The sequence below is a fragment of the Chiloscyllium plagiosum genome, unplaced genomic scaffold, assembly GCF_037043375.1.
Source record: "Chiloscyllium plagiosum isolate Xiang-an unplaced genomic scaffold, Cpla_swu_hap1 HiC_scaffold_46, whole genome shotgun sequence".
In the NCBI taxonomy this organism is placed as follows: domain Eukaryota; kingdom Metazoa; phylum Chordata; class Chondrichthyes; order Orectolobiformes; family Hemiscylliidae; genus Chiloscyllium; species Chiloscyllium plagiosum.
In genome coordinates this window covers 51,560,545-51,704,723 of record NW_028270184.1, presented here as the reverse complement: position 1 = coordinate 51,704,723, position 144,179 = coordinate 51,560,545, and the positions used below count along the sequence as shown (strand labels likewise).

Here is a 144,179-nt window from a genome sequence, read left to right as displayed (position 1 = left end):
TGAGAGAGCGAGAGAGGGGGAGAGCGGTAATGAGGGCTAGAGAGGGAGAGAAGGCGAGAAACGGAGAATGGGCGAGAGAGGGCAGGAGGGTGAGAGAGGGTGAGGGAGGGAGAGAGGGAGAGAGGGGGAGACAGGAAGACAGGGCGAGAGATAGGGGTCGGGGGAGACAGGGAGAGAGTGAGAGCGAGTGAGTGGGTGTAGGCCAGAGAGGGAGAGAGAGGGAGAGAGGTCGAGACGGAGAGAGAGGGTGAGAGAGGGAGAGAGGGGGAGACAGGGAGAGAGGGCGAGAGAGGGAGAGAGGGGGAGAGCGGAAAAGAGGGCGAATGAGGGAGAGAGGATGAGAGACGGAGAATGTGTGAGAGAGGGAGTGAGGGCAAGAGAGAGCGAGAGAGGGAGAGAGAGGGAGAGAGGGCGAAAGTGGGAGAGAGGGTGAAAGAGGCAGAGAGTGTGAGAGAGGGCGAGAGGGTGAATGAGGGAGAGAGGGAGAGTGGGCGAGAGAGAGTGAGAGAGGGAGAGAGGGAGAGAGAGCGAGGGAAGGAGAGAGTACGAAAGAGAGAGTGAGGGCGAGAGAGGGAGAGAGGGCAAAAGAGGGAGAGTGGGCGAGAGAGGGCGAGAGATGGAGAGGGGGTGAGAGAGGGAGAGAGAGGGAGAGATGGCGAAAGTGGGAGAGAGAGGGTGAAAGAGGTAGAGAGTGTGAGAGAGGGCGAAAGAGGCATAGAGTGTAAGAGAGGGTGAGAGAGCAAGAGAGGGAGAGAGTGGGAGAGAGGGTGAGAGAGGGAGAAAGGGCGAGAGAGGGAGAGAGGGCGAAGGAGGGAGAGAGAGAGTGGGCGAGAGAGAGTGAGAGAGGGAGAGAGAGCGAGGGAAGGAGAGAGTACGAAAGAGAGAGTGAGGGCGAGAGAGGGAGAGAGAGGGCAAAAGAGGGAGAGAGGGCGAGAGAGTGCGAGAGATGGAGAGAGGGTGAGAGAGGGAGAGGGAGGGAGAGAGGGCAAAAGTGGGAGAGAGGGTGAAAGAGGTAGAGAGTGTGAGAGAGGGCGAGAGGGCGAAAGAGGCATAGGGTGTGAGAGAGGGTTAGGGGGCAAGAGAGGGAGAGAGGGACAGAGAGGGAGAGAGGGCGGGAGAGGGAGAGAGTGCGAGAGGACGAGAGAGAGTGAGTGAGTGTGAGAGGGGGAGAGTGAGTACGATTGGATGAGAGAGGAATAGAGGGCGAGAGAAGGGGCGTGGGGGAGACAGGGAGAGAATTCAAGAGGTCAAGAGAGGGTGAGAGAGGTAGAGGGGGAGAGAGGGCGAGAAGGTGAGAGAGGGAGAGAGGGCGAGAGAAAGGGGTTGGGAGAGAGAGTGAGAGGGAGTGAGTGGGCGTCGGCCAGAGAGGGTGATAGAGGGAGAGAGGGCAAAAGAGAGAGAGAGTGAGAGAGAGAGAGAGAGAGGCTGAGAGGGTGAGAGAGGGAGAGAGGGGGAGAGCGGAAAAGAGGGTGAGAGAGGGAGAGAGGGAGAGAGGGCGAGCGACGGAGAATGGGCAAACGAGGGAGAGAGGGCAGGAGGGTGAGAGAGGGAGAGAGGGGGAGACAGGAAGACAGGGCGAGAGATAGGGGTCGGTCGAGACAGGGAGAGAGTGACAGCGAGTGAGTGGGTGTAGGCCAGAGAGGGAGAGAGGGTGATAGAGGGAGAGAGAGGGCGAGAGAGGGAGATAGGGGAGAGCGGAAAAGAGGGCGAGAGAGGGAGAGAGGGTGAGAGACGGGCGAGAGAGGGAGAGAGGGCAAGAGAGAGCGAGAGAGGGAGAGCGTACGTGAGAGGGAGAGAGTACGAAAGAGGGAGAGAGGGCGAGAGAGTGAGAGAGGGTGAGAGGGGGAGAGAAGGCAAAAGAGGGAGTGAGGGTGAGTGGGGGGAGTGGGCGAGAGAGGGAGAGAGGGCAAGTGAGGGAGAGAGGGCGAGAGAGGGAGATTGGGCAAGAGAGGGAGAGAGGGCAAGAGAGAGCGAGAGAGGGAAAGAGAGGGAGAGAGGGCGAAAGTGTGAGAGAGGGTGAAAGAGGCAGAGAGTGTGAGAGAGGGCGAGAGGGAGAGTGGGCGGGAGAGAGTGAGAGAGGGAGAGAGGGAGAGAGAGCGAGGGAAGGAGAGAGTATGAAAGAGAGAGTGAGGGCGAGAGAGAGAGAGAGGGAAAAAGAGGGAGAGAGGGCGAGAGATGGATAGACGGTGAGAGAGAGAGAGGGTGAAAGTGGGAGAGAGGGTGGAAGAGGTAGAGAGTGTGAGAGAGGGCGAGAGGGCGAAAGAGGCATAGAGTGTGAGAGGGGTTAGAGGGCAAGAGAGGGAGAGAGTGCGAGAGAGGGAGAGAGGGTGAGAGAGGAAGAAAGGGCGAGTGAGGGCGAGAGATGATGCGAGGGAGAGAGGGCGGGAGAGGAAGAGAGTGTGAGAGGATGAGAGAGAGAGGGAGTGAGTGTGAGAGAGGGAGAGTGAGTGCGATTGGATGAGAGAGGAATAGAGGGCGAGAGAAAGGGCATGGGCGAGACAGGGAGAGAATTCAAGAGGTCGAGAGAGGGTGAGAGAGGGAGAGGGGGAGAGAGGGAGAGAAGGTGAGAGAGGGAGAGAGGGCGAGAGAAAGGGGTTGGGAGAGAGAGAGAGTGAGAGGGAGTGAGTGGGGGTAGGCCAGAGAGGGAGAGAGGGTGATAGAGGGAGAGAGGGCAAAAGAGGGAGAGAGGGAGAGAGAGGCTGAGAGGGGGAGAGAGGGTGAGAGAGGTAGAGGGGGGAGAGCGGAAAAGAGGGCGAGAGAGGGAGAGAGGGCAAGAGGGAGAGAGGGGGAGACAGGAAGACAGGGCGAGAGATAGGTGTCGGGTAAGACAGGGAGAGAGTGAGAGCGAGTGAGTCGGGGTAGGCCAGAGAGGGAGAGAGGGTGATAGAGGGAGAGAGGGCAAAAGAGGGAGAGAGGGAGAGAGAGGGCGAGAGGGAGACAGAGAGTGAGAGAGGGAGAGAGGGGGAGAGAGGGAGAGAGGGGGAGAGAAGGAGAGAGGGGGAGAGCGGAAAAGAGGGCGAGAGAGGGTGAGAGGGCGAGAGACAGAGAATGGGCGTGAGATGAAGAGAGGGCAAGAGAGAGCGAGAGAGGGAGAGCGTGCCTGAGAGGGAGAGAGTACGAAAGAGGAAGAGAGGGCGAGAGGGGGAGAGAGGGCAAAAGAGGGAGTGAGGGCGAGTGAGGGAGTGAGGGCGAAGGAGGGAGAGAGGGCGAGTGGGTGGAGTGGGCGAGAGAAGGAGAGAGGGCGAGAGAGCGAGAGAGGGCGAGAGAGGAAGATTGGGCGAGAAAGGGAGAGAGGGCAAGAGAGAGGGAAAGAGTTGGAGAGAGGGCGAAAGTGGGAGAGAGGGTGAAGGAGGCAGAGAGTGTAAGAGAGGGCGAATGAGGGAGAGAGGGAGAGTGGGCGAGAGTGAGTGAGAGAGGGAGAGAGAGCGAGGGAAGGAGAGAATACGAAAGAGAGAGTCAGGGCGAGAAAGGGAGAGAGTACAAAAGAGGGAGAGAGGGCGAAAGATGGAGAGAAGACAAAAGAGGCAGAGAGTGTGAGAGAGGGCGATTTTGCGAGAGAGGGATAGAGGGCGAGAGAGGGAGGGTGGGTGAGAGAGGGAGAGAGAGAGGGCAAAATTGGGAGCGAGGGTGAAAGAGGAAGAGAGTGTGAGAGAGGGCGAGAGGACAAGACGTTGAAAGAGGTATAGAGTGTGAGAGAGGGTTAGAGGGCAAGAGAGGGGGAGAGTGCGAGAGAGGGTGAGAGAGGGAAAGAGTGCGAGAGAGGATGAGAGGGAGAGAGAGGGAGAGAGGGCGGGAGAGGGAGAGAGTGCGAGAGGACGAGAGAGAGAGGGAGAGAGGCTGAGAGGGGAGAGAGGGTGAGAGAGCGAGAGAGGGGAGAGCGGAAATGGGGGCGAGAGAGGGAGAGAAGGCGAGAGACTGAGAATGGGCGAGTGAGGGAGAGAGGGCAAGAGGGTGAGAGGGTGAGAGAGAGAGAGAGGGAGAGAGCGGGAGACAGGAAGAGAGGGCGAGAGATAGGGGTCGGGGGAGACAGGGAGAGAGTGAGAGCGAGTGAGTGGGGGTAGGCCAGAGAGGGAGAGAGGGTGATAGAGGGAGAGAGGGAGAGAGAGGGTGAGAGAGGGAGAGAGAGGGTGAGAGAGGGAGAGAGGGCGAGAGAGGGAGAGTGGGGGAGAGCGGAAAAGAGGGCGAGAGAGGGAGAGAGGGCGAGAGATGGAGAATGGGCGAGAGAGGGAGAGAGGGCAAGAGAGAGCGAGAGAGGGAGAGAGGGAGAGCGTGCCTGAGAGGGAGAGAGTACGAAAGAGGAAGAGAGGGCGAGCGAGTGAGAGAGGGTGAGAGGGGGGAGTGGGCGAGAGAAAGAGAGAGGGAGAGAGGGAGATTTGGCGAAAGAGGGAGAGAGGGCAAGAGAGAGCGAGAGAGGGAAAGAGTTGGAGAGAGAGCGAAAGTGGGAGAGAGGGTGAAAGAGGCAGAGAGTGTGAGAGAGGGCGAGAGGGCGAATGAGGGAGAGAGGGCGAGAGAGGGAGAGTGGGCGAGAGTGAGTGAGAGAGGGAGAGAGAGCGAGGGAAGGAGAGAGTACGAAAGAGAGAGTCAGGGCGAGAGAGGGAGAGAGTGCAAAAGAGGGAGAGAGGGCGAAAGATGGAGAGAAGACAAAAGAGGCAGAGAGTGTGAGAGAGGGAGATTTTGCGAGAGAGGGATAGAGGGCGAGAGAGAGAGAGGGCAAAAGTGGGAGAGAGGGTGAAAGAGGTAGAGAGTGTGAGAGAGGGCGAGAGGTTGAAAGAGGTATAGAGTGTGAGAGCGGAAAAGAGGGCGAGAGAGGGAGAGAGGGCGAGAGATGGAGAATGGGCGAGAGAGGGAGAGAGGGCAAGAGAGAGCGAGAGAGGGAGAGAGGGAGAGCGTGCCTGAGAGGGAGAGAGTACGAAAGAGGAAGAGAGGGCGAGCGAGTGAGAGAGGGTGAGAGGGGGGAGTGGGCGAGAGAAAGAGAGAGGGCGAGAGAGGGAGAGAGGGAGATTGGGCGAAAGATGAAAGAGGGCAAGAGAGTTGGAGAGAGGGCGAAAGTGGGAGAGAGGGTGAAAGAGGCAGAGAGTGTGAGAGAGGGCGAGAGGGCGAATGAGGGAGAGAGGGCGAGAGAGGGAGAGTGGGCGAGAGTGAGTGAGAGAGGGAGAGAGAGCGAGGGAAGGAGAGAGTACGAAAGAGAGAGTCAGGGCGAGAGAGGGAGAGAGTGCAAAAGAGGGAGAGAGGGCGAAAGATGGAGAGAAGACAAAAGAGGCAGAGAGTGTGAGAGAGGGAGATTTTGCGAGAGAGGGATAGAGGGCGAGAGAGAGAGAGGGCAAAAGTGGGAGAGAGGGTGAAAGAGGTAGAGAGTGTGAGAGAGGGCGAGAGGTTGAAAGAGGTATAGAGTGTGAGAGCGGAAAAGAGGGCGAGAGAGGGAGAGAGGGCGAGAGATGGAGAATGGGCGAGAGAGGGAGAGAGGGCAAGAGAGAGCGAGAGAGGGAGAGAGGGAGAGCGTGCCTGAGAGGGAGAGAGTACGAAAGAGGAAGAGAGGGCGAGCGAGTGAGAGAGGGTGAGAGGGGGGAGTAGGCGAGAGAAAGAGAGAGGGCGAGAGAGGGAGAGAGGGAGATTGGGCGAAAGAGGGAGAGAGGGCAAGAGAGTTGGAGAGAGGGCGAAAGTGGGAGAGAGGGTGAAAGAGGCAGAGAGTGTGAGAGAGGGCGAGAGGGCGAATGAGGGAGAGAGGGCGAGAGAGGGAGAGTGGGCGAGAGTGAGTGAGAGAGGGAGAGAGAGCGAGGGAAGGAGAGAGTACGAAAGAGAGAGTCAGGGCGAGAGAGGGAGAGAGTGCAAAAGAGGGAGAGAGGGCGAAAGATGGAGAGAAGACAAAAGAGGCAGAGAGTGTGAGAGAGGGCGATTTTGCGAGAGAGGGATAGAGGGCGAGAGAGAGAGAGAGGGCAAAAGTGGGAGAGAGGGTGAAAGAGGTAGAGAGTGTGAGAGAGGGCGAGAGGTTGAAAGAGGTATAGAGTGTGAGAGAGGGTTAGAGGGCAAGAGAGGGAGAGAGTGCGAGAGAGGGAGAGAGGGTGAGAGAGGGAAAGAGTGCGAGAGAGGATGAGAGGGAGAGAGAGGGCGGGAGAGGGAGAGAGTGTGAGAGGACGAGAGAGAGAGGAAGAGAGGCTGAGAGGGGAGAGAGGGTGAGAGAGCGAGAGAGGGGGAGAGCGGAAATGGGGGCGAGAGAGGGAGAGAAGGCGAGAGACTGAGAATGGGCGAGTGAGGGAGAGAGGGCAAGAGAGTGAGAGAGGGTGAGAGAGAGAGAGAGGGAGAGAGCGGGAGACAGGAAGAGAGGGCGAGAGATAGGGGTTGGGCGAGACAGGGAGAGAGTGAGAGCGAGTGAGTGGGGGTAGGCCAGAGAGGGAGAGAGGGTGATAGAGGGAGAGAGGGAGAGAGAGGGAGAGTGGGGGAGAGCGGAAAAGAGGGCGAGAGAGGGAGAGAGGTCGAGAGACGGAGAATGGGCGAGAGAGGGAGAGAGGGCAAGAGAGAGCGAGTGAGGGAGAGCGTGCCTGAGAGGGAGAGAGTACGAAAGAGGAAGAGAGGGCGAGAGAGTGAGAGAGGGTGAGAGGGGGGACTGGATGAGAGGAAGAGAGAGAGGGAGAGAGGGCGAGAGAGGGAGATTGGGCGAAAGAGGGAGAGAGGGCAAGAGAGAGCGAGAGAGAGAAAGAGTTGGAGAGAGGGCGAAAGTGGGAGAGAGGGTGAAAGAGGCAGAGAGTGTGAGAGAGGGCGAATGAGGGCGAGAGGGCGAGAGAGGGAGTGTGGGCGAGAGAGAGTGAGAGAGGGAGAGAGGGAGAGAGGGAGAGAGAGCGAGGGAAGGAAAGAGTACGAAAGAGAGAGTGAGAGGGAGAGAGGGCAAAAGAGGGAGAGAGGGCGAGAGATGGAGAGAAGACAAAAGAGGCAGAGAGTGTGAGTTTGCGAGCGAGGGAGAGTGGGCGAGAGAGGGAGAGAGGGTGAGAGAGGGAGAGAGAGGGAGAGAGGGCAAAAGTGGGAGAGAGGGTGAAAGAGGTAGAGAGTGTGAGAGAGGGTGAGTTTGCGATCGACGGAGAGAGGGCGAGAGAGGGTGAGAGAGGGAGAGAGAGGGAGAGAGGGCAAAAGTGGGAGAGAGGGTGAAAGAGGTGGAGAGTGTGAGAGAGGGCGAGATGGTGAAAGAGGTATAGAGTGTGAGAGAGGGTTAGAGGGCAAGAGAGGGAGAGAGTGCGAGAGAGGGAGAGAGGGAGAGAGGGCGAGAGAGGATGAGAGGGAGAGAGAGTTAGAGAGGGCGGGAGAGGGAGAGAATGCGAGAGGACGAGAGAGAGAGGGAGAGAGGCTGAGAGGGGGAGAGAGGGTGAGAGAGCAAGAGAGGGGGAGAGCGGAAATGAGGGCGAGAGAGGGAGAGAGGGCGAGAGACTGAGAATGGGCGAGAGAGGGAGAGAGGGCAAGAGGGTTAGAGAGGGTGAGAGAGGGAGAAAGGGAGAGAGCGGGAGACAGGAAGAGAGGGCGAGAGATAGGGGTCGGGCGAGAGATGGAGAGTGTGAGAGCGAGTGAGTGGGGGTAGGCCAGAGAGGGAGAGAGGGTGATAGAGGGAGAGAGGGCAAAAGAGGGAGAGAGAGAGAGAGAGGGAGAAAGGGCGAGAGGGAGAGAGAGGGAGAGAGGGAGAGAAGGCAAGAGGGTGAGAGAGGGTGAGAGAGGGAGAGAGGGGGAGACAGGAAGAGAGGGCGAGAGATAGGGATCGGGCGAGAGATGGAGAGAGTGAGACTGAGAGAGTGGAGGTAGGCCAAAGAGGGAATGAGGGTGATTGAGGGAGTGAGGGCAAAAGAGGGAGAGAGGACGAGAGAGGCTGAGAGGGGGAGAGAGGGTGAGAGAGGGAGAGAGGGGGAGCGCGGAAAAGAGGGCGAGAGAGAGAGAGGGCGAGAGACGGAGAATGGGTGAGAGAGGGAGAGAGGGCAAGAGAAAGCGAGAGAGCGAGAGAGGGAGAGCATGCGTGAGAGGGAGAGAGTACGAAAGAGGGAGAGAGGGCGAGAGAGTGATAGAGGGCGAGAGAGGGAGACAGAGGGAAAAAGAGGGAGTGAGGGCAATTGAGGGAGAGAAGGCGAAGGAGGGAGAGAGGGCGAGTGGGGGGAGAGGGTGATAGAAGGAGAGAGGGCGAAAGAGGGAGATTGGGCGAAAGTGGGAGAGAGGGTGAAAGAGGCAGAGAGTGTGAGAGAGCGCGAGAGGGTGAAAGAGGTATAGAGTGTGAGAGAGGGTTAGAGGGCAAGAGAGGGAGAGAGTGCGAGAGAGGGAGAGAGGGAGAGAGGGCGAGAGAGGATGAGAGGGAGAGAGAGTTAGAGAGGGCGGGAGAGGGAGAGAGTGCGAGAGGACGAGAGAGAGAGGGAGAGAGGCTGAGAGGGGGAGAGAGGGTGAGAGAGCAAGAGAGGGGGAGAGCGGAAATGAGGGCGAGAGAGGGAGAGAGGGCGAGAGACTGAGAATGGGCGAGAGAGGGAGAGAGGGCAAGAGGGTTAGAGAGGGTGAGAGAGGGAGAGAGGGAGAGAGCGGGAGACAGGAAGAGAGGGCGAGAGATAGGGGTCGGGCGAGAGATGGAGAGTGTGAGAGCGAGTGAGTGGGGGTAGGCCAGAGAGGGAGAGAGGGTGATAGAGGGAGAGAGGGCAAAAGAGGGAGAGAGAGAGAGAGAGGGAGAAAGGGCGAGAGGGAGAGAGAGGGAGAGAGGGAGAGAAGGCAAGAGGGTGAGAGAGGGTGAGAGAGGGAGAGAGGGGGAGACAGGAACAGAGGGCGAGAGATATGAATCGGGCGAGAGATGGAGAGAGTGAGACTGAGATAGTGGAGGTAGGCCAAAGAGGGAATGAGGGTGATAGAGGGAGTGAGGGCAAAAGAGGGAGAGCGGACGAGAGAGGCTGAGAGGGGGAGAGAGGGTGAGAGAGGGAGAGAGGGGGAGCGCGGAAAAGAGGGCGAGAGAGAGAGAGGGCGAGAGACGGAGAATGGGTGAGAGAGGGAGAGAGGGCAAGAGAAAGCGAGAGAGCGAGAGAGGGAGAGCATGCGTGAGAGGGAGAGAGTACGAAAGAGGGAGAGAGGGCGAGAGAGTGATAGAGGGCGAGAGAGGGAGACAGAGGGAAAAAGAGGGAGTGAGGGCAAGTGAGGAAGAGAAGGCGAAGGAGGGAGAGAGGGCGAGTGGGGGGAGTGGGCGATAGAAGGAGAGAGGGCGAAAGAGGGAGATTGGGCGAAAGTGGGAGAGAGGGTGAAAGAGGCAGAGAGTGTGAGAGAGCGCGAGAGGGCGAATGAGGGAGAGAGGGCGAGAGAGGGAGAATGGGCGAGAGAGAGTGAGAGAGGGAGAGATCGAGGGAAGGAGAGTACGAAAGAGAGAGTAAGGGCGAGAGAGGGAGAGAGGGCAAAAGAGGGAGAGAAGGCGAGAGAGGGCGAGATGGAGAGAAGACAAAAGAGGCAGAGAGTGTGGGAGAGGGCGAGTTTGCGAGAGAGGGAGAGAGGGCGAGAGAGGGTGAGAGAGGGAGAGAGAGGGAGAAAGGGCGAAAGTGGGAGAGAGGGTGAAAGAGGTAGAGCGTGTGAGAGAGGGCGAGAGGGCGAGAGGGAGAAAGAGGCATAGAGTGTGAGAGAGGGTTAGAGGGCAAGAGAGGGCGAGAGTGCGAGAGAGGGAGAGAGGGTGAGAGAGGGAGAGAGGGAGAGCGAGGGAGAGAGGGCGAAAGTGGGAGAGAGGGTGAAAGAGGTAGAGAGTGTGAGAGAGGGCGAGGGGGCGAAAGAGGCATAGAGTGTGAGAGAGGGTTAGAAGGCAAGAGAGGGAGAGAGAGCGAGAGAGGGAGAGAGGGTGAGAGAGGGTGCGAGAGGGCGAGAGGGCGAAAGAGGCATAGAATGTGAGAGAGGGTTAGAGGGCAAGAGAGGGAGAGAGTGCGAGAGAGGGAGAGAGAGAAAGAGTGGAAGAGAGGGCAAGAGAGAGGGAGAGAGGGTGAAAGGGAGAGAGAGGGAGAGAGGGAGAGAGGGAGAGAGGGAGAGAAGGCAAGAGGGTGAGAGAGGGTGAGGGAGGGAGAGAAGGAGAGAGGGGGAGACAGGAAGAGACGGCGAGAGATAGGGGTCGGGCGAGAGAGGGAGAGAGTGAGACCGAGAGAGTGGAGGTGTGCCAGAGAGGGAATGAGGGTGATAGAGGAAGTGAGGGCAAAAGAGGGAGAGAGGACGAGAGTGGGAGAGAGGCTGAGAGGGGGAGAGAGGGAGAGAGGGCGAGAGAGGGAGAGAGGGCGAAATTGGGCGAGAAGGCGAAAGAGGGAGAGATGACGAGAGTGGGAGAGAGGGAGAAAGGGCGAAAGAGGGAGAGAGGATGAGAGAGGACGAGAGCGGGAGAGAGGGAGAGAGAGGGCGAGAGATGGCGAGAGAGGATGAGAAGGCGAGAGAGGGAGAGAGGGCAAGAGAGGGAGAGAGGGCGAGTTGGAGAGATGGCGGGATAGGGAGAGAGTGTGAGAGTGCGAGAGAGAGAGGGAGTGAGCATGAGAGAGGGAGAGTGCGTGCGATAGGGTGAGAGAGGGCAATAGAGCGAAAGAGGGAGTGAGGGTGAGAGAGGGCGAAAGAGAGGGAGAGAGGGCGAGAGAAGGAGAGAGGGCAAGAGGACGAGAGAGGGAGAGAGGGCGATAGGATGAGAGAGGGCGAAAGAGGGAAAGAGGGCGAAAGAGAGGGAGAGAGGGCGAGAGAAGGAGAGAGGGCAAGAGGACGAGAGAGGGAGAGAGGGCGAAAGAGGGAGAGTGGGTGAGAGAGAGAGTTAGAAAGGGTGAGAGAGGGAGTGAGGGTGAGAGAGAGAGAGAAGGCGACAGAGTGCGTGAGGGCAAGAGAGAGTGAGAGGGTGAGGTTGGATGAGACGGTGAGAGAGGCAGAGAGAGGGCGAGAGGGAGAGAGAGGACGAGAGAAGGAGAGAGGGCAAAAGGGTGAGACAGGGTGAGGGAGAGAGAGAGAAAGTGGGGGGTAGAGAGAGAGAGGGTAAGAGAGGGATAGGGGGAGAGAGAGGGCGAGAGAGAGAGAGGGAGAGCAGGCGAGAGGGTGAGGAGGAAGAGAGGGTGAGAGAGGGGGTGTGCGCGACAGAGGGAAAGAAGGCAAGAGGGCGAGAGAGGGAGAGAGGGGGAGAGTGGGAGAGAGAGCGAGAGAAAGGGGTAGGGCGAGAGAGGGAGAGAGTGAGACCGAGAGAGTGGAGGTGGGCCAGAGAGGGAGTGAGGGTGATAGAGGGAGTGAGGGCAAAAGAGGGAGAGAGGGCAAGGGGGGAGCGAGGGGGAGAGAGGGAGAGGGGGAGAGTGGGTGAGAGAGGGAGAAAGGGCGATAGAAGAGAGGGAGAGAGAGGGAGAGTGTGGGTGAGAGAGGGTGAGAGAGACGGAGAGGGCGAGAGAGCGAAAGATAGAGAGAGGGTGAGAGAGAGCGCGAGAGAGGGAGTGAGGGAGAGAGGCCGAAAGAGAGGGAGAGGGGGCGAGAGAAGGCGAGAGAGGGAGAGAGGCTGAGAGAGGGCGAAAGAGTGAGAGAGGGCGACAGAACGAGAGAGGGCGAGAGTGTGAGAGAGGGCCAAAGAGGGAGAGAGAGGGCGAGAGTGGGAGAGAGGGCCAGAGAGGCTGAGAGGGCAAGAGGACAAGATAGGGAGAGAGGAAAAGAGAGGGAGAAAGGAAGAGAGAGGGAGAGTGGGAGAGAGAGGGTGAGAGGGGGAGAGAGAGAGAGGGCGATAGAAGAGAGGGAGAGAGAGGGAGAGAGTGGGCGAGAGACGGTGAGAGAGGGCGAGAGAGGTGGAGAGGGTGAGAGGGCGAAAGAGAGAGAGAGAGTACGAAAGAGGGAGCGAGGGAGAGAGGTTGAGAGAGGACGAGAAAGGGAGAGAGGGCGAGAGAGGGAGAGAGGTCGAGAGAAGTAGAGAGGGCAAAAGAAGGAGAGGTGGCAAGAGAGAGGGAGAGAGGGTGAGAGAGGGCGAGAGAGAATAAAGGGCGAGAAAGACAGAGAGGGTGAGAGAGGGAGAGAGGGTGAGAGAGAGAGAAGGCGACAGAGTGCGTGAGGGCAAGAGAGAGCGAGAGGGCGAGGGAGGATGAGACAGTGAGAGAGGAAGAGAGAGGGCAAGAGGGAGAGAGGGCGAGAGAGCGAGAGAGAGCTAGTGTGCGAGAGAGGGCGAGAGAAGGAGGGCGAAAGGGCGAGTCAAGGTGAGAGAGAGAGAGAGAGACAGTGGGGGAGAGAGAGGGAGTGAGAGAGGAATAGGGGGTGAGAGAGGGAGAGAGGGCAAGATGGAGAGAGACGGAGAGAGGGAGAGCAGGCGAGTGGGCGAGAGAGAGAGTGAGAGGAAGAGAGGGTGAGAGAGGGGGCGTGGGTGAGACAGGGAGAGAAGGCAAGAGGGCGAGAGAGGGTGAGAGAGGAAGAGAGGAAAGAGGGGAGAGAGGGAAAGAGAAAGGTGTTGGGCGAGAGAGGGAGAGAGTGAAACCGAGAGAGTGGAGGTGGGCCAGAGAGGGAGAGAGGGCAAAATAGGGAGAGAGAGCGAGAGAGGGAGAGAGGCCGAGAGAGGGAGAGAGAGAGAGAGACCGAGAGGGGGAGAGAGTGGATGAGAAAGGGCAATAGAGGGAGACAGGGATAGAGGGCGAGAGGAGAAGAGAGTGCGAGAGCGGGAGAGAGAGTGCGAGAGAGGGAGAGAGGGCGAAGGAGGGAGTGAGGGGGAGAGAGGGCAAAAGAGGGAGAGAGGGCGAGAGATGGAGAGAAGGCGAAGGAGGGAGAGAGGGCGAGTGGGGGGAGTGGGCGAGAGAGGGAGAGCGGGCGTGAGAGGGAGAGAGTACGAAAGAGGGAGTGAGGACGAGAGAGTGAGAGAGGGTGAGAGGGGGAGAGAGGGCAAAAGAGGGAGTGAGGGCGAGTGAGGTTGAGAGGGCGAAGGAGGGTGAGAGGGCGAGTGGTCGGAGTGGGCGAGAGAGGGAGAGAGGGCAAGAGAAGGAGAGAGGGCGAGAGAGAGAGAGAGGGTGAGAGAGGGAGATTGGGCGAGAGAGGTAGAGAGGGCAAGAGAGAGCGAGAGAGGGAAAGAGAGGGAGAGAGGGCGAAAGTGGGAGAGAGGGTGAAAGAGACAGAGAGTGTGAGAGAGGGCGAGAGGGCGAATGAGGGAGAGAGAGAGAGAGAGAGTGGGCGAGAGAGAGCGAGAGAGGGAGAGAGGGAGAGAGAGCGAGGGAAGGAGAGAGCACGAAAGAGAGAGTGAGGGCGAGAGAGGGAGAGAGGGCAAAAGAGGGAGAGAGGGCGAAAGTGGGAGAGAGAGGGTGAAAGAGGTAGAGAGTGTGAAAGAGGCCGAGAGGACGAGAGGGCGAAAGAGCATAGAGTGTGAGAGAGGGTTAGAGGGCAAGAGAGGGAGAGAGGGCAAAAGAGGGAGAGAGTGAGAGAGAGGGAGAGAGGGCGGGAGAGGGAGAGAGTGCGAGAGGACGAGAGAGAGAGAGAGGGAGTGAGTGTGAGAGAGGGAGAGTGAGTGCGATTGGATGAGAGAGGAATAGAGGGCGAGAGAAGGGGCGTGGGCGAGACAGGGAGAGAATTCAAGAGGTCGAGAGAGGGTGAGAGAGGTAGAGGGGGAGAGAGGGAGAGAAGGTGAGAGAGGGAGAGAGGGCGAGAGAAAGGGGTTGGGAGAGAGAGAGAGAGAGTGAGAGGGAGTGAGTGGGGGTAGGCCAGAGAGGGAGAGAGGGTGATAGAGGGAGAGAGGCAAAAGAGGGAGAGAGAGAGAGGGAGAGAGGCTGAGAGGGGAAGAGAGGGTGAGGGAGGGAGAGAAGGGGAGAGCGGAAAAGGGGGTGAGAGAGGGAGAGAGACGGAGAATGGGCGAGAGAGCGAGAGAGGGCAGGAGGGTGAGAGAGGGTGAGAGAGGGAGAGAGGGAGAGAGGGGAGACAGGAAGACAGGGCGAGAGATAGGGGTCGGGCGAGACAGGGATAGAGTGAGAGCGAGTGAGTGGGGGTAGGCCAGAGAGGGAGAGAGGGCGAGAGGGAGAGAGAGGGTGAGAGAGGGAGAGAGGGGGAGAGAGGGAGAGAGGGCGAGAGAGGGAGAGAGGGGGAGAGAGGGAGAGAGGGCGAGAGAGGGAGAGAGGGCGAGAGACGGAGAATGGGCGAGAGAGGGAGTGATGGCAAGAGAGAGCGAGAGAGGGAGAGAGAGGGAGAGAGGGCGAAAGTGGGAGAGAGAGGGTGAAAGAGGTAGTGAGTGTGAGAGAGGGCGAGAGGACGAAAGGGCGAAAGAGGCATAGAGTGTGAGAGAGGGTTAGAGGGAAAGAGAGGGAGAGAGTGCGAGAGAGGGAGAGAGGGTGAGAGAGGGAGAAAGGGCGAGAGAGTGCGAGAGAGGGAGAGAGGGTGAAGGAGGGTGAGAGGGGGAGTGGGGGAGACAGGGAAAGAGGGCAAGAGAGGGAGAGAGGGCGAGAGAGGGAGATTGGGCGAGAGAGGGAGAGAGAGCAAGAGAGAGCGAGAGAGGGAGAGAGAGCGAAAGTGGGAGAGAGGGAGTGAGAAAGGGAGAGAGTGTGAGAGAGGGCGAGAGGACGAATGAGGGAGAGAGAGAGTGGGCGAGAGAGAGTGAGAGAGTGAGAGAGGGAGAGAGAGCAAGGGAAGGAGAGAGTACGAAAGAGAGAGTGAGGGCGAGAGAGGGAGAGAGAGGGCAAAAGAGGGAGAGAGGGCGAGAGAAGGCGAGAGATGGAGAGAGGGAGAGAGAGGGAGAGAGGGCGAAAGTGGGAGAGAGGGTGAATGAGGTAGAGAGTGTGAGAGAGGGCGAGAGGGCGAAAAAGGCACAGGGTGTGAGAGAGGGTTAGAGGGCAAGAGAGGGAGAGAGAGAGAGGGAGTGAGGGCAGGAGAGGGAGAGAGTGCGAGAGGACGAGAGAGAGAGGGAGTGAGTGTGAAAGAGGGAGAGTAAGTGCGATTGGATGAGAGAGGAATAGAGAGCGAGAGAAGGGGCGTGGGTGAGACAGGGAGAGAATTCAAGAGGTCGAGAGAGGGTGAGAGAGGTAGAGGGGGAGAGAGGGAGAGAAGGTGAGAGATAGAGGGAGGGTGAGAGAAAGGGGTTGGGAGAGAGAGAGAGTGAGAGCGAGTGAATGGGGGTAGGCCAGAGAGGGAGAGAGGGTGATAGAGGGAGAGGGGGCAAAAGAGGGAGAGAGGGAGAGAGAGGGAGAGAGGGAGAGAGGCTGAGAGGGGGAGAGAGGGAGAGAGGGGGAGAGCGGAAAAGAGGGTGAGAGAGGGCGAGAGACGGAGAATGGGCGAGAGAGGGAGAGAGGGCAGGAGGGTGAGAGAGGGTGACAGAGGGAGAGAGGGAGAGAGGGCAAAAGTGGGAGAGAGGGTGAAAGAGGTAGAGAGTGTGAGAGAGGGCGAGAGGGTGAAAGAGGTATAGAGTGTGAGAGAGGGTTAGAGGGCAAGAGAGGGAGAGAATGCGAGAGAGGGAGAGAGGGTGAGAGAGGGAGAGAGGGCGAGAGAGGGCGAGAGAGGATGAGACGGAGAGAGAGGGAGAGAGGGCGGGAGAGGGAGAGAGTGCGAGAGGACGAGAGAGAGAGGGAGAGAGGCTGAGAGGGGGAGAGAGGGTGAGAGAGGGAGAGAGGAGGAGAGCGGTAATGTGGGCGAGAGAGGGAGAGAGGGCGAGAGACGGAGAATGGGCGAGAGAGGGAGAGAGGGCAAGAGAGAGCGACAGAGAGGGAGAGATGGCGAAAGTGGGAGAGAGGGTGAAAGAGGTAGAGAGTGTGAGAGAGGGCGAGAGAGGGAGTGAGTGCGAGTGGGGGAGAGAGGGCGAAGGAGGGAGAGAGGGCAAGAGAGAGCGACAGAGAGGGAGAGATGGCCAAAGTGGGAGAGAGGGTGTAAGAGGCATAAGTGTGAGAGAGGGTGAGAGGGCAAGAGAGGGAGAGAGTGCGAGAGAGAGGGGGAGACAGGAAGAGTGGGTGAGTGATAGGGGTAGGGCGAGAGAGGGAGAGAGTGAGACCGAGAGAAATGGGCCAGAGAGGGAATGAGGGTGATAGAGGGAGTGAGGGCAAAAGAGGGGGAGAAGACGAGAGAGGGAGAGAGGCCGAGAGGGGGAGAGAGGGTGAGAGAGGGAGAGAGTGGGAGAGAGGGCGAGAGAGGGAGAGAGGGCGAAAGTGGGCGAGAGGGCGAAAGAGGGAGAGATGGCGAGAGTGGGAGAGAGGGCTAAAGAGGGAGAGAGGGTGAGAGAGGACGAGAGATGGAAATAAGACAAAAGAGGCAGAGAGGGCGAGAGAGGGCGCGAGAGGGAGAGAGGGTGAGAGAGAGGGAGAGAGGGCGAAAGTGGGAGAGAGGGTGAAAGAGGTAGAGAGAGGGAGAGAGGGCGAGAGAGGGAGAGAGGGTGAGAGAGAGGGAGAGAGGGCGAAAGTGGGAGAGAGGGTGAAAGAGGTAGAGAGTGTGAGAGAGGGCGAGAGAGGGAGTGAGTGCGAGTGAGGGGGAGAGGGCGAAGGAGGGAGAGAGGGCGAAAGAGGCATAGAGTGTGAGAGAGGGTTAGAGGGCAAGAGAGAGAGAGTGCGAGAGAGGGAAAGAGAGTGCGAGAGGGTGAGAGGGAGGGAGAGGAGGCATGAGGGTGAGAGAGGGACAGAGGGAGAGAGGGCGAGAAATAGGGGTAGAGGGAGAGAGTGAGACCGAGAGAGGTGGGCCAGAGAGGGAATGAAGGTGATAGAGGGATTGAGGGCAAAAGAGGAAGAGAGGACGAGAGAGGGAGAGAGGCCGAGAGAGGGAGAGAGGGTGAGAAAGGGAGAGAGGGGGAGAAAGGGTGAGAAAGGGATAGAGGGAGAGAGAGGGTGATAGAGGGAGAGAGGGCAAAAGTGGGCGAGAGGGCGAAAGAGGGAGAGATGGCAAGAGTGGGAGAGAGGGAGAGAGGGCGAAAGTGGGAGAGAGGGCGGGAGAGAGTGACAGAGGGCAAGAGAGGGAGAGAGGGTGAGAGAGGGCAGAGGGCGAGAGAGAGAGAGCGAGAGAGGGAGAGAGGGCGAGAGAGGGAGAGATGGCGAGCAAGTGTGAGAGAGGGTGAAAGAGGCAGAGAGTGTGAGAGAGGGCGAGAATGTGAGAGAGGGAGAGAGGGCGAGAGAGGGAGAGTGGGCGAGAGAGAGAGGGAGAGAGGGAGAGAGAGCGAAGGAAGGAGAGAGTACGAAAGTGAGAGGAGGGCGAGAAAGGGAGAGAGGGCAATAGGGAGAGAGAGGTCGAATGAGGGAGAGAGTGCGAAAGAGGGCGAGAGATGGAGAGAAGGCGAAAGAGGCAGAGAGTGTGAGAGAGGGCGAGTTTGCGAGAGAGGGCGAGAGAGGGAGAGAGGGAGAGAGGGCAAGAGAGAGTGACAGAGAGGGAGAGAGGGCGAAAGTGGGAGAGAGGGTGAAAGAGGTCGAGAGTGTGAGAGAGGGCGAGAGGGCCAGAGAAGGAGTGAGTGTGAGTGAGGGAGAGAGGGCGAAGGAGGGAGAGTGCGTGAAAGAGGCAGAGTGTGAGAGAAGGTGAGAGGGCAAGAGATGGAGAGAGAGGGAGAGAGGGAGAGAAGGCAAGAGGGCGAGAGAGGGTGAGAGAGGGAGAGAGGGGAAGATAGGATGAGAGGGCGAGAGATAGGTGTAGGGCGAGAGAGGGAGAGAGTGAGACCGAAAGAGTGGAGGTGGGCCTGAGAGGGAATGAGGGTGATAGAGGGAGTGAGGGCAAAAGAGGGAGAGAGGATGAGAGAGGGAGAGAGGCCGAGAGGGAGAGAGAGCATGAGAGAGGGAGAGCGGGCGAGAGAGGGAGAGAGAGCGAAAGTGGGTGAGAGGGCGAAAGAGGGAGAGATGGCGAGAGTGGGAGAGAGGGCGAAAGTGGGAGAGAGGGCGGGAGAGAGTGATAGAGCGCAAGAGAGGGAGAGAGGGTAAGAGAGGGCAGAGGGTGAGCGATAGAGGGCGAGAGAGGGAGAGAGGGCGAGAGAGGGAGAGAGGGCGAAAGAGAGGGAGAGATGGCGTGAGAAGGAGAGAGAGCGAGAGAAGGCGAGAGAGGGAGAGAGGCTGAGTGAGGACGAGAGAGGGAGAGAGGGAGAGGGCGAGAGATGGCGAGAGAGAATCAGAAGGCGAGAGAGGGAGAGAGGGCGAGATGGAGAGAGGGCGGGATGGGAGAGAGTGCAAGAGTGTGAGAGAGAGAGGGAGTGAGCGTGAGAGAGGCAGAGTGAGTGCAATAGGGTGAGAGAGGGCAAGAGGGCGAAAGAGGGGGAGAGAGGGCGAGAGAAGGAGAGAGGGCAGGAGGACGAGAGAGGGAGAGAGGGCGGAAGAGGGAGAGTGGGTGAGAGTGAGAGTTAGAGAGAGTGAGAGCGGGAGAGAGGGTGAGAGAGGGAGTGAGGGCGAGAGAGAGAGAGAAGGCGAGAGAGAGAAGGCGAGAGAGTGCATGAGGACGAGAGAGAGTGAGAGGGTGAGGTTGGATGAGACGGTACGAGAGGTAGAGAGAGGGCGAGAGGAAGAGAGGGCGAGAGAGCGCGAGAGAGCTAGTGTGCGAGAGAGAACGAGAGAAGGAGAGAGGCGAATGGGTGAGACAGGGTGAGAGAGAGAGAGAGAGAAAGTGGGGGGTAGAGAGAGAGGGTAAGAGAGGGAGAGGGGGCGAGAGAGGAAGAGAGGGCGAGAGAGTGGGTGTGGGCGACAGAGGGAAAGTAGGCAAGAGGGCGAGAGAGGGAGAGAGTGAGACCGAGAGAGTGGAGGTGGGCCAGAGAGGGAGTGAGGGTGATAGAGGGAGTGAGGGCAAAAGAGGGAGAGATGGCTAGAGAGGGAGAGAGAGAGAGAGGCCGAGAGGGGGAAAGAAGGTGAGAGAGGGAGAGAGAGGGAGAGTGGGAGAGAGAGGGTGAGAGGGCGATAGAAGAGAGGGAGAGAGAGGGAGAGTGTGGGTGAGAGAGGGTGAGAGAGGCGGAGAGGGCGAGAGAGCGAAAGAGAGAGAGAGGGTGAGAGAGAGCGTGAGAGAGGGAGTGAGGGAGAGAGGGCAAGAGAGGGAGAGAGGGCGAAAGAGAGGGAGAGGGGGCAAGAGAAGGAAAGAGAGGGCGAGAGAAGGTGAGAGAGGGAGAGAGGCAGAGAGAGGCCGAGAGGGCGAAGGAGTGAGAGCGGGCGACAGAAAGAGAGAGGGCGAAAGAGTGAGAGAGGGCCAAAGAGGGAGAGAGAGGGCGAGAGTGGGAGAGAGGGCCAGAGAGCGCGAGAGGGCAAGACAGGGAGAGCGGGAGAGAGAGGGAGAGTGGGAGAGAGAGGGCGAGAGACGGTGAGAGAGGGCGAGAGAGGTGGAGAGGGCGAGAGGGCAAAAGAGGGAGAGAGTATGAAAGAGGGAGAGAGGGCGAGAGAGAGAGAGAGGGCGAGAGAGGGAGAGAGGGCGAGAGAGGGAGAGATGACGAGAGAGGAAGAGAGGTCGAGAGGGCAAAAGAGGGAGAGAGGGCGAGAGAGAGCGAGAGGGCAAAAGGAGAGGTGGCAAGAGAGAGGGAGAGAGGGCGAGAGAGGGAGAGGGTAAGAGAGAGCAAGAGGGCGAGAGAGACAGAGAGGGCGAGAGTGGGAGAGAGGGCAGAGAGGGAGAGGGGGCGAGCAAGTGCGAAAGAGAGGGAGAGGGAGAGAGGGCGAGAGTGGGAGAGAGGGCAGAGAGGGAGAGGGGGCGAGCAAGTGCGAAAGAAAGGGAGAGGGAGAGAGGCCGAGAGGGGGAGAGAGGGTGAGAGAGGGAGAGAGGGCGATAGAAGAGAGGGAGAGAGAGGGAGAGTGTGGGTGAGAGAGGGTGAGAGAGGGTGAGAGAGGCGGAGAGGGCGAGAGAGCGAAAGAGAGAGAGTGGGTGAGAAAGAGCGCGAGAGAGGGAGTGAGGGAGAGAGGGCGAGAGAGGGAGAGAGTGCGAAAGAGAGGGAGAGGGGGCGAGAGACGGAAAGAGGGCGAGAGAAGGTGAGAGAGGGAGAGAGGCTGAGAGAGGGCGAGAGGCCGAGAGGGCGAAGGAGTGAGAGTGGGCGACAGAAAAAGAGAGGGCGAGAAAGTGAGGGAGGGCCAAAGAGGGAGCGAGAGGGCGAGAGTGGGAGAGAGGGCCAGAGAGGGTGAGAGAAAGAGAGAGGGAGAGTGGGAGAGAGAGGGCGAGAGGGAGAGAGAGAGAGAGGACGATAGAAGAAAGGGAGAGAGTAGGCGAGAGACGGTGAGAGAGTACGAAAGAGGGAGAGAGGGCGAGAGAGGGAGAGAGGTTGAGAGAGGGAGAGAGGTCGAGAGAGGTTGAGAGGGCAAAAGAGGGAGAGAGGGCGAGAGAGGGCTAGAGGGCAAAAGATGGAGGTGGCAGGAAAGAGGGCGAGAGAGGGAGAGAAGGCAAGAGAGAGCAAGAGGGCGAGAGAGACAGAGAGGCCGAGAGTGGGAGAGAGGGCAGAGAGGGAGAGGGGGCGAGCAAGTGCGAGAGAGAGGGAGAGGGAGAGAGGGCGAGAGAGGGAGAGAGGGCGAAAGAAAGGGAGAGAGGGTGTGAGAGAGTGAGGGCGAGCGAAGGCGAGAGAGGGTGAGAGAGAGAGAAGGCGAGAGAGTGCGTGAGGGCGAGAGAGAGTGAGAGGGCGAGGGAGGGTGAGACGGTGAGAGAGGCAGAGAGAGGGCGAGAGAGGGAGAGCGGGCGAGAGAGCGCGAGAGAGCTAGTGTGCGAGAGAGGACGAGAGAAGGCGAGAGGGCGAAAGGGCGAGAGAGGGGGAGAGAGAGAAAGTGGGGGAGAGAGAGAGAGTGAGAGAGGGAGAGGGGGTGAGAGAGGGAGAGAGGGCAAGATAGAGAGAGGGAGAGAGGGAGAGCAGGCGAGAGGACGAAAGTGGGTGAGAGAGGAAGAGAGGGCGAGAGAGGGAGCGTGGGTCAGAGAGGGAGAGAAGGCAAGAGGGTGAGAGAGGGTGAGAGTGGAAGAGAGGGAAAGAGGGGGAGAGAGGGAGAGAGGGCGAGAGAAAGGTGTTGGGCGAGAGAGGGAGAGAGTGAGACCGAGAGAGTGGAAGTGGGCCAGAGAGGGAGTGAGGGTGATAGAGGGAATGAGGGCAAAAGAGGGAGAGAGGGCGCGAGAGGGAGAGAGGCCGAGAGAGGGAGAGAGTGTGAGAGAGGGAGAGAGGGGGAGAAAGGGTGAGAGGTCGAGCAAGTGTGCGAGAGGGAAAGAGGGAGAGAGGGCAAGAGAGGGAGAGAGGGCGAAAGAGAGGGAGAGAGTGCAAGAGAATGAGAGAGGGCGAGAGAAGGCGAGAGAGGGAAAGAGGCTGAGAGAGGCCGAGAGGGCGAAGGAGTGAAAGAGGGCGACAGAAAAGGAGACGGGGAGAGAGTGAGAGAGGGCGAAAGAGGGAGAGAGTGTGAGAGAGTGGGAGAGAGGGCCCGAGAGGGCGAGAGGGCAAGACAGGGAGAGAGGGAGAGAGAGGGAGAGAGGAAGAGAGAGGGAGTGAGGTAGAGAGAGGGCGAGAGGGAGAGAGAGAGAGGGCGATAGAAGAGAGGGAGAGAAAGGGAAAGAGTGGGTGAGAGAGGGTGAGAGAGGATGAGAGAGGCAGAGAGGGTGAAAGGGCGAAAGAGGGAGTGAGGGCGAGAGAGAGAGAGGTCGAGAGAGAGAGAGTGGGCGAGAGAGGGAGAGAGGGTGAGAGAGGGAGTGAGGGAGAGAGGGCAAGAAACCGCGAGAGAGGGCGAGTGAGTGCGATAGGGCGAGAGAGGGCGAGAGGGGAAGAGGACGAGAGAGGGAGAGAGGGCGAGAGAGGGCGGAGGGTGAGAGAGGGAGAGAGGGCGAAAGAGAGGGAGAGAGGGCGAGAGAGGGAGTGAGGGTGAGAGAGGGCGAGAGAGATAGAGAGAAGGTGAGAGAGGGCGTGAGGGTGAGAGATAGTGAGAGGGCGAAGGTGGTTTAGACAGCGAGAGAGTCAGTGAGAGGGAGAGAGGGCGAGAGAGCGAGAGTGGGCGAGAGTGTGAGAGAGGGCGAGAGAGGGAGAGAGGGCGAGGCAGGGCGAGAGAGGGAGAGAGGGCGAAAGGGCAAGACAGGGTGAGAGAGAGAAAGAGAGAAAGTGGGGGAGAGAGAGAGGGCAAGAGTGGCAGAGGGGGACGAGAGAGCGAGAGAGGGAGAGAGGGCGAGAGAGGGAGAGAGGGCGAAAGTGGGCGAGAGGGCGAAAGAGGGAGAAATGGCAGGAGCGGGAGAGCGGTAGAGAGGGAGAGAGAACGAAAGTGGGAGAGAGGGCGAGAGAGAGTGACAGAGGGCAAGAGAGGGTGAGAGAGGGCGGAGGGCGAGAGAGAGAGAGGGCGAAAGAGAGGGAGAGAGGGCGAGAGAGGGAGTGAGGGTGAGAGAGGGCGAGAGAGGCAGAGAGGGCGAGAGAGGATGAGAGGGCGAGAGAGGGCGAGAGAGTGAGTGCGATAGGGCGAGAGAGTGAGTGCGATAGGGCGAGAGAGGGCAAGAGGGCGAGAAGGAGAGAGGAAGAGAGAGATAGTTAATGAGGGTGAGAGAGAGAGAGAAAAAAGGCGAGAGAGGGAGACAATGTAAGAGATAGCAAGATGGCGAGGGTGGTTGAGACGGCGAGAGAGGCAGTGAGAGGGCGAGAGGGAGAGAGGGCGAGAGAGCGCGGGTTGGCGAGCGTATGAGAGAGTGCGAGAGAGGGAGAGAGGGCGAAAAGGCGAGACAGGGCAAGAGAGAGAGAGAGAGAAAGTGGGGGAAAGAGAGAGGGCAAGAGAAGCAGAGGGGGTGAGAGAGGGCAAGAGGGCGAGAGAGGTAGAGAGTGCGAGTGAGGAAGAGAGGGCAAGAAGGAGAGAGGACGAGAGAGAGTTAAAGAGGGCGAGAGAGATAGAGAGAAGATGAGAGAGGGCGTGAGGGTGAGAGATAGCGAGAGGGCGAGGGTGGTTGAGACGGCGAGAGAGTCAGTGAGAGGGAGAGAGGGCGAGCGAGCGAGAATGGGCGAGAGTGCGAGAGACGACGAGAGAGGGAGAGAGGGCGAGACAGAGCGAGAGAGGGAGAGAGGGCGAAAGTGGGTGAGAGGGCGAAAGAGAGAGAGAGTGTGAGAGTGGACGAGAGAGGTAGAGAGGGCGAGAGAGGAGAGAGGGCGAGAGAGGAAGAGAGGGTGAGAGAGGGCGGAGGGTGAGAGAGGGAGAAAGGGCGAAAGAGAGGGAGAGAGGGCGAGAGAGGGAGTGAGGGTGAGAGATGCAGAGAGGGCGAGAGAGATAGAGAGACGGTGAGAGAGGGCGTGAGGGTGAGAGTAGCGAGAGGGCGAAGGTGGTTTAGACGGCGAGAGAGTCAGTGAAGGGCGAGAGGGTGAGAGAGCGAGAGAGGGCGAGAGAGGGAGAGAGGGCGAAAGGGCGAGACAGGGCGAGAGAGAGAAAGAGAGATTCGTACCAGTCGCCCAAGGGAGCGGACCAAACCAGGGCACGAGACCGCTCCTCAATGGGGAACGGGATGCGTCTTCCCAGTGTCCAAGGCCAGCCACTCCCACCGGCAATGGAAGAAAATCCTGGACTGCCCCCAATTGTGAGAAACAAAGCTCACTCACTTCAATAGTTTCAGTCCGAGACAAAATCTGAATCAGTAGTGTCATTTATTTCACACGTGCAAGTGGGTGTGATGTCCAGGGCCTATAAGGCAGAGGACATACACAACCCAAATTCAATTCATACAAAATAATATATAATTTGGTTTCTTTTGTTTTACATTGCTCCTCCCCTGTTTACATCCTCCACTTCCCTAAGACTGGCCCCATTACTCCTGTTTATCTCTTGCCTTATCCGGCCTTGTCTGTGACAAAATGCTTTCTTCTGGCCTCACAAGGCCGTTTGACCCCATCCCGCTCTAGGTCATTGTTAGGCATATTCTTTCTTCATCATTATCTACTCCCTCCATTTGTACCTTCCCTGATCCTTATGACCCTTTTAATTGGGGTTTGTTCCTGTGTCTCTGTAAAAGTGGGAAACATATGTTTATACCTACGGTTTGTACAGGCGTATCTAGCTTAACTTCATCCCCTTACAACATCTTATCTATTTGCCAATAATATCTACCATTGTTTTGCTGTCACGTTTCATTCTGGCATACACTTTTAGCAAATACAAAAACAATTATATATTTCCTCCACATCGTTTCCTTTCTTGTTGACTCAGCTCTTAGCTAAAACAATTACACATTGGTATGAGTTCATTTACCTTGTATCAGAAATTATAATTGCAGAATTGTAGAAGTAACATTAATTTACCTATATCCCACAGACACTCAGTAGCAGCAGTGTGCACCATAGACAAGATGCACTGGAGAAATTCCCCAAGGAAAAGAGTTATATGGATGTTTGTAGTACTTCGGAACTCTGACTGTTTTCAGGCTGAAGTTTATCCTTGTATAGATTTGACACATTAATCCTCCCTCCCCACCACGAACAGCCTGATTTCAGTGCTGTAAAAACTCTACAGTAACATGGCTCCCTGAGTGCACAAACAACCCCTCTCCATCCATTTCATTCACAATAAGGTCAATAACAGGACGGATTCAAACAAAATACAAACTGTGATGAATGCTGCATGTAGGGAGGCATGTTACTGTAGAGTTTTTACAGCACTGAGATCAGGCTGTTCGGCTCATCATTCACACACCAGTCTAACCGTCTGGACTCCCTCTCTAAACCTCTCCAATTACCCAGATCCCTGTCTGATTGAAAGTTCTCTGTGTGGAGTTTGCACATTCTCCCCGGGTCTGTGTGGGTTTCCTCCGGGTGCTCCGGTTTCCTCCCACAGTCCTGAGATGTGCAGGTTTGGGTGGGTTGGCCATGCTAAATTATCCATAGTGTCCAGGGATGTGTAGGTGAGGTGGATTAGCCATGGGTTATAGCGATAGGGTAGCTGGGGTGAGTCTTGGTGGAATGCATGATGGGCCGAATGGTCAGTTTCCACACTGTAGGGAGTCTATGATTCCATGCTCCTTCCCATCTGTCTCTATGGATGAGGGAGACTATCACCTGACCCAATATCCCCTTCGGTGGCTCAACGTTTGCTTTGTTTCCAACAAAGAGCTGCAGATGCTACAGATCTGAGAGACAGCACAGAAATTGCTGGGGAAACGCAGCAGGTCTGGCAGCATCTGTGGGGAGGGAACCTTTCGGATCCAGGGATTGTTCTTCAGAACTGAAGGCTTCTGATTCTGGTGCTGTCAGACCTGCTGAGCTTCCCCAGCAATTTCCTGTTTGGATATCAGCCCCAATCCAGTTGGTGATGATCACGGCCTTGTTAAGTGTGTTTGGGAATGGGGAGGGAGTTGCTAGCAGGGTGATGGTGGGATAGTGGGGAGCATAGCTGCCTTCCCAGCAGTTAACCCAGGTTCGATTCCCGGCCAACGCAGTGTTGTGGGTTCGTTTTGTGGTAAACCGGATCTGTCAGATTGCTCCTTGCTTTTCCTAGCGATGGTTTCTGTGAATTGCAGTGTGGAACCGGGCAGCATTGCTCGACATCTCGGAAGCTTTCCCCTCTGCTGCTTCCCATTTCTTATTGAAATATTGGTTGCAGCACAAGGATGGGTTTAGTTTGTTTGAAAAGTGAGAGACTGCTCCCGTCAGGAACCTGAAATAATTACAGAAGCCGCTGGAAACACTGAACAGTTCCAACAGCTTCTGTAGTGGTGGGGAGGGAGGGTTAATGTGTCAAATCTATACAAGGATAAAATAAACTCCAGCTTCAAAACAGTCAGAGTTCCTAAGTTTTACAAACATCCGTATAACATTTTTCTGAGCCATCAATTCCCCTTAAACCCTTCCAATGTGGAATAGCATCTTTGTGACTCTCACTTTGAGAGATGTCCCTCAGTGAGCTCCTCCACCATTCTTTCCATTTCACTTGGGACCCACTATCCGCAGCCTCCAATCAAATGACCTGAACTCAGACACACAGAGATCTTAAAGAGTGACACAATGCAGATAGGAAGTTGATTTCGTTTCTATTTCTGAGTCCAATCTTCACTCAGTGAGACAGAGTCAGGTATTCAAGGCTCCAACAAGAGCTGGATTCTGCTTCTGGTGATTGTCTTCATTCAGTGAGAAGGAGGGCCGTGGGTCGGAAGGAGTTCATCATTGTGCTTCGGGTTGGCTGCTCAGTCTGCAGCATTGCAGGCCGTGGGAGCAGGGCAGTGGGAAAGGTACCTCCTGTAGACTGCAATAGGACTTTCCACACATTGTTCCAGGGCAGTTACAGAGCTCCAGGAATTCTGAATGAGGGTTTGAAAAATGCATTGATTGAAGGAGGAGGATCAGGAAAACAGGATAAAGCTGATGAGATCAGCAGGATTTCTCGGTCTAACTCTGTACCAGACATTATGATCTGCTTCAAAAATATACAATCTGGAACTCAACCCACTCAGAGCAATATAAGCTCAGAAACAAATCATTCCGTCCAACACATCCATGCCAAACTGATTTTTTTTATTTCAAAAATATACTTTATTCATAAATATTTTGATCTATACAACTGGATATGTCATACATATGTACACATTCCATTTATTTGTGTATCGAAACAGAGTAATCATTCGTATTCACAGGTTGGTGCGATTACATTGAGCTGAGGCGCCAGCGGAGCCCAGATGACTGCGTGGGCCCCCTGTTCTACTTAGGCAGGCAGATGTTACACGGTGGTCTTTCCCCACCGCGCATTGGCAGCAGCTGCCCCAAGCTTCAGCGCATCCCTCAACACGTTGTCCTGGACCTTGGAATGTGCCAGTCTGCAACACTCAGTCGGGGTCAACTCCTTCAGCTGGAAGATCAGCAGGTTTCGGACCACCCAGAGAGCGTCCTTCACGGAGTTGATGATCCTCCAGGCACAGTTGATGTTCGTCTCGGTGTGCGTCCCGGGGAACAGACCGTAGAGCACGGAGTCCCGCGTCACGGCACTGCTCGGGACGAACCTCGACAAACACCACTGCATTCCTCTCCAGACTTCCTCTGCATAGGCACATTCCAGAAGGAGGTGTGTGACAGTCTCGTCCCCCCCGCAGCCGCTTCGAGGGCAGCGTGCCGTGCGGCTGAGAGTCCGGACGTGCATAAAGGATCTCACAGGGAGAGCCCTTCTCACCACCAGCCAAGCCATGTCTTGGTGCTTGTTGGAAAGTTATGGCGATGAGGCATTCTGCCAAATGACTTTGACAGTCTGCTCAGGGAACCGCTCGACAGGATCCGCCCTCTCCTTTTCCCGAAGGGTCTCAAGGACACTACGTGCTGACCACTTCCTGATGGACTTGTGGTCAAAGGTGTTTTCCTTCATAAACTTCTCCAGGAAGGACAGGTGATACGGAGCGGTCCAACTACTCGGAGCGTTCCGCGGCAGCGAGGCCAGGCCCATCCTTCGCAACACCGGGGACAGGTATACCTCAGTACGTAGTGACACTTGGTGTTTGCGTACCGGGGATCCACGCACAGCTTGATGCAGCCACACACAAAGGTGGCCATCAGGGTGAGAGTGGCATTGGGTGTATTTTTTTCCCCCGTTGCCCAGATCTTTGTACAGCGAGTCCCTTTGGACCCGGTCCATCTTTGACCTCCAACTGGAAGATGGCCCGGGTGACTGCAGCAGCACAGGTTCTGGGAATAGGCCAGACCTGTGCCACGTATAACAGCAATGACAGTGCCTGACACCTGATGACCAGGTTTTTACCCGCGATGGAGAGCGACCGTAGCTTCCATCTGCCCAGTTTCTGCCTCACTTTGCTGATACACTCCTCCCATGACTTGGCGCATGCCCCAGCCCCCCCGAACCAAATACCCAGCACCTTCAGGTGGTCGGTCCTGACGGTGAAGGGGATCGAGGATTGGTCGGCCCAGTTCCCGAAGAGCATGGCCTCGCTCTTGCCTCGGTTTACCTTGGCCCCCGAGGCCCGTTCGAACTGATCACAAATGCACATGAGTCTGTGCACGGACAGCGGATCCGAGCAGAAAACGGCGACGTCATCCATGTACAGGGAGGCCTTAACCTGCAGGCCCCCGCTGCCAGGAATAATCACCCCTCTCAGGCTCGCATCCTTCCTGATGGACTCGGCAAATGGCTCTATGCAGCACACAAACAAGGCAGGAGAGAGAGGGCAGCCCTACTGACTCCAGAACTGACTGGGAAGCTATCTGATTCCCACCCATTGATTGAGACTGCACTGACAATGTTGGTGTAGAGCAGTCTGATCCAATTGCAGATTCCCTCCCCAAAGCCCATTTTGGAGAGAACATCTCTCATATACCTGTGTGATATCCTGTCAAAGGCTTTCTCCTGGTCCAGGCTGATCAGGCAGGTGTCCAACCCTCTGTCCTGCACATAGGCGATCGTATCCCTGAGGAGTGCGAGACTCTCAGCGATCTTCCTGCTCGGCACAGCACAGGTTTGGTCAGGGTGAATCACTGACCGCAGAGCAGACCTGTCCCGGTTGGCGATTACCTTTGACAGAATTTTGTAATCCGCATTCAACAGTGAGATTGGTCTCCAATTTTTGAGTTCCTCCGTCTCCCCCTTCCGCTTGTCGCCGAGGGTGATGATGCCTTTCCTCATGGATTCACTCATGGTACTTGCCCGAAGCATACTGACATACACCTCCAGCAGGTCCTGGCCAATCAAGTCCCACAGAGCGGAATAGACCTCGACCGGTAAGCCGTCGCTTCCGGGAGTTTTATTCTTTTCGAAGGACTCGAGGGCCTTGGTCAGCTCGTCCAGAGATAGCGGCTGGTCCAGCCTCTCCCGTGTTCTGTCGTCTAAGACCTCCGTGATAGAGGACAGGAACGACTGGGAGGCCGTGCTGTCGGTCGGCTTCGCGCCATACAGACTGGCGTAGGAGGATTTACTGATCCTCATGATGTCAGCCTGAGATGACGTTATCGAGCCATCTTCTTCCTTCAGGCTGCTGAGCACGGAGCTCTCTTTGTGCTCCTTCTGGAAGAAGAAACGTGAGCACGTCTCGACCTTCTCCACCGAGCGGACCCTGGACTGGAAGATTATCTTGGAGGCCTCCGAAGCAAAGAGCGAGGCTTGCTGGGCCTTCACCTCCTTGAGGTCCTCCGTGACATCCACCCCCATCGTCTGCAGCAGGAGCAGGTTCTGCATACTTTCCTGGAGCTGGGACAGTTTTCCCCACCTCTCTCTCGCATCCTGAACACCTTTGAGGATGAAGAACCTCTTGATGTTCCCTTTTACTGTTTCCCACCAGTCCGCTGGGGACTCAAAGAGGGGCTTCACGGTTCTCCAACCTGCGTAGTCGCTCTTGAGCTCCTCAATGTTTCCCGGGGTCAACAGCTTTGTGTTCAGCTTCCACGTCCTGTAGGTGACAGTCGGCCAGCAGGAGGCAGTGATCAGAGAAGAACACCGGCTTGACGTCGGTGGATCTGACCGAGAGCGTTCGGGACACAAACAGGTAATCTATCCTTGAGCGGATAGACCCGTCTGCCCGTGACCAGGTGTATCTACGCTGCGCTCCGTCTGCAGGGGTGCTGAAGACGTCGTGCAGCTTGGCATCTTTTACCGTGTCCATCAGGGCTCTGGAGGTTGTGTCCAGTTTACTGTCCCCCCCGCCAGATCGTCCATCTGCATCAATGATACAGTTGAAGTCTCCGGCCAGAATGACCGGCCTGGACGTAGCCAGCAACAGTGGAAGCTGCTGCAGGACGGCCAACCGTTCACTCTTACCCACTGGGACGTACACATTAATCAGTCTCAGGGGAGCATTCCTGTACATGACGTCGGCGACGAGGAGGCGCCCACCCACCACCTCCTGAACCTCGGAGATGGTGAAGTTGCCTCCTCGCAACAGGATACCCAGGCCGAAGGCGCGGCTATCGTTGCCCCCCGACCAAACTGACAGCCCATGGGCCCACAAGCTCGACCATCTCCTGAGCTGCTGAGGTGTGGTATCCCACACTCCTGTGGGAACAGGACGTCAGCTTTAACGTTGGCCAGGAATGCCATCGTAGAAACACATCACGTAGCCGATTTGATGCTACGCACATTGATGCTGGCAACTCTTATCCCCATTTTAACAGTTTACAAGGTTGACAGTGTCCATTTGCTGCTGGTCTTGCCCCTCTGGGGTAGCTGTGTGCATCCCCATGGTGACGGCAAACTGCTGGACCATCCCAGGGCTGAGGTAGCTGTCCGGCTCCACGCTGGAGCCGTGGGTACCTCTTGGTTCTCACTGGGTGGGGGGAGGGCATTACCCGTCCCCTCAGAGGGATTGTCTTTTCCTGCTTGGGCGGTGATGCCCTCTTTTTTCCCCATGGCGCTCTGTCTCTTCCTCTGGTGACGACCCTCCTTGCGCCCGTCCTCACCGTCGGAAGAGCTGCCTGTATTCTCGCCGTGTAGGTGTCGCTTCCCCCCCTCGCTGGGTGGCTTTGGGAGGTTTCCTCTTCCTGCTTTTCATGGTAATCCAATCCTCTGCCTCCTTTGATCCCTTCCCTTCCATTTCCTCCGTCTGTCCTGAAGGAGCTTGGATCGGCTGCTGCACCTCCCCGTTGTCTGCCGTCTGCTCCGCTACAGCCTGCCCTTCCTTCTGGGTGCCCCCAGACACCGTTCCCGTGCTGTTTTGTGGTACCTTGCTGATCTTAGGCGGTCCAAGGCTCGTGTTGCCACCTCCGGCCATCTGTTCGTAGGTCACAGCCCCTCGTCTTGGGCAGGCCTTGTCCATGTGGCCCGCCTCTCCGCACAGATTACAGTTCTTGGCCTCCTTACATTCCTTGGTCGGGTGGCCTTCCTGCTTGCAGTTTCGGCAGACAGTCACCTTACAATCCGCCGCCATGTGGCCTGATCTCCCGAAGGTTCGGCACACTTTTGGCTGCCCTGCGTATGTCAGGTAACCTCTGCTTCCTCCGATGGCAATGCTGGAGGGTGGGTGAAGGATGTTCCCACTGGCATCCACCCTCAGGGTTACCCTGACCTGTCGTTTGCTGGTCCAGATCCCAAAAGGATCGACCACATCGGTACTCTCTCCCTTGACCTGGACGTATCTTCTCAAGAAGGTCAGGACATCTGCTGCTGGGACGTGAGGGTTGTATATCTGGATTGTTACAACCCGACTCCTCTGCGCAGGAAGCACACACAACGGGACCGCCAACAAGATGGAGAACAGAGGCTCCCCTTCCTTCTCCTTGAAGACCTTCAGGAGCTGCTCACAATTCTTCACACTCCTGGAGGTCACATTGAAATCCTGCAGGCAGTACACGTCCGCTGCTTCGAACCCGCAGCACTCCAGCAAAATCTTCTTCACAAACACCGTCCGATCGACCGGTGTGTGCTCCTCCACCTTCTTCACAGTCACCCTGACTGTGTTGCGAATGCCCTGGCCAGGGCTGCGAGTGGCTGCTGAGGCCATAGCTCTGAGGTTGGCTCGTACTTGAATTGGCGTTAGGCCGAAGCCAGCATAAAGATCCACCAAGAGCAGGTCAGCACAACCAAATGATCCTCCAACGTCCAATCACGATCCAGCGATGGTCTCCAGCAGCTCCGACGACTCGCAGCACGATTCCCGTGGTTTCTCCCCCGCCAGCACACGTCCGCTGCGTCGAACCGACAGCACTCGAGCAGAATCTCTTCCTCCGGTCCTCAGGAACTATCCATATTCCGAGCCAAAAGGCCGAGAAGCGCACGTCCACTGCTTCAAACCCACAGCACTCCAGCAAAATCAGTCGCTGGTAGATAGGACAGTGAAGAAGGCATTTGGTATGCTTCCCTTTATTGTTCAGAGCATTGGGTAAAGGAGCTGGACAGGACATTGGTTAGGTCACTTTTGGAATATTGTGTGCAGTTCTGGTCTCCCTCCTATCAGAGGGAGGCACAGAAACTTGAAAGGTTTGAGAATTGATTTTCAAGGGGTTGCAGGACTTGAGTTGCAGGGAGAGGCATAATAGGCTGAGGTCATTTTCCCTGGAGTGTCATAGGCTAAGGTGTGATGTTATAGAGGTTTATAAAATCGTGAGGGACATGGATAGCGTAAATAGACAAGGGTTGGTGGAGCCCAGAACGAGAGGATATAGGTTTAGGGTCAGGGGGCGGGGGGCGGGTGGGAAATTCAAAAGGAGCCTAAAGGGCAACTAAAATTGTAACATTTAAAAGCATTTGAATCGGAAGGGTTCAGAGGGATGTTGGCCATGTGCTGGCAAATGGGAATAGATTAGGTTAGAATAGATGGGTTGAACCGAAGATCTGTTTCTGTGCTAGACATCTCTGACTGTGGGATCATAAAAGTGAACACTGCTCTGATTCATCTCTGGGCTCCTTGATGTCCACTTGTTTGTTATCCAGCTTCCTCAGGCTCTCGTGTGTATTTTTGTTCTGTATATTATTTTACTATTATTTTCACAGATCTTTTTGTAAATGAAGTCTTCACTGCTGCCCAGGTCCTGACCATATGCTCCATTATCAAGTTATTTTTTCCACAATATCTTTGACAGCCAAGAGTTCTTTTTTCCAGTAATTGAGTGGATTTTCCTTCCATTTCTGACAGTCAGATTCTGCACCATTTTCATTCCCTATAATTCATACTGCACTCTCTGAAACATGTGTATTTCTCCTTCCGCAGATACCAGTGATCAAGGCCAAATCTCTGTTACCTGTTGTGAAGGTGATGTTTGACTTCCTTGTACTGCTGCAGTTTGTATGGTGAAGGTGGTCCCACAACGTGGTTGGGTAAGAGACATTACAGATTATTCACTCAGAGATAGTGAAGAGTAGAAGATATCTGTACAAATCAACACGTTTTAATTTCACAAATATATTGAGAACTTTTGACATAAGGCCACAAATGGAGAATATTGTGTCCGGTGACCAAACCTTTGTGAAATAAGCAATTTTTCAGGAATGACTTAAAGGAAGAAAGCAGATCTTAGAGGGTGGGAATTCCAGACCGTGTTGCCTTGGAATCTATAAAAACAGTCACACAGCTGAACACAAAAATAAACATATCATTGGGAGTCTAAACTAAAATGAGTTATTGAGATGTGAAAGGGTGTCTTGTGCATGGAGATAGGAATGATTACAGCCAGGAATTAAGTCAAGGGTGTGAAAGTAAATTGCTGTTGCTGATAAATGGGAGTCTTTTGATGGATCAGCAAGTTTTGGTACAAGTGAGCACTTGGGCGGTAGAGTTTTCAATATTCTGGAGATTATAGGGAGGGTGATTGTGGGATGCTGGCCAGGAGTGGGTTTAGATAATGAAATCTAGAGTTAACAAAATGAATGAATGAGAGTTTCAGTAAATGAGCTGAGACTGTGGTGAGATCAGGTGATATCACTGAAGTCGAAGTAGTGGTCTTGGAGGGGGTCTGGGCTATCACCCTCACCTCACCTCTGGAATTCAGCTGTTTGTCAGTTTGTGAATTAAGTCTGTAACAAGATCAGGAACTGAGTGGCCCTGGCAGACCCCAAACTGGGTGTCACAGAAGGTTATTGCTGAGCAGCTGTGTGACAGCATTGTTGATGACACCTTCCATCACTTCACTGCTGAGCGAGTGTCGACTGATGGAGGGATATTGGCTGAGTTGGATCTGCTCTGTGTTTTTGTGTTGAACATCCCTGGGAAATGTTCCACAATGTCAGTAGGTGCCAGTGCTGGAGCAGTACTTGTCTGGTGGGCAGCAGGTTCTGGAGCACAGCCATCAGTATTATTGCCACAATGTTGGTAGGGCTGACAGCCTTGACACTACTTCTCCATTTCTTTATCTGATTTGAAATAAGTTTTCAACCAATTCGATTCACATCTGTGACGTGAGGGACCAATGGAGAAGGCTCATCCACTTGGCACTGCTGGCTGAAGATTGCTGCAAATGCTATTGTCTTGTTTGTTGCATGAATGTGTGAGGCCCCTCCATCAGTAAGGGTGGGGATATCTGTGATGCTTCCTGCAGTGAGTTGTTTAATTGCCCATCACCATTCCTGACTAGATGTGGCAGAACTGCAGAGCTCAGATCTGATCCATTGGTTGTTGGATCACCTAGTTCTATTTGGTGTTGCTTGCACTGTAGCTTCACCAGGTTGGCACCACATTTTTAGGTATGCCTGGTATTGCTCCTGGCATGCGCTGTGGAACTCTCCATTGAACTAGGGTTGATCCCCTGGCTTGATGTTAATGGTTGGATGGGGGATATACCAAGCCATGAGATTTCAGATTGGGCTGGAGTACAGTTAGAACATAGAACATAGAACAGTACAGCACAGAACAGGCCATTCAGCCCACGATGTTATGCTGACCATTGATCCTCATGTATGCACACTTAAATTTCTGTGACCATATGCATGTCCAGGAGTCTCTTAAATGTCCCCAATGACCCTGCCTCCACAACTGCTGCTGGCAATGCATTCCATGCTCTCACAACTCTCTGTGTAAAGAAGCCGCCTCTGACATCCCCTCTATACTTTCCTCCAACCAGCTTAAACTATGACCCCTCGTGTTAGCCATTTCTGCCCTGGGATATAGGCTCTGGCTGTCGACTCTCTCTCTGCCTCTCATTATCTTGTATACCTCAATTAGGTCCCCTCTTCTCCTCCTTTTCTCCAATGAAAAAAGTCCAAGCTCAGTCAACCTCTCCTCATAAGATACGCCGTCCAGTCCAGGCAGCATCCTGGTAAACCTCTTCTGAACCCTCTCCAAAGCATCCACATCTTTCTTATAATAGGGCGACCAGAACTGGACGCAGTATTCCAAGTGCGGTCTAACCAAAGTTTTATAGAGCTGCAACAAGGTCTCACGACTCTTAAACTCAATACCCCTGTTAATGAAAGCCAAAACACCATATGCTTTCTTAACAACCCTGTCCACCTGGGTGGCCATTTTAAGGGATCTATGTACCTGCACACCAAGATCCCTTTGTTCCTCCACACTGCCAAGAATCCTATCCTTAATCCTGTACTCAGCTTTGAAATTCAAACTTCCAAAATGCATCACCTCGCATTTATCCAGGTTGAACTCCATAAACAGCAGTTCTGCTGCTGTTGTTGGCCCACTGTGAGGCAGAAGTTGCAGGGTCAAGAGGGCTGATTGTGTTGTTGTATTTTCTGGTGCATTGGTAGATGTAATGTGGTTCATCCAGTTTCATTCCTTTGTTGAGACTGTGCAGTGATTAATACAATGAGTGATTGGGTGTGCCACTGTCAGGAATGCAACTTTTTAAAAAAGGATTTTGTGATTTACACATGAAAGAAGTGAAACTATCATGGTATTCGAACATGAAAGGTGAAAGACTCAACAGACAATCAATGGATATTTAAATGGATAATTTCAGTTACATCACACTGTAAATTTTTGCTATAAATTCTGTGCCTTAGAATTGTGCCCTCCACAATCACCTGATGAAGGAACGGCGCTCCGAAAGCTAGTGTGCTTCCAATTAAACCTGTTGGACTATAACCTGGTGTTGTGTGATTCTTAACTTAGAATATTACAGCACTAATAACAGGGCTGCATGTAAACAGGCTCAGTGCAGTTAATCAATACATTCGAAAGGATTTCCTCCAAGTTTGATGATTTAATATTAGTCAAAACCGTCACCTTCAACCTGCAATGTTGTTATTAACAAAAACTTCAGGCTGACACAAAGCTCCCCACCCAACTGCAATGTGGTAACTGGGCCCGGCCCAGGAATTGGAACTGGGACATTTGTGGACTGTGATCTCAAAGGAAGGGAGCAAACACAATTCTGACAGATTCGTCCTCAAAGGTGAGTAGCAAGTTTGAGACAAGGCAGGTGGTATGCCTTCTTGCACTTAGCTTAATTGCATTTCTTATTTACAGTAGTGTTTTGCAAAGTATAAAGAACCGGTTTGTTTTCCGTGGTTGGGGAGTTTTATCCTCGTTGATCACAGTTGCTGCCTCTCGCTCCCCAAATCAAATCATAGGATCTATAACAAAACAATAAACTGTAGGTGCTGGAGATCTGAAACCCAGAAACAAAGTGCTGGAGATTCTCAGCAGTTCTGAGGGCATCGGTGAAGAGAAAAACATGTTACATTTCAAGTTTACTGACTTTTCGTCTGAACGGACAAAAGGTCATGAGACTTTTAACTTACAATGTTTTATTCCCCTCAGAGATGCTGCTGGACCTGCGGTTCCCCAGCACTGTGCTTTCTATATTGAGCTTTATTTACAAAACACATCGGAAAAATACTGATCTCCAAAAGTGAAAGGTTTAATGCAAACATGAGCATAGTTTCCACACTTGAGTTACACAAGCACGCCTCAGTTTAAAAACAAGATTTAACTCAAAGTGACATTCCATCTCAAAGTTAGCCAAGTTACACCAGTAATACAGCTCTTCCACCCAATGAGGCACTTCAGCACAACATCCTGCAGTGTTGCACACAGCCACCTTTACCAAAGAATGATCACATGTCACAAAATTGAAGGCCAAGAGCATGTCTCTTTAAAGGAGCTGAAATCAAACTCTCAATTTTTGGAAGGATTTTTATTAAACCTGATTGAACATTTAAACCTCAGAGCATAATCTTTGCTTTTTTAAACAACGTGTGTGGGAAACATCCCACATCTTGCTAAAGGTTCAGTTCGGCCTGATACATAGAGCCAAAGGTCAAGCAAATATCACACTTTCCATTCACTTCTACAAATTGTTTGTAAAATCATTTCACGTTAAAGAACGGGATAATAAATGTCATTGTATGCAATAAGAGTGAAGCCTGTGACAGCAGATTTAGCTTTGGAGGGCAGTGTGTGTGCTTTCGAAATTCTGGGAGCACTTTGGGAGACTGCTCCCAGATAGTGATAGTGAGCATATCTGGAATGCACTGTTCAGATTTGGGAATCCTTGGGAGACAATCTGTGGTTTCACTAATACTTGGCTTGCGTTGTTGGTGTACAGTAAGAAATTCATAAAGTTACTTATGTATTGTTGTTGACTACCTGAATGGTATTCAAATCTGCCAGGTTGCCTTCAATAGTGTGAATGCATCTATTGTAAATATTTGGAATATTCCAGAACTGCCCAGTGCTTGGCAAATTCAGGGGGGACAAAAAAATCACATTGAGTAATTTGAAATTAAGAATCCAAGAGGACTTAACCACTGAAGTATTCAATTCAAATAGTTAAATGGAGTGCTCACATTTAAAATACCTCTTATCCATAGGAATGGATGGACTGACAGAATTGGGAACAAATTCCTGGCTGGGGCATGTGAAATGTGCTTTGATAAAGTCACCTGCATTTACCAACAATAATTTGGAAAGCTCGGAAATTTAAAAAAAACAATACGAGCTTCATTGCTGCTCCAGTCGGGTCCCAAGCTCTATGAAAAAAATAACAATGTTCAGGTTTATTGCATACACTCTGAAACACGTGTTTCTTCAATAGATCTTGCAAGTTTCCCCAATGAGCACAGTCCATCCAAATGATGTTGCTAACTTTGGCCAACACATTTCTTTCCGAGCCTGTATAGCCTGAAGAGTGACCAGAAGCAATTAGTCCACATATGTGGGAACATTACCGACGAGGATGTTTTCCTTCAGAATTGACTTCCATGTATTCAGTGCCCAGAAAAGATAAAAAGCTTGTTACCTTTTATACAGCAATGATTCAGTGGGAGTAAAACGCCAACATTTTCTTGCTTAACAATCAAGCTGCCTAAATTTTAAACATGAACACTTCTTAATAGTTCACTAGAACCTAACGAAATATTTTATGCGAAACAAATCACATGATACATAGTTATTCAGATAATAAAACAAGTTTGGTCATTGAAGAACCCAGAGGAAAAAAGTCATGAAACAATGTGAGTTTGATATACCTCAATCATCATTTCAAGTGCATTCTCTGCATAAATCCTCCTTTTCCTCCTCGAAGTATTCAACTTCTTGAATAATTGAGAGAATGAAATCAAAGATGTACAACACAAAATCAGATCTTTCAGTCCATGCTGACCAGATATCCAAAATCAATCTAGTCCCATTTGCCAGCATTTATTCCATATCCATCTTAAACCCTTTCTACTGATTATCAGTTTATTTTACTTTATCAGCACTTCAAATACTGACATTTGTTTTCTCCCAACATTGGTTAAAGAAATCATAAGTTCATTCATCTAAGTTAATTTTCTAATCTTTCACAAAGAAACAAGTGAGAACAACATATAGCTGAGTGCCAAACAAAATACTACAGCTGCGCGATATCTGGGAACACTCTAAAGCTGAGGCACTGATACTGCACAAGTTTGTCAGCACGGTTTCAATTACTGACAATAATTTAGTAATGTCTTAGCCTTCACATAGTTAAGGTAAATGTGAGATACCTGAATTTCTTGAATTGGTTCCTATTGCACTTTCATCAACAAAAATTATTCTTGGTTTAATCTACACAAAGGAGAAAGTGACGACCAAAGAAGCTGGACATCAGAGTCGAAAAGCACTGTGCTGGAAAAGCACAGAAAGTCAGGCAGCATCCGAGAAGCAGGAGAGTTGATGGTTCGGGCATAAGCCCTTCATCAAGAATCACAGGCTTCAGAAAAATAACTGGCATAGACTTATGCCAATACATACGTAGAAGGGTCAAAGCACGTTACTATCAGATTAGAGACTAATTTCAGATTTGGTACCATTCAGTGCAACATTTCAGTATGATATTTACATATGTACCTAAAAGAGAAGTTGTTTATAATTACAAGCTCTAGAATGATTATAGAATTAAACCTGGAAATAAAGCTGGTGAACAAGAATGGCAAAGTGAAGTCCCATCGGTATCGCCTTGGGCAGTATCAAGTAAGAATTTGAGAGCAGAGTTGCCACTTTGGTGTAACCTGCAGTCTGGCCAAATTGCAGCAAACATCTGTTCAATTTTATCTGCAAACTATTGAATGCAAAATCCTCCTTGCACAATAATGAGGCAGCATTTTGGGATGTCATTTTTAAAATATATTATTTTCAAAGTTACTCACAATTAAGAGTGATCACTTGGTGCTGTCTGCATAACACAGTACAACAAGGATTTAACAGAAAAAAACATTATAACCCAAATTCAGAGTCACTAATTTATTGATATTGCATGGGTCCAGCATTGATAAGTAATCGATTTTTAAAAATAAATGCAGATACATTTACTAACTACATTGGAGTACAGTCAGGTTTCTTACTGAACAGTGACAGGATTGGACAGAGTCCGCATGGATTTAAGAGACGGGAATCATACTTAGCAAATCTACTGAAAGAATCTACAGAGTCGAATATTAAAGTAAGAAATTGCAGGACATTTAGAAAAGCTGATCATTAAACATGGTAGACTAGGTTTTGTGAAAGAGAAACTATATTTGACAAATTTGCGACAGTTCATTGAGGAGATAACAAGCAGGGCTGATAAAGGGCAATCCAACGATGTTCTGTGTTTGGATTTTAAAAATCCAAATGATAAGGTGCGACATAAAAGTTAATTGCACAATATAGGAGCTCATGGTATCGGGGTAATGTATTAGCATGGATTGAGGATTGGTTAACCACACTGGCTGTTGCTGAGTCCTCACTTGCAGTGCTGTATACAATGTTAGCTCCCATATTTAATAAAGGATAAACCAACATCGGAGGCCATTCAAAAAAAAATCACTTAGCTGCTTCAAGGACGAAAGGGTTGACCTATCAAGAATAGATAAGCAGGGGTGAGCTTATGGAAACAAGATTCTGAGGAGCTTGACAGAGGAGATGTTGACTAGATCTTCTAGCACCAGTGAAGTCTCAAACCAGGGACATTACATAAGGGAGCATTCATTTTAGAAAAAGTAAAGAATTTTTTCTCTCAGTGAATGGCTAGAATTTTCTCACCCAAACAATTGGGAAAGTTAAATGTGGGAGGGGAACAGTTGGGTTACTCTTCGGAGGGTTGTTCTGGCTTGTTGGGCTGAAAGGCCTGTTTCTACACAGTAGGGAATCTATGATTCTATCTCAAATTATTTTAAAAGAGGGCAGATGGATTTTTGAAATATTGAGCAGTTGAGGGCTATGCGGATCAAGCATAAAAGAGATGTTGAGGTCTGGGTTGGCCCAGCCATGATCTGATAGAATGGGGGAACAAGCTGAAGGGAATGAATGCCCTACTCCTGCTCCGATTCCTTGAGGCTCTATTTCATGTTTTTTTTGTTTCCAAAGAAGAATGTGATACAATGTCCTAAAGATCTCAGATGTTGTGTAAAGAAAGGAAAATGGGGTGTTTATGTACTGATTCAGATGGCATTGATTCATCAATCACAGCTATACAGTCATGAGTAGGAAGGCAATTCCCTCCATGAATAAAGGAAATCTACTGCAGAGCTCACACAAAGGGAATTCTTGTCCTCAGTAAACTCTCCCATCACATTCCCCAACATATCAGCTAAAGCAGGACACACTGCGCATGCTCTCGTCAACAAGGCGACCCCGGGTGATTGATGTCAGCACCGGACCAATGAAAGGACGGCGGGCGGAGCTGGATGACCGAGCGGGAGGTTGGTCGTCCAACCAATCAACGTGAATGAAGGGCGGAGCTAAACTAAACCATGTGATCGCCCTCGCGCGTGGCGCGCGGCGCGCGGCGCGCAGTCACTGTAATGAATGTTCGGAAAGTTATGGAGAGAAAGGATACGGTAAGGAAAGAAATAAACAGGGAAACCGGAGAAAAACTGTGTTGCTATGAGCGGAGAGGTTTTACAAACAAATTGTGCACGTCGGAAAACACAAATTTGAACGTCCCAGCCCCGTGTTTGCAATAAATGAGGAATTGCCTCAGCGCGGCTGCAGGCCTGAGTGAGCGCCGCCATCTTAATTCGGGACAACGACTCACTGGACACGTGCAGCGCCGCCATCTTTGTAGGGGGCAACGTGCAGCCAGGCGCATGTGCAGACTTTCTCGAGTATAGCGTCCTTGGGATTATAGCAGCCAATACTGCTCTGATTCACCTCTGGGCTCCCTCATGGCCACTTTGTCAATATCTAGCTTCCTCAGTCTCGAACCATGAGTGTATTTTTGGTCTGTTTACTACTGTATTATTACTTTTATAGACCCTTTGTAAATGAGTTTTTCACTGCGGCCCAGCCCCTGACCATGTGCTGCTCTATTATCAGATTACTTTTTTCTTGAATATTTTTGACAGTCAAGAATTCTTTTTTCCAATAAGCAAGTGTATTTTCCTTCCATTTCTGACTATCAAATTCTGCACCATTTTCATTCCCTGTAATCCATTTTGCACTCCATGAAACATCAACTGTGTTTCTCCTTCCACAGATACCAGTGATTAATGCCAAAGCCTTGTTGCTTGTGGAGAGGGTGATGTATGACTTTCTTATACAGCTGCAGTTTGTGTGGTGAAGGTGCTCCTACAGTGTGGTTGGGTAACAGACATTACAGAGTATTCATTACAGCAACAATGATGATTTGAAAATAATGTCAAATCAACAACAGTTTGTATTTTTATTATCATGCTTATAATTTCACAAAAATACTATTGCGAACTTTAGACATAAGGCCAGAGATGGAGATATTAGGTCAGGTGACCAAAAGCAGGTATTGAGGGATGCCTTAAAGGTGGAATGCAGACCTGTGAGATTTTGGCTGTGAATTTCAGACCATGCTGCTTCAGCAACTGTAGAAACAGCCACACAGATGAAGTAATGAATTAACAAATGGTTGGGAATCTGAAAGAAAATGGGTTGTCGAGGTCTCAAAGTGTGTATGGTGCAGGGAGCTAGGGATTATCACAGCCAGGAATTAAATCAAGTGTGGGAAATTTAAATTGAGGGATATTGGCCACATGCTGGCAGGTGAGACTAGATTGGGTTGGGATTTCTGGTTGGCATGGACGGGTTGGACCGAAGGGTCTGTTTCCATGCTGTACATCTCTATGACTCTATGTTGTTGCTTATGAATAGGAGACTTTTGATGAATCAACAAGCAGATATTTAGATGTTCTTGAGATTACAGGGAGGTTGAATGTGGGAAGCTGGCCAGGGAGTGAGTTTGGATAATGAAGTCTAGAGATAACACAATGTGGATGAAAGTATATGAGCTGAGACAAGGGTGAAATCAGCTAGAAATAGTGGTGTTGGAGTGGGACTGAGCTATCACCCTCACCTCACCACTGGGATTCAGCTGGTTGTGAATCAGGGCGGTAACATAATCGGGATCTGAGTGGCCCTGGTGGTGCCTAAAATGAGTGTCACTCAGCTGGCTGTTGCTGAGCAGCTGCTGCTTGTTTTCCCGTTAATGACATTTTCCATCACTTTACTGCTGATCGAGTGTAGACGGTTGGAGGGAAATTGCCTGGGTTGGATTGCCCTGTGTTTTTGTGTTGAACATCCCTGGGCAATGTTTCGCATTTTTGGTAGATGCCAGTGCTGGAGCGGTATGTGGCTCGGTGGGTGGCAAGTTCTGGAGTTGAAACTTTATTGCTGGAACAGCACAGCAGGTCAGGCAGCATCCAGGGAACAGGAGATTCGACGTTTCGGGCACAGGCCCTTCTTCAGGAATGAGCAGAGAGTGTTCAGCAGGAGAAGATAAAAGGTAGGGAGGAGGGACTTGGAGGAGGGGCGTTGGAAATGTGATAGGTGGAAAGAGGTCAAGGTGAGGGTGATAGGTCGGAGTAGGATGGAGGCGGAGAGGTCAAGAAGAAGACTGCAGGTCAGGAAGGCGGTGCCGGGCTGGAGGGATTCGGCTGAGACAAGGTGGGGGGAGGGGGGATGAAGAAACTGGTGAAGTCCAAGTTCATCCCCTGTGGTTGGAGGGTTCCCAGTCGGAAGATAAGACGCTCCTCCTCCGACCGTCGCGTTGTTGTGGTTTGGCGGTGGATGAGTCCAATGACCTGCATATCCTCGGTGGAGTGGGAGGGGGAGTTGAAATGCTGTGCTACAGGGTGGTTGGGTTGGTTCGTCCGGGTGGCCCAGAGGTGCTCTCTGAATCGCTCCGCAAGTAGGCGGCCTGTCTCCACAATATAGAGGAGGCCACACCGGCTGCAGCGGATGCAGTAGATGATGTGGGTGGAGGTGCAGGTGAATCTGTGGCGGATATGGAAGTTTCCTTTGGGGCCTTGGAGAGAAGTGAGGGGGGAGGTGTGGGCGCAAGTGTTGCACCTCCTGCGGTTGCAAGGGAAGGTGCCGGGAGTGGAGGTTGGGTCGGTGGGAGGTGTGGATCTGACAAGGGAGTCGCAGAGGGAGTGGTCTCTATGGAAAGCTGATAGGGGAGGGGAGGGAAATATATCCTTGGTGCTGGGGTCTGTTTGGAGGTGGCGGAAGTGACGGCGGATGATGCGCTGTACATGGAGATTGGTGGGGTGGTAGGTGAGGACCAGTGGGGTTCTGTCCTGGTGGCGGTTGGAGGGGCGGGGCTCAAGGGCGGAGGAGCGGGAAGTGGAGGAGATGCGGTGGAGGGCACCGTCGACCACGTCGGGGGGGAAATTGCGGTCCTTGAAGAAGGAGGCCATCTGTGTTGTACGTATTTTGAACTGGTCCTCCTGGGAACAGATGCGGCGGAGACGAAGGAATTGGGAGAATGGGATGGCGTTTTTACAGGGGGCAGGATGGGAGGAGGTGTAGTCCAGGTAGCTGTGGGAGTCGGTTGGTTTGTAGTAGAAAGTTCTGGAGTGCAAGCTATCGGTATTATTGCCAGAATGTTGGCAGAATCATAGCCTTTGCACTACTTAACCATTTCTTGATGTTATTCAAACTCAGTCGAACTGTGTTAAAACTCACATCTGTGATGTTAGAAACCAGTGGAGAAGGCTGAGATAGATCATCCCACTTTGCACTTCTGGCTGAAGATTGCTGCAAATGCTGTCATCTTATCTGGTGCATGGATGTGTGAGCCCCCTCCATCAGTAAGGGTGGGGATTTCTGTGATTCTTCCTCCAGTGAGTTGTTTAATTGTTCATCACCATTCACAACTGGGTGTGGCAGAACTGCAGAGCACCGATCTGTTCCATTGGATGCTGGATCACTTAGCTCTGTTGCTTGCTGCTGATGCTGTTTGATATGCAGGTAATTCTGTTTGATAGCTTCACCAGATTAGCACTTCATTTTTAGGTCTGCCTCGTGCTGCCCTCCCTTTACTGTCCATTGTGATGGGTGAGAGCAGGATTTACAACCCCATGAGATTACAGATTGTGCTGGAGTACAGTTCTGCTGCTGTTGATGTCCCACAGTACCTCATAGATACCCTGTTTGAGATCCTACATCTCTTTGAAGTCTGTCCCATTTAGAACGGTGATAGTGCCACTCAACACAGTGGAGGTTTTCTCAACTGTTTTAAGGCAAGGCATTGTCTCCAAAAGGAATGTGTGATGGTCGTTCTTACCGATACTGTCATGGCCAGATGTATCTGCAGCTGGTCAATTCATAACAATGAGATCAAGTATGTGTTTTTCCCTCTTGGTTCCCTCACCACCCGCTGCAGACTCAGTTGAGCAGCTATGTCCTTTAGGACCTGGCCAGCTCAGTCAGTAATTCTGTTGCAGAGCTAGTCTCGATTGTGGACATTGAAATCCTGTACCCAGAGTACGTTTGACACCATTTTGTTGCCTCAGTGCTTCCTCCAAATGTTGTTCAACACGAAGGAGAACTGATTCATCAGCCAAGGGAGGACGGTACATGGTAATCAGCAGGAGCCATGAGACTCCCAGGGCAAATCCTCCCTGTCTGTACACCACTGTGCCACCACCTCTGTCTGGTCTGTGCTGCCGGTGGGACAGGACATATCCAGAGATTTTAGGAGAAATTGAAGACTGCAGATGCTGGAGATCAGAGTCGAGAGTGTGGTGCTGGAAAAGCACACCAGATCAGACTGATGAAGGGCTGAGGCTCAAGACGTCGATTCTCCTCCTCTGATGCTGCCTGACTGTTGTGCTTTTCCAGCACCACACTCTCGATATCTAGGATGGTGATGGTGGTGTCTGGTCATTGTCTGTAAGGGATGATTCTGTGAATATGACTATGTCAGGCTGCTTCTTGACTAGTCTGAGGTACAGCTCTCCACATTTTGGCACCAAAAACTAGATGTTAGTGAGGAGGACGTTGCACCATTGAGAGGGATGATTCTGTGGTTGTAATTTCTGGTGCCTTGTTGGATGCCACATGGTCCATCCAGTTTCATTCCTGTGTTGAGACTTTGCAGTGATTAGTACAGTGAGTAGCTGGCTGGCTGCTGTCAGGTTGGCAGGAAATTTTTTACCATTGACAATGGTTTCATGGAAATCAGGAGATTCCTAATTCCAGTTATTTTTTCATGAATTCAGATTCTACCATCTGCCAAGATGGGATTCGAACCAGGACTTCAGTCATTTGTTTTAATATTCTGGATAAAAGCTGAATACATCAGGGTTGTTCACTCATTTTAAATATCACTAACCCTGGATTTGTTTCTTGTAATACACTGTCCATCATCCTGTCGTCTCTATCCTCCCCTCCAATAACATGAGTGAGGAGCACATGGAGTTTCTCTGTCACCATGACTGAGATAATCCGATCTGCTGCTTCCCTCCCTCCCACTACCCTACTGAGCCAAATTGCCTCACGTGATGTTCCTGGTTTTTGTCCTAAACCTACATCTTTCTCCAGTCTCTTGTTAAGCCTTATGAGAGCTCATCTTTACAATTTACCCAAAGCTCGCGAAACCACAGATTTTCCAACACTCTGTCTCCTCCTCCTCCTCACCGATTCACAGATATAGTTCCTTGTTCTGTCTGTCTGTCTTTTCTGGTTATGCCCTTCTCTCCCCTTCTTTGAAAAACTTCCTTTTGACCTCACGGTTTTTGGAAAATCCTGCTCCATTTCCACTGTCTCTTTCCTTTCTGAATTCCTTGCATTTGGTGTCCCTCCAGTATCTATCCTTGCTCTCTCCTGTATCTCACCTACATACTGCCAGGAGTTGACATTGTGAAAAAGCACCATGTTAGGTTTCACATGTACACTGACACTGCCCAGCTCTCCCTCCCCACCATCCCTCTTCATTGTTCCACTGTTACTCAGTTACCAAACTGCTTATCACATTCCCACTACTCGATTAGCTGCAGTTTCCTCCAATGAAACATTGTAACGGTTAAACCCATTGCCTTCAGTTGTTATTCCAAATTCCTTTCTCTTACTGCTGAGCCTCTCCCTCTCCCTGGTAACTGTCTGAGGCAGAAATACGTTCTTCACAATATTGCTGTTATATCTGACCCCAAGGTGACCTTCTGATCAGACATCTGCATAATCCCAAACACCAGGGAATTCCAATCTCTTAAACATTGTTTGTCTCTTCCTCACCCCAGCTCCATTGCTACTGAAACCCCTTACCCGCCTCTGTGTCGCCTTAAACTTGACGAATCTGAAGCAGAGCCCTTGATTCCGCGACTGACCCGGAATCTGGTTCCAGACTCCCTTTTCAGTATTTACATTCAGAAACATCCACTCACTATTTATCCTGTCAAACCCCTTAAGAATCCTATATATCTCAACGAGATCACCTCTCTTTCTCCAAAATCCATGGAGTAGGGTCACAACCTGTTCAGCCTTTATTTAAAAGATAATCCCTCCAAACCAAGGATCATCCCAGTGCATCTTCCCTGCTGAAAAATCTGTTGCTAGAAAAGCGCAGCAGGTCAGGCAGCATCCAAGGAGCAGGAGAATCAATGTTTCGGGCATAAGCGCTTCTTCAGCTTATGCCCATCCTTCTGCTTGGATGCTGCCTGACCTGCTGCGCTTTTCCAGCAACACATTTTTCAGCTCTGATCTCCAGCATCTGCAGTCCGCACTTTCTCCTCGTGAATCTTCCCTGAAATGCCTCCAATAAAGTGACACATTTCCTTATCTAAAGGGACCAAAACTGCTCACTTTACTCCAGATATGGTGGTCTCACCACCACTTCCTCACGTTACTCTCAGGTATATACTCCAAACTCTCATACTGAAAACCCCCTAAACAAAACATTCCATTCCCCTTCCTGATGACCTCTTGTAACTATGTACAGTAATTCTGCGCCAGGAGGAGGGGATGTTGTGGGTTTCTAACTTGAACTGAGAGTGACAGATTTTATAAACTTGTATTACAAGATATTACAGGTGGACATTCAGATGGTAGTCTCAGTTAATGCTCTGCCAAACTCTGAATTACTCAGTACATCAGGACCTGGATATTCGCATTGTGAGTATTGCGTTCCAGATCAATCCCATTTGCTGCTTAAAAATTCTCCTTTGAATCATCATATTCTCTCAAAAGGTCTCCCCAAACCATCATGTGTTATGTAATCCTTTTATAATGATGTGATGAGTGTAAGGTTTATTATTCAAATGTGTAATTTTTGTCTAAGGATGCTTTCCGTGTTTCCTGAACAATTACCCCTGGTCCCTTTGTCGTGCAGCTTTCTACCATTTAAATAGTACTCTGTTCTTTTATTATCTCCTCCAAAATGACCAACTTCACAATTTCCCAAGTTGCACCCCATCTGGCAACTTGCTGCCCACTTCTCCCTCTGTGCATCTCTTTATAATCCTCTTAGACCTTTACAGTTATGCCTTTTGTAGGAGATTTCCCCCCTTCCCATATTTCCAAACATTTACCGGGAGCACTGGGCAGTGGGAAGCATGCAGACTTGCTGTCATTTTAGGGATATTCTTTGGAGTGATTGAGAGGAGCTTGCTACCCATTGGTTAGAGTGGAGACAACTTGCCCATCATGAGGCATTAGCCTTTCACATTCATGTCTTATTGATGAGGTATAGCGGCAGCACCGAATGAAAGAAAAGAAAGTAATTCCTATTTCCCATGTCTCACTGACGCTTGGATCATTTTCTCCAATATGCCAAAGAACTGCTGTGTTCAGTCACATGGGATCCCAAGGTGGAATCTCCGAGAAAAACTGATTTCCCCCTGAGTTGATTGCTGATGTCCTCAAGGGTAATATGTACAGTAATCCTGGGCTCCGAGGAGGGGATGGTGTGAGTTTCTCACTTGAACTGAGAGTGACAGATTTTATAAACTTTTATTACAGGATATTACAGGGGGACATTCAGATGGTAATCTCAGCAAATGTTCTGCCAAACTCTGAATTACTCAGTACATCAGGACCTGGATATTCGCATTGTGAGTATTGCGTTCTAGATCAATCCCATTTGCTGCTTAAAAATTCTCCTTTGAATCATCATATTCTCTCGAAAGGTCTCCCCAAACCGTCATGTGTCATGTAATCCTTTTATAATGATGTGATGAGTGTAAGGTTTATTATTTGAATGTGTAATTTTTGTATAAGGATGCCTCAGAGAGGGAGCAGAATATTCTTAAAGGGGAGAATAACCATTTTGAGGGGAGGCTGTTGTTTATTGGTATCAATGACATAGGAATAGAAGAGTTCACATTGTTGGATCATTCGAATCTCTTGTGGGGTAGAATTGACCTCCATCAGAAGGATGGATTGTACCTGCACTGAAAGGGAAGAGTTGCTAGTGCTATTCAGGAGGCATTAAACCAGTGAAGGAATGGAGGTAAACTCAAAGAGAGAGTGAGGAAAGAGCCAAGTCTGAGGCAGGTACAGTACACACGTCAAACAGTCAAGGCAGGCAAGGGCAAGGCACAGAATGAGGTAGGACTGAGCAGTTACACTGCATTTATTTCAATGCAGGAGGCCCGATAGGTCGGGCAGAGGAGCTCAGGGTATGGTTTTGAACATGGCACTGGGATATTAAAGCAATTACAGAGGTATGACTTAGGAATGGTTAGGACCAGCAGCTTAATGTTCCAAGGTATAGATGCTATAGCAAGGATAGAAAGGGGGCAACAGAGCAGGGGGGTGAGGTGGTTTTGATGAGGGATAACATTATGGCTGGGCTTCAGGAGGATATTCCTGGAAGTACATCCAGGCAAGTTGTACAGGTGGAACTGAGAAATAAATAGTCAGCCGGTAATTGAGAAGCAAATTTACTAACAGATCACTTATCTGTAAGAATAGTATGATTGTATACAAGACTTGACCTTTTTTAATTCATTCACAGGATGAGGGTGTCACTGGCTGGGCCTCAAGGGCAGTTAAGATTCAACCACGTTGCTGTGGGTCTGGAGTCACATGTAGGTCAGACCAGGTAAGGATGGCAGATTCCTTCCCTGAAGGATATTAGTGAATCTCATGGTTTTTTTTTGCAACAATCAACAATGTTTTCATGGGGTTTATCGATTCTTACTTCCAAATTTTTATTGAATTCACATTCCACTGTCTGCTGTGACGGGATCCAAACTCTAGGCCCCAGAACGTTATCTGGGTGTCTGGATTATCCATCTAGCGATAGTATCACTAGACCATTGGGCAGGGTGAGTGACTGAGGTATCAGTGGGGCAGCACATCAGCACCAAATATCCCATGGTCTCTGTGGAACATAGAAAGAGCTGGGGAGGGAAATATATCCCTGATGGTGGGGTCTGACTGTAGTAGCGGAAATTGCAGAGGTTAATGCGCTGTATCTGGAGATTCGTGGGGTGGCAGGTGAGGACCGGTGGATTATATTCTTATTGTGGTTGCAGGGGTGGGGGGAAGGTGGAGGTACGGGAAGTGGAGGATATGCATTGGAGGGCATTGTTGATCACGTGGGAGGGAAATGCAGTCCTTGTAATAGGAATCCTTTCTGGGATGTCCTGGAGTGGAATTGCTTCTCCTGGGAGCAGATATGGCAGAGGCGGAGGAATTGGGAGTACAGGATCACGTTTTACAGGAATATACTCAAGGAAAATCAGATGAGCAAAAAGGGAACATGAAATATCTCTAGGAAATGGTTTAAGTAGAATCCAAAACGATTCTACAAATATATCAAGGATAAAAGAAAAAACAGACAAAGAATACAACTTCTTAATGATCAAGAAGGCCATCTATGGAACAACAGGAGGTGGGAGAGATACTATGCTACTCTTTTCTGGAGAGTTTGGAGAACTTGATAGTTAACAACAGTGATAACTTGAAAAGTGTCCATGTTACAGAGGAGGTGGTACTGGATGTCTTAAATGGCATCAAGGTGGATAAATCCCTGGGTCCTGATCAGGTGTATCCCAGAAATTTGTGGAAAGCTAGGAAAGCAGTGCCCCTCCCTATATCATCGTTTGTGACAGGTGAGGTGCTGAAAGACAGGTGTTGTTATTTTAAAAAGGTGGTAAGGAAAGGCCAGGGAACAAGAGAACAGGCAGCCTGAAGTCAGTGGCAGGCAAGTTGTTGGAAGGGATTCTGAGGGATAGGATTTACATGTATTTGGAAAGACCAGGAAAGATTAAGGATAGTCAACATGACTTTGTGTGAGTAATTCTCTCTTTCTAACTTGATTGAGTTTTTTTGAAGATGTGACAAAGATGATTGATGAAGGCAGACTTTGGACGTTGTCGAGATGGACACTGAACGATGTTCCACAAAGCAGACTGGTTAGCAAGGTTAGATAACATGGAATGTTGGGAGAACTAGCCATTTGGATACAAAACTGGCTTGAAGGTAGGAGGCAGAGGGTGGTGATGGAGGGTTGCTTTGCGGACTGGAGGCGTGTGAGCAGCAGTGTGCTGCAGGAATGGATATTCGGTCCTCAAATAAATGACTTGGATGTGAATATATGACATATAGTCAGTGGGTTTACAGAAGACACCAAAATTGGAGGTGTAGTGGACAGCGAAGAAGGTTAGTTCAAAATACAACAGGATCTTGATCAGATGGGCCATTGGAGCAAAGAATGGCAGACGGAGTTCAATTTCGACAAATGCGAGGTGCTGCATTTTGGAAAGGCAAATCAGGGCAGGACTTATACACTTAATGGTAAAGTCCTTCGGAGTGTTGCTGAACAAAGAGACCATGGAGTTCAGATTCATTGTTAGATGGAAGTAGAATCGCAGATCGGCAGACTAGTGAAGGTGGTGTTTGGTATGCTTATATTTATTGGTCGATGCATTGAATACAGAAGCTGGGACATCATATTGTGGCTGGACAGGACATTGATTAAGCCATTTCAGGAATTCTGTTTTAAGTTCAAAATCCCCTGTCCTGGGAAGGATGTTCTGAATCTTGAAAGAGTTCAGACAAGATTGACAAAGACTTTGCCAGGGTTGGAGGATTTGGGCTACAGGGAGAGGCTGGGGGTAATTTCCCTGGAGAGTCAAAGACTGAGAGGTGACTTCATGTAGATTTGTAAAATCATGAGGGGCATGGATAAGGTGAACAGCCAGGGTCTTCCTCCCTAGGTTAGGTGGTTCCAAAACAAGATCACATGGGCTTAAGTCAAGAGAGCAAAGATTTAAAAGGGATCTGAGGAGCAAAGTTTTCAAGCTGTGTGTGGTGTGTGTATTGGATGAGCTGCCAGATGAAGTAGTGGAGGCTGATACAATTACAACATTTGAAAGGTATCTGATTGGGTACATGAATAGGAAGGGTTTCGAGGGATACGAATCAATAGCTGGGAATAGGATTCCATTAGTTTAGGATTCCTAGTTGGCATGGACAAATTGGACCAAAGGTCTGTTTCTGTGCTTTACATCTCTATGACACGAATAAATGAAAATAAGATGTGTTCCTCTTTTGTTGAGAGCTAGCAGAAGCACAGATAATTGTATTTGGAGCTGAGAAGGTTAAGCAGTGAGTTTGACCAGCTATTTTGGTCTAGGATATTTAATTTGCAGAGAGAAGGGAATTGTTAACAATGTCACAATTTTAGTAACTATTTTCAGGTATTTGGCAAATAATATGTGAACATTATTTTATTCAGTAAGGTCTGAGCATCTGGAACAGTCTGATTGGCAGCTGGACACAGACTCAGCAGTTATTCATAAACAGATTTGGAATTTTACTTTTTAGGGGAAGATTTGGGGACTATGGGCAAATGGGAAGGGAATTGGGACAAATGTGCAGCATCTCCAGAGGGAGAGAGTACAGTCCCAACGGGCTGAATAGCCCCCAGCCCCTGTGCTCTGTGATACTGCACCATTCACTGTGAACGATGAACCTCATCCCATGGCAGATAGAGGGAGGATCCCACCACTCACCTCACAATGGGCCCTGATGATTGATGTCAGTGCAGGCCAATAGGAGGCAGAGGGCAGTACTAGAGGACCAGGTCGTACCAGTTCGTCTTCCAACCAGTCTGAGTGAATGAGGGCATCCTCAAGGCTGGAACTAAAGAAAGGCACATATCGCAGAGATTTGAGAAACTGGAGGACATGAGATAGGGAGCGTTCTGTGGCTGGAGAGGAATTATATAAATAAGGAAGAGTTGTGAGGCTGGATGAAGTGACAGTGATCGGGAGAGTTGAGGATGGAGGAATTTAGAGTTAGTGAGGATTAGAGTCATAATGTTATACAGCAAGGAAACAGGCCCTGTGGTCCAACCAGTCCATGCCAACCATAATTCCAAACTGAACTAATTGTACCTGCTTCCGCTTGGTCCACATCCATCCAAATATTTCCTATTTATGTGCTAATCTGAATGTATTTTAAATATTGTAATTGTATTCACAGCTACCACTTCCTCTGGAAATTCATTCCACACGTATATTTATTTTTAAAAACCCTAATGTCTTTTCTCAAACCTTTCTCATTTCTTCTCAAAATGAATGCACCCGAGTTTTGAATCCCCCTCTCCCCCGGCTATTCACCTTATCTACACTCTTTTTTTCTGATTTTATAAACCTCTAATAAGGTCACCCCTCAACCTCGTGCACTGCAGTGGAAAAAATTCCCAGCCTATCCAGCCTCTCCTGAGAACACAATCCCTCCATTCATGGCAACATGCTGGTAAATCTCTTCTGAACCTGCTCCATTTTAATAATATTCTTCCTGTAACAGCACAACCAGAACAGAGTATTCCAGAAGAGGCCTCTCCAACATCCTGTACATTCTCAACATAACGTCCCAACTCCTGTACTCAAAGGTCTGAACAATGACGGTAAGTGTGCTTAGCACATTCTTAACCACCCTGTCTACATGTAACACAAACTTCCAAGACGTGAAGCCCTCGGTTTCTTCCTTCCCATATCACTACTCAAGGTCCTACTTTTATTGAGTGTAAGTCCTACCCTGACTTGTTTTATCAAGATGTAATATTTTGCATTTATTCCAATCCAAAAAATTTTCAAGTATAAAGGCAGTAGGAGTATAATTAAGAGGGAAATCAGGAGGCAAAAAGGGTCCGTGAGATAGCTTTGGCGAATAGGGTTAAGGATAATCCAAAGGGCTTTTATAAATACATTAAGAACAAAAGGCTAACTAGGAGAAAATAGAGATCAGCAAGGCAGTCTTTGTGTGGGGCTTCAGGCGATGGGCGAGATAGGGAAACAAGTACTTTGCATCAGTGTTTACTGTGAAGAAGTACATGGGCGATATAGAATGTGGGTAAATAAATGGTGACATCTTGAAAAATGTCCATATTACAGAGGAGGAGATGCTGGATGAGTGGCTAAGGAGCTGGTGCAGGAGAAAATGATTCACATTTTTGGATCATTGTGATCTTCTCTGGAGTAGAGTTGACCTGCATAAGAAGGATGTATTGTACCTGATTTGGAAGGTGTCTAATATCTGGGCAGGGAGATTTGTTAATGCTACTCAGGAGGCATTAAACCAGTGAGGGAGTGGGTGTGATTGCAAATAGATAGTGAGAAAAGAGGTATGTCTGAGGCTGGTACAGTTCTGAGGTCAAATCGTCAAGGCAGGCAAGGGCAAAGCAGAGAATGAGGTCAGACTGAGCAGTTACACTGCATTTATTTCAATGCAAGAGGCCTGACAGGGAAGGCAGATGGGCTTAGGGTATGGTTTTGAACATGGCACTGGGATATTATGGGTATTACAGAAACGTGGCTCAGGGATGGATAGGACTGGCAGCTTAATGTTTCAGAGTATAGATGCTATAGGAAGAATAGAAACGGGGCCAAGAGAGGAGGGGGAGTAGCATTTTTGATTAGGGATAGCATTATGTTTGTGCTGAGGGAGGATATTCATGGGAGTACGCCCAGTGAAGTTATTTGGGTGGAACTGGGAAATAAGAAAGGGATGATCACCTTATTGGGGTTGTCAGCGTGGATTTCATCTGGGTTCTCTGGTTTCCTCCGACAGTGCAAAGATGTGCAGGGTAGATTGGATTATCCAGGCTGAATTTCCCGTAGTGTTCGGGGATGTGTAGGTTGGGTGGCCCTGGAAAATGCAACGTTACAGGGGGAGATTAGGAGGCTCTGAGCGTCAGTGTCGATGTGATGGGTCGAATGGTCTCATTCCACACTGTTGGGATTCTGGGATTCTCTGATTCTACTAGTTTTAAAATAGTTACAGAAAATAATAGACCAGATTGTCCAATTTAGAAACTTAACTTTTCAAAGGTCAATTTTGATGGCACAAGGCAAAAACTTTCATCTGACCCCTCAGACCTGCTCTGCCATTCAATAAGATCAGGGCTGATCTTTTCATGGCCCCAGCTCCACATTCCTGCTCTCTCACCATAACCCTTAATTTCTTTCCTGTTCACAAATCTACCTTTTGTCTTAAAGGCAAATAAAGTTGATAGCTCAACTGCTTCACTCAGCAGGGAATTCCACAGATTCACAACCCTTTAGCTGAAGAAGTTACTCCTGAACTCAGTCCTAAATCTGCTCCACCTTATTTTGACGCTATGTTCTCTAGTTTCACCCACCCCTGGTGAACATAAACTCCCTGCTTCTATCTTACTTACTCCCTTCATAATTTTGTTTTTTTATCCCATCCAACCTCCCATTCTTCTAAATTACAATGAGTATAGAACCAGTTTTCTCAATCTCTCCACATACACTAACCCTCTCAACTCCAGGCCCAAACTAGTGACCCTCCTCTGCACCCCCTCCAGTGCTAGTACATCCTTGCTGAAGTAAGGAGATCAAACCTGTACCCAGTACTCCAGGTGTGGCCTGTACAGCTGCAGCATAACCATCCCTCTAGCAAGGAAGCACAATATTCCGTTCACTGCCTTAATTACCTGCTGCACCTGCAAACCAACTTCCTGTGATTCATGCAGAAGGACACCCAGCTCCCTCTGCACAGCAGCATACTGCGAGTTTTCACCATTTCGTCATCCAGTTTGCTGTTAGTCTGACCAAAATGGATGACCTCACATTTCCCAACATTGTCCTCCATCTGCCAGATCCTTACCCACTCACTCAACCTATCTGTATCCCTGTGCAGACTGACAGTGGCCTCTGCACACATTGTTCTACCTCATCTTTGTATCAAATCTGAACTCTGACACCGTACACTTGGTCCTCAACTCCAAAACATTTGTGTAAATTGTAAACGGTTATAGTGCCAACACTAATCCAAACACCCATTTATCCCAATTCTTTACTTTTTGTTGGTTAACCCATCCTGTATCTATGCTAATACATTACCCATAATGCCATGCAGCCTTTATCTTATACAGCAGCCTTTCATGTGGCAACTTGTTGATTACTTTCTGGAAATCCAGATACACCACATCCACCGGGTCCCCCTTGTCCAACACATTTGTGATATCCTCAAATAGTTCAAGTAAATGCGTTAAACATGAGCTGCCTTTCATGAATCCATGCTGTGTCTGCTCAGTGGGACAGTTTCTGCCCAGATAACTCGCTACTACTTCCTTGAGAGGTTCAAGCATTTTCCCCACTACAGAAGTTTAAAATAGTGGCATCACATTTGCAGCTTTCCAATCTGTTAGATATGTCCCAGAGTCCAGCAAATTTTCGCGAATTATCATGAACACATTTGCTATTTTCCCGGCCATCTCTTTTAGCCCCTGGGATGCATTCCATCACGGTCAGGCACCCTTTTTACCTTTAGGCTGTTACCTTTCCCAACACTTCCTCTTTACTGAGAATGATTGATTCTCTGTCCATATCTGCCATTGCCTCCATAGGCCTGTAAAAATGAGACAATGAGAGTATGTTCCTGTTAAGGGCAAGGCTGGGAGGTGTAGAGAATTCTGCCTGTCGAGAGAAATTGAGGCTCTGGTCAAGAAAATGAAGGAGGGATATGGCAGGTACAGACAGCTGGGTTTGAGTGGATACCTGGAGGAGTATAGAGACAGTAGGAGAATACTTGAGGTAAACCAGGAGGGCAAAAAGGGGACAAGCGATGGCTTTGGGAAATAGGTTTAAGGAGAATCCAAAGAGATTCTAGAAATACACTTAGGACAAAGAGTGACCAGGCAGAGAATAGGGACCCTCAAAGATCAACAAGACTGACTATAGAACCGCAGGAGGTTGGAAAGATTCTATATGAATATTATACATTGGTTTTTACTGAAAAACGATATGGAAGCTAGAGAATTTGCACAAATAAATAATGATAACTTGGCAAGTGTCCATGTTACAGAGGAGGATACCCTGAATGTCTTAAAATGGATAAAGGTGGATAAATCCCTGGGACCTGATCGGATGTATCCCAGAAATTTGTGGGAAGCTAGGGAAGTGATTTTTGGGCCCCTCCCTGAGATATTTGTGTCATCAATAACAACAGGTGAGGTACTGGAAGATGTGTGCCATTATTTGAGAAAGGTGGTAAGGAAAAGCCAGGGAACTATAGACCGGTGAGCCTGAAGACAGTGGCAGGCAAGTTGTTGGAAGGGATTCTAAGGGACAGGATTTTCATGTAATTGGAAAGGCAAATAATTGGGGAGAATCAGCATGGCTTTGTGCATGGACATCGTTAACTTGGACTTCAGGAAGACACAATGTTCCACATAACAACAGACTGGTTAGCAAGTTCAACATCATAGAATACGGGGAGAACTAGCTATTTGGATAAAAAAATTGGCTGAAAGGTCATTCATCACAGAGATATACAGCACAGAAACAGACCCTTCGGTCCAACCCATCCATGCCAACCAGATATTCCAGCCCAATCTAGTCCCACCTGCCAGCACCTGGCCCATATCCCTCCAAATCTTTCCTATTCAAATACCTATGAATGTTGTAATTGTACTCACCTCCACCACTTCCTCTGGCCACTCATTCCACACACGTACCACCCTCTGTGCGTAAACGTTGCCCCTCAGGTCTCTTTTATATCTTTCCCCTCCCACCCTAAACCTCTGCCCTCTAGTTCTGGAAGCCCCCACTCCAGGGGGGAGACTTTGTCGATTTTTCTTATTTATCCTGTCCATGCCGCTCAAGATTTTATGTACCTCTGTGAGGTCACTCCTCAGCCTCCGACACGCCAGGGAAAACAGCCCCAGCCTAGTCAACCTCCCCCTATCGTGATTTCGACCAGGAGCAGATTTGTATCCAGGATATTTAGTTGACAGAGAGGGAAAGTAGAAAGTTTGTCACAATGTTTAGTAACTACATTCATGTAACTGGCAAATAATGCAAGGTAAAAATGAGAAGATTATTTTACTGAGTCAGTTCTGAGCATCTGGAACAGTTTGAACAACAGCTGAATGCAGATTCAACAGGTACTGTCAAAACAAATTTGGAATTCAACTTTTTAAGGAAAGATTTGGAGGGCTATGGACAGATGGGAGGGGAGTTGAGACAGATTTGCAGCATCTGCAGAGGGAAAGAGTACAGCCCAAATGGGCTGAATAGCCCCCTATGCTCTGTGATAATGCCCCATTCACTGTGAATGATGAAGCTCATCCCACTGCAGAGCCATCGAGCCGTAGAGATGTACTGCACAGAAACAGACCCTTCGGTCAAACTCGTCCATGCAGATGTCTTAACCTAATCAAGTCCTATTTGCCAGCACTTGGCATATATCCCTCTATACCCTTCCTATTCATATACCCATTCAGATGTGTTTCAGATGGTGTAATTTTACCAGGCTCCACCACTTGTCCTGACCGAAAATTCCATGCATGTAGCAACCTCTGATTGACAGAAGTTGACCCTTAGGTCCCTTTTAAATATTTTCCCTGTCAACTTAAACCTATGCCCTCTCGTTCTGGACCTGTCTATTTATCCCATTCATGCCCCTCATGGTTTTATAAAACTCAATGAGGTCACCCTTCAGCCTCCAACACTTATGGGAGGATCCCACCAACATGACACAATGGGGCCCAGGTGATTGACAGCAGCTGCAGACCAGTAGGAGAGTTGGCGTGATCCTCCAGCCAATAGAAGTGAATGAGGGGTGTGGCCAGCAGGCCAACACGTGCAGGCGCAGTGTCACTGTGAGGGGGGACTCAGTGAGCGTGATGGGAGTAGCATAGACTGGGAGAAAAATGTATTTTGTGGGTACTGGGGCGGTTTATAAACACACGGTGAAGGCTGCTTGACATGAATTAGAAGCTCCCGCTAAATAAAAACCAGAAAAAACTGTGAATGATGGAAATGATAAACAACAACCAGAAAGTGCTGGAAAAGCTCAGCAGGTCTGGCAGCATCTGTGAAGACAAGTCAGAGTTAACATTTCTGATCCTATGAACCTTCCTCAGAACTGATGTGACTGAGGAAAAAATGTTGGTTTATATGCAGAAGGTATAGGTTAAAGAGTAAATGATTGGGAATAGAGCCCAAAGAGAGAGAGAGGAGAAATTGGACAAAGGAGTGTATATCGATCTGGCTGGGGGAAGGTGAATAGCTGTTTATGGGGACTGTTAGTGGCTAATCACAGATAGTTTGTAATAGCAGGCTATATAATAACAAGGCCTGGTATGTGGGGTAGGGGGCTAGGACGCTAGGACGTGGGAGAGTTCAGGATCTAAAATTATTGAATTTGATATTGAGGCCAAAGGGCTGAAGGGTCCCCGAGTGGGTGATGAGGTTTTGTTCTTCCAGCTTCGTTTACATGTGGCACTGGAAACGCACAGCAGGTCAGGCAGCATCCAAGTAGCTGGAGAATCGATGTTTTAGGTATATGCCCTTCATCAGGAATGTGCGGTGTGGGAAAGAGTGCTGAGAGATAAATAGGAGGGGGTGTGTAGGGCTGGGGGGGGGGAAGGGAGCTAGGAAGGCAATAGGTAGATGCAGATGGGAGGTAATGGTGAGAGGTTGGAGTGGATAATGGGGAAGGAAGATGGGCAGGTGTGTCATTTCAAGAGGTCAGTGCCGAGTTCGAGGGTTGGAGCTAGGATAAGGTGGGGTGAGGGGAGATGAGGAAACATTGATGCTGTGTGGTTGTAGGGTCCCAAGGCGGACGATGAGGTGTTATTCTTCCAGGCTTCGGATGGCTCGATTTGGCGATGGAGGCAGCCCAGAATCTGCATGTCCTTGGCAGAGTGGGAGGGGCCGTTGAAGTTGTCGGCCACAGGGCAGTGGGGTTGGTTGGTACATGTGTCCCTGAAATATTCCGCAAGTTGGCGTCCTGTCTCCCCACTGTAGAGGAGACCAGGTCGAGAGCAAAGGACTCAATAGGTGAGATGTTTGAATTTAAGAACTATCTCTGCTGAATGTGGAAGGATCCTTTGGTGTCTCGGATGGAGGTGAGGGGAAGGTGTGGGCACAGGTTTTCCACCTCTTGCAATGGCGAGCGAAGGTGCTGGGAGTAGAGGATGGGTTGGCGGGGAGGGTGGATCTAACAAGGAAGTCACAGAGAGAATGGTCTCTGAGGAATGCTGAAAGGACTGGGGAGGGAAATATATCTCTGAGGGGGTCTGATTGTAGATGGTGGAAATGGTGGAGGATGATATGTTGTACCTGGGTGGAATGTGAGGACTTGGCGGATTCTATCCTTGTTGCAGTTGAAGGAGTTGGGTTCAAGGGCGGAGGTGTGGGAAGTAGAGGAGATACGGTGGAGGGTATTGTTGACCACATGGGAGGGGAAATTGCTGTAATTGAAATACGGAGCCATTTGGTATGTTCTGGAGTGTTCTGCCAGTTTGTATCAAGCTTCACTGGAACATTGCAGTATGAGACAGGGATGTTGGCCAGGGAACAGGCTCGTGTGTTGAAGTGGCAGGCAACTGGAAGCTCAGGGTCTTTTTTTGCGGCAGAACGTACATCAGCCACCATTTCCATCACATCCACTGAGATGCTGCCAGACACCGGTTCCTGTTCCCTCCATTAACAGCTATGCACTCTCCCAGCCAGATCGCTATCCAGTCCTTTTTCTTTCCAAAATGTTCCTTCGGGCTCTGTCCCCACCTATTATTCACTCTTTAACCCCTATCTCCTTTGCCATTGCACTGGGATCTAAATTGCCCATAGTTTTCAGAGAGGTGTAGGTTAGGTGCAAGATAAATATTTGTCTTTACTATTCATCCTGCACTGACTGTGAGTTTTGTTGTGTGAATTCATTTTATGGGATATTAATTGAGACTGGGATCTCAAAAACTGGTTTTTACAGTCAGCAGAGACATCAGGACCTGAATATAATTGGCATTTAACTGTGGAAACAGAAGGGTTTGTCTGTTCTGTCTGTGAGAAAACATCTTCAATACTTTTGTCAAGCAAAAATCAGAGATGGACAAATTTGTGGCTGGATCACCCTTTGGGTGTGTGCTCTGTTCTGGGCCCTGCAGCTGAGGAAGAAGATATTGCCCTGAGAGGGAGCACAGATTTATCCAAATTGCACCTCATCTCTTTGCAGGAACTGTCAGATTTAGTCCCCAATCACCCACTTCGTAATGTTAACCTGTAAACTCCTTATTTTCAGTTCTCTGCAAACTACCCATTAAAATTCCTTATGGACTAAAATTCCAGCATCTTTTCAGGTGGAATGTTCCAGATTCTGACAACTGAAAATGACAGGGCTGCACTGAGAGTGTTGCTTGGCTCAGTGAGTGTGTTTTGGAGTTGGGTGAAAACAATGAGGTGAGACAGGGAGAAGGTGAAGCTGAAACTCAGGTTTAGTTCAGGCCATTCAGAAATTCACATGGCCCCAATGGGAATAGCCAATTTTTATGAGATACCTGCTGAATACTTTGTAACAGATTTTAAAGTACAACATGTCAGCTTAAGTAAAGGTCGGGGCTTTAGATTATAATGGACATGCTTATGTGCAGGAATATGTGCAGGAAGTGTGCCCATCTGCAGTTACTGGGAAACTGCTTTTCAGATCTGAAGCTGTGAGTGGACTCACTGTAGCTCATCTGCAATACTGAGGATGTTATGGACAGCACGTTCAGTGAGTTAGGAAAGGGAATGGATGACTATCAGATCAAGTAAAAGGCTCAGGAAGGAAATGCAGGAGTTCCCAGTGATCATCCCGTTATCAAACAGATACTGTATCCCGCTTCGGATTCTGCAAAGAACAGGAGGAAAGAGAGTGACGGGGATTCAATAGTCAGGGGTACAGACAGGCACTTCTGTGGCCACAGACATGAATCCAGGATAGTATGTTACCTCCCTGGTGCCAGGATCCGCGATAGCATGGATAGGTTATTGGACATTGTGGAGCTGGAGGGTAAACAGCCAGTGGTGGTGGAATCCTCTCACTATGCAGACCGTGTATCATTTACATTCTCCACTGCTTCTCACTCATGTCTGCTTCAAAAAGAGGGAATCAAGGAGAAACACGGAATAAAATGGGGTCAGAGTCTCTGGTATTAAACTGTTGAACACAATGCCCCCATCTTATCTATATTGGTCATCAAGCACACATGCCCGCTGCGATCATCTAATACCTTTTTGATATTAGAATAGATGATAGATGATTGGTTAATGTTTTGGGGCGGCAAATGAGCAGAGAAGTTTAGTAGGAAATTCTGGAGCTCAGGGTGCAGGAATCTGAGTTCAAAATGGGCTATCCTCAAGGCTGGAATTACAGAAAGGCACTTAGCAGAGAGATTTGTGGGGATCGAGATTACAGAGATAGGGAGGATTGTGTGATTGGAGGATGTTACAGAGATGCTTATGATAGCAGAGATAAGGAAGAGTTCTGAAGCTTCATGAGATGACAGTGATAGGGAGAATTGTGAACACGAAGACACCGAGAGTTAGAGTTTCAAAGTTATATATCATGGAAATGGACCCTGTGGTCTAACCAATCCATGTCGACTATAATTCCACCTAAACTAATCATACCTGCCTCTGCTTGGCCTATATCCCTCCAAATATTTCCTATTTATGTACTTATCCAAATATATTTTAAGTATTGTAATTGTATTCACAGCTACCACTTCCTCTGGAAGTTCAACCCATAAGTGCAAAGATAGAAAAACTCATGTCTTTTTAAAATCTTTGTCATCTCTTCTCAAACTGTATGCACCGGTGTCTTGAATCCCACTACCATGCAGCCATTCATCTTATCTACACACTCCATGATTTTATAAACCTCTAATAAGGTCACCCCTCAACCTCCTGCTCTTCAGTGACAGACATCCCAGCCTATCCATCCTCTCCTTCTAAAACAATCCCTCCATTCATGGCAACATCCTGGGAAACATCTTCTGAACCTTCTCCAATTTAATAACATCCTTCCTCCAACAGGGGGACAAGAACTGATCACAGTGAAGAGGCCTCATCAACATCATGTATAACCTCATGACAGTGTCCAAACTCCTTTCCCTAAAGGTCTGAGCAATGAAGGTAAGCGTGCTAAACACCCACTTAACCACCCTGTCTACATGTGACACAAACTGCAAAGACCTGAACCCCTCAGTCTCTTTGTTCCACATCACTACTCAAGGCCTTATTTTTAATTAGTGTAATTAATTAATGAGGCTAAAGGAGATGTTTATTTTATTAAAATATAATATCTTACATTTAATCAAATTAAATTCCATCTGCCACATTTCAGCCCATTCACCCAATTGATCAGGATCCCTCTGTGTTCGTGGATAACCTTTTGTTACTGTCTACCTTAACAGTTTTTGATGTCACCCACAAACAAACAATGCTTTGTATATTCTAATTCAAACCATCTACACACATGACAAACAAAATGGACCCAGCACCGATTCCTGGAGAACACTGCTGGTCACGGGCCTCCAGTGTGAAAAACAACCTCCACTATTACTGTCTCCTATTGTTAAGCTAATTTTGTATCCAGTTGGCAAGCTCTTGCTGAATCCCATGGGATCGAACTTTACAACTTCGTCTCCCCTGCACAACCTTTTTAAAGGCTTTACTAAAGTCCAAATAAACAATGTCTGCCACTCTGCCCTCATCGATCTTCTTGGTAACTACCTTAAAAATCTCAATCAAGTCTGTGAGACACCTCTTAGATAACCACGTTGAGTGTCCTTAATCATTCCTTAACTCTCCAAATACATGCAAATCCTATCCTTCTGAATCGCCTCCAATGGCTTACCTACCACTGAGGTCTACAGTTCCTAGGCTGCTCCTTATACCCTTCTTTAACAAAGGTACAACATTAGCCACTCTCCAGTCATCAGGCAGCTCACCTGTAGTTATCGATTACACAACTATTTCTCCATGGTGCCCACAATTACCTCTCACCCAAACTGTTCCCGTCCTATCACTTCAGTCACTTGCCCTGTCTGATCAGACAAGAAAAGGTCAGATGTTGCTTGCTTCCTGATAGGAACATTTAAATATTGATAAAGAACATTTCTTGAACTCATTTAACACATTCTTTACCAACCAAACCTTTCACACTATCGTAATCACCTACTATTATAACCTTATTGTTGTGACTGTATATCGGAGATCTCTCTGTATATTTGTTCCTTATGTTCTCCCTGATTATGCAGCGTCTGTAGTGCCATCCGACCAAGGTGATTTTTTTTAAAGGTTGAAAACACAATTTTGTTTTTAAAAAATCTTTCCTCTGCGATTTAAATATAAATCTCTTTTTGTTTATTCACTCAGATGTGGATGTTTACCCTGAGGGCAGTTGGGAGTTAACCACATTGCTGTGGGTCTGGAGTCACATGTTGGCCAGACCGGGTGAGGATGACAGTTTCCTTCCCTAAAGGGCATTAGTGAACCAGATGGGTTTTTTCCTAATACTCGATAATGGTTTCATGGTCATCATGAGCCTTTTCATTCGAGATTTTATTGATATCAGATGCCACCATCAGCCATGATGCTACCATCTAACCCTAATCCTCGGAACATTGCTCATATTACTCGTCTAGCAAGAATATCATCTGGCTATTGCCTCCCTTTTTAGCAATGTATTTTTTTTTAAAGCTCCATCATTCTACGTGTACAATTTGAGGTAAAATTACACACGCAATTTCTGAAGCTGGAGGGGGATTACAGAGACAGAGAGGGATGTGGGTCCAGTGGGGGATTGTTGTCCAAACATCACTGTGGTGTACATGGACTGCAGCATTTCAGGGAGGCCGTTCACCACCATTTCTCCAAGACAAATAAAGGTGGCCAATAAATACTGGTCTGGGCAGCAAAGGCAACCTCCAGTGAATAAAACCGAGTAGTGACCTCTCCCAGCTGACTTCTTGTGAAGATATAAACCTCTCTGGGAAGGAGAAAAGAGAAAAAAACAGTGACATTTCACAGCTGCCCTCAGAGAGACCTCGCTCTCTGAGCTGCTCACAGCCGGGATCAGCTCAGTGGGTTTCAGTCTCTTGAAACATCAATTTTAGACGGTTTTATTATATTAATAGTGAGAAAGGTGAGGGTTTCTTTTTCATGTCTTTCGGTCTGTTGTTTAAATGTTTAAAATATAAAGCGTAAGCATTAAGTTATTCTCGGGCAGTATTTTTCGAGCAGTAAGACTGTGCCTTTGTCTTGGTCTGTAGATTGTTAAGGCGGAGAGATGGCCTGTTGTAGAGTGGTGTGCTGTTCTTGTCGGATGTTGGAGTTTAGAGAGAGTTTCAATGATCCTGATGATTGTGTCTGCAGGAAGTGTCTTTGCAAATCCTATCAGATCACATGGATGGGTGAAGGAGTGATTAAAGGCAGTGAGGAATTGACAGGGGTCAGGGGTGTGATAGGTGGCAGTCTCAGGATTGCAGGATACTGCAGATACAGTCAGGTAGGTGGGTTACCTCCAGGAAAGCTAGGAGGGGTAGGCAAGTACTGCAGGAATATCCAGTGGTTATCCCCAGCTCAAACAAGTGTACTGTTTTGGAAAATGTAGGGGGTAATAGACTTTCAGGGGAATATAGCACTGACTGCCAAGTTACTGCAACTGAGACTGGCTCTAACATAATGTAAGCTATATCCAGTTCCATGCAAACGATGGTGATAGGGGACACTCTAGTCAGGGGCACAGTCTGCCATATCTGCAGCTGACAGTGAGACATCAGAATGGGGTGGTGCCTTCCTGATGCTAGGGTCAAGGATGCCTTGGAGAGGGTGCAGAATATTCTCAAAGGGGAGAATAGCCAGTGGGAGGACATTGTACATTGGTACCAATGGCATAGGAAGGGGAAAGTATGGGGTCCTGATGAGCAGGGAGATTTGCTATTTCCACTCGGGAGGCATTAAACCAGTGAGGGAGTTGGGATAAACCTAAAGAGATAGTGAGAAAAGAGGTATGTCCGAGGCTGGTACTGTTCAGATTAGACTGTCAAGGCAGGCAGGAGCAAGCCACAGAATAAAGTGGGACGGACCAGTTACACTGAATTTATTTCAGTACAAGAGGCCTGACAGGTCAGGCAGATGGGCTCAGGGTATGGTTTTGAACATGGCACTGGGCTATTATAGCAATTACAGAGGCATCACTCAGGGATGGATAGGACTAGCAGCTTAATATTCCAGGGTGTAGATGCGATAGAAAGGGAGCAACAGTACAGGGGGAGTGGCGTCTTTGATTAGGGATAACATTACAGCTGGGCTTCGGGAGGATAGTCCTGGGAGTACATCCAGGCAAGTTACTTGGGTGGTACTGAGAAATAAGGAAGAGATGACCATCTTACTGGGATTGTATTATAGACTCTCTCCCAATAGTCAGCGGGGAATTGAGACACAATTTTACCAGGAGACCTCAGTTATCTGTAAGAATAATATGGATGCAATGATAAGGTGTTTTAACTTTACCAACATGGCCTCGGAGTGCAGTAGTGTTAAGGGCTTGGATGGAAAGGTATTTGTTCAGTGTGTACGAGAACATTTCAGATTCAGTTTGTAGGATGTACCTACTAGAGAAGGAACAAAACTTGACCTGTTTTCTTTATTCATTCACAGGATGAGGCTGTCACTGGCTCGTCCAGCATTTATTGCTTCGTTTAACTAGAGGGCAGTTAAGAATCAACCACGTTGCTATAGGTCTGGAGTCACATGCAGACCAGACCAGGTAAGGATGGCATTTTCCTTCCCTAAAGGCAGATGGGATTTCCCAACAATTGACAATGGATTCATTGTCGTCACAAAATTAATTTTTCCAGATATTTATTGAATTCACGTTCCAAAATCTGCCGTGATGGGATTCAAACCCACGTCACCAGAACGTTATCTGGTTCTCGGGATTAACAGTCTAGCGATAATTTCACTCCATCATCACTGCCACTTAGAAAATGAGGCAGGGTGAGTGACTGAGTTATCAGTGGGGCAGCACATCAGCACCAAAGATCTTGTGGCTTAGTGGTTAGCGCTGCTTCCTCAGCACCAGGGACCTGGGTTTGATTCCAGCCTCGGGCGACTCTGTGTTGGAGTTGGCACGTTCTCCCCAGTGTCTATGAGGGTTTCCTTCGGGTGTTCCAGTTTGCTCCCACAGTCCAAAGATGTGTAGGTTAATTGGATGAACCATGTTAAATTTCCCATAGTGTCCAGATGCAGTAGATGAGGTTTTGGGATATGCAGAGAAATCTCTGCCTGATGTGAAAAGATCCTTTTCGGGTCTTGGACAGAGGTCAGAGGGAGGTGTGGCCGCATGTTTTACATCTCCCGTGGCGGCAAGGGAGGTTAAAGGGTGTGGAGCATGGTTTGGTGGGAGGGGGTGGGCCTAACAAGGGTGTTGCTGAGGGAATGGTCTCTGTGGAACGCAGATAGGGGTGGAGAGGGAAATATGTCTGTGGTGGTGGGATCCGACTTTAGGCAGCAGAAATAACAGAGGTTAATGCACTGTATCTGGAGATTAGTGGGGTGGAAGGTGAAGATTGCAGGGTTATAATCTTATTGTGGTTGAAGTGGTGGGATAAAGGTGGAGGTGCAGGAAGTGGAGGGTATGCATTGGAGGGCATTGTTGATCAAGTGAGAGGGAAATTGTGGTCTTTGAAGCAGGAGGCCTTTCTGGGATGACCTGGGGTGGAATTGCTCCTCCTGGGAGCAGATATGGCAGAGGCAGAGGAATTAGGAGTACAGGACCACGCTTTTATACTTGAGGGAAATCAGGAGAGCAAAAAGAAGACATTCAATAGCTTCAGGCACTGGTTTAAGTCGAATCCAAAGAGATTAAACAAATATATCACAGACAAAAGATTAACTGGACCAGAGAATAGGACACCTTAAAGATCAACAAGGCTGTCTATGGAACCACAGGGAGTGGGAAAGATGTGCAAATATTTCATTTTTTTTTACTGGAGAAGGATATGGAAACTCGAGAGTTTGGAGAAATAAACAGAGATAACTTGAAAAGTCTCCATGTTACAGAGGAGGTGGTACTGGATGTCTTAAATGGCATCAAGGTTGATAAAGTCCTGGGACCTGATCACGTGTATCCCAGAACTTTCTGGAAATCTAGAAGTGGTTGTAAGGCCTCTCCTGAGATATTTGTATCGTTGATAGCGACAGGTGAGGTGCCATTATTTTAAAAAGGTGGTAAGGAGAGGCCATGGAACAAGAGAACAGTGAGCCTGAAGTCAGTGGCAGGCAAGTTGTTGGAAGGGATTCTGAGGGACAGGATATCCATCTATTTGGAAAGGTAAGGAATGATTAGGGAGAGTCAATGTGGCTTTGTACATGCACAATTGTGTCTCACTAACTTAACTGAATGTTTTGAAGTGACAAAGAAAATTGATGAAGCCAGGCGGTGAATGTTGTTTATGTGGACATTCAACCATGTTCCACAAAGCAGACTGGTTAGCAGGGTTAGATAACATGGAATGCAGGGAGAGCAAGCCATTTGGATACAAAACTGGCTTGAAGGTAGGAGACAGAGGGTGGTGATGGAGGGTTGCTTTGCGGACTGGAGGCCTGTGGGCAGCAGTGTGCTACAAGGATCGATATTGACTTGGATGTGAATGTGTAAGGTATGGTCAGTCGGTTTGCAGAAGGCACCAAAATTGGAGGTGTAGTGGACAGTGAAGAAGGTTAGTTCAGAATGCAACAGGATCTTGATCAGATGGGCCAATGGCGCAAGGAATGGCAGATGGAGTTCAATTTAGACCAATGTGAGCTGTTGGATTTCGGAAAGTCAAATCAGGGCAGGACCTGTACACTTAATGCTAAAGTCCTGGGGAGTGTTGCTGAACAAAGAGACGTTGGAGTGCAGGTTCATAGTTCCTTGAAAGTCGAGTCACAGGTAGGCGGGGTAGTGAATGCAGTGTTTGGTACACTCCCCGATATTGGTCAATGCATTGAATGCAGCTGTTGTGACGTCATATTGTAGTTGTGCAGGACATTGATTAATGCTCTTCTGGGATTCTGTTTTCAGTTCCAATCTCCCTGTTCTCGGAACGATGTTGTGAAACTTCAAAGGTTTCAGAAAATGTTTGCAAGGACTTTGCCAGGGTTGGACGGGTTTAGCTATTGGGAAATGCTGAATAGGCTGGGACTATTTTCCCTGGAAAGTTAGAGACTGAGAGGTGACCTTATAAATGTTTATAAAATCATGATGGACCTGGATAAGGTGAGCAGTCAGGGACTTTTTCCCAGGTTCTGTGGGTTCAGAACTAGAGAACACAGGCTTAAGATGAGAGGGAAAAGATTTAAAAGGGATCATTTTTCTCAATGAACAGAATTATCAGAATCTGGAACATTCCAACTGAAAAGGTGCTAGGATTTGAGTCCATAAGGAGTTTACAGGTTAACATTATGAAGTGGGTGATTGGGACTAAATCTGACAGTTCCTACAAAGAAATGAAGTGCAATTTGGATCAATCTGTGCTCCCTCTCAGGCCACAAAAGACCCTGAGCCTCCGGTTGCCTGCCACTTTAACACACGACCGTGTTCCCTGGCCACCATCTGTCTCATGCTTAGGTGCAGTGTTCCAGTGAAGCTTGATGCAAGCTGGCAGAACACTCCAGAACATACCAAATGGACCATATTTCAAGGACTGCAATTTCTCCTCTCATGTGGTCAACTCCAATGCCCTCCAGTGTATCTCCTCCACTTCCGACACCACTGCCCTTGAACCCCACCCCTCCAACCCTTAACTCACACACATTGTTTTATCACATTGCCTGCCATTACACACTACCCACGATTAACCATTAATTGTCTCCGTTGACAGCTATTCCCCACCGACATCACTCCACGATTGGAGCTGCCAAGGGCACAAACCTCTGGAATATCCTCCCTAACCCCCTCTGTCCTCCATTAAGATTGTTGGGCCTCTCCTGAGATATTTGTATCATTGATAGCGACAGGTGAGGTGCCATTATTTTTAAAAAGGTGGTAAGGAGAGGCCATGGAACAAGAGAAAAGTGAGCCTGAAGTCAGTGGCAGGTAAGTTGTTGGAAGGGATTCTAAAGGACAGGATATACGTGTATTTGGAAATGATTAGGGAGAGTTAAAGTGGCTTTGTTTGTGCAAAATCGTGTCTCACTAACTTGAGTGTGTTTTTTTTTGAAGAAGTGACAAATATGATTGATGATGGCAGCCTGTGAACGTTGTCTCCATGGGCATTGAACAAGGTTCCACAAAGGAGACTGGTGAGCAAGGTTAGATAACATGGAATGCTGGGAGTACGAGCCATTGATATACAAAACTGGCTTGAAGGTAGGAGACAGAGAGTGGTGATGTTGGGTTGCTTTGTGGACTGGAGGCCTGTGAGCAGCAGTGTGCTGCAGCAATGGATATTGGGGCCTTCAATAAATGACTTGGATGTGAATATATGAGATATGGTCAGAAGGCACTAAAATTGGAGGGGTAGTGGGCAGTGTAGAAAGTTAGTTCAGAATACAACAGGATCTTGATCAGATGGGCCATTGGAACGAAAAATGGCAGACTGAGTTCAATTTAGATAAATGTGAGCTATTGTATTTTGGAAAGCCAAATTAGGACAGGACTTATGCACTTAATGGTAAAGTCCTGGGGAGTGTTGCTGAACAAAGAGACCTTGGAGTTCAGGTTCATTGTTCCTTGAAAGTAGAGTCGCAGGTAGGCAGACTAGTGATGGTGGTGTATGGTATGCTTATATGTATTGGTCAATGCGTTGAATACGGAAGCTGGGACGTCATATTGTGGCTTCACAGGACATTGATTAAGCCATTTCAGGAATTCTGCTTTCAGTTCGAATATCCCTGATCTGGGAAGGATGTTATGAAACTTGAAAGGAGTCAGACAAGATTTGCAAAAACATTGCCAGGGTTGAAGGATTTGGGCTACAGGGAGAGACTGGGGCTATTTTCCCTGAAGAGTCAAAGACAGAGGTGACTTTATGGAGATTTATAAATCATGAGGGGCATGGATACGGTGAAGAGCCGGGGTCTCCCCCCCCCCCCCCCCCCCCCAGGTGAGGTGGGTCGAAAACAAGAGCACATGGGCTTAAGTTGAGAAGGCAAAGATTTAAAAGGGATCTGAGGGGCAACGTTTTCAAGCTGAGTGTGGTGTGTGTGTGGAATGAGCTGCCAGATGAAGAAGTGGAGACTGATACCATTACAACATTTGAAAGGCATCCATGAATGGGATGGGTTTTGAGGGATAGGGCCCAATAGCTGGCAAATGGGACACCAGTAGTTTAGGATTCCGAGTCGGCATGAAAGAATTGGACCGAAGGTCTGTTTCTGTGCTGTCCATCTCTATGACACTAATAAATTAAGATGTGTTCCTCTTTTGTGGAGAGCTAGCAGAAGCACAGATAATTGTCCTTGGAGCTGAGACGGTTAAGCAGTGATTTGGACCAGTGCAGATTTGTTTCCAAACAATTAATTTGCAGAGAGAGAGGAATTGTTAGCACGATCACAATTTTTCGTAACTACTTTCAGGTAACTGGCAATTAATGCAGAGTGAAAATGGGAACATTATTTCACTCAGTAAGTTCTGCGCACCTGGAATAGGCTGAACGGCAGCTGGACACAGATTCAGCAGGTGTTCTCAAGCAGATTTATAATTTTACTTTTTAAGGAGAGACTTAGTGGGCTTTGGGCAAGTGAGAGGGGAGTTGGGACAGATTTGCAGCATCTCCAGAGGGAGAGAGTACAGTCCCAATGGGCTGAATAGCCCCTAGCCCCTGTGCTCTGTGATACTGCCCCATTCACTGTGAATGATGAAACTCATCACAGGGCAGAGAGAGAGAGGATCCCACCACTTACCTCACAATGGGGCCCGGCTGATTGATCTCAAACAAGTACACTGTTTCGGAAAGCGTCGGAGGTCACACTCTCAGGGGCATATCGCACTGACAAGCAAGGTACTGGTACAGAGACTGGCTCCAATGTAATGTGAGGTATATGAGGTTCCTGGTGATCGATGGTGATAGGGGATTCTCTGGTATAGGGCACAGACTGCCGTTTCTGCAGCTGACAGTGAGACATCAGAATGGGTGGTACCTCCCTGGTGCCAGGGACAAGGATGTCTTGGAGAGGGAGCAGAGTATTCTCAAAAGGGAGTATGATCAGTGGGAGCTCATTGTACATTAGTACCAATGACATCGGAAGAGGAAAGGATGAGGTCCTGACGAGAGAATATAGCAAATTATCCTGGAGGATAAAAAGTAGGTCTTCGTGGGTAGTAATATCTGGATTACTCTTTGTGCCGCATGCTAGTGAGAGTAGGAATAGCAGGATAGAGCAGATGAATGTGTGGCTAAGGATCTGGTGCAGGGGAGAAGGATTGCCATGTTTGGATCATTGGAATCTCTGCTGGGGTAGAATTGACGTGCATAAGGATGGATTGTACCTGAATTGGAAGGTGTCTAATATCCAGGCAGGGAGATTTGCTGGTGCTACTCAGGAGGCATTAAACCAGTGAGGGAATGGGGGGTAAACCTAAAGAGATAGTGAGAGAAGAGGTATGTCTGAGGCTAGTACAGTTGAGAAGTTAGACAGTCAAGGCAGGCAAGGGCAAGGCACAGAACGAGGTGGGACAGAGCAGTTTCACTGCATTTATTTCAGTGCAAGAGGCCCGACAGGGAAGGCAGATGAGCTGAGGATATGGTTTTGAACATGGAACTGGGATATCATGGATATTACAGAAACGTGGCTCAGTGATGGATAGGACTGGCAGCTTAATGTTCTAGGGTATAGATGCAATGGGAAGGACAGAAAGGGGGACGAGAGGAGGCAGAATGGTATTTTGGATTAGGGATACCTTTATGGTTGTGCTCAGGGAGGATATTATTGGGAGTATTTCCAGTGAAGTTATTTGGATGGAACTGGGAAATAAGAAAGGGATGATCACCTTGTTGTGGTTGTCTGCTTGGGTTTCGTCTGGTTGCTCTGGTTTCCTCCGAAAGTCCAAAGATGTGTAGGATGGGTGGGTTCTCCACGCTGAATTGCCCATAGTGTTCAGGGATGTGCTGGCCAGGTGGATTGCTCATTGGAATTGCAACGTTATAGGGGTAGGGTAGAAGGCTCTGATGTTCAGTGTGGATGTGATGGGCTGAATGGCCCGCTTCCACGCTGTCTGGATTCTCTGATAATTCTACTAGCTTTAAAATAGTTTCAGAAAATAATAGACCAGATCTAATAGGTAGGGACAAATTGGACAATTTTGATGGCACAAGGTAAGAACTTGCAAAATTTGTTTGCGGCAGGTTATTTCCAGGGAAAGGGATGTCTGTAAAGGGGGAGCATAAGAACATAAGGAAGAGGAGCAGGAGGAAGCAATCTGGCCCCTCAAGCCTGCTCTGCCATTCAGTAAGACCAGGGCTGATCTTTTCATGGCCTCAGCTCCACTTTCCTGCTCTTACTTGTAACCCTTAATTGCTTTCCTGTTCAGAAATCTACCTTTTGCCTTAAAGTCATTCAAGATGAAAGCCTCAGCTGCTTTACTCAGCAGCAAATTCCACAGATTCACAACCCTTTAGCTGCAGAAGTTCCTCCTGAACTCAGTCCTAAATCTCTCCACATACACCAACCCTCTCAACTCCAGGCCCAAACTAGTGACCCTCATCTGCACTCCCTCCAGTGCCAGTACATCCTTGCAGAAGTAAGGAGACCACACCTGTACACAGTACTCCAGGTATGGCCTCACCAGCACCCTATGCATGTTTTTTAGAATAGGTGGCATCACGTTTGCAGCTTGCCAATCTGTCGGAACTGTCCCAGAGTCGAACAAATTTTAGTGAATAATCACAAGAGCATTTGCTATTTTCCCCCGCCATCTCTGGGATGCATTCTATCAGGGCCAGGAGACCCATCTACCTTTGGGCTCTTAGCTTTTTCAACAGTACCTCTTTACTGAGAATGATTGATTGTTTTGATGTCCACATCTGCCAATGCCTCCATAGGCCTGTGATAATGTGAGTACAGACACAGTATTTTCCTGTTAAGGCCAAGGCTGGTAGGTGTAGAGAATGCTGCATGACTAGAGAAATTGAGACTCTGGTCAAGAAAATGAAGGAGGGATATGGCAGGTATGGAGAGCTGTGTTTGTGTGACTCCCTAGAGGAGTATACTCTCGGGAAACCAGGAGAGCAAAAAGAGGACATGAGATAGCTTGGGAAATTGATTTCAGGAGAATCCAAAGAGATTCGACAAATATACAATGGACAAAAGAGAAACCAGGCAGAGAATAGCAACCCTCAAAAATCAGTAAGGCTGTCTATGGAACCGCAGGCTGTGGGAGAGATTCTGTCAGTATTTCACATCAGTTTTTACTGAAAAATGATATGGAAGCTAGAGAGTTTAGAGAAATAAATAGTGATAACTTGGCAATTGTTCATATTATAGTGGAGGAGGTACTGGATGTCTTAAAAAGCAGAAAAGTGGATAAATCCCAGGAATCTGAGCAGGTGTATCCCAGAACTTTGTGGGAAGCCAGGGAAGTGATTGCTGGGCCCCTCGCTGAGATATTTGTATCATCGATTTCCACAGACAAGCTGCTGGAAGATGGGTGCCATTATTTGAGAAAGTTAAAAAGCACACACCAGGTTATAGTCAAACAGGTTTAATTGGAAGTGTGCTTCCGATTAAACCGTTTGGACTATAACCTGGTGTTGTGTGATTTCTAACTTTGTACACCCCAGTCCAACACCGGCATCTCCAAATCATTATTTGAGAAAGGTAGTAAGGAAAAGCCAGGGAACTATAGACCGGTGAGCCTGAAGTCAGTGGCAGGCAAGTTGTTGGAAGGGATTCTCAGGGACAGAATTTACATGTCATTGGAAAGGCAAGAAAAGATTAGGGATAGTCAGCATGGCTTTGTGCATGGAAGTCATTAACTTGGACTTGAGAAAGACACAAGGCTCCACGTAATAGACTGGTTAGAAAGTTCAACACCATAGAATACAGGCGGAACTAGCTATTTGGATACAAAATTGGCTGGAAGATCAAAGAGTCATAGATGTACAACACAGAAGCAGAGACCCTTCGGTCCAACCAGTACATGCTGACCAGATATCCCAACGCAATGTAGTCCCACCTGCCTGCACCTGGCCCATATCCTTCCTATTCATATACCCATCAAGATGCCTTATAAATGTTGCATTCGTCCAGCCTCCACCACTTCCTCTCGCAGCTCATTCCATACACGTACCACCCTCTGTGAAAACGTTGCCCCACAAGTCTCTTTAAAGTCTTTCCCCTCTCACCCTAAACCTATGCCCTCTAGTGCTGGGATCCACCACCCCAGGGAAGAGACTTTGTCTATTTATCCTATCCATGCCCCTCATGATTTTATATACCTCTATAAGCTCACCTCTCAGCTTCCGACGCTCCAGGGAAAATAGCCCCAGTCTATTCAAAATCTATTCAACCCCCAGCTGAGCTCAAATCCTCCAATCCTGGTAACTTTCTTGTAAATCTTTTCTGAACCCTTTCAAGTTTCACAACATCCTTCCAATGGGAAGGAGACCAGATTTGTACGCAATATTCCAATAGTGACCTCACCAATGCCCTGTACAGCCACAACATGACCTCCCAACTCCTGTACTTAATGTTCTAACCATATGCCGCCTTCACTATCCTATCTACCTGCGGCTCCACTTTCAAGGAGCTATGAACCTGCATTCCAAGGTCTCTTTGTTCAGTAACACTCCTCAGGACCTTTCCATTAAGTGTATAAGTCCTGCTAAGATTTGATTTCCCCAAATGCCACTCCTCAGCCCATTCACTCATCTGATCAAGATCCCGTTGTACTCTGACGTAATTGTTTTCACTGTCCACTACACCTCCAACTTTGGTGTCATCTCACTAACTATGCCTGCTATGTTCACATCCAAGTCATTCATATAAATGACGAAAAATAGTGGATCCAGCACCGACCCTTGTGGCACTCCACTGGTCACAGGCCTCCAGTCTGAAAATCAACCTTCCACCACCACTCTGTCTTCTGCCTTTGAGCGAGTTCTGGATCCCAATTGGCTAGTTCTCCCTGTATTCCATGAGCTCTAACGTTGCTGAGCAGTCAGTGTCTTGGTGGAGGGTGCTTTTAGAACTGGAAGCCTGTGGTGAGCAAAATGCTGTCAGACTGGGTGCTGGGTCCACTGCTTTTTGTCATTTATATCAATAATTTCCATGTGAATATAGGAGCTATGGTTAGTAGGTTTACAATAGACACCAAAATTGGAGGTGCAGTGGACAGTAAAGTTACCTCAGAGTACAATGAGACTCCGATCAAATGGGCTGAGGAGTGGCAGATGAAGTTTAATTTTGATAAATGTGAGGTTCTGTATTTTGGAAAAGCAAATCAGGGCCGGACTTCTACATTTAATGGGAAGGTCCTGGGCAGTGTTGCTGAACTAAGAGATCTTGGAGTGCAGGTTCACAGTTCCTTGAAAGTGGAATCATAGATAGCTGGGTAGTGAAGAAGGTGTTTAGTATTCTTGCCTTTATCGGTCAGTGCATTGAGTACAGGAGTTGTGACGTCATTTTGCGGCTGTACAGGACATTGATTCAGTCACTTCTGGAATTCTGCTTTCAGTCCTGGTCTCCCCACTATCGGAATGATATTGGGAAACTTGAAAGGATTCAGAAAAGATGTGTAAAGATGTTTCCAGGGTTGAGGGATTGAGCTATAGGGAGAGGCTGAATAGGCTGAGGCTGTTTTCACTGGAGAATCGGATGCTGAGGGGTGACCATAGAGGTTGATAAAATCGTGAGGTGCATGGATAAGGTAAACAACTAGGGTTTTATTCCTGTTTCGGTGAGTCCAAAACTAGAAAGCACAGGCGTGAGGGAAAAGATTGAAAAGGGATATTAGGGGCAAAGTTTCAAGCTGAACGTGATACGTGTATGGAATAAGCTGCCAGAGAAAGTGTGGAGCCTGGTACAGTTACAACATTTAAAAGGCATCTCATTGGATATGTGATTGGGAAAGGTTTAGAAGGTTATGGGCCAAGTGCTGGCATATGGGACGAGATTAATTTAGGATATCTGGTCGGCATGGACAATTTGGACTGAAGGGTTTGTTTCTGTGTTGTACATCTCTACGACACTAATAAAATAAAATTAAGGTAGGTTTCTCTTTTATGGAGAGTTAGCAGAAGGTCAGACAATTCTCCTTGGAGCTGAGAAGGATAAGCAGTGATTTCGACCAGGAGTTGATTTGTTTCCAGGATATTTCATTTATAGAGAGACAGAGTGAGAGATTTTTAACGTCACAATTTTTAGTAACTATTTTCAGTAACTGGCAAATAATGCAGGTTAAAAATGTGAAGATTATTTTACTCACTAAGTTCTGAGCATCTGGAACAGTTTGAAAGACAGCTGAATACAGATTCAGTAGCTATTGTCAAAACAAATTTGAAATTTAACTTTTTAAGGAAGGATTTGGAAGGCTATGTACAAATGGGAAGTGAGTTGGAACTGACTGGTACCATCTCCAGAGGGAGAGAGTACAGCCCCAATAGGCTGAATAGCTCCCAGCCCCTGTGCTCTGTGATACTGCCTCATTCACTGTGAATGATGAAGCTCATCACAGGGCAGAGCTGTAGATATGTACAGCATGAAAATACACCCTTCGGTTAAACTGGTCCATGTTGACCAGATATCCCAACCGAATGTAAGTCCCATTTGCCAACACTTGGCACATATCACTGTACACCCCTCCTATTCGTATACCCATCCAGATGCCAAATGGTATAATTGTACCAACATCCTCCACTTCCCGACAGAAGATTTCATACACGCACCAACCTCGGTGGGAAAAAAAATTGCCCCTCTGATCCATTTTAAATTCTTCCCCTTTCATGTTAAATCTATGCCCTCTCGCTCTGGACTCCCCCACTCCAGGGAAACGACCTTGTCTATTTATCCTACCCATGCCCCTCCTGATTTTATAAACCTCTATGAGGTGACCCCTCAGCCTCTGATGCACCTGGGAGGATCCCACCACTCAGGTCACAATGGGGCCTGGCTGATTGACACAGCTTCAGACCAATAGGAGAGTTGGCGTGATCCTCCAGCCAATGGGAGTGAATGAGGGGTGGGTCCAGCAGGCCAACACATGGCCATCAGCCTTGCAGGCGCAGTGTCACTGTGAGGGGGGACTCAGTGAGTGTGAAGGGAGTGGGAGAGACAGCAGAGACTGGGAGAGAGGTGGAGTTAGTGTGGACTGGGAGGGTTGATAAACACTGTTTCAGTCTGCTGGACCTGAATTAGATACTCCGGATAAATTGAAAGAACTGTGGATGCTGTAAATCACACACAACAACTGAAAGTACTGGAAAAGCTCAGCAGATCTGGCAGCATCTGTGAAGTGAAATCGGTTCGCATTTTGGATTCGGTGACACATCCTCAGGAACTGATGCTACTGAGAAAGAAATGTTGTTTTTTTATGCAGAAGGAAGGTGTTAAGGAGTAAATGATAGGGGGGGATAGAGTCCAAAGAGAGAGATAAGAGCAGTTGGACAAAAGAGTAGATAACGATTTGGCTGGGGCGCGGGGGGGGGGGAGGGTGAATAGCTGTTTATGGGGACTGTTAGTGGCTAACCATAGGTAGTGCGTAATGCCAGGCTATGTAATAACAAGGCCTGGTGTGTGGGGTAAGGGGCAAAGACACTAGGACGTGGGAGAGTTCAGGACCTAAAATTATTGAATTTGATGTTGAAGCCAGAGGATGGCAGGGTCCCCGACTGGGAGATGAGGTGTTGTTCTTCCAGCTTGTGTTAAAGTGTGGCGCTGGAAAAGCACAGCAGGTCAGGCAGCATCCAAGGAGCAGGAGAATTGACATATTGGGCATGTAAGCACTTCATCAGAAATGTGGGAGTTGGGGGAAGAGGGCTGAGAGATAAATAGGGAGAGGTGTTTGGGATTGGGGGAAGGGAGCTACGATGAGACTAGGTAGATGTAGACGGGGTAGTGGTGAGAGGGTGGAATGGATAATTGGGAAGGAAGATGGACAGGTGGGACAGTTCAGGAGGCCAGTGCCAAGTTGGAGGGTTAAATCTGTGATAAGGTGGGGGAGAGGCGATGAGGAAACCTTGATGCCGTGTGGTTGAAAGGTTCCAAGGTAGAAGATGAGGTGTTCTTCCTCCAGGCGTCGGGTGGCTTGGATTTGGGGGTGGAGGACACCCAGGACTTGCATGTCCTTGGCAGCGTGGCGGTGGTGGGGATGCAGCCGAAGTGGTCGGCCACAAGGCGGTGGGGTTGGTTGGTGCATGTGTCCCAGAAATATTCCCTGAAATATTCCACAAGTTGGCGTCCTGACTCCCCAGTGTAGAGGAGACCACATTGAGGGCAAAGGACACAATAGTTGACGTGTTTGGGTGGGCAGGGAATTCTCTGCTGGATGTGGGAGGATCCTTTGGTGCCTTGGATGGAGGTAATGGGGAGGTGTGGGCACAGGTTTTACATTACTTGCAGTGGCAAGCGAAGGTGCTGCGAGTGGAGGATGGGTTGGTGGGGAGCGTGGACCTAACGAGGAAGTCACAGAGGGAATGGTCTCTGTGGAATGCTGAAAGGGGAGGGGAGGGAAACATATCTCTGGTGGGGTCTGATTGTAGGTGGTGGAAATGGCAGAGGATGATGTGTTGTATCTGGGTGGAAGGTGAGGAGTGGGGGGATCCCATCCTTGGGGTTGGAAGGGTGGGGTTCAAAGGCAGTGGTGTGAGAAGCGGAGGAGAAAAACTGGAGGACATTGTTGACCACATGGGAGGGGAAATTGCAGTCCTTGAAATAGGAGAACATTTGGTATGTTCTGGAGTGTTCTGCCAGCTTGTATCAAGCTTCACTGGAACACTGCAGTAAGCATGAGACAGAGATGTTGGACAGGGAACAGTCTTGTGTGTTAAAGTGACGGGCAACTTGAAGCTCCGGGACCTTTTTGCAGCCACAATATAACTCATCAGTCACCATTTCCACCACAGCCACTCAGATGCTACCAGGTTCCTGTCTCCTCCACTAACAGCTTTCCACTCTCCCACCAGATCGTTATTCATTCCTTTGTCTTCCCAAATGTTCCTGTCTCTCTTTGCACTCTGTCCCCACCTATTATTTACTCTTTAACCCCTATCTCCTGTAGTACAAAGATGTGCAGGTTCAGTGAATTGGCCCAGCTAAATTTCCCGTAGTGTTCAGGGATGTGCAGGGGAAATGGAGAGTAATAGGGAGGGGAATGGGTCTGGGTGAGATGAACTTCGGAGGGTGGGTGTGTAATTGTTGGGCCGAAGAGCCCGTTTCTACGCTATAGGGATTCTACTTTTCCCAGCTGTCTTCGGTTCTGATGAAAGGTCACAGAACCCGTGATGACCCTTGGTGTTTGCAGGAGGCGGAAAGGGGAGAGTGGCAGCAGAAACCGGATGAGATGTATCAGTGTAGACTGGGAGGATTTAGTTACACTCTGTGCAGGTCGTTAATCTGAATTAGAAACTCTTGGTCCCACGTTTGCAGCAAAGGGGAAAACAGCTGTGGGCCTCAGGCAGTTAGAGGTCCTGGGTTATGGCCGCCATCTTTGTTTGGGGCAAGGTACAGCAAGGCGCATGCACATGTCCTCTTTTGTGGGGGGGCAGGGTGATTTCAAGAGGAGTGTTTTCACATCAAACACATACCAAGAGAAGTGCTCGCCTTCACTATACACCTTGCACTGACTGTGAGCTTTGTTTTGCGAATTCATTTTATAGGATATTAATTGAGAATAATTGAGACTGGGATCTCAAAAACAAGTTTCTACAGTCAGCGGAGTCAGCAGGATCTGAATATCATTGGCATTTAACTGTGGAACGAGAAAGGTTTGTCTGTTCAGTCTGGGAAATATCACCAATAGTTTTGTCAAGCAAAAAGCAGAAAGATGTTCAAGTTCATGGTCAAATCACCCTTTGGGTATGTGTTCAATTCTTGGCGCTGCAGCTGTGGCAGGAGGTATTGGCCTGAGAGAGAGCACAGATTTATCCAAATGCCAGATTTAGTCCCAGTCACCCACTTCATGATGTTAACCTGTAAACTCCCTACTTCCAATTCCCTGCAAGCTTCTCATTGAATTTCCTTGTGGACTCAAATTCCAGCAACATTTCAGGTGGAACATTCCAGATTCTGACAACTGTCTGTTCATCCAGAAACTGCTGAAGTCCATGTTGACTCTGGGGTTACAAAGGGCTGAACTGAAAGATGAGATGCTGTTCCTGAGCTCCCATTGAGATGCATTAGAACAGTACAGGAGGCTGAGGGCAGTGTAGTTGTGAGCAGACAGTGAAAATGACAAGGCTGTACTGAGAGTGCTGCTTGGCTCAATGAGAGTGTTTTGGAGTTGGGTGTAAACAGAGTGAGGTGAGACAGGGAGAAGGTGAAGCTGAAACTCAAGTTTAGTTCAGGCCATTCAGTAATTCACGTGGTACCAATGGGAACAGCGAATTTCTCAGTGATACCTGCGGAGTATTTAAGTTTTTAAAGTATGACATATCTGCTGAAGTAAAGATTTTTTTTATTATAATGTACATGTTTGAAGTGAAGGAAGGTTGCTCACTCAGTTAACTTTTCTTAATGGGAGTAACGAGATGAATGTAGAGAGATGTTGTGATAGGGCACCTCAGACCCGTGGTGTGGTCCTCTTGTACAATGTGGGAAATAAGGGACGCTTCCAGTGTGCCTGACGGCTATGTGTGCTGCAAGTGTGTCCATCTGCAGTTACCGGGAAACTGGTTTTCAGACCTGGAGCTGTGAGTGGACTCACTGTGGAGCATCTGAGAATGTTATGGACAGCATGTTTAGTGAGTTAGTCACACTGCAGGTGAGGGCTACACAGGCAGAAAGGGAATGGGTGACCATCAGATCAAGGAAAAGGCTCAGGAAGGGAATGCAGGAGTCCCCAGTGGTCATCCCCTTCTCATACAGATACTGTATCCCGCTTGGGATTCTGTAAGGGCGGGAATGGGTGGGGTAGCTTCTCGGGAAATCAGCACCAGCTAGGGTCATGCCACCACAGAGAGCTCCGCTGCAAAGAGCGGGAGGAAAGAGAGGAAACACGGCTATAGTGACAGGGGATTCAATGCTCAGGGTTAGGGCGGGCACTGCTGTGACCACAGACATGAATCCAGGATGGTATGTTACCTCCATAAAGCTAGGATCCGCAATATCATGGAGCGGCTGCAGGACTTTCTGGAGCTGGAGGTTAAATAGCCCGTGGTGGTGGAACACACAGATACCAACGACATCGCTAAACAGAGGGATGAGGGCTTGAAAGCTAGATATAGGGAGAGCAGAGATGAATTAAAATGTAGCTCCTGAAATGTAATAATGTCAGACTTACTCCCAGTGCCATGTGCTCGTGAGAGCAGGAATAAGAGGGTAGATCAGCTGGATGTGTGGCTGGGGAAATGGTGTACCAGAGAAAGGTTTAGATTTTTCAGGCACTGGGACTGTTTCTGGGTGGGTCCTATACCAGCCTGACCGGTTACCCCTGGGCAGAGCTGAGACAAATCTGATGGGGGCTTTTGCAGTTCCATTGGTGAGGTTTTAACTAGTCTGGCAGGGGGTTGGGAACTAAAGTGTCGGCTTAGATGGGTCAGATTCAGGTCAGGGAATGGGAGGTAGAATATTAGTGATGTAGTCAGCAGCTCAGAAAGCCAAAGAAAAGGAGGATTAAACGAGGATTGAGTCCCTCTTCAGCCATCAGTCCTACCATCTCAGAAATGTGAGTCAACAAAATATGGAACTGTATACATGTCGATGACTTTGTGCTTCACCAAAATGGTGGAAATCTGCAATAAGAACATAAATTGCTGGACATCCTCAGCAAGTCTGTCAGCATCTGAAATGGTGACAGATGCAGGAAACATTGCAGCCTTGAAGAAGTGTTTAGATGATCACACCAAGGTGTTACACGGAGTGCCAGAACGTGGGACTAGAATAAGTAGGCGCTTGATGACCAGCATGGATACGATGGGGCTGGAAAATTGATGTTTCGGGTCAGGACTATTCATCCGGTCTGAAAAAGTGTCCTGACCCAAAACATCAACTTTCCTGCCCCTCTGATGCTGCCTGACCTGCTGCACTTCCCCAGATCAACATTGTATAAACTCTGACTTCCAGCATCTGCAGCCCTTAACTATCTACACATCCCAGGAGTCAGGCTGATGGCCCACGTTTACTCTCTCTTAATAACCAGGATAGCTCTCCTTTGGAAAGGGGAACAAAGGTACACGCAGTACTCCAGGTGTGGTCTCACCAAGGCCCTTCCAGAAAGGGATCCCTTCTCCGGTACTCGAATCCTCTCACTAGGAAGGTCGCACATCATTTACATTCTCCACTGCTTCCCACTCCTGCCTGCTTCTGAAAAGAGGGAATCTCAGAGAAACACGGAATAAAATGGGTTCAGAGTCTCTGGTATAAAACTGTTGAACACAATGCCCCCATCTTCTCCATACCGGTCATCAAGCGCATGTACCTGGTGTAATCATCTGAACACTTCTTCAAGGCTGCAATGTTTCCTGCATCTGTCACCATTTCAGATGCTGCCAGACCTGCTGAGGATCTCCAGCACTTTTTGTTTTCTCTGTTGTAGAGTACTGAAAGGGGGAATTTGTAGTTGAGAAATTCACATTGAATTTCATGTTCAGTTTTGATAGTTACTGGATCCGTGCCGATCTGGATATCATTGGCCTTTTCATCTGGAAGGAAATGTGTGCATTCTGCCTGTGGACGAATATTTCAAATGTCAGCGTGACTGGAAAAAGTACTGAGACAGCGAAGTCCATGTTAGCGTGGGGACTGTGGAGAGAAATTTCATTTGGTTTTTGAAAGTCTAAAAAATCATGGCACATTTCCCAGGAACAGTTAAGCCACAGATTGGTTTTGTATGAGGGCAATTTACCATGAAACCAGAAGACAAAAGGATTCCTGCATCATGGAAAAAGCTGTGAAAATGGGATTGTTGTAACGGAGTGAATTATCGATCATGGATTGTAATCCATTGACGTTGTCACGTCGGTTCCAGCACCGTGGGGAAACACGGGAAATGTGATGGATGCAGTGTAGGTTTTAGTTCTTAAACTGGAAAGGTGCCGAAGAAATTTACAAGGATGATGCCAGGTCTCAGGGGTCTGAGTTACAGGGAGAGGTTGGACAAGCGAGGACTTTTTTGTTTATAGCAGAGGAAACCGAGGGGGAATATATTAAAGAAGTGTATAAGATCATGAGAGGCCTGGGTAAGGTGAATGCACTCAGTCTTTTTCCCAGGGAACTAAGGACTGGAGGGTATCAGTTTAAGGTTAGAGGAGAAAGACTAAAAGGGAAGCTGAGGGGCAACTGTTCTACACAGAGGGTGGTATGTATATGGAATGAACTGCCAGTGGAAGTGGTTGAGGCGGGTCTGTTAACAACATCTAAAGGGCATTTGGACAAATACATGGACAGGAAAGTTTCAGAAGCAGATGAGCCAAGTGCATGGAAATAGGGTTAGCGTGGATGGACATTCTGGTCAGTATGGGCCAGTTTGGGCCAAAGGGCCTGTCTCTGCTGTAGGATTCTATGACTAAGTGCATTTGCTATTTCTTCCCCTAACTCTGTTGGTATCTTGGGATGTATTCCATCAGGGCAAAGAGACTTGTCTACCTTTAGCTCCATTAGCTTGCCCAGCTCTAACTCTTTCATGATAACTGTTGTTTCTAGGTCCTCACCTTCCTCAGTCTCCTTATCAATTACTGGCATGGTCTTCGTATCCTCCACTGTGAAGACTGACTGCTGTGTCCTCATATTCCTGAACCCTGCTGGATAGCAATAACTAGGCACAGATTCTGAGAGGTCTTCTTGGAGTCTTTATTGATGAAACATGGCAGTTACCTGGATAGTGTACATGCAGAACACCTCCAGGCAGCATCAGGTAACTCCCCGCCTATCCGATGTGCCGCTCCCATTCTTATACCTTTGTGGTTTGTGGTTTTGAATGGACGCTGTCTCTCAGTATTGTCTCCACTGCAATGGCAGTTAAAAAGTCTAGTTCAGCTCAGCACTTTGTGGTTAAACCACACTCCCCTCCCCCCACGCCCCCGTGGCTCAGTCAGGTATCTGACAGGCACTTCAGTTTCAGTGGGACTGTCTGTCGGGATTCTGATGTGGAGGAGCCGGGGTTGAGATGGGATCAACAAAGTTAAAAAAACACACATTACCAGGTTATAGTCCAACAGGTTTATTTGGAAATACAAGTTTTTGGAGTGTGCTGTGATTTTTAACTTGATCAGGATTATCTCTATGGTAACAGTTAAGTGCTTCAACAATTACAAAGGCCATATGTTCCCCACAAAATAGGTTCCCCTCCAGCAGTGTAAACTGCTATTCTGTCCCTGGGAATAGCTACTCATTACATTTTATCCCTGATCCCATCAAGCTTTCTGTTGATCTTTGAAGTTTTTCTAATCTCCTGGTTTCTCCTTGGTCTTTGCTAATTTGTATGCCTTCTATTTCAATTTGACAGACTCCATTATTTCCTTAGCCACCCATGGCAGATTACTCCTTTTCCGACAGTCCTTCCTTTTCACTGATATATGTTTTTACTGAGCACTTTGAAAAATTGCTTTGATATTCCTCCACTGTCTGTCAACTGTCCCACCGTAAAGTCTTTGCTTCCAGTCTACATTAGCCAACTCCTGCCTCATCCTATTGTTGTCTCCTTTGTTTAAGCACAGGATTTTGGGATTGGATTTAATCTTCCCGTTTTCCATCTGTGTTCTAAATTCAACCAGACTTCTCAAGTCTTTTTTCAGATTACGTGGGGAGGCGGTGTTTTGGGTTTCATTGCCAAAGACCTTGGCTTTGTAGTAAAGTATAGGATAGATATTCCCAACAGAGTATTCTGGACGCTGTGAATGTCCTACACAGTCGAACACCATAAATCACTGTCTCCCCTCAGTTTAAAATTGCAAAATCATTATCTCCTACTCGCTTCCTCACTATCTAAGTTTGGAACGCTAATCCACCTGAGTATCCTGCATTTTCTGAAGGTGGTGAGTTTTGGATTCAGCTTTCCACTTATTACCGTAAGAAGATAAGCACTGGGCACAGGAGAGGCAATCAGCCCTTCGAACCATCTCCACCATTTAATACGGTGATGATTGAGCTCACCTTGCTCTCAGCTGGATTTTCCTGCCTGCGCTCTCTCACCTTTCAACTCATTGCAATTTAAACATCTGTATCTTTTCATTAAGTTTGCTCATTGCCCTGGTATCCAATGCATTTTGAATAGGGAATTCCACAGATTCAGAACACATTGAGAAGGTACATTCTTCTTCATGAGAATAGAATAGAATTCCTATAGTGCAGAAACAGGGTATTCATCCATCGAGTCCACGCCAACCCTATAGTGAGCATCCCATTCAGACCCATCCATTCCCTGTAACCCTGCATTTCCTGTTGTTAATTGTCTAACTGGCACATGCGTGGACCCTGTGGGCAATTTACGATGGCCAAACCATCAAACTTGCACATCTTTGGACTGTGGAAAGAAACCGGAACACCCAGAGTAAATCCACGCAGACATAGGGAGAATGTGTAAACTCCACACAGTTGCCTAAGGCTGGAATCAAACCCGGGTCTCTGACGCTGTGAGGCAGCAGTGCTAGCCACTGAGCCACCTCTCTTAAAATTTGCTGCCCCTTATTAACCTCCCCACCCCGCAATTGGCTGAATGTATATTCCTTACATCAGAAATCGAATTTTCTAAGCGGATGTCTCAGTAAAACCCAGTGACAGCCCACATGTCCTGTGTGTCTGAATGGGGATCGGATACACAACACCCTCCACCCCACACTTTTCATTCACTTTCCAGCAACAGGTCTCCAGAGGCTTCATGGGGACTATAACTCCCACAGTCCCTGAGGCAGGGATCACACGTGTGCAGGGAAACCTGGTACTGTACATGTACAGAATGTGGATGGGTTTTGGAGCATGTGTTTTGGGTAACCAGCAGAAAGCATTCACACTGTGATTGGGTGGAGAAGGCGCACATCTGCTTATAGTATTGATCAGTTGTGGGGGATCAAAGTGCCATCACACTCACGTGGAACCAAGTTCCATCCCCAACTTATTGTAATGCTGGGAATCGACCAATGGGAAACAAAGAAGGATGTGACCCATTCTCCCAGCCTGAAGGTTTCTCTTCTGTCCAGGATCTGCCACCTCCCTTTTTGTTTCCTTTTGTTTCATTCTGCTGTTACATTATTGACTTGCAGCAACTGAAGGGAAAGGAAGTGAACCCAGAAAGGGTGCAGAGTCTAACCAGGGACGGGAAGTCGTGGCATAGATCTGTTTGTCAACAACTCCATGAGAATGGGGAGGGTGCACATTAGGGATAGTGGAGTCAGAATGGTGGGAGAGAGTAAGTGGGCTGGAGGGTTACAGCTTTGGGGGAAGGAAGGGGAAAAATATTCCAGAGAAATTCGAATTATCTGTTCTGAATTTCTAATCTGTACATATTACTTTATACAGGGTGCGAGATGGTGAAGATTTGCAGACTGAAATCTCAAAATCATGTGCAGATTGTGATTAAGTTTAACAACATTTGAAGAACCAAAGATAGAGAATCACTCAGCCAAAGTCCTGCAACACTCTCCCTCCCAGCATTGTCGGTCTCTCTGCACCAAATGGGCTGCGAATGGTTCAAGACAGCAGCTCACTACCGTGTTCTCAAGGGTAACTAGAGATGGGGAATAAATGCTGGCTGAGTCAGTGATGCCCATATCCCGGAAATGTTTTCTATCTCTAGTTGCTGAACCCCGGTTGATGTTACTGCAGGATGATGAGGGGTGCTGAATGCATCCTCCAGGAGGCAGCACCGTCACATTACCCCTGCCTACACCCACACCTTAACACAGCAACATCACTGGAACAAAAGGCAGTGAAACCAAAGGAGGACTTAGATATAGTTCTTCGAGGTAAAGTCATGAAAGGGGATTGAAACAGAGCAGGAACAGGAGGCTGGGCTGGATGGTCAGCTGTTTCCCATTGAATGGTGGAGCAGGATTGAAAGGCTGAATGGCCTCCTCCTGCTGCTATCTCCCAGATATGTATATAGTCATGGAGCCTGGGTAGGAAGAAGTAGGCAGGGATTCTCCAGGAGATTGCAATTCCACATCAGTTTTTAGTGAGGGATGGTTTGATGGATTTTATTGAACATTTATCTTTAACGCAAGGTTTGTACATTTTGACTTTAAAATGTTGTAAAAGTTGTTTGCACAGCAAATAAAATTAAAGAAAATACATTGAACTGTCTGAATATAACAGTTTTAAAGCTTTCAACCTCCTGTAAAACAAAATCCTGTCTAGTCCCGGACACCATCACTTTCCAGTTACTGAAACTCCAGGGAAATATTGCCTCCCTGTCTGAGGTTTGATTTAACAGCATTTCAGTTCTCGTTCAGTGAGCTGTGAAGCGTTCTTTTTCCCCCATTTCTCCGACCCAGAAATGTGATCACAGCAACCTTCCCACCATCAAAATTATCATTACGCCATTTTGCTTTTGGCTAACATATAATCACCAGCAGTGCAAAAGTGAGGACCGCAGATGCTGGAAACCAGAGCCTAGATGAGAGTGGTGCTGGAAAAGGGCTTTTGCCAAAACATTGATTTTCTGGCTCCTCGGATCCTGCCTGACCTGCTGTGCTTTTCCAGCACCACTCTAATCTAGACATATAATCACCAGCAGTAAACCATTTGTGTTACCAATTGAATATTTATAAACAAATCCCATTACGGGCCAAGCAAACCATTACAAGTGACAGAATGAGAAGGGACAAAGTCAAGGTAGAGTTGTGGGGAGGGGGGCAATGGTGGAGATAAAGCACTATACCTCGTGCGATGCCCACCTCTAAAGGCATCGAGAGCACTGATGCACACCACATGCTCCTTCTCCAAGGGCACCCTGCTGTGTAGCCTTTATCCTCAATCATAGAATAAAATCCCTACAGTGTGGAAGGAGAGCATTTGCCCTTCAAACCCCACCGACCATCTGAAGAACATCATGCCCAGAGCACTCCTTCACTGTAACACTGCATTTCCCATGGCTGATCCATCTAGTCTGCACAATCCTGTATACTGTGGACAATTTAGCACGACTGATCCACCTGACCTGCACATCTTTGGACTGTGGGAGGAAACCAGAGCAGCTGGAGAGGAAACACACTATCATGGGGAGAATGTGGGAACTCCACACAGGCTGTTGGCCAAGGCTGGACTCCAAGGCTGTGAAGCAGCCGTGCTACAATCACAATTTAAATCAAAACAGATGATCCCTGCTCCTTGTCACATTGCTGTTTGTGGAGACTTACTGCCCAGAGAGGCATCCTGAGGTTCAGAAAGTGGCAATGTAAGTTCAGTCAACTCCAGCCCAGTTAATGTGGTTAACAACAACAACATCAATACTCCAGCATTGTCATCATGTACAAGGTCTGACTCTGATGGACAGTAACATCAAAATGAGAATCCTGCAGTCCACACGGTGTAGGTGTATGACCACTTCCCTGTGAGCACTCACTGGTCTCTCAATCGTGTTGAAGATGCAGCAAATCCCTTGTCACACAGAGGGGTGAACAGCTCCTACCCAGAGTAAACCCTCTGGAGTCTCTGGGGCAGGAATAATCACTGAATCCCTTCTCCCACACTAAGCATCTGAATGGCCTCTCCTCGGTGTGGGGCTCCTTGGAGTCTCAGCAGGAGCGATGAATCACTGAATCCCTTCTCCAACACTAAGCATCTGAATGGCCTCTCCTCGGTGTGGGCTCCTTGGAGTCTCAGCAGGAGCAATGAATCACTGAATCGCTTCTACCACACTGACCATCTGAATGAGCTCTCCCGTGGTTTGGGCTCACTGGGGTCTCAGTGGGGCAGGATGAATTACTGAATCCCCTCTCACACACTGACCATCTGAATGGGCTCTCCCCCTGTGTGGGCTCACTGGAGACTCTGCAGGTGCTGCATTTGAGTGAATCTCCCCCCACACAGGGAACAAGTGAATGACTTTTTTCCCCAGAGTGAGTTCACTGGTGTTTAAGCAGGTCAGAGGACTGAGTGATTCCTTTCCCACACACTGAGCAGGTGAATGGCCTCTCCCCAGTGGGAATGCACTAATGTCTCCGCAGGGGAGAGATTTGAATGAATCCTTTCTCACACATGGAGCAGGTGAAGGGTCAAAATCCACTGTGCCATCTCTGGTGCCTCAGCAGATTGTAAGATGGAGTAAATCGCTTCCCATACGTGGGGCAGGTGAGCGGCCTCTCCGCAGTGTGACTGTGTCGGTGAGTATCCCGCTGGGAGGGGTAAGTGAATTCCTAATTCTGATTGAGTACGGCCTCCTTTTTTCTCAGTTGTTATTGACAATCTCATTCCCCTCGCACCAGAACCTGTTCAAGAGAGTGTTACAGAAACAGCAAAATGGTCAGCTGCAGCTGGTCACCTGACTGGTCACTGGACGCGAACGGTTCACTCTCCACAGATGCTGCCAGACCTACTGAATTTTTCCAGCAATTTCTGATTTTGTTTCTGATTTCCCAGCATTTGCAGATGTTTAGTTTTCCCATACTCATCTTGTGTGTTGCAGAGGAGTTTATTGATGAAATTAGAGGGTTTTGAAAGTTGTACGTTAGGTCACACATCAGCTATGATCATCATGAATGGCAGAGCAGAGTTGAGGGGCTGAATGGCCTCCTCCTGTTCCAATGCAAGTTATCCATAGGCAGCTTGTGGCAACATTTCCCCTCACTGCTCACGTAACCTCCATGTCGAACACACTGTTACTGACTGAACAAACCTCCTGTGTTTGAACTAAACCTGCTCATGTTCAGTGGCTCCCTCTCCTGCCACTCGCGTTTAACTCTCATCATGGAATGCTGTCTTGTATTACTGCGGGAATGCCCACAAGGACTAATCCTGGAGTCTGTATCCCCTGAGATCCACAATCACCGCTTATTTTCTTCTTTCTATTTCATTCTGGCATTGAACTCTCGGTTTCAATCCATTCTCCTGTCATGCTCTTCAACATGTCCATGTGGGTGGACGAGAGGCATCTGGAATTTAATGAAGGGATTAGGCGGAATCACGAGGAGAGTTGACAGCAAAGACAGTTCCCATTGTAACGGCAGAGTTTCTCCGTGACCCAGTGAGTGGCGACACACCTGAGATTGTGGGGGGAGACATTCAATCAGGGATTTGGAAAGACACTCAGACACTGACCTGTCCATCTGATTGTTAACTCAGACAGATAGAAAGAAAGATGCACATTTAGATAGCACCTTTGATGATCTGGGGATATGAAACATGCTTCCAACCCAATGATTTCAACCACAAATCTCTGAAAACACAGGCACAAAGCTTTCTACTTGTACCAGGCTGTCTCTGAGCCTCCCCTTTTCTTGCAAAAAGCGTTTTCTGCTGTTCAGCCCTTCCTGGTGTTTATAACTGCTATGTTCCTGTAAGATTTGTGACGGAACCTTTATTTTCGTGTTCCTTGTGAGTGATGAAAGTAGCAGAAACAGTTCCTGACCTGTGAGGGGTTTTGGTTGGAGTATGTATATTTACAAATCCTTTCCCACCCTCACATACAGTGTGAAATTGATGTAAAACTGAAGGGAAGGAGTGAGTGAGCACCCACAGAATCATATGTGTCTGAGTTGAATGAACCTGGCATGAGGAAAATGGGACAACAATCACAACTAGTTAGAATCACAGAATCCAGTGGGTGCAGAAAGAGTCTATTTGGCCCATCGAGTCTACAATGACCTGCTCACCCACCCTACCCCCATAACCCCACATTAACCATGGCTAGCCCAACCCACCTATATTGCACACTGCGGCCATGTTAGCATGGCTAATCCAGTAACGTTACACATCTGTGGGAGGGTCATAAATTACATCCAAATGCTCGGAATTCTGGATGAAGGTTCACAAATACTTGACTCTGACACAAATGCTCTGCTTTTCAAAATAAAATCTGGGGGAAACTGCAACCGGAAAGATTTCTGATTATCTCAGGAGGAAGAGAACTCAAAACTCGCGCCATTGACCCAGGGGGCGCAGTGATAGTTACAGAGGTCTGGGAACCATCAGAAATGTCACAAGTTGTGAGCAAGGTGGGGGTGAGACAAGGACAAAAAGACAGTCTGTCACACGGGGGAAAGCAGGAGAGATTAAACAGCAGAAATGGTCGTCCCGCAAGGCCACGGGGAATGGAGTAACGGCTGGGAAAGAAACAAGGGAACCAGGTGTGCAGCTGTCAAAGAAATACATTTATAAAACAGATTATAAAAGCATATTGGGCAGAGTTCACAGTCTGAAATTGGTGCTTTCAATGGTGAGTACAAAAAGCTGTAAAGCCTGGGGAGTTCTATTACAGTCAACACATATGGGATTGGCCAAGTGGCCTCGATCTGTGCTTTAACTTCCTGATAATTTTTTTCTGACATTTGTAGTTCAAGTCTGATGACGCTAATAACTTTTCAAATTGTACTGGAGTTTAATATTCTGGAGAAATGTTAAATAAATCACACTGATCACATTCTGCAGATCTTAGTCCATAACCCTGCATGTCCCAGCATTTCTGTTACATCCATGTCCTGCCGATGGGACAGGACATACAGGGATGGTGACGGTGGTGTCTAGGACATTGTAAGCTAACATTCTGTGCGTATGACTGTGTCAGGTTGTTCCTTGACTTGTCTGCATTCCAGCTCACCCTAAGATGTTGGCAGAGTGAGACACTACAGTTGGAGCTCCTCTGCTCGCCAGTTCCTTTCATTTCAGCTTTTAAAAAAATTCTTTCTCTCTCACTCTCCCCTTTGCAGACTCTGACATAAGTGTCTCAACATTGAATCATGACAATTAAAAAAAAATGTCTCTACAAGAAAATCAATGGAGGAAAATATATTATTCTTGCATCAATTGCATTTTTAAACAAAAACAATCCTTTTCAATAAACACTGTCTCATTTTTCCCCTCAATTCTATCAAGCGAGCTATTATATTTTGTCCCTCAGTTTATGGATCTTAATAATATCCAATCAATTTCAGAGCAACAGGCTGACAAATTATTGAACCAATGTATCTGTTTAGGATTTAGCATTAGTTATTAAGTCATTACCATTACAATAATTTGCATAATAATTGTCTGGGTAACAAGTATATGAGATTCACAATTTAATTTATTGAATGTTTGAAAAATGGTGCAATATATCTTTTTTCAGAATTGTAACAGTAATTATTAAGGCATTTGCATGATAATAATTATTATATGCTTTAGTTTAGTCTTGCTAACAACAACAGTGAAGTTTATATCTGAATTGAATCCAATATTCCCTAGTACCTATACAGTAATACAAAAATCAATTTTATTTCCAATCAATGCAACGACAAAAGAATCCATTACTTCTGCTCCAAAACGCACTTAAAAATATGACTTTTGCTCATTTGAATGATCTGTGTAATCCCAGCCTTATAAATTTAGAAAAGCCGAATTACTTTTCCATGCAATAATTCCTGGTCATTTTTGCAGATAGCACAGTCAAATAGCAAGATGAAATTTATCATTATTCTTAAGTATGCTAATAGAGTTTTGAAAATCTATATGTTGCTAATATGTAATAATTGTTCATTTCAGTCCATAGAATATAGAGCAGTACAGCACAGTACAGGCCCTTTGGCCACGATGTTTTTCCGATCTTTCATCCTACTCTAAAATCAAACTAACCGACATGCCCTTCAGTTACTATCATCCATGTGCCTATCCAAGAGTCGCTTAGATGTCCCTGATGGATCTGAATCTACTACCACCACTGGCAGTGCATTCCACGCACCCACCACTATGTATAAAGAAACTATCTCTGACATCTCCACACAACTTTCCCAATTCACCTTAAACTTATGCCACTTTGTGGGGAAAAGTCTTTCATCATCCACTCTATCTATGCCTCTCATCATTTTACACAAAGCTATCAAGTAAGTTCTCACCCTCTTTCACTGCAGTGAGCAAAGCCCAGCTCCCTCAACATTTCTTCAGAAGACATGCCTTCCAGTCCAGGCAACATCTTGATAAATCTCATCTGCAGCTTTTCTAAAGCATCCGCATCCTATGTATAATGAGATGATCAGAACCGAACACAATATTATAAGTGTAGTCTCACCACTGATCCATAGAGCTGCAGCATAACCATGTGGCTCTTAGACTCAATCTCCCTGCTAATGAAAGCCAACACACCATACACCGTCTTAATAACCCTATCACCTCGGATGTCAGCTATGAGGGATATATGGACGTGCACCCCACGATCCCTCTTTTCCACCACATTGTCAAGAATCCTGCATTTAATCTGAAAATATGCACTCAAATTTGAAATTCCAAAATGAATAACTTCACATTTTCCCAGGTAGAATTCCATCTGCCACTTCTCAGCCCAGCTCTGCATCCTGTCAATGTCCTCTAGCAACCTACAAAGGCTCTCCACACTATCCACAACTCCACCAACTCTCGTGTCATTGGAAACTTCCTAACCCACCCTTCCACTTCCTCATCCAAGTCATTTATAAAAGATCACAAAGAGCAGAGGTCCCAGAACTAATCACTTCAGAATATCATTGGTCACCGTGCTCCAAGCTGAAAACTATCCATGTAATCTCACCCTGTCTTCTATGGGCCAGCCAATTTATTATTTAACCAGGCAGGTTTCCCTGTATCCCAGACCTCATTACTTTCTAAATGAGCCTACCATGTGGAACCTAATCAAACATCTTGCTAAAGTCCAGACATACCACATCCACTACTCTGTCCTCACCAATGTGTTTGTCACATCCTCAAATAATTCAATAAGGTTTGTGAGGCATAACCTGCCGCTCACAAAGCCATGCTGACCATCTCTAATCAATCTATGCTTTTCCAAATAATCATAAATCCTGTCTCTCAGAATCCTCTCCAATAATTTGCCCACAACTGATGTAAGACTGACTCATCGATGATTCCCAGGAATATCTCACTTGCCTTTCTTGAATAAGGGAATAATGTTTGCCACCCTCCAATCATCTGGTATGACTTCAGTGGACATGAGGATGCAAAGATCATTGCCAAAACATAGTAATCCTTTGCCTCCCTTCCCATGACAACCTAAGTTATATCCTTTCTGGCCCAGGGGACTTATCTAACCCCATGATTTTTCAATATTTTCAGCACATTCTCCATCTTAATATCGACCTGTTCTGCCATATCAGCCTGTTTCACATTGTTCTCACAAAGAACAAGGTCCCACTCACTCGTGAATGCTTAAGCAAAGTACTCATTCAGGACCTCCCCTACCTCCTCTGACTCCTGGCACAAGTTTGCTTCACTATAAGGGGTATAAATGTGGAATTATGTCTCAGCACTGAATTAAAGATATTGCAGTGTACAATCACTCGATTACTTAGAATATTGAACTGTATTTTAACTGAGAAAGCATAGTTAAATTGATTTGATTATATTTCACTTCATGGTCACATTTATTGTATTTCGAACCACAATAAGAGTTTCCTTTTTTCGTATATCAAACTTTACTTAAAATTAATCGCATGTTTGGGTAAAAAAAATCGAATTACCATCTGCTTGTTCCTTCCTTTTTCAATGCTTATTCATTTTGAATTTGTGAAAGTTGTACGTTGTTGAAAGGAAGGGAAATTGTCTTCAGCTGAATTTTCACATTGAGTGACTGATGCATTTTTAAAATCAAAGTACAATGATCACGCAGTTTTGTCAATTTGTCTTTCAAAGAATTGTCATGAGATTCCTGTTTATTTAAGTTTATCATTCCTTTATTCCATTGTTATTGTAAAATATTGTGTAATTTCCAGTCCATTACACACAGAAACTACCTAATTTATTCCCATCCAAATTACTGCAATAAACAGCTGATTAGTTTTGATTTGAGTAACCACATTAAACATAATATTGCAGTCCTGCCGTCCTGGGTGGGAACATTATGAAAGGAGCTTGTGGAGCTGTGGCAGGGTCTCTATTACGAGACCAGAGGGAAGGTTTCACATCACACCTTCAACAGAAATATATCAAGAGCTGCTCTGAATGGTGATTAGAGAGTACCCAAGCACAGATTGAATTGCTTTTCAATCCAACATTAGATCTGCTTTTATCTATTATAAGAATAATCACAAAATCTGATACTTATTTGTGTCAGGTTATCAAGAAATATGTGTACACGAATCCCCCACTTTTGGAAAGTTTGCTTTAGCCACTTTGCTTTTACAAAAGACTTACATCTGTCCCTGCTTTCTCTAACTGAAAGAAAACCGGAGGGGGTTTTCACTTTTATGAAAAAAAAGGAAAAAGATTAAAGCTTCTTCGATTTACGCCTTTTCAGCTTATGTAAGGTTTCATAATAACGCTCTACTTTAAGATAGTGGGGATATCTGTATCTAATTCTGTTGCTTATAAGAATATTTGAAAATGTTGCAGAATTAAAGATTACGATGAGATTGATCCTTTATTTTGTTGCAAAGGGGCAAGTTCAAACAATTGATACACATTAAACATTATTCTGTCGTGCTATAAATTGGAAATAAAGTTGATATCTTCTTCAGGAAACTAACAAATGCTCCCACCTATTACTTGTCAGTCAGCTGGTTACTTACTATGTAACTAAATGTTGTGATTCATCTGAATATTACTCTGTCCTCTGATCAAAGTGAATTTGTAATTGTTGTTCAGTTTATGAAATGTCAGAAGCTTGTTTTTATTTTTCCATTCACCTGTTCATTTTGACCGTAAGATTGAAATGCTTTGAAAATATTGAAGTTTGTTCATTTAAAAATAAGGTTTGCACATCTCTCACGTATCTCATTCCTTGTATTATGATTCAAGAATGTTTTCTGGTGGGATTCTAGTAAATACCAACCATTTGTTGGCTTCAAATAAGGTCTTTAACACCCAGTTATCAATCTGTTGTTAATGTTTCAGCTGTTGCATTGACATTGATTAGGTACTCATTCAGAGACATCAACTGACAATTATAAACTACTTGCAGGATTATTGAATTGAGAAAACGATACAGACGTGGAAACATTTTTTAGAAGGAATTGCTTTTTCATTCAAACGTGTAGGCTGTTCAAGAATTCTATATCTCCTTCCATTGGTTTTCTTCGAGAATGTAAATTTATAATTCATGTGAATTTTATTGTGTTCTGTATTTTGAAATTTGTATCAGATTTAAGAAGAAAAACAGGAGCAATTAACATGAAAACTTCAGGGAATAGAAAGCACAGTAAATTAAATTGACAGAGGTAACTTTTAGTATTGTCTCTGAATGTTCAGTCAAATATTTCTAATGGCAAGAGCGTTGTGCCGGTAAAACACAGCAGGTCAGGCAGCATTCAAGAGAAGCAGAATCAACGTTTTTGGGCATAAGCCCTTCATCAGGAATCTTTTCGATACTCCTGCTCTTTGAATGTGCCTGCACTTTTCCAACACCACAGCTTTCCTCACTTTCTCCAAATATGCTTAATGAACATGAACTGAAAATGTTAGCATCAGAAGTTGAACAAGACCAAATAAACACATTTTTTTGCAATATTTATAGGGAAAACTTGTTTGAGAACACACAACAAATCAGATCGAGCAACATCTCTTGCCGTTAGAACCCTTGGCACTTCATAATAAAGAATAACCATGCTTTGACCAACCAGTATGGTGTATAACGACTGAACTGAAATACCAGAGGACAACGATTGCATTTATTGGAGGGAATGATAACCAGATCCTTACTGTGATAGTGGTGATTGATCTCAGGAACAATAAGATATTTACTGTGATTATTCCACTGAACAGTGATTAGATGGTCATGAAGATCTTTGTGTGGCTTTATGTGCAGTGTTTTGTTTGAACATTGATTTCTGTAGCATTGAGATATTTTACAAGATTGACAATTGATGTTAAAGATAAGGTTTAAATGCAACATTTAAAAAAAAATTGTCAGTTTTGTTTAGTGAAACACAATTCTAAGTTTATGGAATCCCTACTGTGTGGAAACAGGCCATTTGGCCCAACAAGTCTACACTGACGTTCCAAAGAATAATCCACTCAGCACCATTCTGCTCTCAGGTTACTGGACATTTACCCCTGACTAATGCACATAACCTTCACATCCCTGAACAGAACATGCAGCTTAGCATGGCCAATTTACCTAACCTGCATATCTTTGGATTGTGGGAGAAAACAAGAGCATGCAAACTCCAATCAAACATATGGCCGAGGATGGAATCAAACTCAAGTGAATAACACTGTTAGACAGGAGTGCTAACCACTGATCCTCTGTTCTCAATGCCCAGCCCCCATGTTCAACAGGTCTATGTAGCTGTTCATTGGTTCTCTTGTCCAGATACTAATTTACAATTCATATCGCTTTTATTGTGCCCGGAAGTTTGAGATTTGTCTCAAAGTTAAGAAGAAAACGAGGAGCAATTAATGTGAGAAGTTGAGAGAATAGAAATTACAGACTGTGAGAAACAAAGCTCACTTACTTCAATAATTTCAGCCCAAGACAAGATCTGAAGCAATCAGTTTGTTTATTAGACACTTGCAAGCGTGGTGCCTGGAATAAGGCACACAGAGTTTAGCAAATACATATCTCATATAGGATTCACTACTCCAAATCCGGAGCCAATTACTATTGATTCTCGCTTGCCTTATCCGGCCTTGTGCATAACAAAGTACAAGCTTTACTTTGCCATTTCACCACATCCTGCTGTGGTCCATTGTTAGGTATATCTTCCATCACTAATATCTAAATCCCCCACTTGTGACATTTTCTCCCTTTCCCCAACCATATTGATCCTTATGACTTTTTAATTGGGGTTTGTTTTTGTGTTTTTGCAAAAGTGGGAAACAGATGCTTATAACTACTGCTTGTACAAGCATATCTGGCTTAACCTGCATTCTCACAGCATCTTATCTATTTGTCTGTAACATCTACAATTGTCTGCAGGCACGTTTCATTCTTGTAAGCACATTTTAGCTAATACAAAAACAATTCTATATTTCCTTCACATAGTTTTCATTCTTGATGAGTAGTGCTGGAAGAGCACAGCAATTCAGGCAGCATCCAAGTAGCTTCGAAATCGACATTTCGGGAATTTGCTGTGCTCTTCCAGAACCACTAATCCAGAATCTGGTTTCCAGCATCTGCAGTCATTGTTTTTACCTAGTTTTCATTCTTGTTGACTCAGCTCTTGGTTGAAACCATTATACACTGGTGTGAGTGCATAAACCTTGCATAAATAATTATGTTGCAGAAGTGATACTACTTTACCTATATCCCAAAATTTCCACCTTTTTCTTTAATTACCATTTGTTATCTTCTGCATTTTTCTTTTAAGCATTGCCCCCAAAAGAAGCATCATTCCGGAGAGTTCATCCATCTTGGTCTCACTCATCCCCTCATTATTTAATCGACAAAGTTCCTCTGCCTGATTCCATTTTAGGGGTATCTGTTTCATTAAGGCTGTCTGAATCAGTCTTTGGGTGAGTCCTAGTATACAGGGCATGATGCAACAGCCAATGGCTACCAATACCCCGGCTACTACTATCAGGGAAGTAAGGATGGAAACCACCACCCCCTTCCATTTTCCAAACCATAATTCACGCCATCCCGTGAGAGATTGTCTACTCCTGAATTCTCAGCCAGTTCCTCTGCTAAGGTAGTCAATCCCCTTAACACCCGAGTAATTGAACCATCAGGTGCAGTGTTATTAGGAATAAAGGTGCAACAGCTTCCTCCTAACATCACACATACACACACCCTTTTTCTGCTAAAATCATATCAAGGGCCATTCTGTTTTCCCATGCCATCCTATTTGTCGCATCAAGCTGTTCTGATATTCCTTTAACCACATCTCTGGTATAATTTATAAATCGCTGTTGATTATAGAAAATGTAATTTATCCAATCTACATTTTTATTAATTGTTACCCACCAAAAGAGAGCTGACTCAAAGACTGCTGCAATCTGATTACGAGCCTTGAACTCATCAGGTCCTCCCCTAGGGACTCCAACAGAATCGAGATAAATCCTGTCATCGAAAGAAGTGTCCAACAGTGATCTCTTACTCCTTCCCTTTTTCCCCACCATCTTTTCCTTCTCAAATGCCAGGGAAAATGGAATTACCAATTGTACAATTGCACATATCCCTCTCCAATCCAGTGGTATGGTGGGTCTCAATATTTTGCCTCCACAGTACCACCACAGGTCCGCTCGGGGAACCTTTGGTGCTGAGTAGTTCCCTCCCTTGTCCGTTTCGGTGACATTCTTAATCTCTGTACATACTTTCAGCTCCCCCAAATCTCTAGACCGATTTGTACCTCGTCTACCCACACACGACGTGTGATTTCCAACTGCGGTTGAAAACATAGGAAGGCTTTTGAATCTTTCTTCTCCAAAGGAGCGAAAATAAGAGATAGGGAGGTACAATTCCTATCATTCCATGCAGTCTTATCCAGGTACAGGGCTACCATACATTTCATGCCCTTCCTGTCTCACTTCCACCCGAGCGGAAAGGGAACCACCTGGGCCACTGGCCTACCGGAGGCACATGCAGAGCAATTGCTCTTGTTCAGACTTTTTAAAGTATACTTTACCCATTCAACCCAGGCATTTGCATCCCTGTATCCATTTTCTATTTTGATTGTCTGTTTCACGTCCTTCATCTCTATAATTTTTACTACTTTGGATCATCGGGAAGGATGAAAGGTTGTACCTTATTATCCAATAGTTCTGCCCGTTTTCCCTGTCCTACGCTAATTTGAAAACAACAGCGCGAGAAACCCTTCCCGTTTGCTTACATTTCTATCCCAAATGTTTCATCTAATTGTATTTCATAGGTGCCCCCCCCCCCCCCCCCCCCTCAACTCCCACAATTGCTTTGAGCCATGTGGTTTTCTTTATTATTAGGTATATTGGGTTACACTTTTTATCGGGACAATCACGAGCTGGTCGGAAGGCGGCCCAGTGTACTGTGACGAGACCATTATACCAAGTACCATTCCCAATGGACTTAAGATGTATCTCTGAGCTGCGGTACTGTCTCTGATTATCTACATCCGTACAATTTACTAAGTTACATGCATCAGGTCTATTACTTGCTGATTATCAGACTCAGGGACCGTTAATAACACATATGAAAATTATATTTGACAAAATCCCAATACTAAGAGAGCTGGCATCATTCCTCTAACCATCCCCAGCATTCTAAAAATTGTGCTGAAGCACAAAAAACCTTAATACACAATCTTACATAAATAATCCCGCGCTCGTACCCCTGTATGATCAGTTACTCTAAGTCTCTTCAGCCTGAGTTTCAGCGGGTCTTGCGTTGATTCGGCTGTCCAGACTTCTTCCTCAACTGGACATTTTACTAGCCCTTTGATCTGAGTGTAGTGAGTCCAGCCTTTCTCCGCTGTCCTTATTGCCATTTCGGTCAAAGGATCCTGATATGGCCCTTCCCAGTCCAGCTGCAATTTAGTCTCTGTCCATGATTTTACTAAGCCCCAATCTCCCGGCCGGATGGGGTGGGCGGTGAATTCAAGGGGCGGTGTCTGTGCCAATAAACCCTGTTTCCTGAGGAAAGACAAAGAGGCGGACAAGCCCAGTATATACCTCTTTAGAACAAGTCTTCAGTTTCGGGAATTGTCAATTCTCTGTTCTTTCCCAGATAAGGTAATCCAAATATGATTTCATAGGGGTTAGTCCCAAATCTTTCCTTGGGGCTGTACTTTCACGAGAGCTATAGGTAAACATTTGTCCCAAGGGAGTCTGGTTTCTAATACCAATTTAGAGAGCTGTCGTTTGAGTGTTTGGTTCATTCTCTCAAACCTTCCTGATGATGGTGGGTGCCATGGAACATGGAACTCCCAAAAAATTCCCAAACCTTTCATTACCCCCTGTAACACTTTAGAGGTAACATGTGTTCCTTGGTCGGAATCTATATCGGGGAATTATGTGCTCTAATATTGTTTTAGACACCACACTCGCAGTGGCAGTAGCTCGAGGGTCTGCCTCAACCTAACCAGGTAGATGATCTACTATGACCAGCATATATTTTAGTTTTCCTACTCTGGGTAGTTCAGTATAATCTTCTTATACACTCTGGAAGGGTCTCAATCCCGGGTCTCTTCCTCCCGGGGTCTGTTTTCTCAGGACTTTCTTATTTACCTTTGTGCATATTATACATCCCTCACATATTTGTTTAGCAATTGTATATATTCCTTTACATCCATATTCCCTAAGAACTAAATCACATATTGCTTGTACTTCCCAATGGTTGAATTGATGTAGGACAGCCATAATTTCTCGCATCATCATTTTGTTTAACATTTCCCTTCCATCGGGTAATATCCATTGCCCGTCTGCTGTTTTCTTCAGCCCCAAAATCTTTCAATTCTTTTTCTTCTCTTTCAGTAACTATAGGAGCTTCCGGGGATCAGGGACAGTAGGTATTATGGAATGAATCACCACTCCTTGTGGGTCCAGGCCTACTTCCTTAGCCACCGCATCGGCTAATATATTCCCCCTAACTTCTGGTTCATTTCCTTTCTGATGACCATTTACATGCACTACCGCTATTTCTCGGGGGAGTAATAGGGATTCCAAGACCTGTTTAATCAACTCCTCATTTGCTAATTCCTTCTCCCGGCTATTGATCAGTCCTCTTTCCTGCCATATCTTTCCAAAAGTGTGCACAACCCCAAATGCATATTTGAGTCACTGTATGCTGTTCCCTCTTTATTTTCTAATGCCCTAAGGGCTCTTTCCAATGCATAGAGTTCGCAGGTCTGAGCTGACCACCCATTTGGCAACCTTCCTGTCTCTACCACACTACCTTTCGTCCCGTCTACGACTGCATACTCGTTATTTCTTTTCCCTTCAGTCGCCCGGGATGATCCGTCTATAAAAAGTCAGGCTCCTCCATGAAGTGGGACATCTCTCAGGTCCATGCGGACCTTAGTTTGATATTCTATAAAGTCAAGGCAGTTGTGCTCTGGATTCTGAGGAGATTCTCCTTCCCTTTCCAAAGAAAGGAAGCTGGATTTAAACAATTGTCCGTGACCAACACTAGATCATCCTTTTGTATTAATATTGCCTCATACTTCAGAATCCGCGAGTCTGTCAACCATTGCCCAGCTTTTTGGTTTAGGATCATTCTCACTTGATGTGGAGCACTAACTATTAGGGCTCCCCCAAATGTAAGCTTTCTGCTTTGCTCCACCAACAATGCAGTGGCAGCCAGGGCCTGCACACATTCAGGCCTTCCCTGGGATACTGGATCCAAGAGCTTCGAAAGATATGTTACTGGCTGTTTCATTCCTCTCCACCTCTGGGTTAATACGCACAAAGCCGCTCCCTTATCAACGGTAGCAAAGAGCTGGAAAGGTTTATCTAGAGAAGGTAAGGTTAACATGGGGGTATGGATCAGATCTCTTTTGAATTCTTAACTAGTTCTTTTTCCTCTTCTCAACTCAGATACTTTGGTTCCTCCTCTAATGGTTTGAGATCTAATTTATTCGTCTTTTGAGCATAAGAATCAATCCACAATCTGCAATATCCAGTTAAACCCAAACAATTAAGATATTTTCGTTTATTCCTGGGCAACGGAATCCCCACTATTCCCTTTAACTGTTCCGGGCTTACCTTTCTCTTTCCCTCACTAACTAAATGTCCCAAGTATTTCACTTCTCGCTCCACATATTGTATTTTGTTTTTAGATACTCGCAGTCCCTGCTGACCCAAGAAATTCAACATTTTTTTACTGGCTTCTACTACTCTTTCTCTTCTCTTTCCTGTTACTAAGAGGTCGTCTACATACTGGGACAGGGTAGTTCCCTTGGGGCTGCTAAATTTCTCCAATAGTTATTCTAACATCTGTCCAAATAAATTCGGGGATTGCGTAAACCCCTGGGGCAGCACGATCCACCGGTATTGCTGTTTTCATCCTGTCTTGGGATCTTCCCATTCAAAGGCGAACAAATTCCTAATTTCCTCCGCCAAGGGACAAGCCTAAAAGGCATCCTTTAAATCTATCACACTAAACCATTTGTGGTCATGAGGGATCTTACTTTATAACGTACAGGGATTTGGCACCACTGCGTGCCTGAACTGTACTATTCGATTCAATGTCCTCAAATCCTGCACCAATCGATAAGTTCCATCAGATTTCCGCACTGGTAGAATTAGGATATTATAAGGAGACATACATGGCTCCAACAGTCCATCTGTAGCCCCTCGAATACTGGCTGCAGTCCTCGTTTACCTTCTACGGAAATGGGATAATGTCGCTCATAAACAACGTCCCCTTTCCATTTTAAAGTTATTTCTAGGGGAGGGATCTGTATTTTTCCACAATTACCTTATTTCGCCCATATAATAGGGTCTATCTCTCTCTCCACATCTTCTGTCAACATTGCCATTTGTACAACTAATTCTTTATCCTGAATTCAAATCTCCAGTCCTAAGAGGATAATTAAATCTATCCCTAGTAAGTTACTTCCTATATCAGGGATATACAACAGTTCTTCTGTGACTGTATCCGTCGGAACTTCTATCATCATAGGTTCAAATACTGGAACAGTAAATCCTTCCCCTTTTACCCCGGAAACAGTAATTGACCGTGTTGACATTCCTACTTTCTTTGGTTTAAAATTCAGTGATGACTGTGCTACCCCCTTATCTACTAGGAAGACTACTTCGTCCCCACAGGGTCCCACCTTCAAGTTGATCAAGAGTTCCTGGTGGCTCCCCGGGGGCAGGAACCCCTAACACCCCTATTCTACATCAAAATTCATAAGCGGAATTGCCCTTTCTTCCTTTTATAGATCAGTACACTCCCGCTTAAAATACCCGAGTTTCTGCAATAACAGCATCCTGCCTGTGGAGACTTCCATCTCTGTCCCTGTCGCCAGAACCCTCTATCCAATGCTTCCCCTTTTCCTCTCCCTCTCCCTCTTCCTCTCTGTCCTACATCCTGCCACCCACCGCTCCGGTTGCTCATTATTGGTTCCATTCTTTTCTTAACTACTTCATCAATCGTAGCTACCATCATTTTTGCCTTCTGTTTTTGTCTCTCAACCTCTCTCTTTGCAAACACTTGCTTTGCCTCTCTTAACAATTCATCTAATGGTTTTTCACTTCACCCTTCTATCTTCTGTATCTTTCTCTGTATGTCTGGCCATGCCTTTGTCACAAAATATACTTTCAAAAGACCCTTGCCACTGGGTCCTCAGGGTTCATTCCAGAGTATTTCCACATTGAGTCTCTTAATCTTTGCAAGAAAGCTGACAGTGTCTCATCTTTCTCCTCTTTAACCTCAAAGGCTTTAGTCAAATTCTGCGACTTCGGAACCGACTCTCGTCTTCCTTTTAGAATCAGGTCTTTCAATTCCATCATTTCTTCCCTATGCTCCGGGTTTTGATTTTCCCGCTGGGTGTCTCTGAGAGGAAACTCCGTCTCTCCCTGGTCAGTATCCCCATCTCCAATGGGAAGTTCCCTGTCCCATATTTCAATGGCTGCTCCTGGTATAAGTCCCCTTTCTTCCCCAGTAAATAGTACATTCAAAATAGACATTAACTCTGTCCACGTATACAGACTGGGCCCCAAGAATTGATCAATTTGTTCAGACAGCCCTACCGGATCCTCAACCAGGACCTTCATCTCCTTTTTAAATGTTCTGACCTCCCCACTGGTGAAGGAGGTACTTAAAAATCCAATCTCTTTGTCCCCTATTGGTACCTGCGAAAGGGGATAAGTCTTTATATTCTTCCCCTTTTTTGTTTTTGTTTTTCCCCCTTAGGCTTTCGTTTATATACTCCAAAGACCTCCTCTACGTCTACTTTATCTTCCCTTCCTTTTGTTGTGGATTGAGGTTCGGGAACAACAACATCCCCGTCCACCGCCCCTTCGTTCTCCTCTTGTGGGTCATCTGTTCCCTGTCCCAATCTGTCTGTCTCGCCTCCTCCCCCATTTTCACCTTATCTGATTTTATGGTACGGGGGGCGGGAGTGCAAACAGGAAAAACGATCCCAGGAATTGGGTGGGGCAGAGGGGGAATTGTTTGGCTTTACTACCATCATTCCCAAACTGCCCTTCCAACAGGACGCATAGTCCGCCTCTTCTTGACTAAAAGTTTGTTTTTTATTCACATACAAATCTAAATACTGACATACCCAATCCTCATCCGAATCATACTTTGACCAGAAGACAGCTGGATGGAGGATTGGTTCTTTGGTCCATACTAAACAACAATATTCAATCATTTTCTTTTTATCTTTTTCCCTTGTACAAGTGTTACTTGTCCATTCCCTCAACAGTTGAAACTTTATTGCTGGAACAGCACAGCAGGTCAGGCAGCATCCAGGGAACAGGAGATTCGACGTTTCGGGCACAGGCCCTTCTTCAGGATTCCTGGATTGCAATAAAGTTTCAACTTTGATCTCCAGCATCTGCAGACCTCACATTCCCTCAACATCCTCCCCAACGGACTTTCAGGAGGAATGTTACCAGGGTCTTTTTCTTCCTTTACTCCGTGACAGTTCGACTTACTCTGCCGACCCCCCATTTCTCGGGGCCCTCACCAGTCCCTCAGCTATTAAATACCCCTTTTCCCGGCCACCAAGTTAATACTTAAAAGTCAGTTTTCTGTTTGGTCTGTGCACAGAGTTGCCTGGCCCCTTTTTTTCCATATTTTTTCTCGACCTCCTCTCACTGTCTGATTCAGATGTCTCTCTTGTGGGATTCGGACCAGCCGCCCAAGGGAGCGGACAAAACCGGGACAAGAAACCGCTCCTCGATTGTGAATGGGAGGCCTCACCCCAGTGTCCAGGGCCAACCACTCCCCCCGGCGATGGAAGAATTTCGCGGAGGATCCCCCAATTGTGAGAAACTAAGCCCACTCACTTCAATAATTTCATGCGAGACAAGATCTGAAGCAATTAGTATGTTTATTATACGCTTGCAAGCGTGGTGCCTGAAATAGACTCGCAGAGTTTAGCAAGTACATAGGATTCACTACTCCAAATCCGGTGCCCATTACGATTGTTTCTCTCTTGCCTTATCCGGCCTTGTGCATAACAAAGTACAGGTTTTACTTGGCCTTTTCACTACATCCTGGCTGTGGTCAACTGTTAGGTATATCCTCCTTCACTGCGATCTATTTCCCCCACTTGTGACATTTCCTCCCTTACCCCAACCATATTGAACCTTAAGACCTTTTAATAGGATTTCTTTTTTGTTTGTTTTTTGCAGAAATGGGAAATAAATGCTTATAACTACTGCTTGTACAAGCATATCTGGCTTAACCTACACCCTCGCAGCACCTTATCTATTTGTCTGTACCATCTACCATTGTTTGCAGGCACCTTTCATTCTTTATGCATATTTTAGCTAATATGAAAACAATTATATCTTTCCTTCATAATAGTTTCATTCTTGTTGACTCAGCTCGTGCTTGAAACAATTGTGCACTGGTGTGAGTTCATTGACCTTGCATAAGCAATTATGATTGCAGAAGTAACACTACTTCACCTGTAACCCACAGTTGGTAGTGTAGTGAACAAAGAAGAACAAAGAATACAGAAAATGTGCAGCCCAGGAACAGGCCCTTTGGACGGCCAAGCCTCAGCCGGTCCAAATCAACTACCTAAACATGTCATCCAATTTCTAAGCATCCGTATCCCTCTGCTCCTCACTTACGCATGCATCTGTCCAGGCGCACCTGAAATGAATCTACCATGCCTGCCTCTCCTACCTCTGCTGGCAACGCATTCCAGCACCTGCCAACCTCTGTGTAAAATACTTTCCATGTCTATCTCCCTTAAACGTTTCACCTCTCCCATTGAACGCGTGACCTCTCATTATTGAATTACTCATCTTGGAAAAAAAGCTAATCTTTAGCCACCCTGTCTGTATCCTTCATGATATTGTAGACCTCAATCAGGTCCCAGCAATCTCGTTTTTTCTAAAGAAAGCAGAAGTAACCAACTCAACCTCTCTTCAGAGCTTGCATCTTCCATACCAGGCAACATCTGCGTAAACCTTCTCCGCATTCTCTCCTAAACGTCCACATAATTTTGGTAATTTGGATACCAGAACTGTACAGAGTATTCTAAACGCGGCCGAACCAAACTCTTGTACAATTTTAGCAGGACTTGCCTGCTCTTATACTCAATGCCCTATCCGGTGAAGGCAAGCATGCCATATGCCTTTTTGCCCACTCTATCCACCTGTGCAGTCACCTTCAGGATACAAAGAACCTGAACTCCCAGATCTCTCTTCTCATCAAGTTTACCCAAGGCTGTTCCGTTTACTGTATACTTGGCTCTGGAATTAGACTTCCCAAATTCATCACCTCACATTTGCTTGAATGGAACACCATTTGCCAATTAACCGCTCAACCCTTCTGTCTATCTATATTCCCCTTCATTCTTTGACAGTCCCCTATGATTTCTGGCTTTTCCACCCAATCTTTGTGTCATCTGCAAATGTAGTGGCGAGATACTGGGCTAGCAACCCTTGGAGATTGGAACATGGCAGTTGTTCATCCCAGGCAGCAAGGAACCATGTTTGGAAGATTTTTCCCAGTGAAGTACCACTGTTTCCTGATGTAGATCAATAAATCAAACTTTTTTATTAGGAGTCATGATTTAGAAGCTTACTAACGATACATAGTTGTGTAGTTGACTATAATGAATAATGTCAGGGAACGCAGGGATGTATCCATCAGGTGGAAAGGAAAAATGGTGAATGGAATTGAATGCAGACCAACGAGTGGTAGTGAATTTGGGGAGTTGTAACAATAACAGTGATCATTCTGAGTGGTGTATAGGAACAAAGAGATCTTGGAGTGGACATTCACAGATCCCTGAAGATTGTTGGACAGGGAGATCAGTTGTTCGATAGGTTTTTGGGTATTTTCTATTGTTGACCACAGACTGTGGATGATATTCGATCTTTAGCAACCGCCAGTTTAGGAAACATCTAAAGGAATGAGCACAAGTCTGGTCCATGCAATAATCTACATTTTTAAAAATTGAAAGATGAAAGATAGAGGGCTGAAGTATAAATCTTTGCCCATCAACCTACTGCACCACTCAATGAATTTACAACTGATTCCCCTCCAAGACATGCCGGTATGTGCCTTGGAGGGTAATTTGCAAATGGTGAAGTTTCAGTGCATCTTCAACCTTGTCCTTATAGTCGGTACAGTTTTTTGAGCCATGAAGGTTCTGTCAACAAAGCTGGATGACTTACTCCAGTGAATCTTCTATGTGGTGCACTCTGCTGCAATTGTGCCTTAGCAGTTAAAGGAATAAATATTCACGTGTTAAAAAATATACCGTAAAGTGACTGCATTGTCGTGAAGGGTGCCCAGATCCTTCAGTGGTATTGAAGCTGCACCCACCTAGGCAAATGGAGAGTGTTTTGTTAAACATCAAATTTGTGCGTTGCGGACGATGTAGGCTTTACAGAGACAAGAGTTGAGTTAATAATCAAACAAAGTCGACCCGCGGACAGGTTTTTGTCGTCAACCTATTTATATGGGTGGTCAGGTTCCATTTCTCCTAAATACTAGCTCCCAGGACGATTACACGGAGGAATTCAGTTACATTGAAGCCATTGAATGTCAATCGAATATGATTAGATTCTGATTTGTCAGAGTTTTCTTCGCTGTATTTGGTCCTTCTGTTGTCAATACGATTCTATTCGCTTTCTGATTTCAAGTTCCAATTCCCATCTGCGCCTGAAATTTCAACCCGTTTCCTCGCCGAAATTTCTCCACCTGCCTTCATTACATGTAAGGGACTGCGCAGACATACAAACATGTTGCTAATTCTGTATACAGTAGAACTTCGTGGAATGATTGGTTAGGCTGGGATTATTATCCTTGAAACAAAGGAGGAGGAGGGGAACTTTATAATCACATAATAACAATTATAAACGTTCAATATTCGTGGGATCTTGACATGGTAGATACGGGCAGGTGGCTTGCCCTATGCTCTGAGGAGAGCACCAGAGGACATAATCTCAGAATTAGATATTGCCCATTTAATTCAGAAATGATGAGTAATTTCTTTGCTCAGGGGTCAAAGAATCTGTGGCATTTTCCAGTAACCGCTGTTGAGACTGTATGGTTGGGTATATTCAAACTGTGAGGAGAAAGTGAGGTCTGCAGATGCTGGAGATCAAAGTTGAAACTTTATTGCTGGAACAGCACAGCAGGTCAGGCAGCATCCAGGGAACAGGAGATTCGACGTTTCGGGCACAGGCCCTTCTTCAGGAATCCCATTCCTGAAGAAGGGCCTGTGCCAGAAACGTCGAATCTCCTGTTCCCTGGATGCTGCCTGACCTGCTGTGCTGTTCCAGCAATAAAGTTTCAACTATATTCAAACTGTGCCAGAAAGTTAATCAGAAAGATGATGAAACTTTGTCGAGCTAAGTGAGCAGAAAGGAATTCAAGATTATCAGATTAACTATGTTAAAAATCACACAACACCAGGTTATAGTCCAACAGGTTTAATTGGATGCACACTAGCTTTCGGAGCGACGCTTTTTCATCAAGTGATAGTCAGGTGACTATCACCTGATGAAGGAGCATCGCTCCGAAAGCTAGTGTGCCTCCAATTAAACCTGTTGGACTATAACCTGGTGTTGTGTGATTTTTAACTTTGTACACCCCAGTCCAACACTGGCATTTCCAAATCAGATCATCCATGAGTTCGTTAAATGGTTGAATAGACTCCTTGGGCTGAATAGCATACTTCCACTTGGTTTAACATTTGGTCTAACGCCTTATTTTATTCATAAATTCAGAATTGTGAGGAGATGGGATGAAGTGACAGAAAAGGTTTATTTAACAGATCAAACAAATCAGGAACAAGGCTCATAAACTCAGGAAGAAGAAATGTGCTGTGACCTGGGAGCAACAAATGACACTGGGCACAGCACAGGTGGCTGTGTACAGAAGCTGTGATTGCTGAAGGAAGTTGCTAGATCTTATAGAGTTGGCAAGTCAGTGAACACGCTGGATGATGGATCGTTGTATAATTCACACACAACAGAAACTTGTGAAAGAATGAAAGGTTCGTCTCATTGGAGATATTTTCTGCGGTTCCAATTCCGAGTGACTGTTTGAAATACTAATCAGATCATTGTGTGAAGTATTAGGTTAAAATACTCATGAACAACCCCACTGGATAAACCTGTGTTCCCGATCACTTGTTATTTTTTTCTCTTTCTTTCGATGTAAATGTATAGAAAGACAAGATTGAATGTAAGGCGGAAAGAAAAATGCATTATTTCTCATTACACCAATTTCATCTACAATTGAATAGAATGACTGCTCTCATTCTTCATTTCGACTTTAATGTGGTGTCGATTATTTGTGAATCTCCCGTGCAGTGAACGGCAAGAACAAGATTCTCGATCCAGTGTATACCAGAGTGTGAGGTGCAAAGAAAAACTGCTGGAGCGGTGCGTAAAGTTAGCGACCAGAGTGTGACTGGAACCCGTGAATGTGGAGCACAGCGGTATAATAACCCACCACCATAATCTCTCGGTCTCCTCAGCACATTTTGTAGTGGGGTGACATGTGACCTCATCAGGTTACATGTCGTGAAAGTCATGTATGAGAAAGTTCCAGAGCGGAATCGAATCCACACCATTGTGTTTCTGCTTTCACTAGAATTATAATAACAGCAAATTCCAATAAATAGCCATGCTGGTCAGAATAAATAGCTGTTAGTAATCCATTCTGAGTCAGAACTGAGTCAGTTTGAAACAGGACAAGAAGTTTCCGTCATATTTGCATCTACATTTGACTCATAATTACTTCAGTCACTTTCTCTCTCAAGTGAAGAAGCAGCCATGGTGAGTGAAATAAAGGCGATGTTGTCGCTCAATGGCCTTTCTCATATGGCTGAACCTGAATTGGATTAAATCGCAAGAAATGCAGATTTGTTCGTTTCATTTTAATTTTGCTGAAACCTCACAATGTACATTGTCATAATCAGAAGTAAATTAGATATATCTCATTGGAACGATTAAAGTAGTATTCAAATTTGCTCTGACTTTATTGCAGCTTAAGGAAAATACTGCGTAGAAAAACAGAGGTTGAAAGTGCAAAAGAAAACCTACCAATTTTTTGCTCGTTGCTTTGGCAGATTTCACTGAGTATTAAATGGACCAAACATGATGGTGCTTGACCTCACATCTTTGAAGCATGTGATTAAAGCAGGAAGTCGATCTCCAAGCAACTGGTCATTTCCTATTCATTATGTAATATCTTCCCTTCACAATAAATAAAAATCCACTCAGTTCCATTCACAATGCTATAGGTGGAATATTATGCCAAATCTTTCAAAATGCAGAGTTTTGGAACCGAATCTTATTCAGCTGCACACATTAAAGAAATTTCTTTACATTTAAAGTCAACCAACTTAGACATTGTTTCCCTGCAACTTCCGGCCGACTACACTCCACCTCTGCACCTTTACCTCGCCACACGCTGTCTCTCTCCTTGTGAAATTTATTTCTTGTATGTCACCAAATGTGCCTTTCCAAATATTTGGAAAAACAGATTCTCGGAGTGAGAGCGATTCTGTTCTCATTATTTCTTTGTCCTTCAAAGGTTTTATCAAAGGTATTGAATGCCTGACATCTAGATGTTTACTTACTTGAAAGAAGGAATTTTCTACCTTTTACTCTGTCCAAACATTTCATAACCTGAAAAAAACGCCATTAAGTCTTCCTTGGTTCAGGAATAACTGTTGTCAATTTTCCAAGAAGACAAGTGAACAAAATCTCATCCTCAGTACACCCCCATCAGCATCTTCTCTAATGGCTTTACATCCCAGTAAACACCGTCATTATCAATTCATAGAATCACAGAATCCTACAGTGCAGAAAGAGCATTTCAGTCAATCGAGCCGGTGTCGACTCCCTGAAGAGCATCTCACCCATACCTAGCTCCCCTCCCTATTTCCTTTTTTTTCACCTGAAGAAGGGGAATCCCTCCCCCTTATGATTTCAGATAAACCTGTTGGAGTATAACCTGACGTCCTGTGACTTCTGACCTGATCCCCGCGTTACCCATGGCTAATTCACCTCACTCACTTAATTCACTCCCTGGACACGAGAGAGCAATTTAACTTTGCCAATAAACCTAACCCTCCCTCTGAACAGCAGTGTGAATTACTGAGACAATGTTCCATCATACTGAGCAAATGCTGTACTATTTTTTAATGCTTTTATACCCTGGTGTAACAAATGAACCCAAATTCAATGTATCGAAACACTACTCTGTCCTTTACAATTTCACTCGTGCTGCGGGAAATGTTTCTGCATTCATATTTGAATGCGTTTATGTTGTTTCTTCCTCAGCTTTTTGCTTCTAGTAAACACGTCAATCCAGAACAAGTCTGTCAAATGCTTTTCATTCCAACACAGTCATAAAGTGACGTTTGCAGAAGTCACGTGTTTGGCCGTTCACTGACACTGCCTCCCTGAGAGCTGCAGTCCTTCCCCACCTTTATTCAGGCAGCACTGTATTTCCTGTGATACGCCCCATCGAGAATGGAAGGACAGGTATCAATACCCGCACTTGGGAATGGAGCGACAGTTTTAAAACGTTTACACTGTCCCCAGCGGAGAATTGAGCCATGTGACAGGCGGGGTCACTAACCATTATACTACCGAGAGCAAAAGTGTCAAAGGAGGCTCTTCAACCAAATGTGGCCACACTTGTCAAAAACAACTGCCTAATGAACTGAATCCCATTTCAGAATGGTTACCCCACAGCCTTATATGTTTTGGCATCAAAAGTTCACATCTGAATATTTATTCAGGTTATAAGGGTTTCTGCCGCTCTGTAAAATGCAGACAGTGTATTCCAAATTCCAACCACCACTGGCTGATAAAGCTTTTGTGCACATCTTCTCAAACCTTTCTGTCTTTCTCCTTAAGTCTCTGGCCCCTGCTGATCGATCCCTGCATCAATGGAAAACTCATTCAGTCAACCCTGTCCATACTCAATCATGTCTTGTATACATCTCCTTGCATTGCGACAAACACTCCACTCTGTCCTGTCTTTCTTCACAACTGAAATTCTTCAGCCCAAACAATATCCCGGTAAATATCTCCTGCAATTTTCTCAGTGTGATCATATCCCTGCTATAATGTGACTTGCAAAACTGCACACAACATTCTTGCTAAAGCATAATCGGCATTTGTTTTAAAATTTCTGGATTAGTATGAGGGCGATTCTGGCTAAGCAGAATTTATTATCCATTCCGAATTGCCCAGAGGGCAGTTGAGACTCAACCATATTTCTATGAGTCTGAAGTCACATGCAGCCCAGACCAAGTAAGGATAGCAAATTCCGTCCCGAAATGATATCAGTGGAACAGATTTTTTTCAACAATTGTCAATGGATTTATAGTATTCATTAGATTCTTCCTTGCAGATATTGTTTGAATCCAAATTTGACAATCATGACATAGTGGGATTCAAGGAGAAAGTGAGGTCTGCAGATGCTTGAGATCAAAGTTGAAACTTTATTGCTGGAACAGCACAGCAGGTCAGGCAGCATCCAGGGGCCTGTGCCTCGAATCTCCTGTTCCCTGGATGCTGCCTGACCTGCTGTGCTGTTCCAGCAATAAAGTTTCAATAGTGGGATTCAAGCCCGAGTACGCAGACTTTTACCTCGGTCTCTGGATTATCAGTCCTATGAAATTATCACAAGATCAACGCAGAAAGCCATAAAAGCTGATCTTTTCCAATAAAATGTCTTTTCACCAAAACTGCCCTGGGTCTTTTCCATGAGAATGACGCTCCAATTTTGTCTGGCCTATGTCAGTAAAAGCTGCTGCATGGGGATTGATTTTACAGCCGCGGTATCCAAATGGATCGATTTGCTTGAAGGTCGACGAGTAAAACCTGGAATAAAAGCCTGACTTCAGAAATAGAGATCATGACTTTAATTTTCTGCAATCTCATTCATTCATGTCCCTTATGCAGGGGATTCTACCATCTTCACCGAGTCCTGCCTACGAGAGACTCCAGGACCAGAAACAAACATGAACTGACCCTTAGTTCAAGAATCACCTCCGCGTGGGGAGGGAGGCTTGTCGGCCCTTCCAGTCCACAGGGTACATCGGAAGCGTATCCCACCAGACCCCAGGGTATTCCCTGTCCCATAAGCCTGCATTTCCCATTGTTGATCCCTGTAACTGGCACATCTTTGGTCAGAGGGAGAAATAAAAACGCAAACACACAGAGAATGTGCAGACTGCCCACAGAAAGACACCCGAGGCTGGGATCGCACCCGGGTTTGTGGTGTAGTCAGACAGCAACGAACGAGGGGCGAACAATAAATGTTGTCCTGACCAGTCATACTCACACCCTGTGGGTGAATGAGAAAGAATGTAAACACATTACCAACATGGAAAACGGGATTTGTATCTGTGTGGACACAATTTGAAAGGATCGTTTACCCTGGGTAGAAAAAAGGACACTGATACCACAGAGAAAGCAGGGCAATGTGGGAACTGCTGGAAGGGATTCAATTAACCACAGAAATGGCAACCCATTTCATCAGTAACACTGGGGAGAGACCGTTCACCAGTCCCGTGTGTGGGAAGGATGACTGAGCAAAACAACCTCCGGAGACTCCAGCAGGATTACATATCCCATCAGGTGTTCGATTATGCTGTCAATGCTCCTGTTAATCCCAACCAGCTATTTGTTCCATAGCGTCAATCATAGAGTCATACAGCATGAAAACAGGCCTGTCTGTCCAACCAATCCATGCTGAACATACTGCCAAACTAATCTCGTCCCATCTGCCTTCTGCTGTACCCGTTGAGTGGTTATAATGCCCTTGTAGTTTTATTACTGTGTTGTTAATCCAAAAAAAAACAGGTAATATTTTGGGGACAAAGAGTTCAGGTCCTGGCATGACAGATAGTGGAGTTTGAATTCAATAAGCACCTGGAATTGAAGAGTCGCGTGATGACCTGAATCAGATGTGTGGAAACTCCCATCTGATTCACTCATGCCAGTTCGGGAAGCAAACTGTTATATTCATCTGCTCTGTCCCACAGGAGACTCCAGATGGATAATACCGTGGTTGACTCTTAAATGTCCTCTGGGAAATAACTGATGTACTAGGCATGAAGAAATTTATTTTAAAAATCCCACTTTCCCATTCATGTTTGGAATCAATTGTCCATTAAATGTTGCAAACGTACCCTCATCCATCACTTCCTCAGCAAGTTAATTGCACACGTAAAACACCTTCCTTAAAAAAAGCCTCAGGTGATTTTTTTTTAAATCTCTCTCTTTTCAGCTTAAACAGATGCCCTCTCGCCTTGAAATTCCCCTCCTGGGAAAAAGCCGCTATCGTTAACTCTAACTTGCCTCTCAATAATTGATAAACTCCTGTCAGATCGCCGTTCAAACCCCTATCCTAGAGTGAAAACAGTCTCAACTAGGAGAAAGCGAGAACTGTAGATGAGAGATCAGAGTCCAGAGTGTTGTGCTGGGAAAGCACAGCAGGTCAGGCAGCATTTGAGGAGCAGGAGAATCGACGTTTCGAGGAAGAACCTGATGAATGACACTTGCGCAAAAAAAATTCTCCTGCTCCTGGGATGCTGCCTTACCTGTTGTGGTTTTCCAGCACCCCGATCTCGAATCTGAAAATAGTCTCAGCCTATCCAGCTTTTCATTATAACTCAAACCTTCCACACACGGCAACATGCGTGCGTACTTTTCTGAACCTGCTCCAACTGAATAATATAATTCCAACAACTGGGCGACCAGAACTGGACATAATATTCCAGAAGTGGCCTCATCAATGTTCTGCAAAGCTTCAACATAACGTCCCAACTCCTATACACGAAGGACTGAACAATGAAGGGAAGTATGTTAAATGCTTTTGAACCATCTTGTCTGTAGGTGATGCAAACCACAAGGAATTATGCACCTGCACCCGTAGCTTCCGTGTTCTCCAACACTACGCAACTTGTTGTTGTACCAAAATGCAATACCTTCCATTTATCCAGATTGCACTCCATGTTACATTTTTCAGTCCAACAACTCATTGGATTAAGATCCTTTTGAAACTTAGATAATCTTCCTCATTGTCTACAATTCTGGCGTCGCCTGCAAACCGACAAAGCATGCCTGCAGTGAGTTCCACTGTTTTCTCATATAGATCAATGATTCATATTCACTTGTCGTGGCCGTGATTTAGCAGTGTGCAAATCATACAACAGTTAGTCATGCGATTAACCATGGGGAAGAAAGCCGCAGACTGCAGGGAGATATTAAACAATTGGAAAGAAAAATAGTGAAAGCAATTCATTCCAGGGAAGTTGGTGACAGTGAAGCAAGTTCAAACTTTATACCAGCCGCCCACGCTCCAGTTGTGGCACTCAGCTGTCTCAGCAAGCTGCACTGTAGATTGTTATAAATGGGGAAAAAATTCCCTTCTGCCCCGCCTTTGACCAGGAGCACCCCCAACCTCGGAATTGCTTGCGCCTCTAAACCGTCATAGAAATGCCCTGCATTCACCGGTTGTGTCACTGGAGTCCTCGAGTATCTGTGCGACCTCATTCCCATCCCAACTTCCAGTTGGATCTTCGCGACTGCGCCACTCAGTTCCTCTGATTCCGGGGCGGGGAATTGGGACTATGTGGCAGCAGTGGTTACTGCCTTGTGGGGGGAATCTGGTGAAGTAGCCGATGTTAAACTGCATTACTATTGAAGCATAAATTTCAACAACACCTGCACTGTCCCCGGAGTTTTTGATGTTTTGGAGAAATCTATTTATCTCAGCCTTCAACATATTAATGATGGAATCACCACAGCCTCTGCGAGAACCGATATTAAACGGTCAGCCCATTCTGAGTTCCCACAGATCTGCCACTGTTCGCTTAGCACTGATACTGTGCATTTGGTACGCTGCCTAACATTTCATATAATACTGTACTTATTGCACGCAGTCAGTGTGTGCGTCTGTGGAATGCCCTGATTGTATAGTGGTTAGTACTCTGCGTTGTGGCCGCAGCAACCGCCGTTCGAATCCGAGTCACGGCAGTAATCGCTCTATCTGCCCCAGTTTTTGTGAAACACAAAGGAATCAGTTGATTAACATAGTAATTTTCTCCAAGGTAATGATCTTTTTCCCTTCAAATTCTGCTTGCTCACATCTCTGTGTTTTATATGTCAGAATTCAAATCCACCCGTTCTCAGAGATTTCTCTCCCTCCTTCGATCACTAACTGAACTTTCCGTCCCACATCCCCATTTCATTAATTTGGAGATGCCGGTGTTGGACTATGGTGTACAAAGTTAAAAATCACACAACACCAAGTTAGAGTCTAACAGGTTTAACTGAGCACTAGTTTTCGGAACGCTGCTCTTTCATCATGTGGTTGTGGAGTCATTTCCTATTTCATTAAGGCACTGCAGAATCTAACACTGACTGTCACATTGATACCGTTCAGTCTGTGCTGCTGAGGTCACTGTTGCTGGATGAACGTGCCCCAACCCCATCATCGGGACCTGCAGACCAGTTGATCCATTTGGTTTCCGCTGTTGTGAGGCCAATCCTCATGTAGCAGCTTTTACTGATATGGACTTGCGATTATTGGGGGTCAAGCTCAGGAAAATGACACATTACGATATCGAGGAAAAGCGACGTCATTGAGAAAGATTAGTTTCACAGGTTTTCTGCAATGGCTGAGCTCTATTACCACTGGACTGTTAACTCAGACACCATGCAAATGGAGTAGGGACCCGGGTTTGACTCCAACCATGCCAGGTGTTAGAATTGAGATTCAATAAATATCTGGAATTACGAATCTAATAACATCTATAAATCCATGGTCAACTGTTGAAGAAACAAAACCATCGGGTTCACTGACGTCCTTTGAGGAAGGAAAATGCTATTCTTACCTGTTCGGGCCTCCAGGTGACTCCAGACCCCCTGCAATATGGTTGAGTCTCAACTGCCCGCTGTGCAATTAGGGATCGCAATCAATACTGCCGAGCCAGCGACGCCCTCACATTGTAACAGAACAGGGGGAAAAAAAAGTTAATTCGGCTCGAGCTCGATTACTGTGTGCAGTTCTACAATTCACAGTACAGCAATGATGTGATCGCAATGGAAACATTGCAGGACAGATTCAATGGGATATTGTCTGGCCTGAAGAGTTTCAGTTATGAGGAGAGATTGGACAGACTGGGGTAGTTTGTCACCGAGCAGAGGAGATTGGAGAAGACACGACTGAAATGTACAAAATAATGAGGGATATGGATAGGATAGACTGAAAGAAGCGTTTGTTATTGATGGAGGGATCGAACACTGGGGCCAAGAGATTTCGGGAAAAGGCAGAAAGTTTTGAGTAGATGTGCGGAAAGGGTCAGAAACCCTTCCAACCTGAAAAAAATTGAGATGTTAATTTGCCATTCCCAAACATATAAGACTGTGGGCTAAACAATGGAAGACTTGATTCAGGTGGTTAAGCAGTTGCGTTGGACAAGTGGAGCCACAACAGGCTGAAGGGCCTCCTTCGATGTTGTCCTCCATAGTATCTTGGTTCGTGTCCCTCATGCTTGGCCATCCATTTTCGATTGGATATGCCACAGGAAAGACAGTGCTGTCTGAATCAGCTGGGGAAGGACTGCAGCTCCTGGGGAGAGAGAGTGTCAGTGAAAGTGCAAACACGTAACTTCAGCAAACTGCACATTGTGTTTGTGTTGCAATGAAAACCATTATATAGAGTTGTTCCTGACTAATGTGTTTATTTACAGCAGGAATCTAAGGCAGAAAACAGAGTAAACCCATTCAAACCTGAGTGCAGAAACGTTTCCAGCAGAACGAATGAGGTTGTACAGCGCTAAACCACGTTTGCGTGCATTGCATTCCGGTTGATGGGCGCAGCTTGCTTTCACTCGGCTGAGTTACCAGTGTGTAAATGATACAGATAGTGTTCGATGTGATGGTAGATTTGCTCAGTGGTTCGAACTGCTGTTAAGTCTGTAGGTTAGGTAGATTGGTCATGTTAAATTCCGCTGATGCGTCCAGAGAGTGAATTCAGTAAGTTAAGTGAGTGAGCCATGGGTAACACAGCAATAAGGTCAGCAGTCACACGATGTCAGGTTTTATTCCAGCAGGTTTATTTGAAATCACAAGCCAGGGGCCTGCGGGGATAGAGACGGGAGCTAGATCTGGTTGAGATGCTGTTCAGAGTGTCCCTACAGACTCGATTAGCAGAACTGTACTTTCTGCCTTGTAGGGAATCTGCGATTCTATCAGAGAGGACAATGCCAGCGTTTACTGGGCTGCTAAGACATTGGAGACGATGCTGACGGCGTTCATTGGGGATGGAATTTTATTTATTTGTGTGTTGAAAAATTTGACACTGAACCAAGGAAACCCGAATGGACGTTTTCCTGAGTATTTGAGGTTTGGAGAGAGTAAATAGGTGGTAAATTCACTCTTTCAAGTTCGTAAATTTCTGAACGTCAGGTTTTCAAAACCATCGATGTAGGACAAGGAAATGATGGGAGCAGACTTTCTGTCACTCAGAGAATCCGTTTCCAAAATACTTGGAAAGGCACATTTAGAGACGCACAAGCAGTGAGTTTCACCAGGAGAGAGACAGCCTGTGGCCAGGTAAAAGTGTAAAAGTGGGGTCTGGGGGGTAGAAGGTGCGAGGAAACAATGTCTAATTTGGACGACTTCAGATGCAAAGAAATATCGGAAACTTCTGCAGCTGAGTAAGATTCAGCAAAAAAGAAACTCAGAGTTTTGAAAGATTTCTATTAATATTCCACATGAAGCATTATAAATGGAACTGACCAGATTTTGGATATTGTCAAGGAAAGCTATTCCATAATGTACAGGAAGTGACCCGTCTCTTGGAGATCGATTTCCTGCTTTCATCCCATGGCTTAAAGGTGGGAGGACAATCGCCATGATGTTGGGTTCATTTGACAACCACTGAAATCTGCCAAAGTAACTGAGCATGAAAACTGGCATCTTGTTTTGTAGTTTAACATTCTGCTTTTCTCATCAGTATTTTCTTTTAGCTCAAATGAATTCGGAGCAAAATTGAATGCAACATTTAACGTTCCAATCACATAAATCAAATTCACTTCCGATCATTGCAGTGAACAGAGTGAAATTGCAGCAAAATTAATAAAATTAAACAAACAAAACTGCATTTCCGAGAATTTTACCCAGTTCAGGTTCAGCCATGTGAGAAAGACCATCGAGCTAAAACATCACCTTCACTTCTCTCTCCATATATAAGTCTTCACATGAGAGAGAAAATGTCTGAAGAAATTATGCGTCAAGACTAAATGTGCGTGTGAATGTGACGGGAATTTCATGTTAGCTGGTTCATTCTGAGACAGTTCCGACTCGGAATGAATCAATGACAGGTATTCCTTCCAAGGACGAGGTCAATTCCTTGGATTTTGCTGGTAATATTATTCCACTGAAAGCAGAAAAATAAAGGTGTGTATTCGATTCCGCTCAGGGAATGTCTTATCCCCTCGGTGCAGCACATGTAATCTTGATGTGGTCTCATGTGAGACCCTTTGCCATGGGTTGTCGCGGCCCAGAGGTTAAGGCTCTGTCACTGTGCACAGTGGATTTGAATCCTACTCTGGCTGTTGCGTCTATCAAACGCAGCTGTGGTTTCCCTCTGTGCCTCGCATCTTTCGTATACACTGGATGGAGATTCTTGCCCATGCCCTTCGTTGCACCAGAGATTGGTGATAAATCGATACCATATCAAAGTAGAAATACACCAATTTGTTTCTGTTGTAAGTTAAATTGGGATAATAAAAAGGAGTGCAACGTTACTTTCCTCCTTTCATTCCATCTTGACTTTCTATGAATTTATATCGAATGAAAGCAAAACAAATAAGGAGATATCGGGTGCAATAGTTTATCCAGTGGGATTGTGAATTTTAATGCAACACTCCACACAAAGTTCTGATCAGTATTTCAAACAGTCAATTGGAATTGGAACTGCAGAAAACTTCTCCTATGAAACGAACCTTTCAATCTTTCACAAACTACTGCTGTGTAGATCATACCGCAATCCATCATCCAGCGTGATCACCAAGTTGCCAACAACATTTGATCCACGAATTTTCTTTAGCAATCACACCTTCTGCACATATTCGTCTGTGGTATGACCAGTGCCATTTGTTGTCTCCAGGCCACAGCACATTCCTTGTTCATCAGTTTATGAGCCGAGTTCCTGATCTGTCTGATCAGTTTGATAAAACTTAACTATCACATCATCCCATCCCCTCAGAATTCTAAACTTATCAATAAAATATTGAGTTAGACCAAATGATATAGGATTGGAAGTCGGATATTCAGCTCATCGAGACTGCTCCACCATTCAACGAACTTATGGCTGATCTGATAATCCTCAACTCCATTCTCCTGCCTTACCTCGACAGAGCTTCATCGTCTTTCTGGTTAAATATCAGTCTGGCACAGTTTGAAAATACACAACCCAGCCTCAACAACAGTTTTAGTAAAGTGTTCCACCGATTCACTGGTCCCTGAGCAAAGAAATGACTCCTCATTTCTGACTTAAATAGGCAATATCTAATTCTGAGTTCATGTACTCTGGTGCTCTCCTCATACCAGAGGGTAAACCACATGCCTGTACCTACCCTGTCAAGATCTTATGAATAATGAACGTTTATAAATGTTTTTATGTGATTATACAGGTCCCCTCCGCCTCTTTTGATCTAATGGGAAGGTTAGAACTGGCGTAAGATGAGGGAGTGGGGATGAGGAAACTGATGAAGTCCACATTGATGTCATGGGGTTGAACGGTCCCGAGAAAGACGATGAGGCGTTCTTCCTCCAGGCATCGGGTGGTGAGGGAGTGGCGATTAAGGTGGCTCAGGGCTTACATGTCCGTGGGAGAGTGAGTCGAAATGTTTGGCCATGCGTCAGTGGAGTTGAAGCTTGCAGTTGTCCTGAGATGTTCTCTGAAGTGCTCTGTCAGAAGACATCCCCAATTTAGAGGCGATCGCATCTGGAGCAGCAGATACAACAAATACAACGTGTGGGAGTGCGGGTGAACGTTTGATGGATGTGGAAGGCTCCATTGGAGCCTCGGATAGAGATGAGGGGGGAGATGTTCGTGCAGGATTTGCAATTTCCGTGGTGGCAGAGGAAGGTGCAGGGAACGAATGGTGGGTCATTTGAGGGCGTGAACGTGACTAAGTAGTCGCGGAGGGAAAGGTGTTTGAGGAAATCGGATAGGTTTGGGGAAGGAAATATATCCCTGGTGCTGGGGTCAATTTAGGGTGGCGAAAATGTCGGCAGATGATGTGATTTATGCGGAGGTTGGTGCAATGGAATGTGTGGACTTTCGTCTGTCCTTGTTCCGTCCATGTAGTGTTTGGAGATGTGGGGTTCATGGATGGAGTGCGGGACAGGGATGAGATGCATTACAGAGCATCTTCAAACACATGGGAGGGGAATTTCCGATCTTAAATGAAGGAGGCCTTCTGGTGTGTTCGGTGGTGGAACTGGTCCTCTGGGAGCAGATGCAGCGGAGGCAGAGGAGTTAGGAACACAGGAAAGCATTTGTGCAGGAGGTGGGGTGGGAGGAGATGGAATCCACATATCTGTGGTTGTCAGTGGGTTTGTTAAAAATATCAGTAACGCAGACCTCCAGGGATATTTTTTTCCCTCCCCACCCCGATCCACTTTCCACAATGACCGGTCTCTCCACGACGACCTCGTCAGGTCCCCGCCCTCCAATGACCCCCGTCCCCTCCTGGCACCTTCTCTGCCACCACAGGAATTGCAAAACCTGCGCCCACACACCCTCCACCTCTGTCCAATGCCCCAAAGAAGCCGTTCACATCCATCAAAGTTTCACCTGCACTTCCACACATGTCATCTATTGCATCCGTTGCTCCCGATGCAGTCTCCTCTACAGTGGGGCCACCGGCCATCTTCTCACAGAGCGCTTCAGAGAACATCTCCAGGAGACCGGCAACAATCAATCCCAACGCCCCGTGACCGAACACTTCAACTCCTCCCCGCCACTTTCCCGAGGACATGCAAGTTTTCAGACTCCTCCACGGCCACTTCCTCACCACCCAACCCCTGGATGAAGAATATCTCATCTTCTGCCTCATGACACTTCAACCCCATGGATTCAATGTGGATTTCACCAGTTTCCTTATTCCCCCACCCCGCCACCCACCTTACACTCGCTCCAACCTTCCAGCTTGGCACTGTCCTACTGACCTGGTCCACCTGTCTATCTTACTACATACCTATCCGCTCCACCCTCTTCTCCGAACGAACACTCTTATCCCCACCTCCATCCACCTATTGCACTCTCAGCTAAATTCTCCCAAGCCCCACCCCTCCAATTTATCTCTCCAACCTTGAGACTCCCAGCCTTATTCCTGATGAAAGCCTTTTACCCAAAACGTCTTTTTTTCTGCTACATGGATGCTGCCTGACCTGCTGTGCTTCTTCAGCACCACTCTAATCTTGACTCTGATCTCCAGCATCTACAATACGCACGTCCATCCAACTGATTCTCCTGTCCATTGATCTTCAGCGATCATGAATGTCCACGCCAAGATCTCTTTGTTTGTCTGCACCACACAGAATACTCACTGCTATTATTTCTTCTCCCTAATTTCGTTAACACTCCTTGGTCTGGATTCAATTCCATTCGCCATTTTCCTTTCCACCAGATTGATACTTCCTTGCAATCTCTGACATTCGTCGTCATAGTCAACTGCACGACCAATTGTTGCATCATTAGCAAACTTCTGAATTTTGGCTCCTACAACTAAGTCTACATCACTGATCTACATCAGAAAACAATGGAACTCCACTTGAAACACGCATCCAAACAGGGTTCATTGCTGGTTGGGACGAACAGCTGCAATAACAGCAGTTTTGATCTCCTGCTGTCATTTGTAAACTCACTGTTGACTCTGTCAATTGTTCTCCTGAGGGATTAGTTCTCCCATATGGAAGCTGTGAATTACCTGTGCGCATTGTGACTGAGCAAGTGAGTTTACAGCTAAGCAGGTAATTGATTCACTTCCTGCAGTCACCCCATGGCCCTAGCTTCTTGGCGCCGTGGATATCCTTGTGTCTATTTTGTTTGATAATCAGTTGAATTCGAGTCCACACAGGCACGATTCCCATTTTCCCTGTTGTGCATGTATTTTTATTCTTCCTTATTCTCCCACGGAATATTGTTATCCTTGGTCTGAAGAGCATTTGTTGTTCATTCTTAATTCACCTTGAACTGAGTCAGAGGGCATTCATGGGTGGCTACATTTTTCTGGGTCGTAGTCCCAGGTTGCCTGGACTCGTTATGGTCGGCAGATTTCCCTTTCGAAGGAACATGAATAAATGAGTTTTCAGCAATATAAAGTTATTGTCTCTGTTGCTGAGATTGGGTGTATTTTCCAGATTTTACTCATAGAATTTAAGTAACAGCAGTTGCCGCATTCCAGTCTCCAAAGATTACTAGCCCAATACATCGACGCTGCACTAACAGCTCCCTGCTGCATTTCTCCATTCGAAGAATGACATTGTCAAATCAGGTTATCCAAAATGGAGAGAGAATAGGACGTGTTTCTGTGTTGGAATGGAAGCAATGTACGCTGGATTGGAATGTTTACTGGAGCAAGAGAATGGTGTGGAGACGATGTGAGCAAAAGCAGTTCTTCCTGTAAAAGTAACAAAATACCGCTTTGTTGAGGAAAATCTCTTAGAAAGCTTTCAATACATCGACCTCTCTCTGAAGGCTCCAGCACGCTTTCTCTGAGCCAACCCTCAGTGCGGGTTAATGCTGCTGCTGAATTTTAACAATATAATAAATTGAGACTAATATGCCCTTCCACCTCGCCTTTGACCAGAAGCACTCCCAGCCTCAGCATTTCACGCGCTTGGATAAATAGACAAAGTCTTTTACCTGTTTCGGGGAGTCCAGAACGAGATTTAGGTTGAGAATGGAAACATATAAAAGAAACCTAAAGGTTTTCTTTTTCACACAGAGGGTGACGCGTGTATGGAATGAGCGGTCAGAGGAAGTGGTGGAGGCTGGTACAATTGCAACATTTCAAAGGCATTTGGATGGGTATGTGAATAAGAAGGGTTTGGAGAGATATCGGCCGGGTGCTGACAGGTGGGACAAGATTGGGTTGGGATATCTGATCAGCATGGACGGGTTGAACCAAAGAGTCTGTTTCCATGCTGTACACCTCTATAACTCTATGACTCAATGACTGCACCTTTACCAGTCATGTCGCTGGTGCCATAGAATAGCTTCACGTGTTGATTTCCACTCCCACTTCCGGTTTGGTATTCGTGGCTCCTCCACGAAGTTTGTCTGATACCGGTTCTCAGAACTGGGGTTATGTGACTGACTACAGCAATGGGTACCTCCTTGTGTGGGGAAATTGGTGAAAAAACTGTTATTATCGCATTGATATTAACACACTGTTATTTAAACATACATTACACTAATATCCCGCACTACCCCCTGAACCTTGTTGTTTCTAGAAATCTATCAAACTCAGTCATCAACACGCTGTCCTCGATGGAACCACCACAGCGTCTGGGGATATCTAATTTAAAGATTCAGCTAATTCTGAATTCCCACATGTCTGCTACGCTCGCCTAATATTCCTGTTGTTCATCTGCTACTCTTCCTAACATATCCTCTGTCACTGTGATTATCACTGTTTTAAACGCGTGTCTCCTCATGACTCAGTGATTGTTTAATTATTAAAAGATTCTGCACTTTGGCCGCAGTAAGCTCGTTAGAATCCGAGTCACTGCATGTTCCTCCTTGTGACTCATGCTGAAGAAACACGGAAAGGAATTAGTTGATTTTACATGAAAGCATTCTCAGAGATTACTATTTTCCCCCATCAAACCCCACTCTCTCACACACATCTCTGCGATTCATATTTAAGGATTCAGACTGACCCATTCTCAGAGAATTCCCTCCCTCCCGCAATCACTTACCACCTTTAAGGTCCCCCTCCCATTTCCCTTACAATCACTTTCACATTGACCCCGTTCAGCCTGTGTTGCTGCGCTCACTGTTGCTGGGTGACCATGCGTAAGTGTCACCATCGGGACCTTCAAACCAGTTGATCCATTTCGATACCGCGGTTGTGAGATCAATCCTCAGGTTGCAGCTTTTACTGACATGGACCAGCGATTATTGAAACATCAGGCTCAGGAAAAGGGCACAGGGAAACATTGAAGAAAATAAACTTTATTCAAAAAGCACCAGTTTCTGTGGACTTCCGCATCATTTATTTCACTTGTTCATTCGGCTCTAGCGAGACTATTGTGTGAAGTTATGCAATTCACATTATAGCAGGGATGCGACAGCACTGGAAACAACACAAGGGAGATTTGCCAGGATATTGTACGGGCTGAAGAAGAGGGATTGGACAAACTGGAGACATACAAGGTTATGGGTCAAGTGATTTTAAAAAGGAGTTAAGGAATTCTTATTGGGCAATACAGATATTCCGTTCCAAGTACGGGTTATTAATAACTGCCCTTCCATTCTCGAAGGGATATGTCACAGGAAGAACTGTGCTGTCTTAATCAACGTTGGTGAGTACTAATGCTCCCGGGGAGACAGACTGACAGTGCAAACATGTGACTTCTGATAGCTGTCCCCAGTGTCAGAATTGGAATGAAAATCATTTGGCAGTTTTGCTCCTTTGTGAGGTGTTTTCTTATAACAGGAAGCTCAGGATGATATGCATTCTACTGCCATTTCTTCACTAACCCATACAGCTGAATACCGGCACTGTGCAGGACAATTTCTCTCTGTACACCTCGTCCAATCCTCCTTGACCCTCCAGCACTTTCCCATATGACACCATTCCACGAAATCCCAGGAGGTGTAATGCTGCTCGATTACGATGTCTCTCCTCACTGTGTAAGGTTCCAGTGATTTATCTGCCCATCACTCAATTTAGCAAACTGCATTTCCGGCTCACAATGTGATATCGTCTAGACTGGGGAGAGAAAAACAGAGCGGGTGACAAACGTGAGTACAATATACGTTCTATCTGCAAGCAAGGAAAGCTTCAAGGTCCCTGTCACTGCAACATCCCACTGTGTTCCCATGCCTCCATTTCAGTTTGGTCTGCTGCAGAGCTCCCGCATGGCAAAGCGCAAGTTTGAAGAGCGGCACGTCATTTCCTACTGAGAGACCATGCGATCTTCATATCCAACATCAAGTTCAATCATTTTAGACCCTGTGCACCTTCTTTCACCCTCCTGCCCCACATACACATACCATTCGTTCCAAAGGCGGATCGTTTGGCTCGAAAATCTCTCCTCAGATCCACTAGACCTGCTGATTTTGTTCAGATATTTCTGCTTTTCTTTGGATATTTTTGTTCTGTTCTGATCACCAGCCACAGGAAACGTGTGTTTGCACGGGAGGGTGGTCAGAGGAGATTTATCAAGGTGGTGCACGAGCTCGACTATTCCCCCTGCGAAGATAAGCGAACGTGTGGGCTGCAGGTGCTCGAGCTCAGAGTCCAGAGTGTCGTGTTGGAAAAGCACAGCACGTCAAACAGCATCTGAAGAGAAGAGAATCGCAGCTTCGGGCACAAGCCACCACCAATCAATTACCAGCCGATGCCTGGAGGAAGAACGTCTCATATTCCACCTTAGGACCTTGCAACCACACGGGATAAATGTGTATTTCACCAGCTTCATCATTTCACCTCGTCCCCCCATTATTCCAGTCCAAAGCCCCCAACTAGGCACCGGTCTCTGGACCCGGCCATCAATTCCCCCCCGGAACTACCACCTTCTCCCTCACACTCATCCACCTATCGCTTTCACCATCCTGACCAACAACCCCATTCCTCTCCCTCAACACCGACTCAAAATTATCATTCCTGATGAAGGGCATATGCCCGATACATCGATTCTCCTGCTCCTCTGATGCTGCCTGACCTGTTGTGCTTTTAAAGCACGACATTCTCGCCACTGCAAAGATAGATGAGCTCGACTGGAGATCTTTATCTGAGAGCGAAGAGAGCTGAGAGGAATTGTTTAACGTGCACAGAAAGGGGATAGATATGTGATACATGAATAAACTTCTATGGGAAGGGTCAATAACCAGGGATAAAGGTGAAACGCTAGAGAGAGGATGTTCAGAAAAGATTTTGGAAGAATGTTTGCATTCTGAGAGTGTCGTTTGTCTGGAACTCACTATTTGAAGGTGTGGTGAAGCGAAGGGTCATTAAAATGTTTCAGGAGTACTGAGCCGATCACTTGAGGGGCTAGACCAGACACGGAAAAGGACCAAGTACTGTAAACTGGGGCGAGAATAAAGAAATGCTTGATGAAAGACTTGAGCACCGTAACTTTTGGTGCGGTAAAATGGAGGCTAGAACAGCTCTGTGGCACATTGAAAGAGGTGTTGGACTTCTACTGAATTGTTAAGATTGCGATTCAAAGTTTGTGGGTTTGAGTTACAACAGAATCGGAGTTTAGTTCAGATTTCTGCTGAATGAATCCTGATTCACCATCAGTTCCTGTCGTCTGGAGTTCTTCTCCCTGCTACTGAACAGAGAAGATTCCTCACTTTCTGGGTGGTGAGTTTAAAGGGAATCATATCACTTGAAACATGAACACCCCAGAATCGACTTCTCATTCGCAAAACCCATTGCAGAAGCCCACTGTCTATAAACACATCCCCCTCCCACAGTTACAGAGTTTTTCAGCTTATTCTGTGCCTTTTTCCCTTTGGGCGATATATTGATGTGAATGTTCTGGGAAAAGACATTGATGTGTTTGGTCAGTCATGGTGACATCAAATGGTGGAGTAGCGCTGGCAAATGAAATGCCCCCCTCCTATTCCTCTCTGTCTGTGCTGTTTATGACAGAGGGTTTTAAACAATAATATGATGAGGACCCTGTGAATCTACACCACGGAATACCATGGACCTCCCCTTTTTTCCCACTGCTCTTACAGCTGGAATACACAGCTCCTGTTGTAGCTTTAGATCAGACAGTGGATGATTTTCCCAGGCGCTCTGTCAGACTACATGCTCCTTCACACAGGTTTCCAACTGGACACATGGAGCAACGGCAGTGTGGATATTGGGGATTCAGGGACAGATTTCCCCTTTGCCTGGCTAGAGTTCTGGCCCCGGTAATAATCCTGAATTTGGGAAATTCAGTATCTCACTCTGGATTCTTAACACCTTACAATTTCAGTATTCAGGAAAACCGTGCAACTTGTCCTTGGATGTAGCCCTGATGAAGATTGATGATGAGTGCAGTATCTTTAATGCTGTCAGTAGGAACTTGCAGAAGGAAGTTAATGAAGTGTGGTTGAATCGAATTCTGTGCTAAATTGAAGCAGACCGAATGAGAAGCCCTGTGACAGCGATAATATAGCATTCTCTATAAACAACGCTGCGACCAAAGCAAACCCAATTTTCACTCAAGTCTATTTTGCTCAACATTTTCCTGTGTCCCATTTCCTGAACCTGATGCTCGAATAGTCACAGGTCCATATCAGTTCCTCCTCCTCTGCCTTAGCTTTAATTTCAGAACCACAGCAAAAGTAGAACATGCGGGTCAAAGGTCCCAGAGGTACGAGTAGGGCACTTTATAGGCTTGCTGCTGGCGGCTCCAGTGGAACAACTGATCAGCTCTTGGCACTGAACAGTGTGTTAAAATGCCGCAGTTGTAATTTCAATCCTTATCTAACGCTGGTTTTACTGACGTTAATCAGGAATTATTGGAGCATCAGACTGAAGCGTAGTTGAAGACTAATGTCGAATAAAGCAGCATCGATTCTAAAACTCCTGTTTCTGATTTGTGGGATTGTCCTGTCTTTGGGAAAGGTATCAATTATTAACGGTAAAACTGCACATATCCCCCATGTCACTATCCATCAGTGGATTAAGAAACAGATATGATATTTTAGCTTGATGACGTTTTTCAAATCTCTGACACTGCAATGAATTACATTCTTGAAAAGGCTGTTAAACTCGTTTCATATCATCCTGTTTGCTGCAAACTCACATAGCTCATTAAACCGTTCGAAAGGAATTCGATTTATCTCTTAGGGTAGACTGAATGTTGTCAGCGAATCTGGTAAAGTCATGACAAATAGTTTTGCTGCTGTGCAGAACAGAGGGTTCCAACAGGAGTAAGGATAATTCTTGTCGCTGGATTTTTCGGACGGAGATCAGTGAGTATGAAAAGGTCTCAGTCCCGTTGCTGGTCATTGTGAACAAATGTTCAAGGCAACAGATGGTAAAGATAATGATGCTTGACATTGACAGGTCCATTTCTAATCACTAGAGTTACCATTGCATTACAGATCACGTGAGTGGAGGAGATGATGATCATTATGGCAACCTGAGACAGTGCGACAATTAATTCCACGTTCTTAGTCCCACTCTATACCATAAACCATTTTGCCAGTGGACTGAGGTAACCGGCTTCCATTTAATGCAAAGCTAAAACAAACAGCTCAGTACATTAACAATTTGTAGTAGTTCACGTCGAATCAGCTGCTACACCTTTCAACACCACCAGCTCTTCTTACACTTAACATGTCCAGTTGCAGGTATGATGCAATTTCTTTCCGATGAACGCTAAACAATTTGTGAGCGTGTCACTTTTGTCTCCCCATCCAGGCAGCCCAGAATCCTTGCCTCTATTAAATTCCCTCTTTGTGTGTCTGCAACTGGCCTTTGAAATGCTGGAATCATCTTCTAATTTTTTTTTTCTGTCTGAAAAGTAATCTGCGATTTCAAAATCTCAGAATAAAAAGGACCTGCTGCAAACTTCGTTGTCTTTCCTCGCTGATTTTGAAGCTCTAACCTCTCGTTATACACTCACCTGAACGAGGTAATTTCCCTCTTATTTACCCTTACCAACCTCATATCCGCTGGAAGATTTCCATTAGGACACAACTCAGTCATTCCTGATTTATGTCGCGTGAATCTTCATCTATTCCACCATCTTATTAAATCCCTTCTTTTCTTTTATCGTGGCTATACCTCCCAGTAAATCTAATTTCCATCGTCTCTAACGATTTTGTATCAAGGGAACTCTGACCATATCCTTCCGAACCAAATTGAACCCCCCAACCCGCGTGTATTTCGTCAGTAAATCTCGCCCTGAGAAATGATGCTGGGTCTAATTCAACTCATGAAAACTTACCACTATGCTATGCAATCTCATTACTGCTACAGGAAAGATGAAGGCTATTTCACTTAGAGCTGAATCTGTTGGCTGCAGCAACATTGGGTCAAATCGCAGTCACATAGGTGACTGTTGTTCTCATTTTTATTTCTTCTCAACGTGTGCTGAAGTAACACAGTTCGAAATAAATTAATATTGTTAGACATAAGTAAGCAGGCGTCTTAAATCTGAGGTTATGAGAATAGGGCAGTTTTGATTAACATAGACCAGAGATTGTTCAAATCTCAGGCACATGAGATTGATAGAGAGCAATGTTGAGAGAACTGGACTGTCTTGGCAAATGCCGGTGTTATGAAGTTGTGGGTGTAACGTAATTTTAATGGTGCTGAAATGTCTGGCGAGCACAAGGAGTCCAGAACAAGGCAACAACATACCATTTGGTCAAAACAACTAAGAACTGTGTTACATGGATACAAAAATCAAATTTGAATTCGGCCAATCAGTTTAAATTATGTCCCAATCAAGTTGAAATTTGGTATTTTTACAATGTTAAAACTAATGAAACGATCCGACGTTTTGTGGGCCAAATATCGGACATTTTGAACAGTTACCAGAGCTGCAAAGAACAGCAAAGAGAGCAGCTAAAAGACCAACAGATGTAGGATGCTAGTAAAATCTCCAAGAAGTGCCTACCTGAGATATAGATTGCATAGAAAAAAAGCATCAACACCGATCTGAAGAAAAAAGTCTACAGAGGAAGATACAAAGAGAAGATTCGACAACTAGCTGGTTTTTAAATTTAAACTTTTTTGTAAAAGTTATTGAGGTCGGAGTGAGGGAAGGTATTGTCGAGCAGAAGGTTTAGAGAAAAGAGTTGTAGGTTGATTATTCTCTGTTAATAAAAAGCAGTAAAGTTGTTATTTTTAACTTTAAGTAGTGATTTTTGGGTTGGTTCTTTGCCTCTGGAGTTTTAACAGAATACAGCACGGGGTGAATCCTTTCTGTTTTGTTGGTTTACATTAGCAGAGGGGGTTTACCCCGTCACGTAACACCAGATTCTGTGGTGGCTTTGTTGTTTCGCTCATTTGTACATTTTACCTCAGTAACGATTTTGAAGTTGTCCCCTCTCCACAAAAGGTCCGTGCTTTTGCACCATTGTACAAAAGGTGCAGTGTGTCTAAGCGACGTTAATCCAGAGTGAGATACTGAATCTCCCTCCAATAACATTTGACGCTGATTCTATCTATCTATCCTGATATTGACCCATGAAAACAGCACTGCGCACTCTCCTCGAGTCTGGAAAATGATCCTTACACAGACAATGTTACATCCCGCTCTCAAGGGGCTTTTCATTCCATCGCTTTCAAATCCTCACACAATCCGTTTCAACAGATTTTGTCACTAAGTCATTTCTTTGTTTGTGCTCAAACCCGGTGAGCAGAGGGTCACAGTTGGAGCATGCTGACCCCGTAACCCAGAGGTCAGACCATACTCTGTGGACCGTAGTCTGCTTTTCATCATTTCACTAACAGCATGTATCTATGCTCTGCAAATGTTCACGCCTGTTTTAAGAAGCAAGATAAACAGTTCCTGGTTCCTGCTTTTGTTATCACACAGACCAAGACTGTAAATGCTGGGAACATGCACTGGTCGTGACTGTTTGCTCTCCCACATCCCTTTTCTCCCCAGCAGGTGGTAAGATAATGGTCTGAATCGCTTTCTTCTGTTCCCTGTCACTCCGGGATGATGTGAGCTGTGAAATCTGTTCTCTGAGCTGGTGGTAACGTGATAAAACTTATACACATTAAGTGCAACGTGCCTGAGCGACAGGACTCACTGCAGTAACATCCCATGCTGATTCAGACAGCCGAGCCCTCGCTGTGACTTCGAGAAGGACACAGACACAGATGACTGGGAGAGATTCTCTCTTTCCCTGCAGTTCTTCACATTTCTATCTGTCTCAGATGGCGTTATTTGCACAAGGTTCCCTAAAGAATATTAAGTCCTGTGCATGCGCGATCTCTCTTTTATACAGCTTTCCAGAATTTCCATAAGTCCCACTACCTCTAACCCCCTCCCGCGCTCCACAACCCCGTGTTTGATAGTGGGCTGAGAAGCGCGTTGATATTTATCTACAATAACAATAATTGCCAATTGAAGGTGAGTTCGTCCAGCTGCCAATGATGGGAGCCCACTCGCAAAAGAAGTGGCTCGCACAGCCTCCGGGGAACCGGAAGTCAGAATGACAAGGAGCTGTTATTAAAACTCAGTGCGGCCTTCCCTCCGAAACAACAGAAAAACCCTATTTTTTAAGCAAGGAAACTCACATGATTTATGGATCATGCTTCTGTTTCGGTTTTGGCTTGTTGGTCTTGGGTGCGATATCGCCTCGGGTGGGTGATGTACATCCAAGAAGTCACACTTGAGCACTGGAGTTTTGCATTTGGTTGTATTTTGGACTCAGAATGTATAATTTTGATGAGCTCGAGTTCAGAACAAGGTACCGAAGCTTGGAGGTCGTTACAAGACTGAGAAATGGATTCTCTAACGTCAAATTATGCTGATCCTGTTAATGTGGATTTTGCCGTGTGCACGTCCTGTGCGGAGTAACCTGAAAGCCTTAATCTGTCCAAAATCTTGTTTTACTTATGCTGTGATCTACATGTCCTTGACTAGTGTGATCTGCCTTTACCAATCGCAGACAAAAGTTTTCACTGTACTAAGGTTCATGTGACAATCAATCAATCAAATAAAGTCAATCAATCGACCGACATAGACATTTTCTTATTGTTTGGGGGCTGCATAACCTCACTTTGCACTGTGACATATTTTGTGATTCTGAGTGAAATCACAGTTAAACCAACAGAATATGGCAAGTTAGTCACAGGTTATATTGACACAGTCGGAACACATCTGCACCACAGTGTGTCACACAATAATAGTGAAGACATTTTGAAATCATCCTCAGAGGTACAAGCCACAAGCCAGACGAAAAGCTGAAGATTGTGTGAGACTGCTGTGGTCAGCGCTAACAGAGCGGCCCAGTGGGGCGTATTGGGCTCATAACCATGAAATTAATGGATTGAAAACACCCTCTACTCGTTGACAATTCCATGTTTCAGTGTGTGTTCTGCCCCCTCCAGTGTTTCTCTATAATAGATCTCCATTCTACGCATTGCGTGTTGTTTCATTTCTGCTTCCTTTCATTAAATGTATCTGAAATGAATATTTCATACCGATACAAACGGGAAATTTACACAAATGAGGAAACACACTTGTGAAGTTCTGGAAGCTCTTTACCTGTTCTCTGTCGGTGTGCTCTGATCTGATTCGCAAAATCTCTTGCCAGAGCTGGGAATAAACTGATGAAGGTGAGACATATCAGTTGTAGAGTGCTCGATGCGCTTGACGCCCTGCAGTTATTCCCCACGCCGTTTCACGCAGCAGTGTTCTTCTTGTGAAATGAAAAGCTGTGAATTACAATTGGATCAATTTGTTGGAGACAGAATTGCGATACAGGCACAGCTCAGCATTATTAGGACATACATCACCAACTATGAATAACCACAGGGATATACAAGCGTCAGAGAGTCGCTTTGGGTTCGATGGGCTGAACAGCTTCTATCGGCGCATGAGTGACGCCACGCATTGATGCTGTCCCTCTTCCTGTCTCTGGGACAGAGCGGCTGATGGTGAAACAAAGTCTCCTTGTTAACGCTATCTTCTGCGTTAAACTGTCTGCAGCCCCGCAGCTCAGGGACGGAGGGATGGCTCTCAGTGAGTGAGACTTTCACTCGGATTGTCTTTATCTAGGAATGTTGGGCTCAGATGTTCACTGCTGCCCGATTGCAGCAAAGAAGCCGATGTTACTGTTACAAAAACCTTTCTGCAGGATTGCTGTGTGAAGATGGATTTTGAACAGCAAACAAGCTGCACAAAAATGGCCTCACATGACTTTACCTGAGGGTAGAGAGTCCGGAGTACATTTGTGTCTTACCCACCAGCTCAACATCTTTATCGTTGGCTCAGATAAATGATATTTGCAGGAAGCTCCCAATCAAACTTGCTGATTCCCAGCACTTGATGGAATTGGCTGTGCCGATGAGAGCGAGCTTTAGAGTGTAACCACACTTGCCTCTCCTCACACTGCTTGCCGGTGGACGGAAATATCTGAATATTCTACCGATGGAGGCAACTTTGTCCAAGCAGAAGGGATAAGCAGTACTGTTCTGTGAACAAGGAGACAAAATGACAAGGCGATATTCTTAAAACACTTTGACGCTCAGAAATCTGAGAACAAATTGGGATGTAGTTGGACCTGACCGAATCTCAGCTGGTTTGGTGTTGGCAATGTAAGAGTGTCTAGTGCATGATCTTCGCGTAGCAGCTTGTGTTAATACTAGCGGGGAGAATGTCTTAATTCAAGACGCCATCGAGCCTTGGTTGTTTGATTTCACTTTTGCCTGGTCGTCCTATCAACTGTTTGATAAAAAGATGTAAATCACTAAGTTGCACCCTTGAAATACCTTTGAGTTTTGTGGTCAGAAGTGTCATTGTAGTGGGCATGGCACAGTACCACATGTGGCGAAAGACAAACAAGCGTTAGAGGATGTTCACCCACAGAATCCCACTCTGAGTAAATCCACCATCTGGATATTAGCACAGTTCTGAGTGTGAAACTTTAGGAAGTGGGGACGTGAAATGATTGAAAACAGCGCTGCACAGGTTGATGAGAATGGTGTGGTATATGAGGAATGTCAAAAATAAAGGTCATTTGGAAAGTTGGGACAGGTCTCCTTGGAGAGCAGAAGGCCAAAAGCTGGCCTTGTTAAACCTTTCCAAGACATGAGTGGGTTAGACAGAGGGAATAAGGAAGGGGGAATGCTCCCTACGCCTGAAAGGATCGAGAACGATTCGGAAGAGTTTTGAAGACATTAGTAAAAGAAGAAAAATGTACCTGAGGAGAAATGTTTTCACATAGGGCGTGGTTAGGGTCTGACATTGACAAAGACGCAGTTTCAAACGAGTTATTGAAAACTAATTCAATTTTCATGTTGGAAGTAAAAATATGTAGAGTGACAGGGAGAAGGCAAGAGAATGATACGAAAAGAGAAGCACATTTATCTCTGTAGAGAGCCAGCACTGCTAAGGTGTTTTGTTACACATTTGTGAATCTGACTGGAATCACAGTTCGACCAACAGGATGTAGGGAGTTAAACAACGGTGATATTGGCAAAGGCGGGACACATGACACAACAGAATGTTATCCAGCACGTACATGTCACAGGGAGGATGGCGCTGTCTGAAAATCCTGCAGGTTGTCCTGCGGATCAGGCACAGGAAATTTCACTATTCGAACCGAATCAGCCCGATGAAGGGGAGCCAAGGAGCCGGAGGCGCCTGCTTCAGAACTCAATTACTAAAGAAGCTTAGGCTCGAGTCCCCCCACTGCAATTTCTGTGGCTGCGGCGTGTTCAAATAAAGAGCAGAACCGGGAGTTTGCTTTGGGGAGACGGGGGTCAGTGTCCATCTTGCCATGATCGTGTTCGCCTCCCACACAGTAAATCGCGGGCTCAAGCTGCTTTACGTTCCAGGCAAGTTGAGGTTTTAACAAATTGGGTACGATTCCTGGAGATTTAACTGTGGTGTGGGAGAGTGCAGATTGTCTCAAGGTGTCTGTGCTGTCATGGTAGCGCTCGCCTCCCGCACGGAAAACCGCAAGCATCTCTACTGCTGCTTTATGTTCCAGTCAAGTTGAGCTTGTACTGGAACCGAATGGAGACTGTTATTTCATCGCTGTTGTGAAACAAAGTCCTGCGGTGACTCGACTCGTCGTTATTTGGTTTTCTGGCCAATGAGAAAATCGTTCCAATGAATTGCGATGTCATATGTTATTGAATTTCTCCCATTTCCTTCATTTCCATCCTGGAGACATCGGAAGGGAAAGGTAATCTAATCGAGACTGTGATTGGTAAAATTCACTTTTTATGGCCCATTCTTATTATGTTCTTTCTTTCTCTCTTTTCAGCATTGTCTGGGAAGTGGTGGTGCACTAAGGCTCCAGTATGTTTGAAAGAGTAGAGTCAGAATGGTGGGAGAGAGGAAGTGGGCTGGAGTGTTACAGCTTTGGGGGAAGAAAGGGGAAAAGATATTCCAGAGAAACGAGAATTGTCTGCTCTGAATTTCTGATCTGCACATATTCCTTTGTACAGGGTGCTAGATGGTGAAGATTTGCAGACTGAAATCTCAACATCATGTGCCGATCGTGATAAAGTTAACCAGCATTTGAAGAACCAAAGATAGAGAATCACTCGGCCAAAATCCTGCAACACTCTCCCTCCCAGAATTGTTGGTCACTCTGCACCAAATGGACTGTGAATGGTACAAGACAGCAGCTCACTACCGTGTTCTCAAGGGAACGAGAAATGGGGAATAAATGCTGGCTGAGCCAGTGATGCCCATATCCTGGAAATGGTTTCTATCTCTAGTTGCTGAAACCCAATTGATGTTACTGCAGAATGATGAGGGACCTGAGTGCATCCTCCAGGAAGAGCACCATCACATTACCCCTGCCTACACGCACACTGTAACACAGCAACGTCACGGGAACAAAAGGCAGTGAAGCCAAAGGAGGACTTAGATATAGTTCTTTGAGATAAAACCATCAAAGGAGATTGGAACACAGCAGGAACAGGAGACTGAGCTGGATGGTCAGCTGCTTCCCATTGCATGGTGGAGCAGGATCGAAAGGCCTTCTCCTGCTGCTATCTCCCAGGTATGTACATAACCATGGAGCCCGGGTAGGAAGAAGTAGACAAGGCAGGGATTCTCCAGGCGATTGCACTTCCACATCAGTTTTCAGTGAGGGATGGTTTGATGGATTTTATTTAACATTTAGGTCTTTCACACAAGGTTTGTGACTTTGATTTGCTTTAAATGTAAACGTTTTTTACACAATAAATAAATCTAAAAGAAAAGACACGGAATATCTAAATATAAAAGTTTTAAATGTTTAAATGCCCTTTAGATCAAAATCGTGTCTACTCCCGTACACCACCACTACCCAGTTACTCACACTCCAGGGAAACATTCCCTCCCTTTCTGAACCTTTGGTTTGCTTTAACTGCTTTTCACTTCGCTTTCTGTGTGCTGTGAAGCGTTCTTTTTTCTTCTACACAGAAGTGTTATCACATACGGCGGAGCAACCTTCCCACCATCAACATCATCATTACACCGTTTTGGTTTTTGTTAATATATAATCACCGTAAACCATTTGTAAACCAATTGAATATTTCCAAACAAAGCCCATTACGGGCCATGTAAACCATTACAAGTGACAGAATGGGAAGGGACTGTATCATAGTAGAGTTGTGGGGATGGGGCAGCGGTGGACATAAAGGACTGTATCCCCTGCGGTGCCCACCTCTATCTAAAGGCATCGAGAGCATTCATACACACCACCTGCTCCTTCTCCAGGGACACCCTGCCGTGTCGCCTTTATCCTCAATCATAGAATAGAATCCCAACAGTGTGAAAGGAGAGCATTGGTCCGTCAAACCCAACCGACCATCTGAAGAACATCATGCCCAGAGCACTCCATCCCTGTAACACTGAATTTCCCATGGTTGATCCACCGAGTCTGCACATTGCTGGATCTTGTGGACAATTGAGCACAACTGATCCACCTGAAATTCACATCTTTGGACTGTGGGAGGAGACCAGAGCACCTGGAGGGGACCCACGCTATCCTGTGGAGAATATGGGTACTCCATACAGGCCGTTGACCAAGGCTGGACTCCAACCTTGTACCTGGTGCTGTGAAGCAGCAGTGCTGCAGTCACAATTTAAATCAAAACAGATGATACCTGCTCATTGTCACATTGCTGTTTGTGGAGACTTATGCCCAGAGAGACATCCCGTGGTTCAGAAAGTGGCAATATAAATTCAGTCAACTCCAGCCCAGTTAATGTGATTAAGAGCTACACATCAATACTCCAACAGTGTCATCGTGTACAAGGTCCAGTCCTGACTCTGATGAACAGTAACTGCAGAATCAGAGTCCTGCAGTGATGTGTGAACTCTACCCCACACGGAGCAGGGGAATGACCACTTCCCTGTGTGCACTTACTGGTCTCTCAGTCCTGTTGAAGATGCAGCAAATCCCTTGTCGCACAGAGAGGTAAACAGCTCCTACCTAGTGTGGTCTCGCTGTGGTCTCAGCAGGCCGAATGAATCACTGAATCCCTTCTCGCACATTGAGCGTTTGAATGGCCTCTCCGCTGTGTGGCCTCGCTGGGGTCTCGGGGGCAGGATGAATCACTGAATCCCTTCTCACACACTGAGCATCTGAATGGCCTCTCCCCTGTGTGGTCTTACTGAGGTCTCAGGAGGCAGGATGCATCACTGAATCCCTTCTCGAACATTGAGCGTTTGAATGGTCTCTCCCCTGTGGGGCTCACTGGAGTCTCAGGTGAGGGATGAATCAGTCAATCCCTTCTCACACACTGAGCATCTGAATGGCCTCTCCCCCTGTGTGGGCTCACTGGGGTCTCAGCAGCTGCGGCATTTCAGTGTGTCTCATCCCACACTGGGCGCAAGTGAATGACCTTTTCCCCAGAGTGAGTTCTCTGGTGTTTCAGCAAGTCAGAGGACTGAGTGAACCCTTTCCCACACATTGCACAGGAGAATGGCCTCTCTCCAGTGGGAATGAACTGATGTCTTTGCATAAAAGAGATTTGAATGAATCCTTTCTCACACATGGAGCAGTTGAAGTGTCTGAATCCTCTGCGCCCTCTCTGGTGCCTCAGCAGATTGTAAGATCGAGTAAACCCTTTCCCATATGTGAGGCAGGTGAGCGGCCTCTCCGCAGTGTGACTGTGTTGATGAGTGTCCCACTGGGAGGGGTAGGTGAATTCCTTCCCTCCTTCCCCACATTTGCACAGCCTCACGCTGGTCCTGTAATGATGGTGTCTTCCCAGATCACATGACCAGTTTAATCCTCAACCATGTGCACAACATGGGAATGGTTTCTCTGGGCTGGGAATGCTGCTTTCCCTTCCATATTACCCATAATGATCAGGACCTGTGGAATTGGGTGGCTCTCATATCGTTTTAAAGTGTGAATTTCCCATCCGTGAATCCTTTGGCTGTAAAAGAAGTTTATCTCTGTCCTTATTGCAATAATATTGCAGGAGGAATTGAGAACAGTTCGTAATTTACTCTATTATTCGTTTCTGATCAGGATCTGATTTCTCTGCTCTCAAGGTTGACATCAGTCTGTCTCACACATTGTTTCTATCCCTTTCAATGAGAACAGCAGTGAAGGACAGTGTTCCGTTAAACAGCCAGACTCTACACATGCTCCAATGGCTCAAATGAGCAACTTAAAGCTGTAGCTATGCTTTCGTGTCTGCAAGGGAATGTGGAGAAGCTGGAAAAGAGGCTGGATCAATGAGAGGAAGTGAATTTCCCAGGCTTTGGAGAAGCAAGGACAAAACTGCAGGATAGAGTCTGAGTGGAACCAAGTTTTTTTTTATCAATCGCCACTTTTGTTTTTTTGTCCCTCTGACTCCTAGCTCATCCCACAACGCCCAGCTCCAGCTTTTCCTTTAGTTCTCTGAACGTGGAAAACTTGAACAATGCAATGATCTCAGTTATGTGTCCTACTGTTATCATGATGCTGAAAGCAAGTTAGCAACATTTTAAACAACTTTGTGCACTTAACCAGCAGAACTGACACCTCCTCCATTACTTACACTTCTTGACCCATGATACCAGCTTCTATGACAGTTATAATTATTTGACCACTTGGTTAAAGCCAGGTAAGTCAATTCCAACAACTATTAATAGATCGTATCGAAAGAGGGTGCCCCTCAACTGACATACATTTCCCAAATGTGTTTTTTTCTTTGAAAACACTTGACATGTCTGGCAACCTGGCAATACAGCATACAGTAAATTGACGGTCTCAGTAGCCACTTCCAATCCATGAAGCAGCCAGCAACATACACCAGTGAATTGATTTCTAACAGCAGCATTGCCAATAGACAATAGACAAAACTCTCCTGCCCTCTCAGGAGAGATTGCGGAGATTGAAGCTGTCTCCTTGAGCGTATCTAAACATGAAACACTTGAAATGAACACATTTTTTTAAAGAGCTCAATAGGAATGATACAGGAAGGATGTGCTCCCTGGCTGGTGTGTCTGGAATGAAATAAACACTAACTGTGGTATCTTTAACCAGCGTCCCCTTCAGCTACATCAATGTTGCGCATTTCTGAGCTCATCCAATTTCACTCTCTTGAGCATTCCCATTGTTAACTGCTGTAATGTTGGGGTCCATGAAAATTCATGAGATTTGCAATTTTATTCCCAAACCTCAACCATCTGTCATTCACTTTTACTCACTGAGACACTCGTTCAATTTGCCCTCTTTACCAAACTTTCCTTCACCTGCTCTGATTTTCCCTTATTTGGCTCAGAATTAAGTGACCATAGAACTTTTATAGTGTAAAAGGAGGCCAATTGGCTCATCAGCTCCCCATAGAATCCTCTTCTCTCATGCTTTTCTTCTATCTTTTCCCCAATTCTACATTTCCGATGTTCCAGGGAGGCATGGTGGCAGAGTGGTTCGCACTGCTACCTCATTTCGCCTGCCACCTGGGTTCAATTGCCACCTTGAGCAACTGTCTGTGTGGAGTTTGCACATTCTCCCCATGTCTGCGTAGGTTTCCTCCCACTGTCCAAAAATGTGCAGGTTAGGTGAATTGGCCATGCTAAGTTGCCCGTAGTGTTAGGTGTAGGGGAATGGGTCTGGGTAGCTTGCTCTTCGGAGGGTCGGTGTGGACTTGTTGGGCCGAAGGGCCTGTTTCCACACTGTAGGGAATCCAATGTTCACTTCATTGTACCTGGCTCCATTAGCAGTGGATTCCTAATCTCAACCTTTTGCAGAATGAAAATGGTTTGTCTAAATGTTGCAAGTGCATCGTTGCCAATTACCTTGCATCGGTGCCTCACCATTCTTGATTCTTTCACAAATGTGAACAGTTGAATTATGATTCCTTTTTAGCAGCTTCCCTTCCATCCGAGCTGCAGGTTATGTTTGCAGCCAGGAGGAGTCCATGGACAGTGTACGTATTCACTGTGACAGGTTCTAGCCTCTGTGCAGTTCCCTGAATGGTCAGCTTCCCAACATTCAGTGACGTATCAGTTCAATGTTCCTGATCCTGAGCTGTGCACGGTGGAAGCCACAGGGATGTTGAAGGGTCTTCACTTGGTTAAAACTAATCTGTAGACCCAGAATGCACAGCGTGAGAGAGGCGGGTTACTGTCAGAACAATAGAGGAGAATATGAGAGTCCACTTGCCCATCAAGTCCACTCTGCCATTCATCAAAGCTATAGATCACACAATTGTGGCCTTCCCTTCATTTTCCTGGCAGGATTTGCTTCTTCTCTGTCCATTTGTCTGTGCCTGGTTATCCAGCGAGATGAAGTGTGCGGGGACAAGCATTGGACTTGATACCTGGTTATCCAGCGAGATGAAGTGTGCGGGGACAAGCAGTGGACTTGATACCTTCCAGAACTATTGGACCCTTAGGACACAGGGTGTCTCACAGACACGGAGAAACACATTCTGATTCAATTAGACAGCTTCCCATGTCCCATTCCGTTGTTTTGGACTTTGTTGCTGATTTTGGTTTATTTTAAATTTTGGTTTATTTTAAATTGATTGGATTAAAAATTAAGTGTAGAAAACAGCGAAGAAAAAGCCCCTTCAGGTCGCTATACAGAGGCTGTAAGCTCTCCCACTGACTGTATAAAAAGCCAATGGAATGTTCTCAGCCCCTGCCCAGTGCTCTCTCCTTTCACATTGGTGAGGGTGCTGACTGGGTGACAGGTTCCCATCGCTGATGAGCATGAGTGAATCCTTTGGTAATTAAACAACAATCTGATATGTTTTATGGTCACTATTCCTTACTGACAAGCCCACCAATTACTACATTAATTCCCCCTGATTTCACAAGCTGTCTTTCAGTTTATTCTTTATCTCAAACATTGAAAAAAATTATGTCAATTCTAAAGTGTTTTATAAAATGGGGACATGCAGTTAATAGACAGATCAAACATCACCCCAAGATCAAAGATAGATACTTCATTTAATATAAAATGAATAGTGCTAGCTTTTAGAACATTTCGAGTGAGGAGAAACTGCACTTATTCTGTGTGGTCTGGGCTTCACGTTAACATGTGCCTTTTTGAAACTAAATCAATGTCACATGGACAAGAAACTGTGGATATGGCGGGGGTACTGTGGGAAGCCTTTCAATTACCCATCCAATCTGTAAACACATTGGTACAGTCAGATCAGGGAGAAACGTTCACCTGGTCGAAGTGAGGGAAAGCATTCATAAAGTCCGCTCACCTCCTGGCTCAGAAGTGTCTTCACTACGTTCTGCTGCTCTGTGTGTGACATGGAATTCATTCAGACCTCCAACCTGCTGACACACCAGTGAGCCCACACTAGGGAGAGACTGTTCCCCTGCTCTGTGTGTGACAAGGAATTCATTCAGACATACCACCTGCTGACACACCAGTGAGCCCACACTGGGGAGAGTCTGTTCCCCTGCTCTGTGCGTGACAAGGAATTCATTCAGACATCCCACCTGCTGACCACCAGTGAGCCCACACTGGGGAGA

At 46.9% G+C, this 144,179-nt stretch overlaps 2 long non-coding RNA genes across 2 annotated transcripts; both read left to right on the top strand.

The window, feature by feature from the left end:
- The first annotated feature begins 47,801 nt into the window (after positions 1 to 47,801).
- Positions 47,802 to 137,820, top strand: LOC148136345 (uncharacterized). The gene is made up of 3 exons (XR_015754661.1): positions 47,802 to 47,870; positions 48,776 to 48,862; positions 137,696 to 137,820. It is a non-coding gene; the product is annotated as an uncharacterized LOC148136345 (long non-coding RNA).
- LOC148136346 (uncharacterized) lies at positions 65,732 to 86,756 on the top strand. The gene is made up of 3 exons (XR_015754660.1): positions 65,732 to 65,841; positions 83,853 to 84,063; positions 86,664 to 86,756. It is a non-coding gene; the product is annotated as an uncharacterized LOC148136346 (long non-coding RNA).
- Positions 137,821 to 144,179: the final 6,359 nt, after the last annotated feature.